At 39.3% G+C, this 144,179-nt stretch overlaps 1 long non-coding RNA gene across 1 annotated transcript; it reads right to left on the minus strand.

The window, feature by feature from the left end:
* Window positions 1-21,838: 21,838 nt before the first annotated feature.
* Window positions 21,839-103,475, minus strand: LOC129046764 (uncharacterized). Its single transcript, XR_008508525.1, has 3 exons — window positions 103,458-103,475; window positions 26,747-26,824; window positions 21,839-21,868 (listed from the first exon to the last, which is right to left on the minus strand). It is a non-coding gene; the product is annotated as an uncharacterized LOC129046764 (long non-coding RNA).
* Window positions 103,476-144,179: the final 40,704 nt, after the last annotated feature.

Below are 144,179 nucleotides of genomic sequence, written 5' to 3' on the forward strand. Positions count from 1 at the left end.
GTTTTCTTTCACTTTCCCTGCTTCTTACTCCCTGTCCCCTTGCTATGCTGCCAGGTGTACCCACACCTCTTCACCTTGCTGGACTGAAAATAATTCTGCAGAATTATTAGTATATTTGGTAACTATGAGTGTAATGGAAATGATACTATAGGTTTTGATCTCTAGAAATTCAATACAAATACCAAACAAACTGAAATATACTACAATTTTTGTCAGATTTTCAATTGCCTTTTCCCCACAATCTTTGAGGTGGTTGCAGTGCATCCAGATCTTAAATCATAGCAGCTCTGAGTAAATGAATCAGAGTTGTGAAAACTGAGAATCTTGGAAAATCAAGCAGCAAATAGTTTGCTGCAGCACCTAAGAGCAATGGCTGATTTAGAGAAAATGTCTGTCTGCTTCCTGGGGGTGGTATTAAAGCACTTAACTTCTCCTCCTTTATTGGAAGACTGAAGAAGCTTTGATATAAAAGTGCTGGTACTTTTTCACCCTCAGTAAACTTTTACAAAGCTTTTGTGAGTTTTAATATAGCCATAAAGCAATGGAAGTTTATACCATATCCTAAGTTTGTATACTGTATCTCAGGTTCAAGTGATATTCCAGAAGCCCTCAAGCTTTTTCAGAAAATTGACTTGGTTTCTTGTGCATGAGCACTTTTCCAATCTGCTTTACAGTAAACTTTTTGATTGCTGAAATTTTTGTCCACCATGACTAAAATAATGTAAGGGGTTTTTTTCTTTCTTGTCTAAGCCAATTCATTTCATGTTTGAACCAAGATGCCATTTTTTTCCAAAGGCTGTAGATGTAGCAATGTCAGTTAGGACTGTAGGAACAGCAAAAACAAGATCAGTTAAATAATACCAGAAATAAATTTGGTCATAGACTTTTACAACAACAACAAAAAAAGACATTATATGGAAAGGTTCTTCACTACCACTATGTTAATAAATCGGTTTATTCTTGTTTTCTTTCTTTCCCCATTAAGGCCTTGTGATTATAATTTTATTCTCTAACACCTAAATTTAGTTCTGAATCAAGTACAGCAGCTCAATAGAACACCACACATTAAGATCCACATTGAATTTCACATGACAGGCTTTACATTTGCTGAAGGCTTGGGGGCTGTGGTTTTAACAGTCATCTCACATTTTGGTTGAACACAGTTTGATGCACGTCTATGAAATTTGTGCTTTGCTCACACAGGGGATGATTCAAGTCTACAGCTGTCGCAAACAGTATGCAGGACCTAATTCATGAATAAGCTGTCAGTTACTATAACCCCAAAATAAAAACAAATTACAATCACAAGAGGAAATTGGTATGAAACATGCGTGGAACAAAAAATTAATCCCATTAGTATTAAATCTGGACACAGATTCACCTTAAAAAATTAGTGTCCCTACCTCTGCCTCAGCTTGTGTTATTGCAATTGGATCTTTGTAAAGCACACCTCACTTATGAATCTAGAATTCAGAACACTTGAATAGTATTATTTAACCTTAAAATATGTTAATTCATTTACAGTGCTGTTAAAATAGCTTTAATGGTAAAAGCAATGCAGTCACCTAATCGTGCTGTTGTCCTTGTATTTGTCAGCAATCTGCATCTAAGACAAATACTAAACAATACCTTGTGAGGAAGTTAGCCTTTCATAGCTAAGATCAGGGTTCCTGAAGAACTTAAGAAACCCAGCAGTCCTTTCTGGAAGTGTCTGATGTTGTCTCCTAAGGCTGGGATAGAAGCATGCAACACAGAAAGTATTTAGCAGCAGATTTAATTATGTCACTCTTCTGTGGGCAGGACTCTTCCCATTTGGCCATAATAGAGTGTTATTCATTTATTTACAGAAGTTTACTGATGTAACATTTCAGACAGTCAAGTGACATTTCTAGTCTTATTCCAAGTGTGAAAATAAGCATGAAGTGCCAATTTATGGAAGTGCTGAAGTGCTGATGCACTGAAGTATTTTGAAAGGTATTATTTGATCCCATTGTGTGTTTTAATACCCAGATAGTAGTAAAATATATGTATTACTCAGATAAACATGAACCAGAGTTAAATATATATGTGTGATATATAACTAATATATATAATAACTAATTATATTTATATTATATATAACTAATATATATGTCATATATATATAACTAGTATATATAACTAATTAAGCTAGTACTTAGTGAATAGTAAAAACGTATAATGATTTGACACCAAAAAGATGTTGTACAAGAGTAGACAGCCATTATTTTTACTGAAGTAAGGAAACTTCAGAAAATATCACAAGAAGCCTACTTATTTAGTAGTAGTACCTCTGATTTTTGATTTTTTTAGCTCTCTTATTGCAAATTTTGTCCCCTAAAAGACCATTTCCATTCATCTCATCTTGTATCTTCAATTTCACTTGGGCTTCTCTGGCATAGTACTTTTGGCTGTGTGAATGTCATTAGGCTTTATTTCCAAAGCTTATTTTCTAATCTAGATTCAGAGCATCAACATGAATGCAATTCCCCTGTTTTTCTTCGTGTCACCTGAATAACCATCTCCACCCTTAGCCCATTCTTTGAGAAGAAACTTTTCCTTAAAGCCTCTTCAGCCAGAGCTTCAGAAGAGGTACAAAGGTGGCTCCTCATCGTAGGAGCTGGCCTTCCTCTCTCATCCTCAGAGCTTGTTTGACAGCCAGTGGGACTGAGGGTGTGTGTGGTGACACATGTGCCTAGGCTGCTGCAGGCTCACATCTCAGGGGACGTGTGTGCCCCAGTTTATACCAACTGTTGGGTAAGAACAGTTAAATGCTAATCTGATCATTATTAGCACAACGTAAGACTTACTGTGCAAGATAGTCTGGCTGGTAGAAGCAGGTGCAGCTCATAACCATAAATTTTTTTGTCTGGGAAAGCTCTGTCTGTAGCCATTCCTGAATGTCACGTGTTGTACAGGATTATTGTGTGGCACAGTTATTTAAAATCATAAATTACTGCATTTTAAATGAAACTAAATCTGGACAAGCCTGGAAACAAATATTTCCATGTGAAGTACCTGTAACCACATGATAGCAGCATAGTTTTTGTTGAAGACCAAAAGCATGCAACCTGTGTGCCTGGAAACATACATGAAACAAGAACTTTGGAAAATGGAATATCATTGCTACAAACAAGGCCAAGGAATTGTTTGAGGTAATTAAAGCTGCACCACACAATAGTTAATTCGTGTATGTAACTTCACTTCCAGTTCAACTGTCTCTGTGTACAGATCCCTCAAGTGCTCTTATCTAGTTTTCTCAAGCTTGTTCTGGCAAGTTTGAATAGTGGTGGTTTGTTCAGAAGCAGTCAGTCCTTCTGACAATGCAAAGAATTAATCTTTTGTCAGTGCATACCATGTGCAACAAAGACACCATTCTGTACAGCCCGATTCCGTGGCTGTTTTTCAGCAAGGCTGATGACTGCATTTCCAAATTGTGAAAATTTAACACTGCTGGCATGGCTGGAGATTTATTTTTTCTCATGTGCTCAGTGACAAATAAACTCACAGTTTAAATTGTTGCTATTTTAGAGGAGCTCATTTTTTAATTATAGTTGTTGGATTTTAAGACTACGTGCCTTACTTTATGGATATACATAGTCATACTTGCTTTTATTTGGCATTTAGGGGAAATGTCATACCATTTTCTGAAATGTCTTGAAATATATAAAAAACACTTCTGGCCATAGTTTGTTCTTAATTCTCAAAACCTTTAATTTATATTTTTGTATTCAAAGAGAGAATCTCAGGGAAGTCATAGTTGATTATAATAATAGCTATCAAGCTTTATTTTGGTTTATTTTATTTTAATCAGCTTTAGCATAATACCTATTTACTTTTTTAAAGTTACACAGATTGTTATTTTATATCTAAATAGAAATTGTAGCTTTTGATTCTTTAGATTCCTATTTTCATAATGATATGTGTTCCTACATCAGAAATTGACTGTGCTTTAATTTTATTATGAAGCCTTGGGTAGTTTTACTTACAGATATATGAAATATTCTCTGTCCCTGGAAGTCTCCAACCCTTGTGAAAGATCTTGCTGTAGCTCATGAAAGACTATTACCTATAAAATCTTATTATGGGCTGTAAAGAACTTGAAGAGATATGAAATATACTGTGAAACTTTAATTACATATAATCTGTGTCAGATATAGGCTGACACAGACCAAGCTTTATTAATAATTTGCAGATGAAAACCACCAAAGAACCTGAATAGAAAGATGGACTCCTAAAGTTGTGACTATAGGTATAGAGGGGATTCCAGACAGAGAATTATAAGCTTCTAATAAGGATAGCACTTTTAGTTTCATTTATTCTAGGTTGTTTTTTGGTTTGGGTTGGTTTGTTTGTTTGTTTGTTTAAATGAGATTTGTTTGGGATTCTGAGGATGCATCTGTGTTCACATTCCCTTCAATTATGCCTCCACTTTGTACTGGTGTCAGTGATTCAGCAGTGTCTGCAATGAGCTGATGTTGAAAGATGCACCAGGAGTGTTTGGTTTCCCTTCCCACTTAGTCCTAGGAAAGACCATTGTGGCTCTCAATGCCTGCACCCTGTGCATGTCTCTAAGAGAGAGTGTGCTATAGGTACCTTTCCACCAGCAAAGATTTAATCATCTCAAACATCATCTTTGCTCTGTTACTGCAATTGTTGTCCCCAGAGTGATCTACTTGATATCAGTCCTCAAGCGCTAAGCATTATATTTCTTCTATTTTATTCCAGAATTGGCTTGAAAAATTAAAATTATGTTGGAATGTCCCCAAATCTTTTCAGTGTATCAGAAAATGGTAACAACAAAAATTGATGCAGATTTTGTGAGCAGCATAATCTACAAGTTTCTTTTGTTATAGTATCACTATTTCAGTTGATCAAGTGGATTTGAAGCTAATTCTTCCCTCTGATGAATGGACAAAATTAATGTCTCAGAGCTATCACTTCCACAATCTGTCTCTTAAAACTTTGAATGTAACCTTCACAACTAAGGGAATCAGAAGTTTCAGGTCTTTAGCTGAAGTTTCAGGTCTGGTTTACCAAAAGATTTTCTATGAACTAGCTTAATTTAAACTTCTTCCCAAGAGAAATTTCTGCCAAAACTTTCATTTTTCTCTTCTATGAAGTTGCATGCAGACTCAAGAGGGTCCTTGTAAGATTAGTGACCTCTTGGTGAGTCCAGATAGAGTACAAAAGTTATCAGTCATCTTATCAAAGGTATCAGTCTCACAGTTGCATTTCTTTGCTTTCTTAACAAGACTCTGCCATGGCCCAGTGCTATGGAGATTGGTGTGAGGGCTTCTAGAGGCTTTGAACAAAGATGAACTTTTTTCTTCAGGCAAACAATTACTGGGATTAATCCTGGAATTTGATTGTATTTTCTAACTCTGATCAACACTCTATTTAGACTAAGCTGAATTTGCCCCCCTGATTTATTGGCCTGCACAACCACTAATGGGAAAGTTACATTTGAGAGATGATGGAATTACTCAGCTACTTACAAGGCTGTTTGCAGTGGTTGCAAGATTTTAGATCTTTTTATTTGAATTACAGTTTATATGGATTCTGACAAAGCATAAAAAGTGTGAACATGGGCATTCATCTAAATATGTTTAATACTCTTGTGCAATGAGCACATCATATGGCCATCCTTTTAGCTTAAGTGACCATTGCAAATTCCTCAATCCTATATTCTGTTCCTCACTTAAAAAGGCATCTGTCATTTTCATCTCACTACAAAATCAATCTTTCTCAATCTTTTTTCTATCCTGTAAGCATGGTTCATAGGTGTTGACTGGCTAAGGAATGGCATGTGGCAGAATACGTGATGTTTCAGTTAGATAATGTGACCCTGGTAATTATCTTCAAGAGCAGTCTAAACTCTAGAGTGTGTAGATGCTAACATTTCATCTTGGTTTCCTATTTGTTTCTTTTAGTTTTTTTAGCACTTAATTGATTCTTGCATTTTCTTTTAGGAAGGAACTTAGTGAAATTTGTTTGCAGCAAGCCAGCTGTTTCTAATATAGAAACTATTTTCTTAATGGAACAGAAATTTCACTATGAAAATGCAGACTCTTTCTTTGTGGTTGTGGCTAAGACATTTGATTTCAATAAGACAAACTTCACAGTTATTTTTCTAATGCAGGGTTATTCCTGGTCATATTTTTAATTGCAGGGTTTCTAGTAGACAATTTATGTAGGCTGCTATGTTTTGTTCCTCCATTTAGAATGGTGAATATAAGAACAGGTACTTGAAGGAAGTCTCTAGCCAAGGATAAGATAAAACTATTGTTATTTAGGTCTTTTATTCTGTGATAAAGTTTTAATCCATTCCAGAAAGACTTAGCTGTCTCTTGAAGAAGCAGTTGTTCATGTGAATGGGTCTGTTTCTGATGATATCTGGGCTCTCTGTGAGATACAAGCAAATAGAAAAAAATTCTTGCCATGCCTATTTGAAGACCAAGAGCTGTGGCAGAGGGCTGTCCTGTTCTTTGGCATTCTCAGTGGCCTCTTCACAGGCTCAGTCACCAAAGGAGGAAGGCAGGGAGCTGTTTCAGTTTGAACAGAACTGTTAGATAAGGAGCAGGTTAATAACTTAAACTCGTTCTACTGAACCAAGAAAGTGAGGAAACATACTCTGAGACAGAGATGATGGCTATGTGGAGTGTTAGCAAGACAGCCAAAACACTGATTCAAAAAGACAGGGGCTTCTTTTGAGACTTTACCTGACCATCTACTGAGAGATGCATAGCCAGTACCTCCTGTCTGTGTTTGGATGTGCTGCAGGGCAGGGAGGAGCTCTGATGTACAGCCAGGGCACATTTTGGCTCCTGTGCAACTGCACTGCAAACCCAACTGCTCATTCACCATAGATAACTCTGGAAAATTTTCAATTTACACTGCATTTAGTATGAGAATTGCCTGAGAAATAACACCAAAGAACCACTGAGTGTGTGCAGGCAGAGGATTTAGCTTCAAGGTCTTAATAGGGCTGTACATCCAAAAATCCTCCTGAAAGTGCACAGGAATTTTCCTTCCTCCAGTGGCTGCAGAAATAACCTCCTGTCACCAGCCCGTCTACCAGCAGGGAAGCTTCTGTATGTTCACACTTCAGATCCTCCTCCTGCTCTGCCTGCCTATTTTGACTTCTATAAGGCAGTGGTATCAAGGTGATAAGTGATGTTTCCAGTCAAGCAACCACCCTGAGGATATCAGCCCTCCCTAAAACACCCTCTCTGGCAACTGTCCCCAGCCATTCTGGCACAGCAACAAGGGCTGGATCCAACCTGAGCCCACATGCCTTCTGTCTCCCTGCCACTGGAGATAAACCCTCAGGAATCTCTCTGCACATCCCCTCATGTTTTGTCTGATTTCATTCTTACACTTGCTGATATTTTTGTCAGATTAATGGACTTTTTTATAAGCTTCGTGGAAGCTCCATCCAATATTGCAGTAGAAATCAGGGATAAAGGAGATATTGCTGTTGTAGCTATGCATAACTTTTCTATTCTCTTCTTTCTGATTTTAATATTTATTTACTCTTAAAAGGCTTTAATTTTGACTTAGAGGGATCAAACTTACCTTCTCCTTCAAATTGAGAGGTGAGATAGCCTTTTCATGGCTCTGGTTTTGGGGAATCTTGTACGTGATTGCAGTCCACAACTGACAAGGACAGAGCACAGAAGGAGGGATGGCTTTCACCAGTTAATCTGTTGGCAGCTTGGGTGCACGTTTGCTTATACTTTAATAAAACATATCTTTCCTCAAGGCAGGTCATGTTAAAGGTTGGAAACAATACAGATTTTTGACAGAAAATTCCATTTTTTGAAGTTTCATACAGAAAACTGTATTGGAAATTTTAGATGGGTGGATTCTCTGGCTATTATTTATCTGTGTTTGGTTCAAAGATTGTCATGGGTGAGAATGTTGGTATTTAGGAAGATGATGTTGACAGTACCACTGTGGTATCTGGTGACTTTGTCTGTGCTTGGGGAATGCAAATTCCATGGATAGATTCCTGTTCTGTTGTATCCATTTTTATTACACGCTGCCATCACAAAATACTCTACTGCTGCATCTTGTTCAGACATCAGAGTCATGGGAACTTTGCAGCTTCGCTTCTGGTTTCAGTGTGTTGTTCATCAAATTTGTAGCTTTGAGACCCTGTTATAAATATATCAGCCCAATTTTGCAACAAACTTTTAAGTACCTTTTATGTGATTTTGTTACCCTTTAGTGAATATGGCAAATTACATCCAAAGGCATCAAGAATGAACACAACAATTTAAATGTAAAGGCCCTGAAGAGCTCCTAGCTGGTGCTGATGGTACAAAGCTCACAGCATTGGTACTCAACATAAAGAAGAGTCCTGGGGTGTAATAAGGAACTGCCCGCCATGTTTGGGGGTGGCAGATAGTCAATCATTTGAAATGAAAGGTGTTTACTTACAGAGAAGAAGAAAAAAGGTCAGACTTCTGCTACACTCCTAGTTTCTATGGATTTTATACATACTTATAGAGCACAGAATGACAGAGTCAGCTAGGCTGGGAGAGACCTTTGAGGTCATGGAGCCCAACCTGTGACCCCACACCAGACCATGGCACTGAGTGCCGCATCCTAAGTCTATCCTTAAACACCTCCAGGGACAGTGACCCCACCAATTCCCCGGTAGCCTTTTCGAACACCCAAGCACCCTTTCCATGAAAAAACTTCTTCCCAATGTCCAACCTAAATGCTATATTGGATCTATCAGGATGATATCAAAGATGGCAGAAAATAAGGAGTAAAAAAAAAAATTAGTCTGCAACTGCAGCATTTATAATGGGCTTGTAATACTGTTAGTGCTGAAAAGGTGGCATTTCCAGAAGATACAAAGATTAAATGCTTTTCTTTATAAAGCCTCTTGCTGAGTGTCAGCTGCAATCTGGTTTCTCCAATGGAAACATTTTAGTACAAACCATAATTATTTTCTTTGTCAGACAAATTAATTTGTATTTTACTGAAACGTATTTCTTTGGAATGTCACTGTTCAGTTATACGTGGACAATAGGAAATATTTATTCAACACCTTAGAATGAAAAGCTTGTTAAAGTGAATGTGGTTATTAATAGATGCCTCACGTATTGCACACTAAAATGGTAGAACTTATTTTTCAGACAAATAAGACAAGATTGAAAAAAGTCATTCCCTTTCATGCTAAATCTACTTAATAATTATTTTTTTATTATTATTCCTACAGCCCCTCAAGCAAATCAGTCTTGGATTCTGTCTTATGTGCATTTGTTTGTATTTAAGACATTAACTTGTCTAAGAAGTGAATATGATAAAGGATCATATTTCAAAACTATGAATGTATTCCAGCTTTGTGAATCAAAGACCTTCTGACAGAGCTTTTACTTGTCAAAATAAATTATGTATTTTAACATTTCTATCCGCATACTCCAATGTATATCCTCTTCCAACCCATATTTAAAATGTCAATTGCCTAACCCAAATTGAGAACATCCATATCTGAAAATACTTTGTCTACATGTTTGGAATTATGTCATTTTTACTTCAAAAATGCATAACTTAAAAAGAAGACTTTACAGTTTCATTTTAATGTTGATATTAAAAACCACAAATATTTTTTAAATGCTTCACTAATTGTTTTATTTTAATTGGAGCAAATTTTATTGTTCTGTCACAAGTCCATGTTTTTTCTATCAGCATTGTACTCTCCTGTTTAGGGTTCTGTAGGAGCACATTGTACATATAAATTTAACAGGGTGATCACAGTTCACAGGGAGCCACACATCTATGTCATGATGGTTTTCAAAGATTTTATGAAACAGTATATGACTGCAGATATTCTTAGTTCCAGAAGATTGTTTTAACCAAAGGACTATTATTATCTTGAAATAGCCTATTTCAGGCTCTCAGGAGTCTCTTCAACTACTGACTTTGGAGGAGATTTATCCCTTCTGTTCTGGTGTCTCTTTCTTCAGAAGTCCACAGACACAAACACAGCAAACCAAGCAGGGAATCACAGGAGAAAACTCAGAGCATTTTCAGTTAAATACCAATGGCATGTTAGTATTCACTTCAGCCAGCTTGCAAATCTCACTGATTTTCCAGAAAGAAGAGTATAGGCAAAATTTGCAACAACAGCACTGTGCAGTACTCTTTCAGGTAGAGGAAAAGTCCTTAAAATCCTAAATACCTTGCTGGCACTTGAATAGAGATCACAGCATTTCTTCTCTGTGTGAAACTCATCTTTCTTACCAGCCTGAGAGTGTATTTCTTGTTTGTCAAAACGCCAGCAGCCGGGCCAGCTCTGTGTACCGTGACAAAGCCCAAAGAAGGGGGAGAGGGGCTCCCCTGGCAGCGGCAGCGGCTCGGGTGCTGCCCTGCCCCGGGCCCTGGAGCTCCGCGCCGGCTCCGCTGGGCTGCGGCCAGGGCAGAGCGCTCGGAGGGCGGTGCTGGCGGGAGGCACCGCGCCGCTCCGACGGGGTTGTATGTCAGGATAACACGTTTTGTTTGTTTGCCAAAGAATATATTTGATCAAAGATCTCGGGGCTTATCTGCCTCAATGTTTTTGTCATTGATTATACAATGTCTGTGTTTTCTAGGTCACTTACGTATTATGCTTATATATGAGCATGTCAAAGAAATGTATTCGCTAATGTATGTTTAATGTGAATGCATCTGAACTCTTATTCAAACAATGAATGTTTCCTACTCTTTAATATCTTCCACTCAACTCCTTTTGGAAATTAACATCTTTTTTTATATATATTATCCATAATCCCAAATATTATCAGCAGATATAATAGGTTTAAAAAACCGTAACATTTACAGTTGAGACTTATAGTCTGATGCATGTTTTTCACTAATTAACCCATTTTAGTTGTTTTGTATCCCAAGACGCTCTGTATTCATCATTTATATGCTCTATTTAACTCTTTTCAGGCAGAAGACAATATGAATATATACAAGCAAACTCCTGCATATGTTACCCTAGTGAATTGTTCATTCTTTGATGAATGTGCTAGCTGGAAAGTGATTATTGTAGCTGAATAGAAAATTCTTGTTCTCTTGTTTAAAAAAGAAAAAAAAGGAAAGAAAAAGAGGCTTTTTTTTCCAGGACATGGTATTCCTAAAAGAGACAGACTGACTCTATTTGAAATAAAAAATACGTATACCAAAATTCTCAACTTTTTTATTAAAAAGAGGTTTTCAAAATTGCCATAAGGCTAATATATAATAACACTGGAATACTGTAACTGCATTCTGCAGCACTCCTAAACAACAGACCCCGCACAAACACTGATGTTGCCTCTCTATTTTCTCCACAGAATCTCTGAATGTATTTACGTATTTGGAAACCTGTTTTACCAAAAATATTTGAATCTGAAATGTGTGATTCATATCCCAGCAAACTGATATGGTAAGTAGATGCTATTTCTTTTGCATAATTCAGTAACTTTAAAGGGAATTTTAAAATTGGAATTATCTGAATGTTTTAAACAAACAGAGTGTTCCTACAGGAATTTTTCTTTTCACACCTGGAAAGCAAAATGCCACTGACCTTAAGAACTGTAATGCAGTACTAACCATCTCTGGAAACCAATGTTTGTTCCAATTGCTCCTTGAGTGAATAGCATTTTTAATAATCAAGAGCCTTGAATGTCTTGTTGTGGTGTACACGTCCTTAAAACAGATTTGGAAATCTCAGCTTGCCTATGTAATAACACAGTTTCACCTTGGATGAAACACATTATTGAGGATAACGTAATGTCCCAACCTTTAGCTTTTCTTTTTATTGAGATGATTATCTGTGGTTGTTTCTTTGGACATGGGTCTCTTGTGACTAGACAGACAAACTGAGATCTCTCAGTACTTGAAGTCAGGTAAGTCAGAAATAGGGCCAAGTAAGAATTCATGGTGCTTGGAAACCACACATTATATGCTATAACATTTTGAAAAATATTTTTTAAAAGTCTAAAGTCATGCAAGAGTAAACTCCATTCCATAACGTGTCACAAATATCTGTACCATCCCCTCAGAGTACAGAACATGTGCTGGCTGTTTTTTTAGGTCATTTATTCAAGAAGTCACAGAAGTAGGAGTAATTCTTTCCTCCTTTGGCATGTCTCCTTTTTTCCTTTCATGCATTTCATATGACCAAAGTCCATTTTTTTCCAGCACTCAGTTTTTACCAGTATGTTAAAACAGTTTTGTCTTGTTGAGATTTGTTCGGTACTCGTGTTTTATTGCAATTCCCAGTTTGGGGTAGTGCTGTCCATAGAGGTTTGTATTTTATTTTCTATTGAAATGTTTGCCATGTTCTGATGATCTCTGTCAGGGAAAACAGGAAAACAACCAAAAAAAAGGAGAGCTGATGTCCTTATGTTAGAATCACTGCAAGGAGACCAAAGATCAGAGAGACAGACACTGGAGGAAGAGTTATTCAGAAGTGATTTGTGAGCAAACATAAGAGCTGCCTTCCTTCCTGGTTAATATTGGCCATTAAATTTGTGAAAGTCAAGTCTTCCATTTGCCTGGGAGAGCTCAAAGGCATTTGTAAAAGGGACCATAATTCCTAAAGGAGATCCATCATACAGATCAATAGCTTGGGTGAATTTTGACTGTTTAAAGTTCAGCACAGGATTTCAGGCTGGATGATCCCAAATAGGGATTTACCCACTTAGCATTTATCAACATTCAAGTTTAAAAAATTGGGCTTTGTGCAAAGTTAATTATATATTGCAATATGTTATAAAACTCGAATATTTTTTGTTGCATTTTAACTGATCCAAAAGGGGAAATATATTGGACATGGACAGATCAAATTATTTTGCCTGGGGAAGCATCCTCACAGTTTGATTTTTGAGAGTTACAATTGGCTAGGTGCAGTGAATACAACAGTGGTGGAAGACAGATGAAAAGGACAGGCTGTTCCCCAGTGTTCCATAAGATTTCCTTCCTTGGCCTCACTGTGTACAGGAGATTTGAGCCTTATGTAAAACTGGCTCTTATGCAAGGTCTTTGACACTTCTGTGTGCACTGAGTCACTGGAGAAGGCTGCAGGTATCCCTCTGCTTTTTAATTTTTTTTTAGTCAAAATATTCAGAGCTTAACAACTGAATTCCAAAGAAGCAGCAACTGCTGAGAGCATCTTTATTTCACACAGAGCATTCAGCATCTTTAAGAACTGATGGTTTCCTAGATGGATTTGGCATTGTCCGCTTGCTTTCACTGTTATTTTTTGAGTGTTTCAACTACATTTTTCCTCTAGTTGTCATTGGTGTCAAAAGAGAAATAAGACAACTGATTCAAAGGTCAGAGACATCATTTCAGATTTGATGAGTCAGTGACAATAGAGCTCAGAGAAGTAGCCCTTGGCAAGTTTAGAAGCAGTGACAGTTTTGATGGTGAAATAGTTCTGGGCAGCTGGGAAGGCGGCTTCTTTCCACATAGGAAGATAAATGATGAACCAAAACTTCTATTGGTGAGATATGCATAAGATTTATTTAGGGACAAGTTTGGTCCTTAGTTTTCACAACCTGAAAAGTGATGAAGGTTTGACTATTCCAGCTGCTCCTATGGTGATCACCAGCTGCTGGTAGGAAACTGATCTGCTGGGATGGAATCTCACCCCTTTACCGATACAAAAGGATAGAGCCTTTCCCAACCATATCCCTTCTTTTGCCCAAATATATTTTTAGTTCAAGAGGTCCTGTCCAATTGGGAGACAAGCTGCCTCGTACATGGCACCAAGAATGGATTTTTTTTTTCCCTGAAGTGAGGAAGAAATGAGGGTAATAGTGAAATGTAAACTTATATTAATAAATGCAGGACATTTATGCTGAGACCAGTTTTATTTGCCCTTCTTCTCCAACTGGAGGTATGTTTTAAAAGTAATGAGCTGGGTTAAATCACACAATTTTTCTTATGTTGAGGGTCCTCAGCTGGCAAAAGTATGTGCACTGCTCCACATCCTGGAAAAAAATAGAGGAAGAATGAACATAAAAACACATTTCTCACGGGGGAAACCACTCACTCTGTAACCTCTGTGTTTTGGTGTGCAATAGACTTTCACCAAGTATGTCCACATCAAGTTTCTTTCCTGTTGACTCAAATGTAGAGTCTAAACCAGAGACAGAATCTTTGATAATATTAATAAAACTTTCCTGCTTTATGCTTTGATTCTTGCCTAGACTAGGAAGCTGGTCACAGAAAAAGTAGGTCACTGAAATAATTACTGTACTGAAAATAATATAGCCTGACAGTTCTGGGGTTGAGCTACTGTGTGTCCATGGGGCTGCAGCAGGTTTGGAGTATGTGTATTACCATGAAGATGTGTAAGTCTCTAGTATTTAACTTTAACGGGGTACTTGTGTCTAATCTTCTACAAGAGGTGCTTTCTTGTCAGCTGGGTGACATCTCTTTTCCTTTTCAAAGCTACCTGCCAACTAGGTTAAAAAAAAGTGAGATCATCTATAATTGATCTTGCAAGTACTGCATTTTTATTTTACCAGAGTGTGCATATCTATTTCCTTTCTGGTGTTTGCTGCTGTTGTCCAGATTTGTCCAGTCATTTAGCACTTATGTCCTCTGATTCTTGCACAAGCTTTAAAACTGGATTATTTCTTGTAGTAACACTGCAATTCACTTATATACCAGATGTTTACATTGAATGGAGAAAAAAATAAAAGGTGATGGATGTCTGAAAATGTATCCAAAGGACAGCTGAAGGTCAGGCTGGACAGTCTTTATGTTGCATTAATTTTCTACCATTGCCTTGTCTTACATACAGGGTGTATCATAGGAGAAATATTTGACTGTGGGGGATATGTTTTCCTGCAATTGTGATGATTTTGTGACACACAATTTCTGTGTCAAATATGTGCCATAATAAAAAAAAAAAATTGTAGCTCAAAGGAATGTTACTAGTAAACATACTCCTTTCTAAAGCCTTCCAGTAAAGATACATAAATCAACAGAAGAAAAAGGGTCTACAAAAGATAGGAATGAGCTCCAAACCATAGGTTTTACTGAGGAAAATATTAGGAAAATAAAATATGATTGTAGTCTTAGAGACAATAATACTGCTTTTTATGTTTCACAACTCTATTTTTAGACAGCCAAAAGCTCTGGTGTGTTAAAAAGCTATTCCTCATGAATTATACATTTGTTCTTTTTCATTTGGCTACAGTGACTTTGTCATATGAGTCCTGAAGATGCTGAAGATGTATGTATGGTATGCTGAAATTTTCTGTTGGCAGTATGCACAGTTGTCTGTTCGAGCTTTTTGACTTGCTTTGTGTATTTATATGTTAACTAGATTATACACTTCTTTGTGACAGTGATTTTTTTTTTAATCTGTATTTTCAGATAGATTTAGTGCATTCCTTCTGCCTGGACTTTTTTGGGTTTTTCTTAATTAAGAGTTCAGGAAGGTAGGAATAATCTTTTTAAAATTTTTCCTTTGATTTTTAAGGACTGGTAGGACAAAAGTGTTCTTCAATTAGCTTCCTGGCTGCCCTTGAGCCTTACAGAGATAGAAGAGACACCATGGAGTTTGTTGTCAGCGTTGGGCTAAACCTGTTGACCAGATTGTGTTGTAACATATTTTAGGCAGCTATCTTAACTCCCCATTTCATGAAAAAGAATACAGCCTGCTTATGTCTGCTGGAAAGAATTCATTTCCCACTTGCTGTTTTATTCCTGAGATTGTGTTACCAATGCTGCCCATCCTTGTCCTGCTATGAAGATGTGCACTCAGCTGTTCACCAGAGCGAGGACCTCATCCTGCCAGCCACACCCCCCTCCCCAAACTGTCCTGCATGCTAAGGAGATGTGTGGTGTACTAAAAAACAAAGAGGAGAGGCAAGTAACCTCCAAAGCTGCTGATCTATTTCTCATTATGGTGTATTTAACTGGTGGCATAATTGGCTTTGAAAGGATGGCTTTGCAGCAGCCAGTAACATAATCTAGGTTGTGGGCTTCAGTTTGTGTTTTACCAGGGATGATTTGTGTCACATCTGTCAGTAATTTAGTTTCTCTGTCTTCTCTATCTGCCCTATTTCACTAAAATATTCTGGAGGTAAATAGATCATCCTCTAGCATTCAGAGTCCACCTCGTGGAATTCAGATAAGGATCTATCAGAGATCAATGAATTACATAAAATGATGTTTTCTGCCATTGAGAGGACAAGTGAACATACTTGTTTCTCATTTTCCAGAAGAACATTTACTTTAGTGTTGAAGGAAAGGCACTATCTCACTCAGAGTTCTTCCCCAACCTCAGCTTCCTTTTTTCCTTAGCTATTTCCATATTTTCAGATGCCAAAGATTCCTTTTCACAGTCACTTGTCATCTGTAACCCTGAGTATTTTGCCTCTGCCTTTCTCGGCCCTGGCAAAGCTACAGATTAGAAATAAAGTCAATTCTCTTGCTTTCCAAGTTCAGTTAATTCTCACGATTTCTATTTTACCAGATCAAAAAAGGTGAAGCTCCTCTCAGATGGGGATTGTCTGATTTAGTGGTTTGGATTTGGGTTTGGAGTATTTCATTTGGTTTTGGTTTTTTTCCTAATTTGATTGTGAGTTGTGTTGGTTTGTTTTGTTGGTTTGAAATTGTGGTAACGGTGCTTTGACATAAATTTAAATTGTGAGCTTGAAGGAATAATATTCAAGAAAATGAGTAAATACAAGTTAACAGTCACATGGATGGGGAAATTTTACCCATGTAACAGTACTTCTGGTTTCTTCTGTCAAAATACCTATCTCTGATTTATTGCAATTTTAAACATGCAGGAATTGTAAATTGCTATTACTTTGACATCTTTTTCTTAGCCTCTTTCTTCTTTATTTCAGTGGCCATTTAAAGTAACTAGTCTTTTTTTTTTTCTGCACCATACTTTTGTTTGGACTCATATTTGCCATATTGCTAAAATCTAGCATTTCTTTGGGTCTTGCATGAGCTTTAGAAGGAAAAGGAGCTGAAGTGGAGGGCAGCTGTTTCCCTGCTTCTGGGATGTGAACAGCAGGGCTGGCTGGGGGGCTGCAGGTTCCCCCACCTCAGGACAGGGAACTCATGTGTAGGAGTTATATAAATATATATATAACCAAATTATATATCACAGGGGCAGGAGAGGCTATTCCTCCTCCTGGCCCCAAGCACCAGGGAGCTGAGCCTGAGGTGCAAAATCAAGTGTAATATTGCCAATACAGCTTTCACCTGCATGTGAACCCCTACAGGGTGTACCCCAGAGTCTGTGGGAAGGGGAAAAGGACTTTGCACCTTCCACTGTCCTCAGGGATCCCTAAGGACCACTAAAATTACTGCTACTCTTAGTAGGAAGAAACTTTATGCATTTTTTATACAGCAGGAGAAGAATGTAAAAGGACAAATGACTCAAGGAGATGGGTAGAAATTCTTGCAGATTCTTGCTTTACTAAACAATTTAAAATTATATATTGCATTAGGAAACCATGACCTTCATCTATCTTTATTTTCTTTGTAATAAACTGAGGACAATTTTAATATGTGTTCAGTTACTCATAGCAGTTTTAAAATGACAGAAGTTCTGTAATTAAAAAGTGATAACAGAGCAAACGATAATGATATTTTAGAAGGTACTTGTGGCAGCCCCCTGGTAGGCTACAGCTTGTCTAAATATAGGAACTAACAGAAGAGGTTTCCATGTTCCATGTCAATGACATTATTGCACTGCTGATTTCATAAAAACAAACCACAATTGTACCTCTTTCAAATCCTCTGCACAAATGTCTTGTGTTTATACTAAGTAGTTCAAATTACGACTTCTTGTTTTGTTTTTTAAAATAATGTTACCTTTTTTCATTTTTTCAGACATGCTTATGCAGTAGAATTTCACCTAAACTGAAATTTTGAGTGATGATTGTTTTAAACATGTACCAGAGCTCAATTTTTTACTTGATACACCATGGAGGTGTCCTTTTTTGTATGGCCAAAAGGAAAAAATGTACAAAAATAATCTGAATATGTCTTTATCTTACACTGGGAAACTGACCTGCAAAGCCTCCTAACTTGTGGTAGGGTCATGATGATGTAAAACTAAATTATTTTCTTTATGTACTTCATTTTGAAATACTTAAAGTGTTAAACTCAAAAAGATGACTCAAAAAATGTTCAGTCCTGTATTGTATCTTACCAGTAATTTGATTGTGTTAGAAGTGAAATCTAGGTGGTATTTGGACAGTGCTAAGTTAACTCAATAAATTAATTAGAAAGCATTTCTATAAAGTGGGGAAGACACAACTTTGGAGACCAAAAACTTATGAATGTTACTATATACCTCTGACATTTCATTTTTCTCTCAGTGTCTATGATTTTGTTTTCTTCGAAGTCCTAAGCTTGACACCATGAATAACTTTGTACGTATTTATAGGATATTTTTAGCCAAAACAGAAGATGCTGGACCTCTTTTCCGCCACAAATTTGCACAAGTAGAGGGTCACATGCCTGTCACAGCAGCGTTCAAGTAGCAGTACCAGAAAACTCTCACCAAAACCCAAAGTATGCTCCAGGGCCATCCCTGAATTTGTCAAGTGTTGTTTGCACCATTCGGGCTGCAGATCAGGGGTCAGCAGGACAGCAGGGAGGAACCTGTCTCTGGGAAAGGGACGGGAGGGAAGGGCAGGTGAGGCCGAGAGGAGGGAGGAACCAGTCCCTGGGAAAGGGACGGGAGGGAAGGGCAGGTGAGGCCGAGAGGAGGGAGGACCTGTCCCTGGGAAAGGGACGGGAGGGAAGGGCAGGTGAGGCCGAGAGGAGGGAGGACCTGTCCCTGGGAAAGGGACGGGGAGGGAAGGGCAGGTGAGGCCGAGAGGAGGGAGGACCTGTCCCTGGGAAAGGGACGGGAGGGAAGGGCAGGTGAGGCCGAGAGGAGGGAGGGCGGCGGCACAGGCGCGCTCCGCGGTGCTGCAGTGCGGGGCGGTGGCGATGGTGACACTACGGTGATGGTGACACTGATCCCTCCTGATGGGCTGGCCGGGCCGCCCTCCCCCACCTCGGTGATGTGCGAGGCTGTCTGAGAACAGCCCTGGAGGAGAAAGGAAACGCTGAGGGCTCTGTTCGCCCGCGGTCGGGTTCCAGGCACCCGTAGAGTCACAGAAAGGCTGTGAGGGCCGTGCCGGGTTCCTGCAGCTGTGCCCGCCCAGCCCGCGGGCAGGGTCAGCGCTGTGCTGCGGCTGTCTGTCTGTCTGTCCGTGTGCCGTGAGGAGGCCGCAGCGGGCAGGAGATCCGTGCAGGAACGCAGCAGGAACCCGCCGGCCCGGGCAGCGGGGGCTGAAGGAGCGGGGCAGGGCTGAGGGCGCTGCTGCTGGCCCGGCCCAGCAATGCCCGGTGCGGCCGAGGCCAGGCCGGCAGCCACCCCCGCACAGCTCCCGGCTGCGGGGCACCGGCGGCAGGGCTGGGCTGCTGCCCTGAACCAACACCACAGGCATTAACTCTAGAAGGCTTTTCTTGTCTTCAACAAGCAAACAAAACAATAACGCAGCAAAATTCTCTCCCCCCTCCTCCACCTTTTTTTTTTTTTAACTTGGGGAAAGATGTCATAGTAAGTTTCAGACCCCTGGAGGTAGTTTTTGACTGTCAGCTTTACAATACCAGCAGAATGCATTGGATACTTCTTCTAAATAAAAATGAGGACAGAACACTAGCTCTGTTCTAGGCATAGGATTTTAAAATTAACTTTAAAAAACCCCCAAGTTTGGCTGAATTTAGATCATGTTTTCATTTCTCTTTGCTATGAAGAGACCTGAAAATAATTATTTTTATTATTAATGTAAAGAATGCAGTAAATACTGTGAAAAAGCCAATGCTGTGTAGCTTCCCTAAGAATTTTAGGATATAGGCTTGAGCAAAGTGTCACTGTAGTTTTTTTGCATGTGCTGTGCCAGTCTGTTCTGGCGAGTTTGTATTGCTTTTGCCAGCAGGGTTTGGAGGGGAGTAAATCCATCTTACAGAGGTGAAGTTGAAGGAAATGCCCTTCAAGCCTCCATGCAATCAACCCAGGACTTTTGCATGGTGCAAATTGAATTGCTCTTAACCCCGCAGTATGCGGGGACTGTGCAAAAAATGCCTGTCTGTATGACAATCAAAAATCCCAAACTTGAAAAGCAATTTTGCAGTTGGACTTTTCAAAGTAACCCAGAAAGTTTCAGACACTATCTGGAAAACTCCTTGAAAGTGTTCCTAACTAAAGCTGGGTTGGGGTTTTTGGGAGGGTATTTTTTTAAGTGTGGGTTTGGGGTTTTTTTGTATTTCTTTTTTGTTTTGCTTTGCTGTCTTCTTTTAAAGGAAAAAAAAAAAGTTGCTATAATTAAAAGCAAAGCCATTAGGAACTGGGTCAGTTATTTGGATAGCATCACTTAAGTGATGTCCCAAGTGCATTGAAGCAATATTTTTTTTCTCATAGACTTTCTGGAAAATAAATGCAGAAGTCACAGAAGGAGATAAAGCTTTTTTTTATTGCAAAAAAAGAAGAGAAATTAGGAGGGTGATTCACAAAAAGTCTGACTATAGATTTTTAAGACCATAATAAATATAAAACTGCAGGATTCATTGACCAAGATACAAGGACATGGTTCCCTCTCATTTTATAAACATGTTATCTGTAATGCCAGAATGATTATTAGCTGAAAGTCAATGTTCTTTCCTTGACCACAGATTGGATTAATGGTTGTTCTGGAATGATCAGTGCTTTGCATTCTGGCACATACTGAGAACAGCAGAATTTCCTAACATTTAAATAAAACTGAGCTGCAGAAATGCAATACTCAGAACAGACAGGTTAGATGGATGTTTGCTACAGCATTTGTTGTTCTGTCCATCTGCTTGAAAATTATCAGCTATATTAAATTTACAGCAGACATCTCTTACTCTCATTCTGTGCTGGCTTGCTGGCAATGTGGAAATAATTTATAGAAGTATAGGTAGCATCTCTTGTAATAAAATTATTGCTCATCTACTACTACCTTAGGGAAAACCATGAAAATTAAGGGCTTAGAAATAAACTAAGTAAATAAAAAGTGAATAAAAGACTAGGTATGAAGGTATAAGTTGCATAAGATACATACAAGTTTATTTATACTGAAAAAAAGACTCAGATTTAGTCCTCACTGTTGTAAGCAGTAAGTGAAAATATGACAACACTTGAAATAATGAATTCTCTGTACAGGACTATATTATTTTACCGCATTAACAAAGAAAAACCAAACACACACAAACCCAAAAAACCAAGGCACTATGACATAAGATTGTGGCATGCAAATGAAGAGAGAAATGAGGACTGGAAATAGGGGATTATCTTTGATATCTGAAAGATTTTTAAATGTTTCTTAGTTAGTTTTTCCAAAAAAAACCCCGAAATCCCTTACTTCTGAAACCCATGAAGTGAGTACAGATGCATTGTCTCTTAAGCAGTTTTAAATAATGATATTAATAATATAAATGAGTGACTCTGAGACGAGAAGAGGACAAAAGCCAAACATTCAAACATTTATTTCCTCTTTCTTTCATCACTTTCCTGGAAGGCATTACATCAGCTTTTCTTCCTCACGCTCTCAGTTCAGTAGCTCTGCTGGCAGAAGGCAGCCTGAACGTGCAGTGTCTGGGAGGAGGGTGGCCGCAGCAGAGGCACGGGGCTCCATGTGTGACCCGGCCACCACGCTGCCGGCTGAGGTGACACAGTGCAGGGTGTGTCCCCGTGTCCCCATGGCATCGGCCCCTCTGCCCCTTGGGGCTGCTGGGCAGCGGCAGTGGCAGCTTCTCTGCAGAGCCCCCAGGACACCGTGTGCAGTCCAGTGCAGAAATAGCCTTGGTTCTGTACAAGCAGGCAGAAAGAGCCAGGTGAGAACTGCGGAGAGAGAATGTGGTGCTTTTTTGAGGGAAGGAAGAGTCTAAGGAGAGTTAAAAGTGATTGTTAAGGCAAAGTAAAATGGGAAGGAGTTTGATAGTACACGGAGAATTGTTTATTGCAACTTGCTAATTCAAGTTGATATTTAAATACCTTAGAATTGTTGAAGGAGTTAAAAAATCATAATGGACAGAGAAGCCAAGCCTGTACAATTGCATGAAAACCCGGTTACACCAACAAGAAGCTGCTCTCAAATGCCAAGCCTGCAATAGCCTAATTTGAAATGCTGGTTAGAAGCTGTGGGGCTGTGGTTTGCATGCTGACTATCTGGGTGTCAGTGATTTTTTTCTTATTCTGTGCTGTGATAGCACCTAATAAATGGATTATTTTCTTAGCAATCTTTAAGTTTGGTTATTGGCATGCTGGAGGCGGACGGTTCTTGCAGGAAATCTGTCAGCCCCAGAATTTGTTTCCCTGTTGGTTTGTCAGAGCTATTCTTTTGACCTTCAAGGTGCAGAACAGGGTTCATCTATTCACTCAAGCTTTTGCCTGAGGAGAGGAGACTGAGGGAAATCAAGCCTGTTCTTGGATCACAGTCTATTTGGCTTGACGTTGTCAGTAAGTGTTATATATCACTGTAAATGTTTACTTAGCCTGTTGGTGAAGCACACTTTATAAGATGAAGGTTATATAAAAGCAGTGTGGATATGTGTAAAGAGGGAGACAGTTAAATGGCACTAGGGCAGAACAAAGAAAGGAAAGAAATTAAATGCATTGGGGTGGATTACAGTGAAATATATCTGCACTGAGGTGGACATTGGCAATTATTTTGTATGATTTTTGGAGACTAAAATGCGTCTGCTAAAACAGAAACCTCTAGGTTTTCATTAAATTTTGTTCTGCATCTGGATGAAAATATGTATTTTGATTTAAAATATAACACTGAAAGTTGCACGGTAGGAGTGATATTTACAAAAGATGGATCTGCTAACCCTTGATATGTAGACTGCTTAAAAGGAAAAGCTTTAAAGGAAAGCCCTGGAGCCAAGGGACAGTGGGTCTCTGCTATTTCCAGGCTGTTCATGGTGTGTCCATGCTGCTCAGTGGAGCTCTGAAACCTTTGCATGGCAAGGCTAACTCCAGTTTCCCTGCACAAAGTGCTGCCTCTGCATTCCCCGTGGGACTATTGGGAGCTCAGGATTTCTTGGTTCAGAAGCTGTTGTCAATGTTATGTCAGATAAAAAGAAGTCTGCCCCATGGGCATTTACTTGCATGGATGGATATTCACGTTTTAAAAGTTTTAAATAAGTAGCTTTTATAGATCTGATAGATCATGTTTATAATTCTCAAATTATCTTCAAATTTCAAACTGTCTGCAATGTCTTGCCTGAAAAATTTGTTACAACAAAAGTTGGAGTTTAAATCAAAACCAGAAATTTTGTCTGGTAAAAGAAGTAATTTTTTTTTTTTTTTTTTTTTTTTTTTTTTTTTTTTTTTTAGATGGGAATTTTCTTTAATTGTGACTTTTGTTCTGTTTCTGCTTGGAAATGAAATGTTAAAAGTCCAGATCAAAATTAACTGAAAATTTCCTGAGAAAAAAGATTTTTTAAGTACTCCCATTTTTGGGCAGGAGAAGGAGTTGCAATTTTGGATGAACTTTTCCTACAAATGTTTTGTAAATCCAAAACAAGGTATCGTGGAATTAAAGAAGGAAAATAAGTTTTTCCCTGGTTTTACAGAATTCATTGAAAGGGTAACTTCTTATTCCATGGCCTATTCCCTGATCCATGTGCAGCAGAGGCAGAGCTGAGCTGCAGCCCCACAGGAGCACCCAGAGCTGCCCCAGGGGCACCGAGCCATGCCCAGCCCTGCCCTCTCAGCTGCCTGAGAGCTCTTGGGCTGTGCTGGAAAAGCCTTTCTGCTCCCACTGGGCACAGGAGGACCTTGCTCTGGTCCTGTGCAGGCCCAGTCACAGCCAGCACCAAGCCATGCAAATGCTCCTGTCCGTTCTCTGTCCCTCAGTGTAAACACAGAGCAGGGCTGGATCAGCCTCCTGGCTGCACCAGCTGAGTGTGCATGAGAGGGAATGAGAGAGATTTTGTGAGTTTGGTTTTGGTTTTTTTAATAATAATTTCTAAAAACTATAGAAATCAGCTTATGTAGTAAAATTTCTGAGAAATTATTTTTATGAATAGATCTGATTTATATAAACTTTGTACCCATCCCCCATCTGACACACTTGGTGCAAAACCTCATCTCTGAACATGCCTTCAAATGCTCTGAAAGTGCAGATCTGAGCATCCTGGTTATTGCTAACATATAATGTTGCTTTAAAAAAAATAATTTGCCATGAAATTCTGTAGGCAATGTGTTAGGAAAGGAATTAGAAAATACAGTGAGTAAGAAATAGATTAGCTTGGGCTATTATAACCAACCTAAATTTTTTAAATGGCTGTCCAGTTTATCTCTGCTGCAGCTGCATCAGACCTTGTAATGGGATTAGGCTTTTCCTTAAAATCTTTTTTTTTTTTTTTTCCAGAGCCATATATTTCTGGCAGGGAATAGTATTCCAGTTATCTCTCCCAAAGAGATGATGCACTTTAATATAAAAGCAAAGAGGGGGCACCTCTTAAAACTGAGTCTGAGTGTGAACTCATTTCAGCATGGTGGGAAAGGGTGCACAGGGTCTGCCTTGCACAACAGGGTGGTCCTCATTTTCTTTAGATACAAACACTGTTACTGGAATAACTTTGTGGCTTAGTATTGGCCTGGATGAATGCTACAGAAATCCCATCTCCTCACTAAAAGAGGAGAAGGAATTCACTGACCAAAAAATAAAATCCCATGCTTTGTCAGCTCTGACCTGAATAAGGACATGAACTGACCACAAGTGCCCAGTAAACTGCAAGTGTTAAGATGTTCCCAGAAGGATGGAATTCCTGTAGTTCAGCTTTTCAGTGATCTCAGCTGTAAAATGACTGCCACACTCTATTTGTAAATTTTCCCAGTAAATGGAGCATCCTCATTGTAGAGCATCCTGACACAGCTGGCACCCAGAGTCAGGGGATCAGTTGCTAATAAACAACTGCTAACACTAGTAATGAAAAAGCAGAGAGAGGGGCAGGCTCTGTGAGTATCCAACAGTTGCTGATGCCCTTGAGGGTATCTCCAGAGAGACCTGCTCTATCTAGCATATGGAATATATCTAGGATACAGTCAACTTTGTGTAGTGAGTTATTTATTTCTTTGAGAAAGTCAACTCAATGCATCTGTGATAGCTGTCCATACCCATGATTTGCATCCTGGATCCATGGAAAGCACACAGGACTCAGTGGATGCTCAGCATGCTCCTTAAGTGGATGCAGAGACCTTTCCTGTACTTCCAAAGGGATCTGCCTGGGTCACATACAGAGCACTGAGAACAGTGCTGTCATTGCTCTTAGTGATTTATTTTGCTCCTGATTTAAGCAGGATTATGAATTGAGGTTAAATTGTACATCTCTTTAATCCCTATTGTGGGTAGTTTCAGGACAGATATGCATGTGTCAGGAATTCTTAGCAGGGTCTGTGTTTAACATGGATGAGAGCAGAGAGGGCTGTGCTGCACAACCTGCTCCAAAGACAAATTGAGAGGGGTTGAGTGGGCTTGTTCCCTGGCATGACCTGGGTAATCCTCTGTAGGTGTGGCACAGTTTGTCCTGCCAGCCCAGCATGACTTTGGGAGGCAGTTCTAAAGTATAATCAGCAAAACCATTTTGCTGTGTTGTGCATTTCTCAGTGTGTCTGCCCAAAATTTGAGCAGGATTTGAAGCAAATGCCTATTTGTAAGAAAAAGGGTTTAAATCCATATCTTACAATGCTTTAAATACACATTAATAATTAATATATGGAATACATATGTGTGTGCATCCCCACATGAAACATGTGCATTTGTCCCTGCTGTTAGGGCCACTCCATCTGCAGGTGTAGCATCTGCCGAGGGTCACAGTCTGGCTGTGGCAGCTGGGGTGACTCTAAGTGACCCTGACTGGCACAAGTCAGAGTGGGAGTAGGGCAGGTGTTTTTATGGGGCAGGGTAGCACAAGATCACAGTGGGCCATAGCAAACGAGGCTACAATATAATTACCTATGACTCCAACTCCTTTGTGTTATGTGTTGGAACCAGGCATGGAATGTACTTTGGAAGTTCTTTTGTGTTTGCAGAATACAGCAATATACAGGGCCTTATGCATTAAGCATGACAATCTGGTTTTCAGGATGCCAACCTGAATTTATAAGTCCCAGTCATCCTTCCTCCCTCCTCTACACATATGTGTAGAAAACACTGCTGTGGAGTAAGGTAGAGCCCTTGATTTATGGCTTATATTTTGTGTGTGTGTTACTTGGCTGATACCTGTGTAAAATAGTTGCATTGAGTAAACATGATGCTGAATATGCCCCGGGTCCCCTACGCTCTGCTAAGACATCAAACTAAACTTCCTTGAACAACACTTCCATTGGGTTGGGCTGCTTCCAGTAGAAAAAGGACTGATAATGTAGGTTTCCAGTCTCCTGGGAGCTCATTTTATGGCCTGTCTTTCTACAAGCTAAGAGGTGTTTGTCTTGTGTCCATATGATTATAAAAGAAAAAGCATACTCTGTGCTCTGCTCCAGCCATATAAACAGAAACACAGACACAAGTCTTTATTGAGCTACAGTGAGCTGTTCAGCACAAAATTGAACTCCAGCCAACTCCACCTCTCAACACTGTATTAAAAACAGCTCAGATCCGGTTTTACATTTCCCTATTAGACTTGTGTTGGGATTACACAGGCTAAAAGCAAATGGAAGGGAAAAAAATCTCACCTTGAGGTTCAGACTTTCAGTTAACCAATAAAAAAGAAGGAGGCACCTAGGCAGGGAAAAAACATCCACAGAAGTCTCCTGCTGGAAAAAGGTTAAAAATTGAGAGTGAGAGAATTTGAGTGCTCAGTGTCAATAGGAAGCAAATAAAGTACTGTGGATCGCAGGACAGGGAAAATGATAGTGAAAACTGAAATCCTTCACGAGTCTCTAAAGAGCTGCTGCAGAAGAGCTACAGGGGCTGGCAAGAGAAGAGTAAGTCACATGGAATAAGTCAGATGCTTTGCTTGAGCTGTGCTCATGTGCTGCCAAACCTGCCCATCCTCTTGTGTTCCCTGAACCAGGCAAGCACTCCAGGAGGGGAGAGATTTTTGATATGACAGCATCAGTCAATAAACTGTTCAGCAGCCAGGACTCAGGGACATGAGAGCCCCATCAGGCTCTCTCCAACTGTTTAATAAATTGTCATGTGTTCTGGGAAGTGCTGGTGGCCTGGACCACAAAGCATGTCACCTTACTGAGTTGGCTTGTAAGAGTGGTAACCTGGCTTGGGTGAACCAGGGCTCTTGACCCAAGCTTTGATTTAGAATGGTTTTGCTAGTAGGAGCAAGGCGAGAGGAAGGATGGAAACAACATTTTTAGTACTTTTTCTTGTTTGGGTTTCTTTTTATTTTTCAATTTCCAATAAATAGGTAAAAGTACTAGTTACAAAGAGTAGTGACTCTTCTTGTTTTTTTAGGTCAGAAGGGAAGAGAAGACATTAGTACAAATGCAAGAAAGCTCATTGTTGGGAGAGATGTGACATAAATTTTAGGCTTAAAAAGCAGGCAGGTAAATTTTGGCATTCTAATTACTGTCCTTTCAAAACAAGTAAGCACAAGGTACTCTCACAGTGATCTGTAGTTTTTAAAATTAAACTATCTGAATAATCAAATTTGAGTCTAGCAGTAGGTTGCCATATAAAATCAACAAAGAAAGCCTGTTCTGGAGACTCAGTTAAATGTCTGGCTTCTTGAGGGCAATTATCCTACACAATTTTCCAAGTTATCTGAAACTACACTGCCATAATTTACAGCAATTCGAACATATTTCAGAAACTCTCAGGTATCATCCAAATGGAATTAATCTCTTACTAGATGAGGGGCTCTGTAAACAAAGTTGTCCAAGCCAAGGGCTTTCAAAGGTTCTTTTAGGGAAACAGGACATGCCAGAAGTTCAAAAGCTGCTCAGGTTAGAGGCTGTATTAAAAAAGAGGGTTATTTTCCTGCACTCATTTCTCTATTTATATTTAGAATGTACTTGACATCAATAATTAACAAAGGTTAACATAGGATTAAAGCAGGATTACTCCTCTTACTGATATTCCGAATAGTCCACACTGCATTTGAAAATTTGATTTCATTTGAATATTGTCAGGGTTCTACACAGGGCTACATTTCATTGATTTAATTTGAATATTGTCAGGGTTCTACACAGGGCTACAGCAGTTTTGTTCCTTATCATTAAAGAGGACTTGTTGAGACTGTAATATTTATTAAACAGTTTAAATCCTCTAATTTCATAAACAAATGCTCTGGCGTCCTTTTTCATCTGGGTGTAAAGCTGCTCATATGCAATTGTTAATTGAAATCACTTTGCTTAGTGACCCCCAGGCAGCTTTGATGCACTGCATCCCTGATTTCTGTTCGTGAGACCAGAAGTCAAAAGCAACAAAAGATAATTCTTTTATTTCTAGTCTTTGTTTTTATTCACAATTTTGAACTTAAGTGCTTCCAAAGTTGCCAGACAACAGTGCTATTTCCTTTTTAATTGCCTAATGTGAGAAATGTTTGCCAAATGCTGTGGTAACAAAAGAAATACTACAATTTACTGATTATAAAAGCCTTCTGTAATTTAGCTTTATGTACCATGCTGACTCTCAGTCACCCAAGGAAAATGTCCTTTGACATGGCCTCCCTTGCAATCCTCGATCATTTCAGCACAGCTATTTATCTGCATTTCAGATCTATTTATGAACAAATAAATGCCTTAACAACAACAAAAACCATAAAAAACCCCTCGTATGAGCAATATGCACAAATTCCATGCTTCTTCTGCATGACTTGAACTGCCTAATTGTACAGTTAGTACTAAAAATGGATGACTTACACAAGGGAACACTAGCCTGCAGCCATGGTTGAAAGTGCATATTTCTGTGAAACATTCGAATGTGAACCTCAGTTCCCAGAGTTAAAATGAAGATTTACATATTTGATAAGATCTGGAATTGCTGTATGTCTTGCAGCAGACCTAGATGTCAAATGGGTCACTGGAAAGTACATAGATTATAGCAATAAAAGGAATGTAATTCAGCAGCAAGAGTAACACAACACAGACTGTCATTAGAAATCATGCCCCTTTATTCAGGTTTTAGTTACAAATTAGGAATGTTCAAAATGTTGAGATCTCTAATTTGGACAAGTCTTTGTAAAGGAGAGCCCTTAAAAATTTCCTTTTTCTAAAACCAGTAGTAATTGACTTTTAAAAAAATTCTGGTTGGGATGGAAAAGAATGATCCACTTAATCTGAAGTCTGCAACCAAGTTGAACAAGAAATTACTGTAATGATCTTACATGCTTACCCATGACTTTGGTTTCACAGAAAATAACAAATTTTACAAAGACAGGAAAAGGTTTTACATGGATGGGTTAACCAAAATCCAGCAAAGCTAATGACCAAGTTTTTCAATATTTTGGGCAGCTGCAACTGCTGGTGAAATCATTTTAATTCTCATTCTAATAGTATTTCCAACAATTTTTCAGTAATTTACCTGTTCTGTGAGATTGAGAAAAGGAGGTCAGTTACATACAAGAGAAGACTTTTTGGAGGGACTCTGCCCAGGGGGTATGAGAGATTTTATTTTATTTAATTTATTTATGTTCAAAGTATTGAGAGCAAAACTGTTTAAGGCATCGTGATGTGAGAAGCGATTCTTTGTTTTGGTTTGGGTAATAACACAATTTGGAATCTGTTGTTGCTGAGCATATGTTCAGATTTGTTTGCTAGTACTTAAATCTGTATGATCAGAACTTGCTACTTGGCAGAGGGGTCCAAATTCCTCAGTAGCTGGAAAATACATTCCTGAGCATAGATGAGTTGTCCAAGTGCTCTTGCTGGCAGCATGGAGAAGGTTTGGGGACCTGTGGCAAACACCAACATAAACAGAGAGCATGCCTAGAACAGCCTGCCTGTGAGCATAGTGTAACGTGTTTGACTGGATGGTCACGGACCTTCACACACAAACCTCTGTGCCAGACAATGTTGGAATTTCTTTCAAAATTGTAAATTATAGATATCCATTTCCTGTCTTGATAAGCATTACATCTTCCATGGGAAATCCATAGTAATCCTCATCTTAATGCTTATGTAGGAACCGATCTTGGAACTAAATATTGGTGGTTGTCCTGATTATGAAATGATTAGTTGAGATATATATGAGTATAATAAAATCCCACCTAATACTCATAAATCTGTAATTGATTACGAGTTCAGTCATAAGGGAAAAATATAAATATTGATTATACTTGGGCAGTAGTTGGCAAGATTTTACTTTTCTATCCCTAAACCCAAAACCTCAAATCTAGGAAAGAAAACCTTATACTGATTTAAAAAGAAACATATGGGGCAAGAGGAAAGTATTTAAATCCAGAAGAAGGATAATTCAGCAAATGAAACTGAAAAAAAAGTAGGACTAATAGAAGGTTTATAAGGGAGGAAAAGAACTAGGAAAAGTCTATAGTCATTAGAAAATGGCAATATATTAAAATTAATATATCAAATAAATTATATACAATTACTAGATGAACAGGTAATAGGAGGAGTAGGTGTTTTCAATAAATATTTCAATTCTATAACTCGAAAGCAGTAGATCATATATTAATGGGATAGGTTAATTACATATTTTCCATTTTTTAGGTTATTCAGGAGAATTTTTAAACATCACCTGAGTCAACATTCAACAGAAATTTCCCCCCAAGTGTTTCAGGAGATGTGTCTCATGGAGTATTTTTGACTGCTAGTATTTATTTTCAGCAAATCTTGGAAAACTGAGGAAGTTTCAGAAGCCTGGGGGGAAAAAAATCTCACATCCATCCCATTGTTTAAAATGTTAAATGGGATAAGTCAAGTAATTATAAGTGTTGTCCACCTGACTTCAGGCATGGGAAAAATGATGGAATGGCCTTTAAAACTCTAATACAGGTTGAAACAATGGTACTGTAAATACCATTGCACAACAGAGGATGAGAGAAGTAAGTTTTTGTCAGATCAGTTTATTTGCAAGACTGTAATAAAAATAGTGCTAATAGTGCTTTATAAAGCTTTCAACTTGGAATGGTGCAAAAGTTTGAGAAATCAAGTTGCCATGGCACATATTGAATGAGTTAAAACAAGTGACAAAACAGAAGTCTAACCAAGGGCTTGTCACAATGTTTTTCTCCAGCACATGCCACTGAACATCTGAACTTCAGAGTCGCACTTCCTCTTTCATCCAATCCAGGTGTCATGGTTAAAAAGATATCAATACATTCTGAATCCAAAAGAAGATTAGGTTGCTGAATTTGAAAGGGTCAAAAGGACAAGTTATTCAGTATCAGATGGAAATTGATTAGGATTTTCATCAATGATGAGTCTCTTTACATGCCTTCTGGAGGGAGGCTCCCATGAGCATTGAGAGGATTTTTCAAAGTACAGCAGCCAGTGCTAGTACACCCACCAACTGGGCAGCACATGCCTCAGTCACCCCTCTTACCTCTCACAGCCTCCACCTGTACAGAAGCTAATGCTGAACTCTGTAAAGGTCTTGCAAACATCACCACCATCAGGCAATTCACTTTTACTTGGCAGTCCTTAGAACAACTTTGTATGCCATGCTGCAGTAATTTTTTAAAAAAGAATAAGATAATTATGCTAGTCAGGAGCTGACACCTGATTTTTCATTTCAGTGATCAAGCCCGGAACAGCTTTTAAATCCTACTTAAACTGGATAATTTCTAAGAGAGATTTTGTGTAAAACAAATAAAATCCTAACTGTCCGTGGCAAGCATGGTGAAGATGGTCATACACCCTGTGCAGGGTGCTTCTTACGTTTTCCTGGACTGATTTATAAAAGGTTGAAACACTTTGCAAAGTGTTTAGATCATAGAGATAAAATTATGTATTTTATATATTGCCTTCTAGCCCCTAAATGATGGAGTGCAGTTTCGAAGACCACAGATTCTATAACATCTTTCTGTGTTAGCTATGACATCTAAAAGCTCTTGGAGAGAAAATTTGAACTTGAATACACTATGCTATAAAAAACACCACATAAAAATGGCTTCATGCATAGTAAGCATTGGAAATCTTCACAGATATTTTTGTCCCTTCTGTTCCATCTGGGATGTGCTATTTTAGATTGGGTTTAGTTTATAGTATTGTTACAATTTCCTTAGTTATGAAAACATAGATACAATAGTGTAGTTCTGTGCTTCATATACTGCAGTTTTTGTTAGGAGTTTGTTTATTGGCTATGGGAACTGTAGAAATTAATTCAAGATGGAGAAATGTACAGTAAAAGACACATTGTCTTGTTACACAAAGACATTGTAGTCTTAAATCTTAAAAAAAAATGCATTCTGACTGAAGTAAGAGTTTTCCTCTTTGTATTTGAGGAGCACAACACAACCAAGCCACTCCTAAGGCATTGGATTTCATTTGGAGAAAGAACCATGATTCTCTTACAGATAACTGACATAATTTTTATCTCACCAAGATGGAGCTTTTCAATAAAAGCAAGCTGCTTTCTTAGTAGCATCTATTTGCCTCAAAATACTTGTCTCACCTAATAGTTTAGACATTCCAAGGACAGCAGGACTCATTTTCCAACTGACTTCAGTTTCTGAACTGAACTCTCTGATTCTTTTCTGAAATATTTAATTTATACTTTCTGTCCATCCATGCATAATGATACCATTTTTCCATGTCTTATATAAAATGCACGTGTAGCAAACCCTGCATTCAGTAATGTTTAAGAGCACCACAGATTCTCTATGGAACAATTGCCAATGAAACCAATGTCTAGAGACCACCTAACTGTTCCTGGTCAGCTTTTCCTGGCCTCACTCTGTGGTTCAGCTTAAGAATTGTGCTTTGGTGCAAGGGGTTTTTTCAGCCTGAGCTCTGTTTTTTCCTTTGGAGGAACAAATATGAAATTAATGACTGGAGCTTGGTGTCTCTGGCTTAGCAACCAGAATAGGTAAATGCAGCTTATGCTGAAGCTCTGGCTGCTCATTTCTGACTGACTGGAAGTTGAACCTGTGTGGTTGAAGCCTGGATCTCGCAGTAACACTCGGGGTTATGGTGCTAGATTCTGCCTGCAGCTCTGAGAGCATCTCTGAGGCTGCACTGCAGCTTGTGCTACACTTGTGTAGCTGCCAGCCATGTGCTTGGGAGGGCACAGTAAGGAAGGCATTGCCTTCTAGCATGTCCTAGCTCTGCAGGGTACGTGCAGGCTTAACCTACTGAAGTCACCCAGAAAATGTCCCTTGCATTTAACTGGACCAGGGTTTCATCTCTTGCATACTTTAGTTTTTTGTGTAAGTACTTTTTAGCCATTTTTTTCTGGTCTGTGACACCGCCACTAAGTCTGGAGACACATCAAGGCTCTTCATTTATCCACTCTAGGTCTGTCTGCGGGTTTTGTGCCTTTCTCAGGTAGTTGCAGGTAATGGTGTAGCCCACTTACGTGTCTCCATTTGAAATTGTAAAATTATGTTGTTCTTTGCTCTGAATTTTTAAAATTCCTCAAGAAGGATTTGGTGTAAAACAGAGGATTAGACAAAAATAATGTATTTAGTCTCAAAGCAGAAAAATGCAATTTATGCCCCTGCACTAGTTAGCTTATCAAATTGAAGATGATGAATACATGTGACATATGAGTTCTTGTTGCTGTAACACATTTAAAAGATTATGTTGAAATGGAACAAGATGCTTAAAAAAATCAGGTTAAATAAGATTTTAAAATGTATGTACATTCAGGGTGTACGGGTCTAGCTAACAAATACAGATAACAAATCTAAGTACATTTCATCCACAATAATTTTTTTCTAGAAAGTTTGAAACAACTTTCATATTTGACTATATTCTTTTTAGTATTTATGTTCCTGGGCAAATTTTATGCTGTCTAGTACTGCTCATAAAGCTATTACAGACTGCAGGATTTTGTGGGATTGTGCAGTCCAAATTTGGCTTGCTATAAGCCAGATTCATCAGTTTAATACTGATGTACTACAAGTCATTTATGACTTGTGCTCATGTTGTTCTAAGTGTTTTTTCTTAAAGGCAGCAAGTATGATTTTTCCTGCTGTTTTCTGTTTCCTCAGAGGTCATTTATGTACTACAGTGTGATGTGTAAAATAACCTCAAGCATGTGCACATAAATGCTAATGCCCAAATACATTATATATTCTACCTGCTCTCACTAATAATCGAGTTTAGGATGTGACATGGATTTCCATTATAAAAAACCTTAGAGCTGAAACTTTACATTTTACATTGCAGCCTGAACAGTTGTTATACCTCAGGAAATTCAGAAGTATGAGTTATCTGAATTTTGTCCTTTTCTGTCAGGAGCTTATCACTGTGCTGTGAACTGACATGCTCGGTTATTCTGATGCCTGCTCTTGCAGTGCCCTGTAGTCAGAGCTGCTCTATTCCATGACAGGAATTAAGTACTTAAATACTGAGTGCTCAGTGCTGAATGTGTCTGCTTTTTGGCTAGCATGTGACAATTTTGCATGTGCCAGATAATTCTTACTCTGTGAAGGTTTATAATTGTACAGTCAGGTTGACTGTACTATCTCGTGCTGTATTTTGCTGTCAGTGCAGTATCAGTATGTACTTCAGGTTTGTGTACTTCACACATATTCAAAAGAATATGCTAAGATGAAGCCTCATTTGGAAAAAAAAAATGTGCAGGATGCATTTGCTGGTTATGTATGCAGTACTTTCCTGTAAATTTAATATTTATTTCCTGTGTAGGGGATGCAATGTAGATACAGGTTCTACATTTGCTGGAGGTGTATTTCCTACTGTATGGCAAATCTCACATTAAGCTAAAAAGAAAGGAAGCATGCAATAGGAATTCAGATGGGAAAATGTATTTGGTCATGTTTGATCACTGTAAAAAAATCCAGTGTGTAAGTAACTTGTTTCAGTATTTTTCAGTTTGGGACAGTTTGGAAAAAAGATTAAATTTAGGCCAATGTCTAGTCAAAAATCCATGTTTTAATGTGGAATGTTATCCAGCCAAGCTTCAACACCAAAAGTGTTCTACTGACATCACTGGAAAAATCTTGCTAATCTACATGTTTTATAATCTGGAGAACTGGCTCTGCCAGTGCAGCCACTTGTGCCAGAAGCCCCAGCTGGACTAATTGTGCAGATGCAGTAGAGCTCTGCACAGGTGTAAGGGGGCTGGAGCAAGGATTTCCTGGCTTCCAGCAGCCCAGACCATAAGATTTCCAGAAATTAAGTAGGCCCCAGATTAGGAGAACAGATTAGAATAGTGATTGCAATGATTACTTTATGATAATATAGGTGTGGACAAGGAAGTTTGTGACAGATGAATGGTGTTGATATAAATATAGGAAGAATTAGACAAATTTGTGTAATAATCCTTTAATAAGAATGTATTAAAAGAATGTACTTGGACCTAATTTAGATTAGGTGATTGAAGTTATTCTGAAGTCAGCCTGCTAAGAAAAACTAGAAACTTTAGAATTCAGACCAAACTAAACTATTAATTCTGTCAAGAAGCTGTTGTGTCTCATAGGTAAAAATAATATTTTGGAAAAAAATCCACCTTAGACTGGCTTTCCAATAATGTGTTCATATTAGGCTTCAGTTCTACCTCATTGATATCTAATGGGCAGTCACATAGACATTATTGTGAAAATTGTCAGAGTTCTAGTAAAGGTGTTGAGAGAGAATAAAAGCAACTCACTCTCCCTCTTAATGTTCCCTATGTAGCTTTTATATTACAACACCATAGCATCAAACACCTCCCAGATGGAGAATGAGAGAACCAAACTGTCTTTCAGATGACCAAATCACTTAAAGTTTGGCCTATGGGATAAGCATTAACTAACTCCACAGGGAGGAAGTCATTCATTTCTGATTTTAACTTCTGTTACCATGTCTGTTCTGGGCATGCTCAACATTCCAAGTAACAAAGATCCAGGTATGCAGAATATGATAATTACAAAACCAGACAAAATGAAAATCAAATTGTAAATGTTCTGTGTGCCCTCTCTTCTCATATCCAGGCACTACTAGCCTCTTCTTGAGTAAAAGCTTACTTAGATTAAAAAATACTTGGAGAATCACTTGTAATAGTTCATTGGAAGACAGTCTTGAGTATTGTTCTGAAACATGGAGTGCTTAATAACCTCGACTGTGAATGCTGTCAAATATTTATGCTTCCTTCCTTCCAATGTTTATTCAGAATGCATTTTTGTACAGCTGGGAAGGTTGTTAGGAGCTGATGACTGGGGCTGCAGAATGACAGATATTCTTAAAGGGGAAGAAATGAAAACTTTCCATCCAGAAGATGCAGATGTTGATGTAGCCTGTGATGTGTGGTGTGAATTAGTGATGAGTAAAGCAGCATCCATGCAAGATGAAAGACTAAATCAGAGTGAAGAGGATTCCTCAGTAAATGAATCCCTTGAAAGAAAAGCACCACTTAGCAGCTCAGATTTAACCAACTTGAAACACAGACACAGAAAGAATTAAATTATTAAGTAGCTTGTGAAGATGTGGCGTGGAATAAGGGGGAACTTTTGAAAGTACAGTGCTAACTTTTTAATGATTTTCTCAACGGATTGAGTACACTTCAGTGACAACCACAGTCAGGTGTCTTTTTTCATGTAAATTGTTCCGATCTGTTCTAACAGACTAAAATAATTTTAATTAGCAAATAGATAAATAGTGTAGATTAATGTAGTTAAAGATGCTCTCCAAAATAATTTTCTTTAGAATTTGTCATTCTCATTTTCTTTAGAGAGGATAAGTCTTTGCTCTCAGCAATTATACTGCATAATTCACAGTACTTCTTATTTTTAAATAGCTGTGCAAACATTACGTAATCTCCCAGCATCCCTGTGAGCTGGATAATGGAGTCTTTCTCATTTATGGATGGTGTGATCAGGACTTCAGCAGTGAATGCTCTCTGTACACTAACCCAGAGGCACAACAAACCCAGCCACTCTGCACCACGTGGTCTCAGCTATTCCATGTCAGTCAGTCAGACACTGCTCTGCATGCCATCCGTTTCCATACAAGTACAGAGGGAAGCCCGTGATATTTCTTTTTCAAAGTGAGACCTTCTCTAATCTACCTCATATACTGCACAGTAATTTCAGACTGGCTCAATGAAATAGAAAATACTTGAGAATCACACTGTAGATGTTGGCAAACATCTCTTCTAAAAATAAATTTTCAAAACTAGGCTGACCTTTAAGCTCACTCATGGTTCAGAAAAACTGTCCTGCTTTGGACTACACCAAAACAAAACCACCTTCAGATCCATCAGCCTATTGCCTTTCTCTTACCCTTCTTGCATCTTTTTCCAGCGGAAGAATGAGGATACAAAGCCTCCATTTTGCATTAGCAAAGTGAACTGAAAGCTGTGCTGCCACCTTCCTTAAATGCCTCCCAACCTCACACCACTGAGGGTGTGTTTTGCAGAGGCCCTGTAAACTAACAAAGGCCTGACAAAAACAAGGGATCTCATCCCAAAAGGGAAAGCTGAGATTTTCAAACAAAAAAAAATTAATAAAAATTTGGGGGCCTGGAATTTGAGTACCTGTTAGCTGTGAGGATATTGTTTTGAAAAATGAAAATCCAAATGCAAACAGATAATACAAATATATTAAAATATGAGGTATGGCTAGGAGCAAGAATAATGTGGTTTGAACCATTACTGTGGAGAGGTTTTTCTTTAGGTTTTCTGTGTGCAGCACAGCTCTGGTTCTCTCTGCATTGAGTATTCCAAGAAATAAGTGAGTGACACAGTAGAGCATCACATCCTTTTCCATAAATGTAGCACTAAGTCTGTCAAGCTTATATCAAATAAATTCAGAGAAAAGTAACAACCCTTTTTTTTTTTTTACATGTAAGGCTTTAGAATCTTTATTTCATTTTTAGATTTGTCAACATAAAGGCAATCAAGTGCCAATATTTTTCACCTAAATCGTGTCTGATTTTATATGCATAGACCATTTTGTCTTTTATATTCCAGAGTCTGAAAATATTAAATGTGTTCTTTTGGCTCCACTTATTTAAGTAACAATCATAAAGTAATTTAAGAGATGGATTTTCAGGCTTGGTTGTACACCAGAAGTAGTCTAGCACATATGTTGCACACTTTGCTATATAGTTCCACCTCTGTGTACTTAAGGGGGAAGTTTTACCTCTGGTTTGCAGTGCAGAGGTGACGTAGAGCTCTGGATCCTGCCAGATGGCTTTACATGGAGGATGGGACTTGGGCAGGCTCCTGTGGCAGAAGTTATGCCTTCCACATAGAAGATCTGAGGTTTTGCATGTGTGAATCTGTATCTGAGTGTTCCCTTCCCCTTAATGAGTGTGAGGTGTACAATTTGGCGTGCAGCTGGAAATCTGCTGATCCAAAAATCGTCACAACTGTTTGTGTCACCTTTTCTTTACTGACTGATGTTGATATAACACTGATGCTTATGCTGATAAGTATTGTTCAAAATGCCTGCTCATTTTCCTAGGAGGAACTAATTAAACAACTGTTTTAGTGTAGACTATTCTGCTAAATTAGATTTATAAGTTTTAATGTTAGTTTTAGATCAACTGAAAAGTGGCACAGAAAGGCACTTTTCTGTGAGTGAGCCTAGAAAGGCAAAATAATTCTAAAAGAAGATTTAAATGTTTACAAGGTATTATAGAATTGCACTAGATTGCACTTCCAAAAGGGCCTCTGACCTCAATCACCGGTGATGAATAACCATAAAGAACAAACTGGGAGAAATTCTCTGTTTTATAAGGAAGTGAGTTGATGCCATTGTGGATTCTATGGATGTCAGGAGAAAAAGAAAAAAAAATGTGTCCCCAACAGATCAATCCTTAATGCAAAAGTGGCCCAGGAGAATGATGATGAAAATTACTAAAAACTGTTAATCTACATTATACCTTTTTACAATCAGACAGAAAATTGTTCTTGCATAGCAGGAAAAATCCAGATTCTCAACTAACTGTGACAATGTGATTTTTGGAAGACCAGCTTTTAAGTTCAAATAAAGTGAAATCCCTTCTTGACACTGGTAAAATTTCATGTAATTTACCTTTGCCTGCAATGAAATTTAGTATAAATCATTTTATACAAATCATACAATCACTGAAAAAGAATATGTGATTTAGATTATAACTTTTCCAGCAGCTGGATGTGCACATGAGGACTGCAACACTATTAGTCCAACTAGAATCCACACTACTGCAGGCATCTTGGGAGAAAATATGGACTCTTAAAGTGAACATCCTTACCTTGCAGTGAAGTTGCAGCAACACTGGGGCCTTCTTATCCCGTACAGCACTGGTGCCACTGTAGCTCCTGTGAGTGCACATGTAGTGCATCTCAAATGGAGTGTTAAGGTGGGGTATGAGCCAGTCTTAAAAATAGCATAAGCACAGTAAATAGAAAGTCTCAGGGGTTGTGTAATATGTAAAATCCAGGTGCAATTTTTTTTTGTTTGCAACTACAAGGAAAACAGCCGCACTGAAAGCCCTCACCAAAGCACTTGCCTTAATCTTTCTCATGCCCTTGTCTTCCCCTTCTTATTTCAGTACACCCCTCCTCCCACAGAACATTAAACAGCCTTCATGGACCACGAGGGGAACACTGGAAACAATAGCTCATACTACAGTGGTCTGAATTCAAACCCCTCTGAATACTCTGAGGAGCACTAGTGGCACTGGTGACCTCTTGTTCTGCAGTTTCCCACTCCTACTGCCTTGCACAGCTGCAAAGTATGATGGCAAATTTCAGAGGAGCATCGAGGCCAAGCTCTTGTTTTCACTAACTTCGTTTTGCACCACGGTAGAAAAATAAATACTCCTACAATATATAGCCCCCTGGAGAATTAGAGAGTGAAGTTTGTGGGAGTGGAGGGTTTAGTATCCAAGAATTCCTGAAACTCTAACTATACATGTGTGTTGTGTGTGTATATTAGTATAAGCAGTGCTGATAAAGAAAAATTTTGACTAGTATTTCTGGTGAATTAGATAACCAAGACGGGGTGGATCTTGGCAGTCTCAAAATGGATGTACCATTGCAGTTTTGCTGCTGCTTATTTTCATAAAATCAAATTGCTTTTTGGCTGTTCTTTTAGCTTCATTCTCTCTGTCATTCTTTAAAGCTGAGATGTTTGATCTATGGCAGTAGAAAGAGCTGACTTTCTCAATGTCCAAAACCAGGCTTTTTTTTTTTCCTTCTGTCATGTCTTTGGAATGTGATCTTCTGATGTCAGACTCCTCCTCAATTAGCTGAGAACCCAGTCCTATAACTGGCTATCTTTTTTAACATGGTTGTGGATGGGATTTTATTTGATTCCTCATTCTAACACTCAGATTCCTTTCAAAAGTATTTCCAAATACTTTTGGAATGAGCAATAAAGGAATTTATTTTCACATTTGAATGCAGTATTTGTATAGTAGGAACCCTTCTGGGGAAGAAATTGCTGCCTTTGTTCATTTCTAAATTCATTCACTTCATTACTAAAGAAATTAAATGATGGTGTGATCTTTTATGATAATCTCCTGCCTTTAGTGGATAGTTCTACTCCATCTTGTTCTCTGATTCAGACTTTGCTGTTATTGTTTCTTAGTCCCTATGTTGATAAGAGAGCTTAATTTCTGTGTGCTCTACAGAAAGCAATTAATGCCAAGTTCTAATGAAGCATGAGCTGTGAGCTTTCACCATGTCTGACAGCTGATTCACTGTCCATCAGTAGAATTCCCTTTCAGTAAGGCTTGGCAGGAAACACCATCCATCTCTGGAGAAGGTTGCCTTCCACAGCACCTCCAAAAGATGGTTGTATCTGGGGACTGGGACGAGCAGAATTTCTTCACTGTCCACTCCCCTCACAGGTCTCATGGATCGCCACCAACACATAAAACAGTTGCTGTTCAACTTCTTTTCTGAGGAGGGAGGGGTAGGAAGGGGGCAGCCTCAGGGCTCCTCCCCTCCCACCTGCAGTATCGGAGAGGCAGCACTGCCCCAGCTGTGGCAAAGGCAAAGCCACACTCTCCTGCTTCCAGCTTACATTGCCCTTGAGACGTGGTAAATGCTCCCTGGCTAAAAAACCTCCTGCCAAAAGGAACCTTAGCCAGGAACCTTTCCTCCTACCAAAAGGAAAGGTCTGAAATGCTCCTGGCTGATTTGCTCCACCCAAGAATGTTCATCTAAGAGAATTCCTCTGAAATTGAGGTTTTTTTTACTTTTAAAAAAGATCCAAACCTGCTGCATGTTTTCCGCCACTATGGCTGTGCATGTTTGATAGTTTGGTTATTGTGCCTGTCTGTTGTTTGAAGGTCTGGGCAGTGTTTCTGCATCATTGAATCATTGAAAGTGTGTGATGCTTGCAATGCAAGCATCCTGAAAGGCCTATGAATACATTACAGCCTCTGTTCTCACCCACCATTTCTCCCAGAACTTCCCTGTGTGAGCTGTACTCAGGGCCATGCCATATGAAAAAGAAGTTCTAAAAATGTATGTGTTGTACCATGAGATTACTGTGCAGAAAAAGTGGGGGGACCCTAAAACCAAAAGAAATTTGAGTACCCAGCAAAAGGTGATTGTTCTTTTCACCTTTGAAGAAAATCAGTGGAGGGAGAAAGGGAAAAGGTGTGTTTCTTGCAAGGCTATCTTTTACCCAAAAAACGACAGACACCTGTGTTCTGTGAACAACAACATGAACCAGCAAATAAGACTAGTGATGGCAGGGATCACATCACTATGAATTTATGTGAGCTAAACAGAGCAAAAGGAAGGGAGGAGAAGGAGGTGTACATCCTCCTACAACTCCTCCCCCTCCCAGCCCACCCCAGTGAGCACACTGCCAGGAAAGCTCTGCAGCAGTGCTCTGCCTTGGGCAGCCTGCCCTGCAGTCAGGTTGCATTTCCAGAGAAATAAGAGTGTACCAAGTGGGGTGAATTAAAGTCGCTGCATTCCCGCTCAGATTCAGTGCTTTATTTTAAAGTTATTTAGCTTAACACACATTGGCTAGTTTTGTCTGAGGTATGTTGATTTCATGCTTAAATAATTCAGCAAACTCTTTTTGTTGTTGTTGTTGCAAATTGTACTGTTGCCAAAACCTTGTGGAACTCAGCTGTTAGTGCCCACGTGGGAAACCTATAATGCTGCTCTGAATGGTCTGCAATTCATTCTGCTCCATTCATTGGGGTTTCACGTTTCTTTTAGCACAGACCCCAATTCTCTACGCTCTTTTACATTCTGTGTTTAGTCTAGTACTATTCCTTGCTCGCTGGCGGTTGTACTGGAAAAAGATTGTTGATACTATTCTGGTATATATAAGCAGTAAGGATTACACCATAGTCACTTTGTTGCTTTTAACTCACATTTGAGCTTCTTGAAGGAATCTTCTACTCTTTTTTTCATATGTGGATACAGTAAACTTGGCTGCTCTCAGTACAAAAGCAGGCCCAGCAGAAGGTGCAGTGTCCATTCAGTAGATGTGCTGGTGCTGACTGCACTGCAATGTGCAATCATCCCCCTTGAGCATTGCAGTAGTCCTCTAGGGGGAGGAATTCAAGTGGTTAAAAAAGTAATGCCTGTTTCTTTCAATTCGTAGATGTCTGGATTTTGAGAGTCCTGGTTTTTACATTTGCAGTTCAGTTAAATGATAATTATTATCCTGACTAGAACATTATCTCTCTTGAGTAGTATTGCAGACATTTATAGTAATGAGCCATTCCTGTGGCTCCAAATGTTAAATTCTGCTCTTAGCATGGGTCTGTCTCTGAAACACAGGGTGTAAATGTTCAAACAAATTTAGCTACCTATATCCATCAACTGAAATAACCATTTCAGTTACTGTTCTGCAACAAACTTGCTTGATGCAAGTGAAAACTGGTTTCCACTTTGGATTATATCAATAGACTTTTCATGCAAGTGAAATTCATACAATTTTTCTCTCAAGCTTCAACTCAGCATAGGACTCAAGCATATGTAGAATCCAACTGGAACTATTTTCATGTACACTAAGATTCTTTTCTCCTGCAAGAGTGTTATTAAAAAGTCTGTAATGAAAATTAGAATCTTTCATTTTAAAATGCTTTGCTAAATCAGAGTTAAAACCAGATTATGGACCTTTAATCTTAACGCATAAAAACAGAAATATCATTTAGTATTAAACTTCATAAATTTTTAAACTGTTATAACTACTTCAGCTGACTTTGCCCTACCATGGTTTTATTTACATTTGAATTAAATCACTTTTGTTAAGGCACAGATTATTTTCTTTCAGAAGATATACCATTACCTGAACTTTTATTAGCTTGGATAGCAAATATTGGACCTACTTACTGAAAAAAAATTAAAAATGCACTTAGAATTTGAAACCAGGGGACTTCATTGAAGTTGCAGGTAAATGGACTAAAATAGTAACTAGAGACAATAATGAATTATCTGCATAAATAAAAACGACATATAAAAGCAATAAAAAGGAATATTGTATTGAAAAGAAAAAACCACAAATTTACTAGCGTCTGTTTGTATTGTCAACAGAAAAGTGACTAAAGGAACTGTTTGGTTTAGGTAATTTTTACTTTCTTAGTGGTTTTTTTCCAAACTCTCTCAGAAGGAGTAGTAGAGTATCTGTGTATTCAAGGGTTTAGAGGTGAATCATTGGCATAGATTAGAGATTGGTAAAGTGGTAGAAAATAAACCAAAAAATTGGTAGCATTCCAAAATGGCAAAGAATTAACTGAGGAGAGCCCATAATAAGACCAGTTGTTTAATAGTGTCTGGAAGTGAGGGAGAACATTTGCAAATTAGAATTTGCATATGGCACAGAAAGTGTTAGGTTAGCCAAGACTAGAGAACTCTTGAGGGACCAATACAATTTAGGCACTTGGGCAGCACAATGGCAGATGGGATTAAATGCTGACAAATACATATTGGAAAGGATAATTGGGTTAAAATATGATTACATCAGCTCCCTTAGCTGTTTAACAGTCTCATTTTTAAACACTTCCTTTGAAGTAGTTGGCAAACACCCATTTGTTTCCGTTAGAGAAGACCCAGATCTCAGGTCTGAAATCTGAGTGTAGCTCTGTAGCTTGTTTGGGAAAATTATACAGATAACAGGCTCTGCTGCTGCATTTTCTTTCAACCAGATGCAGATATTTTGCATATTTGCTGTATGCTACCACAATTCTCCTCCTCTTTAGTCCCTGCAATATTATTATTGGGTTGCATGGCAGAGGCCACCCAGCCTTTCCTCACCCAAACAGCCACTGAGTGCAGTGCAGTCCTGGGAGCTCTGGGACTCCTTGTACTGCTGCCGTTCTGGTGCCAGCTGCTGTGAGCAGCCATGCCCTGCTGCCCGTGCTGGGGCCTGAGCCCAGCTTTGCAGGGCTTTGGGCAGCCCTGCCTGGCCAGAACACACCAACTGATGCTGCAAAGGGCCAGGTCTGGGCAGCCTGTGTGCCAGACACACCACATGCTGGCTGTGTGATTTAAGGTAACTTGTGAGTTCACCCTGCACGAGGAGAAAGAAAGTAGTGTTGAGCTTATTTCAGTTCTTCCCTCATTCAGGTGTTAGTGGTTTATTTGTCTTTTTGGTCTGTAGCAGTGAATCTGAATGCTGATGAAACACAAACAGGCCTGGCAATCAATTTGTGTTAATGTTTTGGATGCTGTCCCTGGACCACAAGTTTTGTTGTTGTTTCCAGCTTAGACAAATCAGCCAGTTATTAATTTTGATAGACTGTGACTTCAAGGGTATCCAAATCAGCTAACTACTGCAATATTTGTGTCTCCAAAGCTGGGATGCTGAACCAAAAAGATATCTAGGAAAGTTCTTCAAAATAGCTATTTCTATAAATGAAAGCAATTTTAGGTACTCTGCCATGCTCCTGCAGTTCCATTGACTGGGTATTCACTAGTACAGTGCTTTGTCTGGGCATCTCCAAGGTTTGGAACCTCTGAAGAAATGGCTGTTCATAGAATCACTCTGCATGGGGCACCAAGGGACCCTGGATGGACATACAGACAGACTGAGGAATGAGACACTGGGGAGAGCAGCACTGTGGAAAGGGCCCTGGGGGTCCTGGTCAGTGGCAAGTTGGACACGAGCCAGCAGCGCCCTGGCAGCCAGGAGGGACATCCCTGTCCTGGGGGCACCAGGGACAGCACAGCAGCCGGGCAAGGGAGGGGTTGTCCTGCTCTGCTCTGGGCTGGGACAGCCTCACCTTGAAGTAGTCCTGTGAAGGGCTTGGAGTTAGACTTAGATGATCCTTGTGGGTCCCTTCTGACTCAGGATATTATATGAGCTTATGATATTATCTTTTGGATCCTGAAATTATTTATTCACACTGTATAGCTCAGAAAGCATCCTCCTATTCTTGGACAAAGTCACAATTTCTTTTAGTCCATTTCCCCATTCTATTCCAGGAATTTGTATAATCATCTTGATGCATTTTCTCCCTTAGTTGTCACAATTTCGTATTTTTTTTTATTACTGGGATAATTTTCTTTGTCAAGTTTCCTTCTGGTCCAGCACTGCAATTCCTCCAGTCCCCACCAGCTTTTAGGCAGTGTCTGAAGTAGCCATGTCTGCCCACAGGCTTTGCAGCTGAGGTAATGGGCACTGGCCTCTTCAGCCCAAGCAATGTCCCCACCACTTGTCCCACAGGAAGGGGCTGGGGTTGCACCCTGGGGACTCCCATTCCCCAGCACATGGATTTAAAGCTGTTCCAACACCTGCCCTCACCTCCTCAGCTCATCCATAGTCCTCACCCCACCACAGGCACTGAGTCCAGACTGGCCCCCCACACCAGTCCCCTCTCCCTTCTTGAGGAGCTTGGGAAGGATTAAGAGTGAGCAGCAGGCACATGGGAGGGAGGAAGGGGCCACTCCTGCTCACATATAAGCTGGTAAGCAGACTGAGAAGTACAGGTAGTGAAGATGGAGAGAGGGAGCAGTGGTTGCATCTGCTGTGCTCCATGGCTCTCTTTTGGCCCATTTCCACCCAGACCAGCCTGATGTCTTCCTGCTTGCCTCTAGATCCTCCTGAGACTCCTCTCCTCTCTCCATTGTGCTGTTTGGCTAACCTTGGAAATCCTTCCTGCCGTAGAACTGCTCTGTTCCTCATTTCTGCTTGAATCCAGATGACCCCTTCAAGTCCTCTTCCCCTCTGGCCCCCTAAACTTCTAAACTCCCTTTGCCAGAAAATTGGACTGAGCCTCCATGGCCAAGACATTCTGAGCCAGCTCTGCACTTCTTGAGTTCTTCCCCAGTGAGTCTGGTAATGTCAAACAGATGTTTGAAGGAACTGGGAACTTTGCCCAATCCCGAGTGAAGTCAAACCCAGGCTTTTACATGAGTAATGTCCTTGGTGTCCAAAATTCAACTTGTCCCAGGCTCTGGCTATTCACCAGAATCATCTTCCTTTTCTCTAATGACCATTTCGCATCTTGTGACTCACACATTTTTTTTGTCAGGTGGAATAGGTGCCTGGCTTTAGGATGTGTTTCCTTTGGCCACAGGGTGTGTGAAGAAGCCAGATAGTGTCAGGCAGCAGGTAGGCTTTGCTGCCATGAAGTGACTGCAGTGCCTGCAGAACCCTTGCAAGTGCAGTGTCAAGTCATGCCCAGCCATGCCTTTTGCTAAGAAACAGATAATTCTGCATGTTTACTAGAACTCAATGGGACTTCTGAAAAGAATATATGGCATCCCAAGATTATGATAGTGTCACTCTGATTTTGCTTCTCTTCAAACTTCATTCTCTGTTGTTAACCAGCTTCTGTTTTAAGGATGAAAACACTATTTACAGTATTTACACATCCACTATGGCTGCGTTCATTACCTTTATTCTTGATTTCTAGCTCATTCCATTCAGATTTGCAGTAGGTTTGTCTCAATATGCATGAATGAGTTCAACTGAATTAACTGACGAAGCTTCACCCAGATTTTTAGGAGGTTTAAGGGTGTCTAGAGAAGCTTTTTCTCTCCAATTTTCATGTTCACAGCATTTCTTCTCTCTGATTCTTGCTCAAATTTGTGACAACATGCATAAGATAATGTGCATATTTAGCCTACATTGTAAAATTGTCATGCATATATAAATATGCAAATTTATACAAATAAAAATTTGGAGATTTCTCATTTCTGTGAGGAATGAAAGTGGACCAAAGACCTGAGAGAAACACTTAGAAGATTGGATAACTGAAATAAAGACCAAAATGTTACAAGTGTAATCCATTTCTGGCCTTCAAAAATTTTGCTGAAAGGAAAAACATATGCAGCATGACTGCTGGTGGTGGGTACAAAATTTCTACACTTACTATTTTTCATTTTTGCATCTCATTGCTTTCTGTTTTGGTTGCCCTTGCTGCTGGGGTTCCTATATCTGAGCAGTTATTCATTCCTTTCCATTGACATTTAATGTAACAGTTTTCTTTAAGGGGTTGCTGTCAATCAAGCTGATACTTTATATAAAAAAATAGAAAAGGCTGATCTGTCTATAAAGATTACAAATTACAAATACTTCCTTTTGGATCTATCCCTCTTCTGTCTGTTTTCTGTATTTTACAAAGCCCAGGCTGTGACACTGGAAAACACTGAGCCTGACTTCTTCCCACTTCCACTTTTATTTTCTTTTATTTTATGTACCCCTGCATAACAGTACTGTTAGTCTTCTTAATACTTGAGATGGAAGTTTCTATTTAAAGACATAAAATTACTGATTTGAGTTTTAATTTATATTCTGGATTTCATCCTAAGTTTTGTAAAACGCCCTTGCAGTTTGGAGGCCCCAGTCTAAGGGACAGTGGCCCTTTAACAATGGTGGAAGTTTCACAGACTTCCAACTTGGCTGCCTGACAGTTTATCCTCAATATAAATACACCACCTGGGAATGCTTGATTCAATGTTTCCTACACGATTGCTTTCTCATGTCAGTGCTCCATTCTTTTCCTGACTGCAGTAGCCTTTCACTGCACTATTTTGAGGGACAGCAATAGCGGCCACCAGTACCTCAGACACTGAATCAGATGAAAATAATGGCAGCAGCATGAAATCTTCATGGTTTGCAGCAATTGTCAGTAAGATCAGTAGCCTTGGGAGAAAAAGGAACTCACTGTGTGCAGAAAAGGGAAACAAATATGCTCCATCAGGAAAGGGATGGAGAGAATGCCCATTATTATGGGTATATATGAATAGTTGGAACTTCATGGAATTTAAATTTATCTGTAAAGTGTGTGTTTACATGTATTCTTAAACTGAAGTTTCTTGCAATTAGTTTCAAACAGGAGTTCCATAAATTCACATAAGAAATATTGAAGCAAGTTACACAAAATTGGTAGAAATTAGTTTTACTCTACATTTGAAACTAATATGTTCAAAGACTGAATTTCTTACTTGTTTTTTACGACTTATTTTTCTCCCATGTGACCAAAAAGTAGATTTTGTCACTAAGGTGGTATAGCAAAAGTGCAAGTTTCTGTTTGTAATCAGTCAATAAACAGACTTGTGACACAAAAATCCCCCATTTCAAACATTTCAGTTGGTCATGCTGAGGTATATAACAAATGAAAAAGTAATATTAAAAGTAATATTTAACATTTTGTAAAAGGACACGTGCCACACTTAACATTTGGGTTATTTATTTTTAATTAGTAGCTAAATTTGTTCACTTAAAAACACCCTTCTCTGTCGAGGCCTCTGGCAGCTCGTGTCCATACTGAGGGCTCTGCTGCCTTTCATCAAACCTTCTCACAAATACCAGTGACATTTGGGTTGTCTTTTTTTAAAGTATCCATGTATAATGTAGACAGGTGAGTTTTATTATTCAGTTTGTACATTAGTGCCATGTCCCTGGGCCTGTAAACAGCTTGTGAGGCAATACTGGGCCCTACCTAAATCAATGGAGTGCTGGACTAGAGCTTTAGTCTTCAATTAAACTAGAAAGTATGTAATAAGTAATTGCACAATAGATCGTGAACAAGGACTTCTCTCAGAAATTATTTTTTGTAAGTACACAAATCATGTAGCTCTTTCAGAACATTTAAAAAATTCCTGTACAAATCCATCTGTATCTTTAGGCACACAAGAATCTTTAAAAATCTCTCAAAAGTGCCATAAAAAACTTTCAACTGACTTTCACATTGGGTAACTTGTTTTCATTAGAATACACACATACTTTGGTGCTTAGATTTTGCATATTTACCTTCTTTTTGATATGCAATATTTAAATAAATACAGATTTTGCATTTAGAGGACCATGACTTCGAGAAGGTTCTTAAGATATTTGGATAGCTGTCAAAAATTATGTTGACTTATTAATAACTAACATGTGGCTTAAGTATTTCTTTTTAGTCACATTCACATCATGCTTTCTACCTAATTGTTATTAATCTAAACATTATTCAACATAATAAAGCTTAATAAATTCTATCTCATACCCTGTAGTTTTTCCATTTTAATACAACTGTTTGTCATAGAGGAGAAACTTCAAATACCCTTTAATAGCTTTCTTTCATAAGAAGCCCTCCAGTGCTTTTAAATACATTGCAAAATCTTTAATCCAATAAGAGAAATAATAAAATGTGCTATGCTGCTCCATGTCCACAGAAATAACCTTAACAATAAGGCATTTCTTAATGCCAGTGAAGGGATTCAGTGCAGAATTGGGACAGATTGCTAAACAGTGTAATATGGTGCTAATTCAAGTTTGCCTGTGTTCCATCCCTTTAGAAAACTGTAGATATACATCATCCTTTTTTTGTATGGTGTAGGAGTCAGCTTTGGCAAAGAGCATCAGTGTGTTGTGTCTGGACAGCTGGCTTTAAGAGCTGGTATGTTTGGAGCATGGGGATGAAAGAAGTTAAGTAAGGAAGGATTCATCAAACAGACTGAGAAATATCAACTGGTGAATCTACTGAATTTTTAGACAAACCATCTTTCAATTTTATTCTACTTATGTATTAAGACTAATATTTATAATATTTTAAAATTCTAAGCCAACATTTTTTGCAGTTGACATAGTGAACTCTATCCTCTATTTGCATCCTTCTTTTCCTCCTTTCACTCCTCCCCCAACCTATTTAAAATCAATGCTATTTATTCTGTTATGCCAAAGAACCAGAAATATAATGGCACATTAAGGTCATAAGTAAGCACTGAGCTAGTAATAATCAAACCTTTAACATCTCAGAAGTGTCATTGTCTTGGGTTTAAACAAAATATGATCCATAAAAGTTTGTTTGGTTATTGAGTTGTCTGTTTGATGAACTGAGTGTTGCCCAGAACTCCAAGCATCTCCTATCCTCCTGTCTGCCTTGAGCAAAACCAAGCCCATCAGGAACCATTCCACACGAGTGTTTTCACATGCTGTGAGCATTTAGGCTCTCTCCACAGACACTCCTTCAGGAAGTCCTGTCACCTCTCCTGCAATAAAGACATTCACTCTCTGTCCTGTCTCAGTACAAGAGGTGCCTTCCTTCAAAGGTACCATCTTGGCTACGGAGTCAGTTGTGGTAAAAGTTCATGTGGCCTAGGAGATTTAAGACTGAAAGTACAGGAAATTGATCGAAGAAATCTGCAAAGATGTGTTGTTTGCATTGCAATGTTTAAATCTTCTGCTTTTTAAAATGAATAATTCATGTATCTAACAATTTTGTTCAAGTCTGAATGAACTGTAAAAGATGAAATGGTGGTAGCTATTTCTAAAGATGTCCTAAATAACCTAAGCAACAATTTTTCCTAAAAGGTTCTTGTGTTAAAAATATTATGACATATTTTCAAGGCTTTGGTTAGAGACATTAATTCTTCTTGAATGTTTTCTTGAGGCTGCAGAAGTTACGGTAGCAGAAAGGTATTCTTAGACATCCCAGCTGGAGTAGGAGCAGAAGTCACTCCAGTATGATGCCTTTTCAAATCTCCAGGCAGCCTTCTGACTCCTTCATATGTGTGTGACAACAGAGTGGTAAAAGGCTTCCCATATCTGTGGCTGTTACTGTTTATTTTGATTTCTGTATTACTGTTCATCAACTGGCTTAAGAAGTTTCTGTTATGACAAGGCTCTGTCCTTCATTCAGTCCTGCAGGGAAGGCTCTGTGCTCTCGCAGGTTTGCTAACCACAGGCAATAGAGTGAGGCAGTCAGCATTCCCTGGATGCTGACATGAGCTCCCTGATGCTTTACCTTGGCTTTCCACTCCCTATCCCATTATCCATCTCAATGTACTTGGCTTCAGCAGTAGGGTGCCTCAATTCCTCACTGATAATGGGTAGTTGCTTTCCTAGAGAGAGCAAACACTGATGAAATGGGCACATATGGGAACAACTGTGCACACCCTGTCAGAGCCTCTGTTTGCTCTCATGCCTGATCACACAGGGCTTGGCCAGAGCCTGCAGAAGGCAACAGCACTTCACCTGTGATTAATAAGCACTGGAGGCCATGGTTGCTACCAGGGCATCTTTGTCTGGGTTTTCACATAGATCACTGGATGGAAAGGCAGGTGCCCTGCCCCAAGCCAGCTGTCTCTGTCCTATGGTCAGAAAACTGTCCCCTTCTGTCTCAAGAGAAAAGAGGGAGTAAAGTCTGAAGTGGGTGCAAACAGGAAAATGAAGGATCTGCCCTTTAAATTCAGAGGTCATTTTTTGTTGTCTTTTACCTGATAGTGTAGAAAACTGGGCACAGAACTCAGTTTGCAAGCCAGATAACAAAGGATTTTCTGTAAACTAACAAGGTTAATTTTCAGAGCACTTTCTAACTCTGAAGTATGGGGAATTCAGTCTTGCACAATGCCATGAAGGGAGTCTTATTTTTGTTACGTAGGCTTAAAAATCAGTCCAACCATAAACAAAGAAATTAAATGTTAGGAATTATCCCTGACCTAGAAACCTGATCCTTCACCTTAAATCCCTTGCTTACCCCATGGACCACACCTGTTTCTCTTTGCCTTCCAATAAACACAGGTATAACAAAATATTCACTACAGCTGCACAGCATTTAACACTGCTGATGTTTCCATTACATGGGAGTACATGACTTTTTACTTTACATTTAATTAAATGTTTTTGTGGTTTTATTATGAGGTAATTTATCTGTTGGAAAACAACCTGAAATTGTATATGAAATCTTGGCCATATATTACCTTTTCTCAAGGACTATTTACATCTTATTTATAGCCTTTAATTTTATAGGTAATAACTATCTTCTTTAACAGTGAATTCACTTGGGACAGAGTTGTGTTATCAGATACACTATTATCTTCTTTTCACCTACTGTTTGCTGTCTTCATTTCTTTCTCACAATGAAAATAAGCAGTTTGTCTGTTTAAGCAGCTAGACTAATTATTTTCAGCTGCACATGAGATTGGTTTCATTTTTCCCAAATGGCCCAAAATTCACCAGAAATACTGTCTGTGCTATCTCTGCAATTTATTTCATTATGCTTCACAAGTGCTGCTTTTAAATCTGGAGAGCAAGTCCTTTTCTCACCAGTTGTGTGAAGGCAAGTGCTGGTTTTCGTTGTCTAGAACTTTAACTAGCAAGAGACCAAATGAGAGATTTAATCCCCTGGGTTGTGGATCCTTCATCTTTTTCAGACACAGAATCCACTACAGTTCTGCTCTCAAATATTTAACCATATCAACAAGTAACAGGAAATTTTGTTTAAAGTTGGGCCAAATTTAGCTTTGAACTAACTAATCCAGGAGAAAAGGTTGTGTTACACCTGAGCTGACCTTATTACTCCGTCATTAATCTGCTTTGTTATGCCTGAAGAAGCATGGGGGTCTCAGAACTGCTGGTAATCTTCTCTGCCATATGTGTGGTAATATCTGAACACAGCAGGATGAATTAACACTAGTCCCATCTTTGCTTTATTACTTGTAAATCAGCCCATTAATATTATCTGAATGCAGTTTGTTAGGATTAACATAGATGATATTTAAAGTGCCACAGTGATTACTTCTTAAAAACTCTACTAACATGAATTTTGAAACTTAGAAATAAATTAGTTCTGGAAGTCAAAAAACCCTTCAAATGAAGCAAAAGGAAGACTAAAGAGTTATATCAATTGGAAGAAACAACTTGAAGCCAAGAATATGGAAAATATCTTTTGCTATAGTATATTTCAATCCCAAGAATTGGCTTGGGGGCTAGAGTACTTCTCAGTGAGGCAGCAGAGCCAATAAATCACTGCTCAGTTTGAATTAGTATAGTAAATTAATATTATGTAGCCTTTCCTCTTTTTTTAATAAACATGTGTTTTTGTCTGATTTACAAAGAGAACATTTTACAGTACTCGCCACCATGCTCTGATCTGGTTTATCCCCTTCATCTGTTTTCTACTGTGGGATTTCAGTCAGCTGCTTTTGAATTTGAGAGATGATTAATTTTTTCTGATTTTTACAGCTTCTTCTTTAGAAGAAATCCTATGACTGTCATAAAAGATCATGAGCAAAGATGACCCAGGGTGAGCAGTGATTGCCCATGGGCACAGACAGAGTCATAAAAAGATGCCTCCTCTGTAAAGGCAGCAATTTCTTTCTCTTGTAAAGATATGCCAAAGAAGCTATATACAAACAATATGTCTGTAATGTGATGAAAACTAAACAGAAAAATCCATCTGTTACATCATTAGAGCGACTGCATAGCATTAACATTTTTATTTGCCAAGGGCCTGCCAAGATTTTTTGGGTTTATTGAGCATTGCATATAAAAGTTTCTCAAACTTTTTCACTGTGATAGATTTTGTTACATTAATAAAAAGCAGCACTTTGGCACTGTGCAGGTTGATGGCTCTTTGCTTTTTTAATTGTGTCCCTGTTCACAGGAGCAGGGCAGAGCCTTTGTAGTGAGGAGTGCACTGTGAGAGCCCAGTGCTGGGGAGGGTGGAGAGGAGGAGACCGGCAGGGGGGAGCTCCCTGTGACAGCCACCCTGCTCTGCAGCAGCACCCTGGGCGGGAGGGCAGCCACTCCTGCCCTGCCCAGCCTTGCTGGCCAAGGCTTTCATGTCCTCCTGCCTGCTGGGACCTGAAAGCCTCTCTAAAGCCTTGGCCAAGCATCAGGGGAATCTTAAGGTAGCTGCTGTTATAGAGGACTTGTAATTACCCACAGTTTCTCAGGCCTGCCTTGAAGCCCTTGGGGGCCTAGTTTGGAAGGTCTCTCTATTAAAGCAAACCTTTAATTTAAATGCTGAAGATATCTTTAAGCAGTTTGTAGCAATCAGTTAGTTTCAATATCTATAACAGTGCCTCATATTTTTTTTAATACCTGCAGAGATTTTCTTAGATTCAGATGGGATAGAAAAAGTGTGAAAGTAAAAAATGGCACAAAAATGGATGATCCTTTTTGCAGAGGGTCTTGCCTTGTAGAAAAGGCCCTGCCCTTCCATAGCCAGTTCAGCAGGCATCAACAGACAGAAAAGCATCTTGTTATTAACTCCTGCAGTGCTGCACCCTGAGAACAAAAGCTGTGAGAAACTTTGTTTCAGAACAGAGCCATACTGTACCTTCACATTTTATTTTGTTTGCTTTTTGTGTTAAAAATAGCAATCTCCCAGTTGGAAAGCTACCAATGTCATGGTACTTGGCAATCAGATCTTAGCATTTATTTTATGTTCTTCCTAAAGATGGCAGTTTGTTATAGCAGCATGTTATATCACACCCTATCTTGGGGTGATTTGGGGATATTCATATAGGAATAAGTGCTCAAACAGCTTGTTATCTTTTGTACCAGTGCATGAAGAATGTAGTTGCTGGTAATCTCTGCAAGTACTAATCCAGCCTTATCCAGTTTAGTTTATAATATCCAAAAGCAGCACAGAAAATATAGCAAGATACGCTAAAAGCGCTTTGTATTCACATTGACGTAAGGTAAGATTTATTTTAATGTGCTCATACACTCTTAGAACCATGCATTTGCTATCATGTCATCCTATAATATGTCAGAGAAATAATGCTTCCAAGAGCAAGATGGCAAATTGTCAACTACTGATGATGGTGTTTCAGAGATGTAGCATTTTTATGGATAGAACTACAAAAGAACAGCATTTATTGCCCATGGCAAGGAGCTCTATTAGGTATTGACAGCATAGTAAGTTAAACAGAAATTCTTGTGCTCTTACTAGAAACAGGAACATTAAGTTCACCCATTAGCAGGACTACTGTTACAAGCAGGCTCTGGGCAGAGGGTTACATTGATTGTTGTTCAGGACTATAAATTAAAACACCAAAAAGGATGATTCCGTTATTAAATGAAGTGTTACTCTGTTTCACTTACCCTACAGTGGGGCCTGCAGTTGGGTCTGTGGGAGGAAAGGCCAGCGTACTCAGCTGAAGAAAAGGCTCAGGCCAAGCTCAGAGCAGCCAAACCCAACTTGAAGAGGAGCTACAAAAGACAGCAGGGTCAGGCTGTTTGTTATGGTGGCAAGCAGTGTAACAAGGGGCAGCTTGGGAGGTTTTCGTTCTATTTTCTGCCTTTTACATAAGTCTTCACCAAAAAATAAGAACTACAACTCACACACAACCTCTTTGTACCAAAAAAACAGGAGAAAAATTCTTTCAACTGCTGTAAGCTGGCACTTTTTAGTGGTTATGAAAATATTACAGTCACACATGCTGGGTTTTCAAGTGGGACCAATATTGCTGTCAAGATATTGACAATCTGTTGCTTGAGGTGGACTGCCTCCTGACAGAGGTACAGACATAGCAGCTTGCAGCAATGCAGAGATAATTTATTTTTAAAAAAATCAGACAGGAGGTTGCATAAGAAAGTGTCATTGCTTGCATTGATGTCAGTCTTCTATAAACAAAAAATTAAGATTTTTATAGTACTTTCTATAGTAAGAGAGATTGGGAGTCTGTTCCTTTTATCATTTGGTTGATGATTACAAGAGCATCTTATCTGTCATAACAATTTTTGGAGACATTTGGTGTGTTTTCCCCACTGCAAGTATCTACAAAACTTAAAATAGATATAGGTATTAATCCTGAAGTGCAGGGTGCCTGCAGCTCTCAGAATTGTCACTCCCTATGACAGCTGCCAGACCTATGTGTGCAATTTATTGCTTTTGCATTGTTGGATGGATCCACAGAGCTTAGACTTAAACCCAGGATTCATAGGCCCCCCATTTCATTCTTCATGTGCTCAATTCTGTGCTGTGGTGCTCACATTTTATAAGTCCTTGATATATATAGTACATTTTACTCTACATGCTGCTGTCATTTATGAGCACAAAATAATCTTAAATATTCTTAAATGAACCAGTTGAAGTTAATAAAAGACAGCAAAACACAAGAAAACTTCTGAATAATATGAATTTAAGGGATTCTTATGGATCTTTTTTCCATCCAGCACCTTGTCCTCTGTTTTCACATGGCTTTGCCTCATTGAGACTAATAAGGAGAACCTGTCTTACTCCCCCCTTCATAATATAATTAAATATATTTTTCTGAGTTTATGTGCCAGTCCCCCTAGCTCAGAGTAGACCCTTCCAGGTCAAGTTCACTCTTCAAGTGCTACAAGCCCACCAGTTCTGCCTGTCCCCAAGAATGGAGATTCTTCAGGAAGTCCCTTCCACCATTTGACATCTATCATGGTAAAGATTTTATTTTCCTAGTACCTGATGAGGATTCATCTACTGTCAGTTGTGTCCATTGCTGGTTGTTCTATCATCCAGCACCTGTGAGAGTCTGGTTCCATCTTTACTGCACCCTTCCTTGGGGAGCTGCAGCCAATGGTAGGGTTCTCCCAGAGTCTTCTCTTCTTTGAGCTGCACAAACCCAATTTTCAGCTTCTCCTGCCTCATCACATTTTCCAGCCCCTCACCATCTTCTCCACTGGACTCTCACTGGAATGTGAATCTCTCCTTTATGGAGCAAACCACCTCTGGATGCCATTCACCAGATACTGTTTCCCAAGTGCCAGAGCGAGGGGAATAATCACTTTCCTTCCCCTTCTGACTTCACTCTTGTAAATACAGGTTCTATGTGGCTGCCCCCCTTCACTGGCAGGATGTGCTGATATGCAGCAATCGGCTCTGAGTGTAAAATCTGAGTGTGGATAACATAGGTTCTTTCTGAGCTGAGCACATGCTGAACCAGGAGGCTTCCATGGAATTTAGAGGTAAATACATTCAGAATCCACATGGCAAAATGCTTATTTATTTCCCAAGAAATATAAATTTGCAAAGGTTTTCTGGACAATGTTTCAGAGGGAAAGGACACAAAGATGGTTCAGGAAACAATTAAAGCCTTGCTGTAGGTTGGAGGTAAGATATCTTTACCTAAATCCTCTACATAAGAAAATGCAGAGCATCAGTGCCAATGTCCTAACTGAAATCCTATCTGAAGCATGTTGTGTACTAAAACATTCATATTTGGTGAAAAAAAAGAAATAAAAATTTCCCAAACAGTTTTCCTCATCATTATTTGGTTCCATGAAACAGGCTCATCACTTGCAAAATAAATTGTGCTGCATTCATTTCATGACCAAAGGACAAATATAAGGGTAAAGCATCATATCTTTTTTCATTCGTTCCACTCTTATCCCAACAGAATTCTGCACTTGGAACTTGGCAGACAAATGTCAATTATTCTGCTTGCCCTCTTATGCCACCATTTAAATCACTGATGTCTTGGTGCAGAAGCTTTTATGCAAGTTGTTCCTTAGAAGACAAGAATGGCAATTTAGGTAGCTGAGAGTGGGGTGCCCTGGGCTCACCCCTGCTGCCACTGCAGCTGAGCATGCGTTGGCCAGGAGTCCTGCTTGTACCCCTGGGCAGGGCCTCGGTGAGTCACAATCCCAGGCTCAGAGCACATTTGTCTTCAGCTCTCAAAAGGTTAATTTAATGAAAACTTGAACTGGTAGCATTTGCTAATGTGTAGCCATTACAGCATGTCTGCTCTGAAATACAAGGCAAAAAAAAAAAAAAAAACCAAAACCAAAGAGAATTCAAAAGCCACAATTGTGTCAATCACAGTGTAAAAATAAGGTCAATAATTTGAGTAACTGAACTGCCTAAAACAAAGCACAGTAAATAGAAAAGTAAGCCAATAAATCTTCTGATATTTGGGTTATTCTGCATAAAAATCCCAAAGTGAAAAGGGCATTATCTTCTATAAATGGTATAACATATATCCACAATTTTATGCCTTGTTAAGAAAAACGCTTCTATGATATTTATATATGAACTCATAATATATGATGTATTTTATGCTTTCCCATTAGAAGTCATTAAAAGAAATTTGCATCTCTGTCTCATGAGTTGACCTAATTCTAGGAGGAATTTTTTAGGTTATACGCCAGAGTTTTGGTCTCAAGTCCCACCAACCTCCCACTGAAACAACTACTAAAAATGCCAAAAACAAACCAAACAAACAAGATAATGATGTGCTATTTTTTATTTAGCCTGCATGCCTCCTGATGAGGTGAATATAAATATGTTCCTCCCACCTCTTCTTTTGTATGTACCCTGAGGCTCTTTTAAAGAGCAATTTTCTCTCTGCGGCAAAATAGTGAGGATGAAATTAAGATTTGTGTTCAAGAGGTGTCCGTAGCTCTCAGGTAGCAAGATTGAAGTATTGATGGTTCAAAAGTCTCTTCTCAATATATAATTTTCAAATTTAGATTTTTTTTTTTAATTGAACATCTGTTTTGTGTACTGGGTATTTGGGTTGAATTTGTTGTAGGTTTCATTTAGAAGAGATTATACAAAATTCCAGCATTTGTAAAAAGAAAGAATCTGTATTCTCATTTGCACACTCATTGTTTTTAAAAAGATAGTCTAATGGCTCTAAAAATGGATACATCTCAGATAAAGGCAAGTTGTCTTTATTTCCAGAGTATTCAAATGAAGAGTTAAATGAGAGTGCCATTATTTGACATGGAGCTACTGCCGTTTTGGAGTTTCTGACAAGGTTGGTAACATCATTTGCTCTACACTGCCATGTGCTTTCTAGTTCATTGGAACCATTTTAGCAATTAGAGCATGATTTATTCTCTAACAAATGTCTGAAATCCATTGTTAATGTCCCTTAGAGAACTTATTTCTAAATTATCAAAACTGCAAAATTATTTTAGCTATTGGCTGATTTAGTACATTGCAGATTTCTGAGTTACTCTATTGTGCCTTTATAAAGATTATTCTATCTGTATTTTTGGCTAAACTTGTTCATACATATTCTTGGATCACACCAAAACACTCATCTTTGTCAATATTCATTAGTGCTTTTCTGCTGAGAAACCTACTCTTCTGGCATCTTCCTCAGTGGATTTTTTTTTTTAAGGTATGATAAGGAATTCCAGAAAGAAAGCCTTCCATACGTGTAAATTATATGTATATATTTATATGAAGATTATAATGATGGCAGTCCATCTGTGCAATGTGCTTTCACTGGGGATAATCAGAAGGGGAAAACTTCTCATCTAGTTTATAAGACTTTTTACATTATTCAGTGAAGTTGATACAGGGCATTTCTTTCACCTAGAGACTTGTTGATAATTGGTTGATAAAAGTTGTATTAATCTCTTGTATATAAAAAAATGGATTGGGATTTAAGTGCAAAGGAAGTAAAATTGGGCTCAGGGATCATGATTTGGGCTGAGGTAGAAGGTGTATTTTCTTATTTTCACTTTCTAGGAGAAGGCTTGGTCCTTTGTTAATTAGGGGGCTAAAGGAGAATGAATGGAGTGATTTTGTGTTGAGTTTACAGTTGATAATCTTCAGAGTTAGAGAGAAGGTATTCAGTTTAATATTTATTAAAATGCAGGAGTTGCATTTCACAGCATGAATCTAAAAATAACTGTAAGATCTTGAAGTGTGTGATAGTTTCTTTGTAAATTATAATTAATACATAATAGATTCCAATTAAAAATATGCATACAGTTCAGACAAAGATTTTTAAATTGCTTTACATAGGCATATAAATACTGCTACAGTGGAGAAATTCAAAGAAAGGTGACTGAAGGATAGTTCTAAAGATACAGTTTGGTTCCTACTCTTTCAAACCTCAGTTCTTAAACACAGGTTCCTAAAGTTCTTATCTTCTACCACAAGAATATATTGTCTCCCTCGAGATATAAAGCCACAGAGGATAGGAATTATTACACTGAAGGGTTTGTGAGTTGATATTAGTCTTTCACAGAAGTCACATCATTATTCAGGAGAGGGATATATAAATAAATTCATTTCATGGCCACAGACCTGACCTCATTTTGAATATTTAATTTAGAGTAAAAAGAAGACTTCCCATGTGTCCTAGGGTGACTTTACGATGCTTGTATCCCAGTGGTCTGTTCTGTTTGTGGTGGATATGAGGTTCTGCACTGGTTTCAGACTGGTTCTCACAGCAAAGGGGGAAGTGTGCAGTTTGTCTGCAGAACCTGCACTCGCTCCCCTGCATTCCCCCTCCTGGACTGTGCTGCAGCGCAGACAGCAGGACACAGCTCTCCTTTGCTTTCTGTTAGCTTTTTTAGCTAGCTGAGGCAGACAAGTTCCCCAGACTGTGGCTTTTCCTTTTCTTGGAACTGATCAGCCCTGCTCTGGACTGAAAACCCAGAAAAACTCTGGGAGCTCACACCTGTGGCCCACCAGGGCCCAGGACGTGGCATTTTCCAGCACAGGAGGGACTGACAGGAGACTGGGGGAGCTGAGCTACACCCCTCAAAAAGGACTCTCTGAATTTGCCATCTCTTCAGAACAATGAGAGGTTCCATTGTTTATTATTCACTTTTCCGTGTTTGTGAGTACTTTGCTTGTTAAAGAAACAGTTTTTCCCATTTCTCTCGAAGTTTGTGTCTCCTGAACCAGTGAGGGGAGGGGCCAGCTTGAATTCCTCTTTCCAGAGGGACCCTATCCAGAGGTTTCCTCCCAGATTTGCTCTAAACCAGGACACCACTACATAGCGAGTTTATTAATTTTAGAAAGCAAATGTAATATATGCCCATAACCATTAAGAACTTATGAGCTCTTTTTCTCCAAGATGCATCTCTCCTATAAAACAATGAACAAGTACTAGTTAGTTTTAACCTAGTCCTTATCCTTTGCAAAGCTGAATGAAAACATTGGTTTGTAGTAGGTCTTACAGGTATATAAATTGAATGGAATTGTTTTTCTATGTTTTGGATTGTTATTTACAACATATAATGCTAATGTAACATTCTTTGTTTAGTGGATAGATTATCTATTTAAAAGAAAAATAAAACTCAAGCAATACTCACCCAATTAACAGTAAAATTTACCAAATTTGCTAAATGTATGTGCATTTCAGAGCTCAAACCTTGAAAATTTTGAGTGCCCTGTATTCCTTTAGCACAGTAGGAGGCTGGGAAGCCCATCATCTTGTGAGATGCAAGATTAGATATTGGAATAATCTCCCACCCCCTCAATATTTACATCCCAATATTTCATCATCCTCCCAAGTCCACAGCCTTCTCCAGTACACATGGAGACAGATGGCTCATAAGATTACAAGCTATGGAGATTTGGTGCTACAGACAGGTCCCCTGGTATTCTAAGAAAATTAACAATTTATTTAAACAGCTCTGTCAGATGCAATCCTCTTTGCCTCATTTTGTCTCCTGCTGGCTCTGTCTCATGTAGGATTGCCTGCATGTAGATTCACTGGTTACAGATTCATCATGTAGGAAAGAAAAGGAACTTAGTCATGAGCTATATGACCCGTGGGCATGCTGGACAAGCATGTGAGCATAACCAGAATAGCAGTCAAAAAATATCACACTTCTTATTGCTGTACCATCTTTATGAAAGAACTCTCTCTTTCATGGAGCTGAAACAGATCCTTGCCTGTTGAGCATCTCTAAATTAAGTCAGTATTATGGAAAGGATTATCTGTATCACAGTAGTCCCAAGCAACACCAGATTTCAGATAAGGAGGTCACCAGCCTGACTCTGCACCCTGCCAAACCAGTGCTGCTGCTGCCCACAGCTCTGTCCATGTGGCCAGCAGAGCTGCTCACTGACTGCTGGGCAGCGGTACCCAGGCACACGGTCAGCAGGGGATGGTTTTGCTCAGAAAATCTCACACTTCACTGATTATTGCTGCACTGAGCAGTTTGTTGAGCTGGCCAGTGGAAACAGGTAGCCAAATAAAGGATCTGGCTCTTGTGGGAACTGTAGCTCTGAACTGATGAGGGCCCACTTACAGGATGGAGTTATTAGCACATGTCTTGGTGTCACAGATGGGGAATGAGTTCTCCTTTTTCATTTCCTTGTCACAGTCAGGACGTGCAGGTCCCTGAACTGCCAAGCCTGGTTCCCCATACTTTCAGTAATTCTCATCTGTCACATATTGTAATATAGTGTTTCTGATGAACTATCACTGTACATGCTACACAATTTGTCAGCAGTGTATTTACTCATAACTGGAAATACTGCACTTAGGACATTAGGACTGCATTTGCCTTTTTCACAAATTAATTACAAGGGATGTATAACTATCCTGTGATCCTCCCATATCCTGCCCTTTTCCACTCCAACACCCTGGGCTGAAGTGTTCTTTGTTAAAATCATCATTCCCTTTGAATTTTCTATTACTGAGTTTCTCACTGTTCTGTTTTTAGTTCTTCTCCTTCTCCTGAAGGTCTTCTCAGTAACTGCTTTTCATCCTAGGAGGTCTGGAGCCATTTCTTATCTGGTTCTTTTTTCTTCACTGAGTAAACAGGGTTCAAATCATTTTTTCAACATTGACAGGAATAAATTTAGGTGTCTGCTCAGGGGAATCTATGGCATCTATCTTCTCTCCTACTCTGATTATGAAGACACACACTGTCTTAGAAAAACAAATGAGTCTTTTCTCTCTAATTGGCATTACAGAAGGCAAAAGTGGTTTTTCTGCAAGTGTATACTCATATATTTTCTTATGTGGTTTTCCACACACAGTTTGAAAAGACTCATTCAAAGGAAACTTAACTTCCCTCAACTCTCCTTTATTTCAATCCATAATATACTGAGAGCTTTTTTGTTTCTTTCACCTATAGCAGAAAAGTGCCGTAATAAGTTTTTTTAGGATGAAGTAAAATTGTTAGCAATTCTATTAATGTAAGATCCACAGGCATAAACTATTTTATATTATTGATATTTTGGCAGTTGCCCCAGTATACTATAATAAATATATATAATAAATAAGTAATAAATAATAAGTATATTTTATAAATAAGTAATTTATCATGGTAAATACTTCAGTTCTTGTCTGCCTTACACCATGTCCAGTCCTTTGTACTTTTACAAAGGAGCTTTAACTGGAGATGCCCACAAACTCAGAGTGGCCCACCCACTTTTCTCACCACTTTTCTTTCACTTTATGACATCAGCTCCAAAGCTTCAGAGAGTCAGACACAGAGTCTCATTTTAGGGTCACAAAAACTAGAATCCAAACAGTATGAGTCAATGCATTATTTCAATAAAGTTAATAAATAATATCTTAAATAATAATAAAAAAAGAAGGTAGATGTCATTCCAGTGCAGTAACATCCTAAACTGAAAAGTATAAAAGCAAATTCAGCCCTGGAAAAGCAGGCATGGAGGAGAGACAGCATCAAGCTATTTCTTGAACCTTTTCTGACAAAGACAAGAGGTTTTGGGAAATCTTTGGTTACAGTACCAATAAATCTTGCATCAAACATAAGCTTTCTGGACTTAATTTTCACTTAACAGGGATGTTTTCTTTCCACAGGAGAGTGCTAACATGTATAAGTCTTACATTCTCCTAAATAGCTCTTTGAAATAAAAAGGATAGAAAAGTCTTCATGAAATCAAGGAATTTTGCCTTTTTTATTTCTCTTCACTCCAAACCTAGAAAAATCAAACTTCTCACGACCCTTAATTGACTGTATAAAGATATTCTCAGTCTGACATACAAGATGTCCTAATTTCCCTTACTCTCTCAGTGAGCCCTGGCTGTAATTTTGCAGCTCTCAGTGGTCTCTGCAATGTAATTCAGCTGTTGACTGCAACAGCCACCTTCTCATGTAAAAACATTTCCAAACACAAAAAGATGTGGATATAATTGCTTAAAGAAAAACACTGGAAAATCTATAAACCAAGACTGAAAAAAGTGAAAATACAGTTACAATCAAAGAATATGCCCCATTTCTCTCCCCCATTTATGCCTAAGGAAGAGAATACAGGTTAACTGAGCACAACAGCTGATCTCCTTGGAGTAAAATCTGTTGAAAATACAAGTGCTCATTTATCATTTTTTTAAAGGCCATTGCATTGTAAGTGAGGAGATTTCAACAGCTTCCAGTGTTCAGGTGAACATTTGTTTAGTGAAAGGTCACTAGAAACACATCCAGAGATGATATTACATGAGTAGATCTCAACACATTTCCTGCCAAAGTATGTTCTGGTTGTAGGAAAATCTCCAGAATAAAACTGGTAATTTTTTTGATATTGTAATAAGAAAATGTCCCAATGAAGAGAACAAAGGAACCCCCTTCCCCAAAAATATTTTTCGTTCTCAAAGACTATCCTTTCCTCAAAGCTATGTGGTGCTTTGGGCTCCAAAGCTTTAGGATAAGAATGACAGAGAGGAGACTGAGTTATTCTTGCTCAGAAAAAGGCAAAAAGCAAAAGGGATAGATATGTCTGTTAATTCAAGCTTGTCTGTCTCTTCTGCTTTATTTTCCTTCTCATATTGATAGTAGCAGCTAAATGTGAGTGATTAGCATTATAATCTCTGAAGCACCTGCATACAGCTAAAGATTTTCTAACCTACCTGCAGGATTAGCAGGCCTAGTGCTGAAGTTAATGGAATTGGGTATTAAAATCACAGAGGGAGTTTTGAAAATCACAAGAAGGGTGATCAGCAATTACCCAAGGCTGCTTTTAACTTAGGCAAGAGTTTCTTAGAGGATAATCAGCAAATTACTCTCCTGAAAATTCTGCAGACCAGTCATATATTGGATCCCATTCAGTAGTAGCCTGCTTGGGACAGTTTATTTTTAATTCTTAGTACAACTGTCACTAATAAATTTTAATTTCTAGTGCTTAGCACATTTTTCTGAGGGAAAGAATCAAAGCACATCGTCTTTTATACACAGCTAGAATGTACAGATTTGAGTTGCTCAATTGCACTATGTTTTTTCATGAATGTATAACAAGTGGTTGGATAAGAATGAAATACAAGAAGTATGGATATTTTGGTTCAAGCTTGTAGGTAGTGAAGAGAATAACTAAAGTGAGAGGCATAATTCTGACATGGAGAGGTGCAATTCCACTGAGATTGTTAATGACTGCAAAGCTCAGAGAAATCTAATTAGTGCCCTGGAATAGAAGGTCAGATAAGGTCAAATATAAATAGCGTATAAAAAAATAAAAGATATTAGGTACACTTTGAACTCAATGTGTCTGGGACCAGTCAGGTGGGATACTCAGAATCTGTTCACAGATATTTTGACTTTTCTGAAGTCTAAAATTTGTGGACTTAAGTTTAAAATCATTAGTGTCCCAGAAAATGCAAATCTAAAGCAGGGCTTTTTCCAGCATGCCTGGGCCCCCTTACACTATTCCTTAGATAGGTCTTCCACTTCAAAATGAATGTCAACTTCCCCACCAATTTTTAATCAAAGAATTTTGACATCGTCCCTTACTGATAAATAAGGGGGCGAACGTGCGTCAGTCAGGAATTTTGTTTTTTATGGGCAGAGGTTTCACATCAATACCTGTCATAAGCCAAGGGTAAGGTTGAAGAAAAGACATGTTCAGTTTCCCCCAAGGCTCAGACTGTCACCAACAGTGGCTGACCCACAACATGGCAGGCAGGATGAGCAGTGGGAATTCCACACTTCGAACTCCTCCCGCAGGATTTGGTAACTGAGTCTCTGCTGTGGGAACACAGTGGCAGCAGCAGCCTTTGTGCATGTGACCACACCTTATGTGAAATGATGGAATGCATGGCTGCAATCTTGCATGTGTAAGAACCCGTGGGCTGGCTGTCCTTTCCCTCTCCTGCCAGTCTGGTCTCTGCATAAGAAGTGGGTGAGGATGGCTGAAGATTGCTTGGCACAAGAGGGCACAGGAACTTACTGACTCCAATGGCAAACGAAGTGAGTTCCATGAACTTCTTTGTGGAAGCTGTTATGTGCATATCCATTGCTATGTTTTAGTTCTTCCACTTGTGCTTCTAAACATTAGTCTTAAAAATAAGAAGTGTATTATTGAGAACAAGATGCTGGAAATTGCAGTAGTTTATGCCAGTATTAGTACACTAGAGATGTTGTATTGCAGAAAGTATATAAAAAAACATTTAGGGAAGTGACAGACATTGATATTAAGTAATTCATCTTCTTCCCTTGGAGTCACAGAGAATTGACACGTTCATTTCAGACATTTTAATAAGAGCATTAGTGAAACTGGTTTTTCAGCAAACCAAGTTGCTGTAATCTCTATTTTTCCATTAAAACTACTGTATTTCTTCACTTTACCACCTTTATACAGAGAAATACATTGTAGTATAATAATTATGACAACAAATACCTTTGAACACTGTGGCCTTTAGGAGTTAGAACTAAACAACCCCCAGGAGTTTTCCTACCCATCTCGCAGTGTTACTTTGCACCTGAGCAGTAAGGGTGCAGTGTGCTTTAATAATGCTCTTAGAATCTCCTGTGAGCACCAGTCTTTCTTCTGGAGCCTGCAGCCCTGTGACAGTCCTCACCTCACATCCCACAGGACTTTGATATATATTTGCATTTTATCCTCTATAAGGAGATAAACCTGCAGGAGTTCTAACAAAAATCTTGAGAAGTGTGGAGCAGGATTGTAAGCAGTGGTAAATTCATAGTCTGAAGGGCACTGTCCCCAAACCTGGGGGCACCCATGACTGTGCTGCTCAAGAGACTGTTACCCATTTGAGCAAGAAGTATTATGGCAGTGAGCAGAGCAAAATAATAAGAGGATGGAGAGCATATTCCAGTGTAATTATAATAATTTATAACTCAGGGTTGTTCTCCTGTTAAAATCTCAAAAGCAGAATATTTTTACTTTCTTATAAATTATTCACAGTCATTTGCTTTGCTTCGTGACAAGTAACTTCTTTTCTTCAGACAGGATTTTCAACCTGAAAGAATGAAAGTGTTGACCCAGTTATGCCTAACAAACAAAACGTGAAAAGAACTAAAATTAGAAATGGATAAAATAATCTTAGTAGGAGCAAGAAATAAAGCACTTTTCCCCTTCCTGTTCCATCTGAATTTAAAATTGGTAAAGTTATTTCACAAAAAAAAAAAAAGAAAATAGACTTCATAATGAAACTGCTCAGAGAAGGATGACGTAACATTTATGGAAATGCTGTACATTATTTAAATAAAATGTTTCAAAAATGGCCTAAACCAGAATTTAGTCCCTTTCCAGTTCTGCAAAATGTTCCTGATGCCTTGCCAGACTCCCATGCCCCATCTGCATCCTCTCTCCTGCAGACTGAGACCCTTGTCATACACAGCATGAATTTCTGAGATGGGATTGAGGGCAATGTACAGGAATTGAAAAAGTATATACCATGAGATATAAGGGGTTACAAATGCATTCATGGCATCATTCTCCAGACTGGAGTAGTAGATCTAGGACTGGATCTACCCACTCCCAGATTCAGGGAAAATCCTGAAAAGGAAAAATTAAAAAGGCCTAATGGAAAACCTGTGCCCCTTTTAACCCCTTTTAACCTTCTGCTATATTCAGTGCTAATGCATGAGATGTTATTAATGTATTGAATGCATATTCCATTAAAAGAGTTGGAAAAAGTTAACATAGGTCAAAAAATTACTTCCCTTTTAAGACATAGAAATCAAGACATTAAAAATTATGAGACTTTCTTAAAATTCCTAAAGCCATAGTTAAAACATTTAATGGGTAACAGTATTTAAAAAAAAACCTTACACTTAAAATTCCCACTAGGATCAAGGATTTAGGCTTTATTATCTGAAGTGCTTCAGAAACCGGTAGTAAACAACACTTAATTAAACAGATTAAATAAAAAAATGTTTGTTTACATTATTCTATAAAGGAAAGAATCCCACAAGTTTTGTAATGTGAACTATGTTTGCTCTTTGAGGAGTTAACAGAAACAGAGTGCCAAGCAGTTTCTTGTCTACTCACTGGCGACAGTTGTGATCACGTCCAAGATAAGAGAGGGGTTGTATATATTTAAATGACTTGCAGTCCTTGCTTGTACATTTTAAATTGGCCAAATGCATCTATGTTTCATTTTTCCTCAACCACTCTTCACAGTATTTGAAATCTGTATTAGTTCATAACTCAGCTCCCAACATGTTTGGAATACTATGGAAAGGCAGCATAAGATGGGAGTTTATTCTTCTCTCTGTGAGATATAAAAATGGAGCATATATCCTTGTGCATATACATTTCCTTCTTGGCTAAGTATTTTGCTGATTTTGTCCTATTTATAGTAGTTTTCAGGGTTTCAGTAATGTCCAGTTAAAATATTCAGGCAAATCTCTTCTGAATTGGGAGCTGTAGACTATTAGAGGTCTTCCTGCTTGCAGTAATTTGTGTGTACCTTATTTACTTTGGATATCAGACCTCAACTTGGCTGCATTTATGAATACTTTCTTAGGTGTTTAGAAAAGTAGTTGTTGGACAGCAGGGAACCATTTCACTTGCAGCTGTTTATTTAGTATTTATCATTTTAACAGTTCAGGAAAAAGAACATTTTACAACCTCATTTTTTACAAGAATTTCCACTCACTACAAGCTATCAATACCTTCACCAAGTCAGAAATATAAAGCTGGCCTCATTCTCCTTACCTTATAATTTATAATGATATTTTGGTAGCTTATAGTCTCAGCATGTTCAGTGGAGTAAGTGAAGGGACTCATGGACACAATTAGCAATGTACACAGTGGCTGTGAAAATGATTATAACATCAGGATTCTCAACTATATTTTGAAAACATAATTTCTGTGTAAAGAACATCAAACTTTCAAAGAAAGAAAGCAAGCCAGCTGCATGGCAGGCAGTGATAAGCACAACTGAAAATCAGGCTGTGCCAATATAGAATTGTAAGCCTTTTATCTGCATTTTAAACCTTAGGAAATTTCCTCCAAAAGAGGAAGGCATAAATATCTTCTTCATTTAAATGGCTGCTACTTGATATCCTGATGAAGAAGAAGGTTTTGGTTTGGACTTTTGTTTAGCTTGGGTTTTAATTTCTTTTATTTCTTCCAGTCCTTGACTGTTCACACTGGCTCAGATGTTGTGCTTTTCCTGTGAGAAACCCGCACAGGTTTCCTGAATGTAGAGATTACTACTGCTTAGGGAACAACATCAGAGATGCAGTGAAGATAAGTGGATTTGTGATTGAATGATCTCCCTTCTTCCATATTCTCCTTTCAGCAAGTGAAAGAGAAGCTTTCTGGATAAAATTAAAGTGGAAGGAGGAAGAGCTGAAATAATTTTCAAAAAACTGATCCAAGCTAGGGCTTGATCATCAATGTCATCAAATAATACATAAATTTCCAAATTATTAGGTCCTTGCCAAGGAATATAATTTTTTCACCTTCTTCAGTTTCCTTATTTAGATTTACAGTGAATATTTGTATAATTCATACTCTGTTGATGAGGGAAATGGTTGCCATTGATTGCAGTTGTGGGAGATTGGAACTTTTGATCCCTTTTAAAGAAAAACTAATTACTGCTGTGCCACAATCCTGCCATGATAGGCAGGACTCAGTCAGAGGTGACTAGCAGGGTCTCAGAATCTGGCCAGTGGAGTGGCCACCAAAGTTTTGGAAACTTGGCACTAGTTCATATTTGGGAGACTTCTGCATTTACTCCTGCATTTTCCTTTTAGAGCCACAAGTGTCCTTTCAGTGGTCTGTGACTCCAGCATATCAAAGATTGTTCACAGACCTAACACTAGGCATGGACATAAACAACTTGCTGATTCAAGGTTATGATCAAAGTTTTCTTCCTGAGAAAAAAAAATTGCTTCTTCTGTAGCATGTAGTCAGAGATGCATTTAATCTCACCTTGACTGATGTGTGCCATCCCTTGCATGTAAAGGAAATGCTTATATAGTCATAGCTACCTTTATTTTAGAGACATCACTGTGGCACTTGCTGCACTAATTCCCCAGGATATTTATTTATAAAAAAATTACTTCCAGAGCCTTTTAGTGCATTGACCTTGTTTCAGGGTTTAGCTGGGAGGAGGGAGAGCTGAGTTTTTTTCTTAAGCACTGCAGGGGATTTCTGTCAGGTTGCTTTAACACTTCCCTTCAGATTCTTGCCAGGCTTTCAGGCTAAAGAATTTTAAGATGTAGCTAGCCATCATCACATAGGTTTTTGCATGGTCTCTGTTATTTTATGAATCTAAAATTTGATTGTTTTTCAAGCAAAGACAAAACAACAGCATACAAATATAAAGCTATCAGATCAGAATCATAAATGCATTGAAAAAAAATAACCTCTAATGTATCAGATCTGTATGATACAGGGACCACTGCATGGACTGGCTTCATGCATTATATCAATTATCATGTCCAAAGATGTGGAATGGAATTGTACCTCTATAGAATAGGAGAAGGAAGAAAGTGAAATGTATTGAATACCGTTGTATTGTGAAATGTGCTAAATAGTGTTGAATTTTCTTTGAAAAACTAGAGTGCTTTTAAGTAGCGAGACACCAATTTTAGGAATCATGAAAATATATTTAGGCTCTACAGCTGTGATAGCCTTAGCCATCCTTACCCTACCCAACCACGACCCAAGTGGGTTAGCACTGCAACTGCTATCAGCTACACCTTTTATTGTTTCTTCCTGAGTGTTTCCATGTACAAACTGACAGATATATGGGAAATGCATACAGGTAATTCCTGAACCTCCTTCTCTGACTGTAGAGTATGCATCTACCATAGAGTAGCATAAGATGCATAGGGGGTTTTGTAGCGGGGATTACCAAATTTGAACCTCTTTCATTCCCCCAAAATAAGTGGTTACATCCAGGCCATGAGGAAGTCCCTCACATATTCCCAGATAACCATGCTAGAGGAGTGATTTGGGTTAATGTTAAAGAAAGCCTACTGATATGGCAATATGCTCCCTGTCTGTCAGTGTAACAGGTGTAACTGTGCATTCTGTGCTGTAACTGCCTGATCCTTGGACTCCATCTCTCCCCTCCCTGTCACTGCTCCTCAGTTTCACAGAGGGCTGCCACATCCAGACAGTGGCTATACAGCCCTGGTCACAGATGGGGCTTAGGCAAAGTGTTCAGCCTCATGGCATTTCTGTGCTAATCCCTGAAGGCCTTTGGCTATACCCTTGCAGCAATGCACTTACACAGACTAGTGCCACTGCTAACCCTGCTTGGCCAGACAGGAGCTTAGATGTCCTGGGTTAAATACCAAGAAGATTTCAGTGGTAGCTAACTAGGTGTAGGCAGGTGAAAATGTACAGCACTGCAAAATCTAATTCCACTGCCTCTTGCTTTTATTAGTGCCTCAAAGAAGGGTGGGTTATTCTAACTGCAGTGTTGATGCATCAGTGTAAAGTCTAACTAAAAAAAGAGGCATTTGGAGAAATCCTCTATTACTTATACTTTTTGGGAAAAAAAAGCAATTGCATCATACTTAGCAGGGAATGGAAAGAAAGCAATAAATAACACAGCTGTTCAGTGGTAACTAGAAAAGAACAGTCAGACTCAAAGCTTGCTATGTCTATTCACAGTGAAGAACTTAGGAGAGAAAAGATATCATGACCCTGCTATGTGCATATTCTAAGGACAATATTGCTGGTAAAGTTCTAGGGTTGTCTCTTAAAATAGAAAATTGCTAACCATGTTAACTAGACTTAATTTTATCATTCTATGTCCGTATGCAGTGTGGTGCTATGTGCAATTTCAGGCACTCATTCCATCTCAAAATGGACATTATCTGGATTGCTGTCATGTCCCAAACTGTCTGCACTTTTGTTAAAAGAATTACTGCTCCTGTCATCAGCTCGCTAAGAACAGCACCAGGAAATAAGCTACCTCTAAATGCAGAGATGAATTCTATTGTTCACAAAGCTGGTAAAATATTAGTCAAACATACAGCAGATAGGCTGTTTGAAATGGGAGTTAGTGCCCTTGATGGAGTTCCAAATGCTGCCTGGCATTTCTGATGGTGCACTGCCATCCTGTTTCCTGTAAGATCTTATGAAGGCTCTCTATACCTCCGTTTCTTCAGTCCATCAGTAAAATTATGACATTTGTTTTCTACTGAAGTTTCCAAGTGATAGATTTAATTGTCACACACTGCAAAACACTTAGAGATCTCAAATTGAAACATAGTTCAGAGGTGCAAAGTATTTATTGCTGTTAGATGTCCATTACAGCTCTGGTTTTTTTGTCCAAACTGGTACTTTGGTACGTGCAGCTAGACAGCTTCTAATGTTATCTTGATTCACAAAGCACTTTTTGTGTGAGGTTTGACTCACAGTAAAATGCCAGTTAGAATTTTTTCCTCAGGAACTCACTGGAGCTTGGCTTACAAAATCTGAAAATTAAATCAACCAAAATAGGTCAAACACAAAACTATATGTCCTTATGTGTCCTCTTGTCCTCTTTTAGCAGTACAGAAGATAGCTGTTGTTTTCTTTTCTGTAAAATTTGGGCTTGTGTTTCTCAGTTGGCTATGGTAACTGTATCACAGTTACATTTTGAATACCTGCTCATGCAAGTTTTCATTCCCTATTAAATATAGTTTAAAATGATAGGCTCATCTGTTAGTTGTCCAGAAATAACGTGCTGGGTATACAAGCAGCTGATGCTACTGAACGTAACACAAGAGTGGATCACTGTGTTGCAGCTTGTTGGTAGCCATCACTACAGAGATCATTTCAAACCTTAAACAAGGAACAAAGCATCTTAAATTTAATCAAATGTTAATATAAGCTGCAGTTTTGCATTTGCTTTCCCCCTAGCTAATTCTTTAGGAATTTATTCCTATTCACATAATCCTTTAAGTTGATATGTTTATTCTGTACCTATTTTACAATTTCTATTCCTATGTCAAGTACGTGAAGGTGCTGCTTAAATTAGTACTTCAGTATTGTACATTTCTGAATTGGTTGTTCAGTGTGGTTAAAATGCAGTGAATACATTTGTTAATATTTGAGGTGAGAAAGGAGGTAAACAGGGAAACCATCTATACCAGTCAGAGTCTAGCTTTCTCTTTATAACGTATTATAATTTATTTAAACTCAATCAATACTTAATCTGGAGTTTAAATTCTGCTAAAGATCTGTGGCATGGCTAAAAGCAGCTGGTGCCGGGGAATAAAATTTTCTTCAGGCTGTGATTCTGATGAATTTATAATGCGCTCTAAGGGTGATGCATTGACCTAAATTCACAAAAGCACTGCTATTCCTATTTATTATTATGAAAGGTATCCTACCCGCAGTTTTGTTCTATCAAATGTTGTGTGGCTACACGGAAAAGATGACAGGTTGCAGTGAGGATGACTGGAGAGGAAGGCGCTGCAGCACATCCCTGGCACGTACTGGCTGCCTAGGCTGGCAGCCCTGGGGTTTGGAGGGCACTCCCGGGCAGGAGGGTAAATCCCTGGCAAGGGATGGGGAGGCACAGGACAGCTGGAGGCCCCTTCCACCCTCGCTTCACCAGAGGAAGCACCCAGCATTCCCTTCAAGGGTTTGTCTGTGCAGCCTGTAACCACAGACAGGGTGGTGCCTCACTGTAATTCCATGATTCGATGCAGGAATAATTTCAGCACTGTAAAAACCCAGCAAATGTTTGAAGCCAGCAGTGAGGGCAGACTTCGTGAGAGGTGTGTGTTTGTGGTTATCACTTGGATTTGTTTTGTTGGCAACAAGAATGATGTTGTTAAGGCAGGAAGAGGACAGTTTTGTTGAAAATTCCTTCTCCTATTTTATTTTGTTTTGTTTTTCTCCTGTAGCTTTACAAGGGATATAGAGTTAGGTCTTGGGTTTGGTTTTCTCTTCATGGTTCTTTAGAATTCCTCAGGTCCAACCATCACAGGACAGTACCTATGAGCAATTCACATTGAAGTCGCTGGGAATTGCACACACTGATCTCTTGTAGTGATCAGAGCACTTAATTTTTTCCATTGCATTTGGCAAGCTTTTCCTCTGCATCAACCAAAGGCTTTTCATAGTAAGTGGTGCCTTCCTGGTGACCAGCATCCTTATCCAAGCATTCTTTGTTACCTTTAGAGATTGCAATCATATTTGTCTATTTCTGTGAAATGCCATGTGTTTTAGCAGATTCATAAATGTGGGAAACTTGTGGGTTTTTTAAAAGCAGAGTGAATAAGGAAAATATAAATGAGGCTGACAACCGTCCCCACTTCTTTCATGACGTGATGTGGATGCCTCTTGTGTAAAAACCATGAGACCACAATTATATTTCTTTATTGGTACTTGACCACTTCTCATTTGTTGCTTTTCTAGGCAGAATGTCCAAAGAGGACTCTCAGCTCTGCATTTTTTATCTCCTGTGCTCTCCTGCCTCCCTTTGGGGCACAATGTCAGACACTGTCTTCAGCATGTCTGTTCTCATTGTATTCTGTGCCCACCTCTTCCCATATTGCTGCTGTAGTCAAATGGCTGTTGTGATTTATGCCAGAATAACTGTGGGATAGAATAAATCTACAGACTTTCAAGGCATTAGCCTGCTTTTACTGCAGCAGCACCGACAGCTGTACCTAGCGCTGCCACCTGACCCCACCCCCGTGAGGCAGCATCCCAAGCCCTGCTGCTTGGGAAGGGCAGTGCTGTGTGAGCTCTGCTCCTCAGGGCCTGCCCAGAGGATGGCAACAGCATGCAAACACAGCCTCTCAGCTGGAGCAACTGTTTGTTTCAGCTCTAGCCTTTACTTAAAATGTGAAGCTATTAAACAGGAATACAAAGACTTGGAGCTCAAACCCATACCTAACTAGCTTGGAGAGCTGGGTTTGTAGATCCAACTGTGTTTTGCAGTCTGGCAGCAAGAAAGTCTGGGTTTCCACTTTGGTTTGTTTTCTTCTACTGGTCAAAGAGAGTACTCCAAGATCCAGATGCAAGGGTGCAGAAATACTTACCTGCTGTAAAGATTATTTATAGAGGTCTCAGACCTCCCCTCTCCCCAACATAACAGTCTGATCCACATCACAGCTTTGAACTCTGTCAAGCACAACTCCAGATCACAGGGGATCATTTGCAAAGTAATATCCAAAAACTGTGTTCTGCCTGGCAGCGTAATAGATTGGGAACATCTGCAATTAAATACCTGGAAGAAATAATTTAAATAGAGAAAGACAACTGGAACTTTGAACAAAGGACTAAAGTTGTATCCTACTCCTCATCATGATGGTTTGACCAACTGAATCTTCCTAATTTATCTTTAATGATTGCTTATGTATTTTCTTTTCTATAATTTTATTTATGATCTATCTTGCTTTCTCACAGGATAAAAATTATAACCTTCACGTTTGTGCTTTAGTTCATGTCCTTGGCATTTCTATTGCAGCCAGGGGAAAAGTGGACTGAAGCTAGTTCATATGCATGCCTAGAGAAAAGCATATTCCTTGCCCCACAGAATGCCAGCTGATGGTTGTAAGAGATGAATAAGATAAAAGTGGAACATAGATTGGGAGAGACAAACTGCCAAAAAACAAGTGTGTTCATAGTTTTTAGCTAATCAAGAGTAGCAGCAGTACTTTGCTTACTTGCCTAATCATGATTAGTTGCCAGTTTTCTGTTCTTGTAACAGAAGAGGTAAATTTCAAGCCTATGATTTGAAGGAGGCTGAGGGGAGTGACAGTGTTTTCATAAAGTTTTACCAGGCAGGCCTACAGACCAATTTCTGTCTATAGTTCACCAAACTGTACAGTAATGTTTTTTTCTTCTAGCTTCAGTTCATGTGTGAAACCTTTTGCACAACAAAAGTGGTTTCTTGTGGCCAGTAAGACTAAATGTTCTAAGCATTCCAGGAAGTGTATAAATGGATTGGTACCCTTCCTAGGTTTATGGAGCCTTATTTCTTTCTTTTTTCTCTAATTCTTTTTTTCTTATTTATGCTCTCTTCATCTATGCGAAGTCCAAGCACAGCACAGTTTGAAAATCCTGACTATCATTTTCCCTTTTTCTTGCGTTTTCCTTACTTATATTTTATGAAAAGAAGTTGTTTCAGTAAATGCGACCTAGTAAATTATCTTAAATTACTTCTTACAGTCCAGGCTAGTATTATAACATGAAAATTGTTACTTAGAGTCTCCCACGCCCCCAGCTGCTGCAGACCTATGTCTCCAGGCTGGGGAGAAGCTGAGCCCAGCTCTTCCCCAGCAGAGTCTGCAGGCCAATCCACAATGTGGAAAGCAGAGTTTACAAAAAGAAGATTTCTCATCCTTCCTTCACAATCCTGCCAGATTCTGTTGTAGTGATGGTCAAAACCAACTAAAATGGTGATTTTATACTGATAGGTAGGCATATGTCTATGCAGAAACCAGATGAGAAACTGTTCAGGCCAAAACCATTAAATCTCAGCTTATCTCAGGATACCAGAAAACAGCCATCCCATTTCTTTGATCTATGATATTTGACTCTCAATGTGTGTTAATAAGACATATATATTGGGCATTGGCATTTTCTCCTGTTGAACAAGGGTAAACATTTCATTTGTCTCTGTAAAAATATACTTCAATGGCTGGGAGAAAAGTGGAGATTTGTTATTTTTGCAGTTGTAGAAGACATTTAGCAGCTGTGTTTATACTGGCAGACAATTTGGATATTAGGTGGCAGGACAGAGAACTGCAGATGTACAATATTGTGCAGACATGGTGCATTTACAGTCCATTTCCAGGGAAACATGTTATTTTATATTTCCCTTGGTTTCATTAATCACATTTCATGATGTATCTCACTATTTCAATCCATTCCCCTAGATTCATTCTTTTTTGGCCTGTTTGTAGTAGTTATTGATCTTCATTTCAAGAAATTCCATCTCAACTATAGATAATTAAGTTGGGTTTTTTTGCCCCAGGAAAGAAAATTAAGATGGCCCTATACTGATTACTGAGACTACCTGTACCAATTGGCATGTCTACCACATCAGAAAAATATTTAGCCTGCTTTTGGTCAGAAAAGGATTCATACTGTTCCTTGGTATTTAGAAATTAAACTCATTTCCTGAAAGTAAAAATATGTTTCTCATCCTGACCTATAAAGGGAAACAGCTGCTCTTTTCTCTGTTCTTGAAGTTCTCTAATCCCTTAACAGGCTTTGTTTTGGTTTTACAGGTGAATCCCTTAAACTATAGCAATGATGGTCCATCTGCTGGCAGAAATATGCTGATATAAACAGTGAGGAATCCCCTGTTAGAGAGTTGAGAGCCTGAGGAACCTCAGTGTATGGGATGAGTGTATGTATCAGTGTATGTATCCCCAGGCCTTTGTTTTGGCTTTAGCTCTAAATAATGGCATTAAGGTTTTCTGAATAATTTTGGCTTGTAAGTGCTGCTGTGGGTGCCCTTTGAGCCACCTCACCCTGGAAGGGTCACCTGGTGTCATTGTGCTTCTCCTGTAGCTCTCTTGTCCATGGGCAACAGTCCTGCTGCCTGTCTGGGGACAGACCATGTATCTGTTTCTGTATGGTTGTCTGTGCTGGAGAGAAGTTAAAAAGGGAAAGAGCTTGTGCCAAACTTTTGATCTTCTTTCTCTGAAGAACTGGCTGTGCAGGAGCTCTGGCCTGGGAGGTGGGAACAAAAGACCTGCCAGGCACACTTTGTCCTGGCTGAGTCTGGGTGTCATGCTAGGTAAGGTTTTTTGTCTTGGGGAACAGAGAAAAGGAGTTCTACTGACCTCTAAATAGAAGCAAACCCAAAGAATTCACTACACAGAGAATTGATGAGTTATCCAAGATGGTATGATCAGCAGATTGCTTAAAAAAACCCCAAGCCCCACCCAAGTGCCTCTTCTCGTGACTGGTTCAGAATGCTAAATATAACCTGGTATTTTTCTTAAGGATAAATGAAAAGCAGACAAAAATGAGGTCTGTTTGTGCTATGTGCCTTAGCCACACCTAAGGAAAGGCAGCTTGTTTTCAACCTTTTTGTTTAGAGGATATCTGTGAGGAGGCTCTGCCCACCATAGTGAGAGTAGCAAATCAGTGTATAAGCACTGTCCTCATGTTGCTGTGAGTTGTATGGAAAGAGATGGCCCCAGGCACCAGAGGAGGAGACAGGGTAGATTTTAGGCAGTGCTCAGCAATCTTCAGAATACTGAAATCTCGAAAAGAGCTTTACTTCCAGGAAGGTCGTGGAGTTTGGATTTGGGAGGAGAGGACTCTGATGATCCCATTTTTATTTCTAGAAACCAGTAACATATATTTTATATATTCTCAAAGAGTAAGTGGTTTGCAAAAGTACATTGGAAGCTGCTGACAGAACTGAAAAATTAATACAGCTCTGGGAAAACTGAAACAAGTGCCTTAGTCTAAAAGTCATTTATACAAAGAAAATAAAATGTCACTATCATTCATGCTCTTGTGGACCCTGTGATTTTGCCTTCTCTAAAATGCTTGCTCTTTCCTGTGATCTTTTTCCCTGTGATCTTTCCATTCCTACTCTCTCTCTTTCTACAATATTCAGGTGCTGTTTTTCTTATGTGATGATGCTTATACAACTGATGCTTAACACAACCAATTAGAAGCTGTCTCTGAGCAAGCAACACAGGCAGAAGACTGGAGCTATGACAAAATGCCAACCTACTCCCCACCTATACAGTATGAGGTTAGTTGTATACGGTATAATTTGCTAGTGTTAAATAACCTCTAAATGTCTAGTCCAAGCCTGCATAAACAAATTAATGAAATATCCATTAAAATATCTGTCAATATATACTGCAATTCCTGCTCCTTTCAAATATGTTGATTCCAATTTTTTCATTTAATTCCTGTTTTCTTTCTATGTGTTCATCTGGAAAGCACCTACCTTTCTACTGCAAATAACTCAAGAATCGGTAGAAACTCAAGTTTCTACCAATTCCACTGCCCTAATATAAACAGCTCCTTTGGGTTCTTGCTCTACTTTTACACTGCAGCCCTTTACCAAGTGATTGCTGTTGCTGAGCCATCATTGTCACACACCTGAGCCCTACCAAGGAGGCTCAGGGAAAGGAAAGAGGTGTGGCTTGCCCTGATTTGCTTAATGTTCCTTATAGCTCTTCTCTAGCATACCCTTCTTTGCTCTCTTCATGTGCATGCCCTGTCCCCCAAGGCTTTGCAGTGCTCTCCCCTCAACATGACCTAGGCCTGTGTCCTTTGCTGGTGCCTTTGTTGTCTCCAGTCCCTGCTCCAGTGCCCTGGTTTGCCCTCCCTCACAGAGCCAGGGCTGCTCCTGATAACAGCATGTGAAAAGAGATGCACAGGCTGAACATGTGTTGTACCAGTGCCATGTGAAATTACTTTCTCAGCTACCAGTTGTGCAGGTCTCATCTGTTTTGGAGCTGCACTTCTCCTGCAGATAGCTCAGCCACCAATGCCTCACAGAAGCAGAGTAAATTAAATCTCTTACAAAAGATTTAACAAGGGCCTAACTGACTGATCACTGAACACCACACCTGGAATCATTTAAATTTTAGCATTTCTAGACGTGTGTTTTATTTTTCCTTTTAAAATAAACCAAGGAAGTGGCTAGGTTAATGCATACGACCTTAGCCTAAAGGATAAACAGCCAAGCCAATAAATATAACATGCAGGCTCCTGCCTATTCCTGTCTATACAGGCAATCATCTATAGCACCTGTATCCTCTCTTGAAGAGGTTTTATGACCAACACATTAAAGTGCAGAGAAACAGAAATGCTGGTTGAGTACAATGTATTCAAGTTAATTTTCCCATAGGAACTGAAGTATTTAGTTGCTGATTGTCTGTACAATCACGTTTTTCTTTTTAAATGTGGAACTGAAATATTGCATTTGTCTGTTTAAATTTTAACTATCATAAAGCTTAGTCTGAATACAAGTCTGTGCTTCAAGTACTGAGGAGGAGGGAAGGTGCAAGGAAAGCTGTTTCAATATCTCTGACCAGATCAGCTACTCTCATTCTCTGTTTGCTAAAAGTCTCCAAGAGGATGCCGTAACAGTGGTGCCAAGAGGAGTTAAGGCTCATGCAATAGGCTGGTACCCTTTACACTGCAGTGACTATGGACCCAGCCACCTACAGGGATCTTCTGAACAGAGCAAACAGTCAGAGCAAGTGTCTAGTCTGGCCCCACAGCTATTGATTTCTCTTTACTGTCATTTAATCAATAAAAGAGAACCTAAAATTCCAGCTGTTAGCCACGTCAGGGTCTATGTAAGTAGCAGAAAAATTAGAACCATTTGCATTTCCATCGCTGTTTCAAGCAAATAAACCCTATCAAGAGAGGACAAGGAAGCACAAGGATATAGCTCTGGTTTATTTTACTTTAAGTGATCAGACCTGGAATGTTGAGAAGGAAATCCAAACCCCATCCCTACCCCCACACCCTCCAAGACACAAATATTTTCCTTTTGCATGATTCTCTTAGAACAACATAGCTCCCAGTGGACTCTGTGCTGTGGCTTGGTATGCCTAAAAGGCACACAAGGAAAATTGTGGATTTTGCACTTAAAAATCAAAGTGCATCTTCTGACAGGCACTATTCTAGCTGTGAGATGTGAAATGAATTCTGTGTGTTCATTACTTCATAATAGAGTGCAAATATGCTCTTTGATATTTTTCATCCATAGTTCAAAAATGACAGTGGTGCTATATTGTTGAATTGCAGTGCTTATCACTCAGATCTGTTACTGTTACAGCCATGAGTATCTCCTGTATGTATATTGATGTATATTTAACCCCACTAAAGCAAGATGGCAGAACCAGTCCCTCTTTATATACAAAAGAGATTGCCAACTGTGGTATTTGCTCTAATTGGCTTCTGGGGATGTGCCTCAATAATCTCCAATTGCAGGTTACATACAGTATCTATATTATTTTAGTGAAACATAAAGAAACTGATAGAAAATGTCATTCTGTAGTTTAGAAGAATTCTGCTGAGTTTAACAGAGGATGATTGAATCTGATAAAAGCAGAATTTTGAACACTCCAGTGATCCAAAAGTAAGAAAAACAGGGAGCTGCACAGCATGGTCTTTTAACAAAGTACATTTTTACATCTCTTGTGTGAATTGCCTCTGACAGCATGGGCCATGGAGGGAGAGAGGCAGCAGGAGGCAGCAGAGTTGGGCAATGGGAGCTATGGTTAAGGCAGTGGCTTTGGAGACCATCTGACTGGATTTCTTTTCTGTCCCTGCCTAAGAAAGTCATTTAGGAGATGTCTGTGGCACAGTGCCAGTCTGCATTTAGTTTGGCTACTAAAAGCAGCTGCTTCTGCTGCACTCACTAGGAGCAGAAGTGGACAGTTGCACCCCCTGGCTGTGCATTGTCTGTCTGTGAATGGCAGGAATAATGTTTCTTTCCCCGGACCCTGCTCAGTGCATGCCATCCCTATCTCAGTGAGTTGATAAGAACAGGAGGCCAAGCCTGCAGGTCCCGGTCTTCTTTGGCCCCTCTTGGCAGTAATTGCTTTTGCTCCAGAAAAAACTGGTATTGGAATCACCAGGATTCAGCTCCCAGAGCCCAGTGGATTTTTGTTTTGCTGCTGGAAGTTGATTTCTGCTCTCCTATGGAGTCAGTGTGTAGCTGATCTACCAATTAATTTCATGCCTGATTGCAAAGTTTCTTGTAACTTTTACAATCCCTTTAATCACCGTGACCAGATCCTGGTTTATGCTGTAACCCTGTAAGAGGAAACAGCATCCAGCCACAGCTTTCCTGCTATCTAGTCAAAAGGGATAGAGACAAAGACTTGTCTTGAATAATATATAAAATCCAATTTAATATTAATTCTGTTGTAATATTCAATTCCAGAAGCATATATGGAAGCAAATATTATCCATTAGATTCTTTGTAATTATATGAACTATTTTTATTAAACATATTAGAACTCTGAAGTATTAATTTTTAAATTTAATACAGCTATTCTTAAAAAATTAATGTTACTGTATTATTAAAGTTATATTCATATATTCAAAACTAAATCATTTTCACCTACTGCCCCTACAAATTTCTTTAGCAGAATGTAGGAAACTAGGGGGAAAAGAGTTAAATACTTTTGTATCAATTAGATCAGCTACCCCAATTAGAACTATCTAATCAAGTGAGGAAAAAGGTCTTTTCAGATTTTAGTTATCTTTTTCACCTTGTCTTGAACTGATGCAACAGCTGAATGTGGTTGCTCTGAAAACTGGGGAAACTTTAAAAAAAAGGAGATGTCTAAACATGCCCAATGCAAATATTGTCAATGGAATGCAAATGCTAGTAAAAAAAAATAGTAGTTGGGCATTTTTCCCTTGTCTTTCTACTTTTGAGCATGTAGTGAGAGGAAAAAATGTCTTCAGATGTAGGAAAACCTATGCAAGAAAAAAAGCCCCACCATATTTTCCCTTTAACATTTTGGAAGATAAATTTACAGTTATGGTTTCAGTTAAAGATGTAAGAAAGGACGTTTCATCTTTTCAAGCTGTGAAGTCCTGTCCTCAGTGTTGGTGCTTATGACTTTTTTATTTCTCCAAGTACTGAATGGGATTTGCAGAAAGGAAACTGAGATAGATAGGAGGAAGCAAGAAGGAACACGAATCTAGGGTTTACTGTTCAAAGTACTCACCTACAAAGAGGAAAGAGAGGAGAAAACTGTTGTATACTGGTCTCTCTTTCAGAGAATACCTATGCCTTCTACCACAAATATCACTAGACTAAAACTAGGGGTTAACCACATAGCATGATTATTTGGTTCTTATTTTGTTTTGGTGCCGTGGGTTTCTTTCATTGTTTGCTGCATCACAATGACATTCATGTAACAATATTCAGATTGCAAACTTTTTAGTTGTTTCACAGTGACTTTACAATCTGCTTTGCACATGCTTCAGTCAGTGTTACCTTTCTTTCCTACTTTGGATATATTTTGATCAGATGCTGCTTCTGTTCAATATTAGTGTTAAGCCAGAGTAATTTCTCTTTGGGTCTTGGGGTTGGTGGTTTTGGGGGGTTTTTTGGTTTTGTTTTTTTTTTAACTTCCTTTCTTTTGTGTTTGTTAAAAAAACAAGACCATTAGCATTTTACACTAGCCCTTTGGTAGGCTGTCTGCTTCTGTGAGAACCATGCTGGAGTCCTGGATCTGCTCAGGATGAGGGATAGTAGAGGAGACGTTAGCTAGAGAGTGTTGCAGGGTTTAGAGCCTGAAATGCTGTGCTCCAAGAGGGCAGAAAGGGCAGGTCTGTGTGAAGACATGCAGGGGGTACTCACTTACTAAAACTAACAATATGAAAATGGCTTCCAGAAAGCTTGAGCCACCCATCCATGTTTCATCAGCTGGGCAGAATGAGACCCCAGGGCGCAGCACGCTCCCGCAGCCCTGCAGGTGCAGCCGGTTTGCACGGGGAGCTGCCCAGCCCGGCCAGGCCCAGCCCAGCCAGGCCCGGCCCAGCCAGGCCTGCCAGGCAGAGATGCAGGGTGCCCAACCTTCAGCTGCCACTCCCTGCTATCTATTCACTGCTCTTGGCCATTCACATAAGCACCAATTAGGCTATGGCCAATAAGAGCATTAATTGGTGAAGTCACATTCCTTAGCATCTGACAATATTGATGTTTACCCTGTTTTAAGGTCTTCAGTCTTTTATGCCATTTATTATTTCTATCATGTTGATGATATGCAGGAATAAATAAGAATGACTGTATTTTCTAGTTTGAATTTTGGGCCATTCTTTTTTTATCTAGAAGCTTTCTTTCATTAGATTAAAACCTTTAGTTTGGAAAACACTTAGTTCAGTTTTCCATTTTGTGGTATTTCCCCATTAAGATATTGCTAAGCTGAAGTAACATGGTTTAATAACTTCTCTAGCAGGATCAAACAGGCAAGCCCCAGATTTACTGATGATGATTAAGGGTGGGAGTCATGCTGTGAAAGAGTGACTAAGTGCTGTTATTGAGATCTGACAATTTTCCTGGAAGATGGATTTGATAACTCTATAACAAGCATATTTCAGTGAAATGACCCAATTTTAGAAAATTAGTGTATTTTCCTAAATTCAGTAAGCCTTTATAAAAATCTCACATCTAGAAATCTGTAGGAGTTCTCTGAAAGGCATTCTAAAAAAGGGAAACTGTAATACCTACCTGGCAGTCTTAGGGAACTGTGGTACAGGAGGGCATCCTATAGGAGCACTGTCATTTTATGCTCTGGGTCTGTGAAGGGTGTCTAAGATTAGTTGATGCTAAAGGCAGTAGGAAATCACAGTGGAAAAAAGGATCCTGAGAGTTCAGCACTTGACAGCATTCTTCTTAGAAAAGTGAATGCCTAACAAAGCCTCAAGTTGGTCTTACTCTTGTAAGTAATTAATATGGCCATTATAAGTAATGGTTTTTATGAGCTGGGAGAATTATCTCACTTGAACAAATTAATTACACAATACTTTGCAATTCTTATGCTGATACAGATTAATAGTTAGGCATAACAAGGATACAGGTTATAACAAGAATATAAATGAGAGCTGCAATACAGCTGAACAGTAGATAGCCATAGGCCTTATGAATGTGGAAGAAAACAGAAGTCTTTTTAATAGCTATGAGGTATCTTACGTAGTTTCAAACATTTGTAGTTTCAGGCATAAAAATGCTTTGCCTGAAACAAGTAGTTTGGAATTCCCTCTTTTGCAGTTAATCGAGTGGATTCCCTCTTTTGCAGTTAATCAGTTTCAGTCTTGTGTACTGAGAGGATTTGGCTCCTCCTTTATCCCTTCCCTCCCGCTCTCGGATCCTTTCCACATTTGTAATGGGACTTTTATCAATAAATCAGGTTTCTATTCAATATTACAAACTCATGAAGGGCTAGCTGGCGGCCCAAATCTTGAATCTAGTAGGTAAGGTGCTTCCACTGACTCCGCATTTATTCTTGGAGGAAGGAAGGAGCAGTTGTTCAGGGGGTAAAAGATCCTAGGCTTTGTCTTAGGAAGGAGGAGGGAAGGCTTCATGCCTGTCAATGGCCCTGCAGAACCCTGAGCTGCTGCTAATGTTGTGTCTGCATCAGTCGGGAGGGAAAGACATGCACAGTGACACAATTACACCATATCTGTGGCTGTCACTCTCAGGAAACAGTCAGGAAATTGCCCTCAGTCCCTCCGTCCCAACTGGCTCCTGAGCAGAGTTCTCTCTTGTGGCTGCTGAGTGAAGACCACCCAAACACACTGCTAGTGAGTGTCCCAATCAAATCCCTACTTTTCTATCTTTTAAATCAAACAAACAAACAACGACAATAAAAACAAATAACCAAACAAAACCAAACACAAACTCACCAAACAAAATCTCCCACCCCTAAATAAATAAAAGATGCATCCTGAGGTTGTTTCAACAGCATTTTTACCTTTTTTTTCTGGCTAATAAAGTCATCACCTAATTGATTATTCCAGCAATGGACTAAATTCTGTGCTGGTATAAATGGGTGCAGCCCTGTTAGGAGTAGCTCCTACTTAAGTCAATCCTACTGGCCTTTAAAAATAGATTCAAAAGTTGAAAGGAAAAAACTCTATTGCCTTGTCCTCAGGTTAACAGAGCAACCAAAAATTCATCATGGAACCTAATAAACAAAGAACATCATGTTTGTCCTCCAAGCTAACACAGGTGAATTAATGCTTTCCATCCTTTTCAATCCCCCTCACCCCCAATTTTTTCCAACCAATATAATTTTTATTATATTTTTCATAATGTTTCATTTATCTAAGAATGTTCCTTCCAGTGGTATTTGTATTATTCTTAGTCTAGACTGTCATGTATTTGAAGATTCATTCTTTTTTCAGTTTTTTTAAGTCTGACATTTGAAAATGTAGTGCTAGAAAGTTGTGAGTTCTAAACTTTTTCATTTTGCTGCTAAGAACTGCACACAATTCCAGAGATGTCTGTGGTTCTTAGGTACTGAAATTTCATCATTCTAGGTTCTGCCTGCTAGTCCACATTTTCAAGTGGCAAAATAACTCCCTGTATGAAACACAATACTCAGTGTAATCTGAGTTTCTCCTAATCAGGCTTTAAGGAAATCCTTTTACAGCCATTTCAGTTTTTCCTGTCATTTGCTTCATTATGTTGCTGCATATGTGGTTGACTCATCAGTCCTTCTGATCTGAATCCTGCTCTTTAATATGTGCTTTTGTATCTGTGTGCTAGTTTGGCTGGGATGGAGTTAAATTTTCCTCCTAGAGGATGAGCGGCTGGGATGAGAGGCTGTGTGGTGCTTAGCTGCCTTCTGGGATTAAACCACCACACTCAGAAATATTTTTACAACTCTAAATATGTCTGGAAAATGCAGAAGACAGTCACTCTGGAAAAATAATTTTAGGAGATCCAGGAAATTTTTCAAGAACCTAGACAGCTGCCTTTGCATTTTATTTTTCTGAAATTCTTAGTCTTTGGATTGGGAATTTTATGCTGTTTTCAGAATATCTTTGGGTAAAACAGTGTGTGTAATGGTGACAGAATCATTGCCAGATTTAAAAATAACCTCAGCAGCAACAGCAAAATGCTGTCCCTTGCAATTTGTCTCCCTGCACCAACATTCCTTCTATATTTTCAGTTATCATCATTCACAATTAAATAGCTATAAACTGAATTTTATGAGAACTTAAAGCACTTCTGAAGGCACCAAAAACCATGTGTTGTATATCATATACACAGCTTGCTGAACTAAGGAGAGAAATTATCCAGAAGTAAGTTATGTGGAAGCTTTCCACAGTCTCCTTATGTGACCTTGTACAAGGCCACGAATGTTTGAGGTCAGAGGGAACATAAATACTCATTTCTACATGACTCATTCTGAATACTCTGCTAGACAAATTTTAAAATAATTTTAGCTAACCAGCACTGAAAACATTTTGGACATTGATCATTAATGTTCTACATGTTGGTTTGGCAAAACAGCTTTTCCCAGCTTTCTGTACTAGGAAAGAAAATAAAAGCTTTGCTCAGACTGCCCCCTGCAGAACACACAGCAGTGGGGTTTAATGCCTCGGTTATTGACAGCGGTAAGAGAAACCAGAGGCAACATCACAGCACTGAGCTTGTCCATAGCTTACAGAAATAAAGCAAAGATAGACTAATAGTTATTTTTCGAAGTATTTCAGGACCCTGTTGATGGAGGTGTGGATATTTATTTCAGGAAATGTCCCTAATATGCTGCTGTACTGCTTCTAGAGTAAGAACAGTGTGTGGAAGCACAGGCCCTGCTAGATACACTACAGTGATTCCATATACTCCTTGTAATTCCCTTTTTCTTGGTCACAGTCAGTGCCCCAGACAGGGATTAACCAGCCCACCCATGGCTTTGTTCTCAGCTGTTATCAAGAGTTTCACTGAAACTTCACCAGGACTCTGACCCTGACTGGACCTAAATACATATTCAGTAAACGACAAATACTTTGAAAAACTAAAATGTAATGTCCTGTGACCCATGTCTTAGGTTTTCCTCCTATTAAAAGGTTAAAAAAAGAAATATGCTCTCAATGACTTACACATCATGACCATTTGTTCAATTTTCACTTTCCCTAATAGGTCTGTGTATAGCAGCAGGTTTCTCATGAAATTTCATGTAACTAAAAAGGAAGGGTTTAAATCACCCTTGAACAAATATGTTTTCAGGAACAAGAAGCAAGAGCATTCAGACACTTCCAGACACTGGTCAGATTTAGGGTAAAATGCAAATCTGGGTTTGGGGTGGAAAGAAAAAGACATACAACAAGTATTACAAGTTCTGATTCCTGATGAAGGCTTTTTCTTCCAAACAGGGATTTACGTTTTACGTATTTATTCAAATATCAACTGTGGTAGAGCCATTAAGACTTGGATGTTGGCTCCAAAATCTTTCCCTATCAGATACTCAGTCCTCAGACTGTATCAAGGCAAAAGTTTTCCCTTTGATAGCACCAATCAAAGAAAACATACAAAGGCAGGACACTTTCCTGATGGATACACATCAGCTAGGAAACACTGTTGTCTAAAAATGAATTATTTCAAATTTAATGGCCCCAAGTAATAATAAAAAATTGTAACTTTTTTTTTTTAAGAAAATGTCATGAAAATGAAAAAAACATAAACCTGTTTTCTCCACCACAGAGTGCTTTTCTCAGAGACTCCCCGATCCTGTGGGATTCTAAGTCCCACCATGTGAAAAGGAGTAGGAAGTTTCTCGGATATTGCTCCCTTTCCTATTTTCTTTGGCTATTGAGATATACAGTTTTAAAGGCATGCCAGACACTGTCTTCACAGGAGATACTTGCCCAAAAAGGATCAGAGAAAACATTTAATATTTTCATTATAGATTTAACACCCTTGAATACTTCAAGGAACTGGATTTTTCAGCTAGGTTCTTTATGTATTGGGGAAGTGGAAGGCTGTTTCTTTCCCACCAAAAATTAAATTCTCCTTGGTTAAATCTCAGATCCCACAGTAAGATGACCTTTTTCCAGAGAGACCCTAAATCAAATACTGACTTACTCCCTTTCTGCTTTGTGAGATTACTGTCCTCTGTTTGGATCAAGAAAGGAACACCATGGAAGTATAAGTGCTTGTTCTTGCTTCAGGATCATGCTTAGCACCACTTACTGAAGCGGCCTCACAGCTTCTCCAACCAAGTAAATTCAGTTATCATACTGAGGAAAAATTCTGCAATAAATATCCACTGAACTTTAATCTTCCATTGGAAGATCCTGCAAGGCTTTTCACCATGTAGAAACTCACACCAAGTAAAATCCCAGTGTCTTATTTGTTGATGAACCCAGTCATTTCCAGAGTTTTAGAATAAAGCTGACTGTCATTAGGAAATTGGGTCAAACTGCAGAAAAGCCTCTTTGGATGTTTGCAGCACTGTTTTTTAGTCCTGGATAAGGACTAATTTCTGGGCAGGGCACAGTACCTTCAGTGCCCTTTCAAAGAAGTTGTAGCAGAGGGTATTTTGCAACTGAAATAAAGATATCAGTGACTGACATGATTTCTTTCCTACTTGCACTTTGGTTATGAGAATGGGTCACCTTAATGTTTATGGTGATACTATTTCAAGCGAGGTTTTGAACTACATTTATAGTCACATCTATTTTTTAGCCTAAATATTAAAACTACAGCTTGCTCAGAAATCTGGTCTATCATGTGATTTTCTTGGGGTATAATCTAACAAAACTCTAAAATTTTAAAGACAAAGTCTGGCTGCCTAATTTTTATTTTCTTTGAAATGTTATTTAATTTTCTGAAGTTCACTCTTTATTTTCACAGATTTTTCATAATATATTTCTAGGCATGGGCCCAGTACTCCACCTGTGTTCCTTAGTGGCAGAGAAAAGATTTTTTTTAGAATCAGTACCATAAGTATGTAATAAAAAGAAGAAAGGTGGAATTTTTAAATAATGCATAAAGGTATTATTATTCTTCCAATAAATTAAAGATATTACATCAGTGGAAATGGAGTCAAACAGAATTCTTATCTTGTACCTCTACCTAAATTTGCTACAGGTTTCTTAGCTGTGTTCCTGCACTGTGTCCCTTTTGTAAAGGTTCTGTTTTAGCAGTTTTACTGCAGGAAGGACAGATTTTGCAGAAGTGGATTCTTTCCATTTTCAGTTTAAAAGTGATTCTTGGAAATCTCAGAGGCCTCCATTGCTTTAGAAACTGTTTTTACAAAAGTCTGAATTCTTACTTTTCTTTGAGGTGCGAACTGTAACTATAATGTGACAACATGAAAGTAATGCATTTTTTTTTCATGCTTGCAAACATTTTTTTCCCTTATTTCCTATGAGAAACTTGCCAAAATAATTTTTGAAACAAGTTATACAATTTGTTGGTTACATTTTGTGGTATCCCTGTGTAATTTTTCTTTCATCATTAAAAAAAGTATGCATATCTTTCAGCTGGACATTAGAAAATTATTCTGATAAAATTGAAAATTTGCTTATAGTTATTTGGATGGTAAGAGATGCTGCAGAAAAGATCCTAAACAACTCAGCTCATAACATCAATCCTTTTACTATCATGAAGAGTCTTAAGATATGTTATATTAAGTAATCAGGGCAATTGACACATTTCTCAGGATAATACTTTTATTTTGACATCTTATGGTCCAAGTTATATCCAAAATCTATTGTTGGAGAAGGACTACAGGGAGGTTTCCTTCACTCTTCATTATCAAGGATATATTTTTCGGTATGTTTAATTATTTGGAGATTGAAACACCAAAGTTGTAGACCTAAGTATTTTAGATCTCTTCCTATATCTCTGTAATAAGAAATGACATTACAAAGGAATGAAATACATACTGAGTTGAAAATATATTAAATGTGAATGGAAATCTTTTCTTTCTAACTGGGGCTATTTTCTGTTGACAGCAAAATGACCTTTGCTTCTCATATGTTTATTTGCCTCATTTCCCTTCTCTCAATACTCAAAGATTTCAACACACAAGCAATATGATTTTCTGTAATTTAATTTGAAATAATATATAAATAGATTTATGTTTAACTTGTAAATTAGACCTATAATATTGGCAGCAAAAATTAAGGAACTGACTGATGGAGAGAAAGAAACAACTTCTTCCTTTCCTTATTTTGTCCTAGTTCCTTACTTCCTCTGCCAACAATCACAATTCTTTCTTCAAAGGGAACACACAGTTATCCAAAGCCTGACTTTTCAATTTCATTTTTGCATTGAGCATATTCAGCAGTGCAACTTCAGAGCCTTGTTTGCTAGACTGCAATGACGCATGCCAGTATGGTTCCTTAAATTATATCTCCACTAGTCTAAGTAAAAGAGAAAACAGTAAACAAAAAAGTCTTTTTCCTGATATTTTAAAACACAAATACCAAAATATTTACATTCCCTTTTTCAAAGCCCAAGGACAGCATGGCCCAAATGTACAGGAACCATGGCACAGATGCAGGTGAACCTACTCATATATGCCTGGGAAGTGTCAGACTTCTGGCCCTGAGCTCTGCTTTGGAATACAGAGTGGATCTAACTTTTGGTGAGCTGCCAAACAGTCAAATGACCAGAAATTCCCAGCTAATAGGGTGATGTATTCCACTGAAATACAGCAGGACTGAGATGTTTAAATGGCATTCAAAGGTCGCGTTTCAAATTCTCTTCGTCCCCTTAGAGATGGGTTCCCACAGACATGGGTTTGGTCCTCATGGACACCTCCCACAGGCACAAAGCACCAAAGGGTTTTTGGAATTGGGGAAGTGGAATGTTTTCTCTAGGGCAGTGTGCTACATCACAGCCCTTTGTATTGCATAACTTTTGTTGTTGATTAAAATCAGTTTATTCCCTATTCCCAGAGTTGTTGGGAATCACCTTTGACTCTGTATTGCCACTGTATCCAACTAAATTAGGACAAAAAGAAAGGTGAGGAGTGCCTGTAGTATTTGCAAATGTGAATAAGTTATTGTAATGATATTTTTCTCCCTGTGTGTGGCTTTTATTTGTCATGTTTTATTAATTTCTGCTTTTTGAGTCTGAATGCAGGCAATATTCAGCATTACAGATTCATAAGGCAGCCAAATAATCACTGGTTAAGATATGTGCACAAAATTCCTCCTCAGTCCAAATAATTTTTTCTCTCCAAATATTTTTCCCTTTCATAAACACAGTAAATAGAGTAAATCTTTTATCCTGCTGCTTTTTGGACACAAGGAGTCTAAGAAGAAAACAATTAAATTGTGAGTTATGTTAGCTAAGAAATGTCTTCCTTTTCTGTTTTTCATACCAACACAAACCTGTGACTGCCAGTTTGGATCATGAGGGGAATGGAAGTTGGAACTCTACTGGAAGTATGGAATGGGACATCCTAAAATAGAAGAGCAACAGGTATGCCTGTCAGCTGGTCACAATCTTACCCTATCCTTACCTGAATGAAATTATTTGGAAATGTTACTTTTCAAGAGATATTTAGAGAAAGAGTAAGCAGAGAAGGAAAAAAAACCCAGTAGGAATGTATGGGATGAGCCAGAGGAAGTAAATGAAAATGCTGATTTTTACATTTTCTAGTTCTGAGTCTGTTTGCACCCAAAAGTGGACAACTTGCCAGGAAAATATGATTGATAGCTCTAATCATTCAAATATTTGTGAGGAATGCTGATTATATAACAACCCTAAGAGTCTGAAAGAGCAGATTTCTTTGAACTGTGCAGTTGAGATGGGCTGGTTAAACAATAATAGTAATTAATATAATTTGCTAAAAAAAAAGGACATTTATCCACCAGTCTATTTTACATTAGCAGAGGAAAGATTGCAATATCTTACAATCACAGGACACTAAATAAACAGTTAAACAACTGTATTCCAGTTTTTACAAGCTGGAAAGTCAAAGCAGAAACATGTGAAGCTGGCCACACTTTGAAGGCAGTTCCAGGAAAAAAAAAATCAGGATCACTGTGTTATTTTTGTCTTGTGATAATACTCAGAAGTTATTTTTCTGAGGCAGCATCCCGCTCAAGAAATATGCATAACTTCATATGATGCACAGAATAAGTAAATAGTTCTAAGCCCACTTAAATAAACATTTTCAAAAATTTCAGTCTGAGGTCTGCTAATGGTAGGAAGCTATTTTTCTTTTCACTCTTTGTTTTATTCCAATCTAACAGGATACTATAGCTTATGACATATGGTCCCTTAAATTAGGCACTCCAAACCTTGTTCGTTCATCTCAGTGTGTGGAGCCAAGTTGTCTATTAATAGGAAGAGCCTTGCCCTGGAAAAATGTGTATGCACCAGTCTCTGCATTGGGGAAATTATGGATATGCTACAACAGGGAATAAAATTAATTTAATATGTATTATGGAAAGAACCACTCTAATGTAATACTGCCAAACAAAGTGGAGAAGTGCTGCTAAATCGTTATGTCTCAGAGGTTTGGTGCATTTAGCAACTTGATGTCTGTGTTATCCAGCATACTGAGTTTCCAGAGTCATCTCCAAGTTGTAATGGACAACCTCTCCTCAGCCACCAAAGCCCAGAGAGGAATTAGCTGAGACCACCAGCTAAGACATTATGTAATTGCCATGCATATGAGCATTGAATGACCTCAGGTGCTGTGTTTAAATGAAAAGATTTAGTCAAAACCAAAAAGAGTTGGATGCAAAAAAGGATTTGTTAGCAAGTCATTTTTTTCTCCTATAAAATAGAAATTTTAAAGGAATGCTACAATGAAAATACGGGCACAAAACAATGTTAGATCTATCCAATCTATAGATCAATATTAGATCTATCCAATAAAATTCCCACCTTCCCATGCAACATGCTTAGTTTAAGTTTAAAACAACCATTAAAAATAATTGTCTTATGGAAGTGAGTTATAGAAGTTAGAGATTATTACTGTGTAAGAATTAATATATATGTATGTAATTACCAAGCTCTTACAAGGATTTCAAAAGCCATTTCTCTGCTCTTGAAAAATGCAATTTTGCAGCATGCTTCTATACATTGTAGCACTGCAGAGATCATTTGCCTAGCCCATCACTTTGGCTGTCAAATGTAACACCCTTTTTCTATCAGATATAAGCAGCTTGTCTTCACCTTCAAAGCCTGCACCTCATCTTACCTATCATCTCTCATGCAGGATGAAGAAATCACTTCTTTCACTGATTAGCCCATGATGCCAGCCTCCTTCATTGACTTAGATTTTCAGTCACTCAGTCTGAAGCTTTATCCCATGCCATTCCTTACATTTGGAAAGTGCTCCTTCAGACATCTGTAAAGCTACCTCCTTATCTTCCTTCTAATCCTGTCTGTGAGGTTCCCCCGCCATTATGCCTTCAAAAGAAGTTTCAGAGTTTGGACTGAATTTGCCTAGTTATAATGAGCTGTTGCCAAAGAAAAAGATTTCTGGATTAGCTTCAAATGGAGCACTCCCAAAGATCTGAAGGCTGGTATTTCCTACTCAGATGCTGCACTGTCAATTCTGCATGGTTACTGGTGCCTCATTTTTCAGAGAATGTTACCTTGCTGTTGTTGGGCAGAAATATCTTTTCATTTGAAAACATGGGATAAATGGGTGACCTGGCTGGATTGTAGGAGCAATGTCTGAAACAAGGGGATAATCTAGAGGGTGCCTTGGCCTTTTACTTCACATGGCAAGAGTTTACAATACTATTTTTATTGATTAAATGAAATAGTCTTCCTGCTGCTGGACATGGGCATAAGAAATTGTGCTGTACTTATGTGGAAAGACTGATGGGATATTTTTAGTTTTGGTGACCAGTTTGAGAGAAGTTGGGGGCAGAATATTGCCTCTGGCTTGTTCAAATTTCTGTTGTGGAAGGAATGAGTGGTTACAAGAAGCAGTGTATTTCACTGGGTCACCATCTCAGATGAAAATATTTTGCTTTGAAGCAATTACATTTGCAGCCTGTGGCCTTGAACACATTTGCATGGTGTGTTGTGTTTGTATTCCCATCTCCAGCAGCACTGAGTCAGGAGCAAGTCATCCCTTTACAGGAATTACCTACAAAGGAAACTGGAAATTTCATGGCATCTCTCTGTCATCCTTCCCTCCAGATGGTGCCTCCAAATCCCTTCTGAAGGCGATTGTGCAAACCAGCATGTAAGTAAGTTCTGTTGGTTTCATCTCTAATTATGGTGAGGATTTTGTTTCAGGATGCTGGAGAGGTGCCTGATTCCTTCTCTCCCTCACCTGTCCCTCCTGGCACTCAGCCCCAACCACCAGAGCACTCCCATGGCTCCTGAAGAAGCAGGAGGCACCAGTTTCCCCAAACTTGCCAATTCAGATTTTCTTGAGCCTCCTTTCTACAAGGTTTTCATCCCCCAATCCATCAGCATTTCCAACTGCTGCAGGACCAGCAGGCTCCCCCATTACTCTGCATGCAGGCACTCAGAGAAACCTTGAGAGCCCTCCATCACTGCAAAGCAGTTGGGCTCACATCTCAGCCTGCTGAAATCCTCTGAAAAATACTGTGGTGTTCCAGTGATTCGACTGTCTTCCAGAAAAGCAGGGACTAGATCCAATTTGAAAATCTTTAACATATGGGATAACCATTTTTAAAACACCTTTTTAGCTTGCCTTTCTATAATTTTTCAGGAGTGGATCTGCACTTTTAGAAAGTCAGCCCCCAATGGGATATAGACAGCAAGTCATAGTCTTGGTCAGAATTTTAATCTGAAAACAACCACAGAGTTGTGCAGATTTTTCAGAAACTGAAATCACTTCCAGACTGAGCTTTTTAAACTAAGTTTCAGCATAAAATTGTATTTTTTCAGCCAAACTATAAACCTCTGAAAATAAGAGTTTATGTGGAAAGGCTGAAGTTTTACTTATAGCACTGCTATATCTATGGCATTCAATGATTTGATGCTGAAGTCTATTAATCCCAAAGAAAACTTTCTTGGAAGAAGTTGAACTTTAGAGGTCAATGAGATCTCAGAGGAAGCTGGACTGAAAACTGAGAAAAGCTGATTTTGTCCATGTAAATCAATTGTTACTGTTTCCTGTCTGAGAAAAAATTTAATGCAAAGATTAAGGATTTATGAACAGGAAAAGGGAGAACCTCTAAAGGTCTTGTAAGAAGTGATTAATAACATTGGGGTTTTTTAGATAATGCTATTTTAAAACCATGTTCAAAAGCCACACTGATGGTTTAAGTGAAGGATAAACTATGTTCACTCCTGTGCCCTGGTTTAATACTTGTGGTCAGTGTTGAATTGTGATACTGTAATTGCAAATACTGTTTTGTAAGAATTGACCCTCACTTTTCAGCAGAATTAGGACAATTAAAAGACAATACACAAGAATTTTTAATAACATGGCCTAGATGATTTGAAGAATTTTTTGAATTGTATTTTGAAGCAACAATATGTCTGACAGATCTGTATGAGGGGAGCAGCAAGAGCATGAGGATGCATTAGGCAGAAGTTTTCCAGTGTAGCATGAGAGGCTCACCCCTGAGTAACTACCAGGGATAGCCAGAACCCCAAATGCCATTAAGCCCATGTGACTGAAGTCCCTAGGAATTCATCACATTATAGTTCCCCAAGTGGTCAAGACTCTGACATGGGCCTTGAATGGCTTCCTGTCATTGGAACTGAAGAGTGCTTGAAAACAAAGCTACAAATCCTCTCCTTTGCTATGGACAAGTAAATGAGAGAAACACTTTTGGGAGGCTGAAAGCAAACGTAGCAAGGAAGGCTATTTTGAGTGTTGACTAAAGGTCTTTGGGTAGGCTTCAGGCTCCTTATCAATCTAGGTAACAGGATCCTACTTTGTCTGTTATGAATTTAAGAAACATTAAGTTTTTTGGAGCAGTTACAACAGACAAATTGTCAATTAAAATAATAGTGATTGAGGTATTTTGAAATTCGTCTGCTTCTATTGAATTCATGCAAGTAAATTACTAGCAATTGAAGCTATGTATGTGGGTGGGCTTACAATCACTAATTAATCACAGCCAGCAATTACTATGTCTCATTTAATGCATTTTCTTAATCTTGTATTGTTGTTCTGATTATTCCAAAAAAACAAAGAATTTAAAAAAAAAGACCACCAAAATGTTTCTATGTGGAAAATGTGGAAAATAACAAATCCTACTTAAATGGAAGCATGAACAAACTAGATTTATGCAAGGTTGTACAGGGGCACTATCCAGCCAGTCTCATGGGATGTTCTACACAGCATTCCCAATGTCACATGTTCCAAAGCTTGTCCCACACAAAGTGGTGCACAGGGCAGAGGAAGCACAGCAGATCTCCTCCTCCTCCTTCATAAACGTGGATGGGACAATAATCGAGTAGTGAACTGTGACTATTGAGCATGAGGAGAAGGATGTTGTATCACCTCCAAGATATTAAACCTGAAAGTGATTGGTAAATATTTTGGAGCTGTCTCAGTAACTCATGAAGTGAAGATAGGTGATTCTGCCCTTGTAGACATTTTCTTTGAGCTGCTGAAAGTGCCACTTGTTTAAAGTGGTCAGTGTTACCACTTGTCTGAGTGCCACGAATAAAAAGTCAAGCCTGACTTTCCCATGTTACTGCTTTAAGTTAATTTTGTGAGACTGTTACAGCTACAAATTGTATCAGGGCACCACAGATTACACAGCTTCACTGTTCACAAAAATATTTTATCATTTGAACAATCAAATTACTTCTTTTGCTTACTTTTACTCAAATGTTTAGGATAGTTTTGTTATTTTAAATTTTGAAGTTTCAGACTCTTTGTTCAGAAAAAGAAAAGACATTTCAGTGTGTCAGCAGAACTCCCCTCTAAATGAAAACATAGTTTCCAAACCAGTTTCCCTTTTGGACAAAATTCCTCTTCTCCTAATCCTATGAATGGCACAGTGAAAGGAACACAAATCTTGGCAAACCAGTATTTCCCCAGGAGGACTCTCAGCTATTATGGACAGATATATAGTTTTTATATTCTACTAAAGCCAATAAACAAAACTGTCAGGATGGCTCATCTTCTAGCAGTCTTACAAGCAAAGAAAAATTTTCAGTCATCAGAATCATTGGAGCAGTGCAGACTTTCCACATGGTGGTACAGCAGCTATGGCACTGCAAAGATCTGCCTTGCACCTTGAATTTCTTCAAGCATCTGGGACCAAATCTTCCCTTTGATAAAACAGGGGTAGTCTGTTTGACTATTTTAAAAGGGCTATGGCATTTTGCCTTGGTGCTGAACAGAGTATTCTGAGAAGTACAGGCCTGTATTGCTGATCCCCTTTCTGCTCCTGAAAGCTGGAAGCTCAGTTAACCAAGTTGCAATGATGAAGAGAGTGTAAGTACCATGCACACTGATGACTGCAAAATGCACAAATCTATTCTTGATGTCTGTTTGACACAAAAGTTTGGAACTGTATTTTTAGTAACCAGAAGTAGAGAAAATAGAAGAGAGAATATAAAATCGTGTGTAGTAAATTTCAATAACTGGTTCTTTATACACAGATTAGGAACAAAATGTGTGCAAATAACATCTATCTCAATGCTATGGCACACGCCTAACTACACCATTTGGTGTTAATTTGGGATTAGATTTCTGTCACCACTACTTTTCCCAACATACCTGATACCTAAAAAGACAAAACAATTAAATATTTGGTGTAAGACTGTAAGCACCACAAAGAAGGGTTATTTATAAGCAAATGAGATTGGGGCAAGTATTTTGTGGCACCTGTTGATCTGATCATACTTTTGATTAATGAAAGGGAAATGAAGGTATGTTCACATTGTATGTTGACTGCTATAGAGCTTTTCAAAGACCTCTCCTGTTTTGCTAACTCTGTTGCACACCCAGGGCAAGTAAGAATTTAGTGTTTGGATGCCACAGTGTTCTCAGTGTCTCAGACTGTCTTCTGTACTAATTCCTGCCATGCAACAATTTCATAGCTTCTTTTTTTTTTTTCCTATGCCATAAAACTGTTCATTTTGTGCCATTCCTTTGTATTTTAGTACATAACATCACTGAGAGTACATATCTTTTAGCAGTTTATGATGACACTGCTCAGGCAACTCAGGGAAAAACAGAAAACAACATCAGAAATAAGAACTTGAAAACACATCTAGAGATACCCAGAGATGGATGTATCAAAGAGCCAGAGAAGAAATGTGACATATGGAAATGAAAAACAGTTTAAGCTGTTCCTCTACAACCGTTTGACTTGTACTTTCTGACTTGCTATTATTTTCCTTTAAAAGAGTTTTAGGAAAAAATTTTGTTGCTTAATAAGCTACTTCACAATAATCATATGACAAAGGTTGCATATAGAAGGTGCAGGAAACACCCAACCCTGTCAAGACAGATGTGATTTACTTATTTAAATTAGTGCTTGACTAATCATGTCATGAAGAGATGAAGATTTCTGATACTACATTTAATCTTTTCTTCATCAGGAATGTTTTGGGTCAGCTGATTTGTTTTTACTGAAACAAGAGAGACTTTCTGGAAAGATAATAAAAGAATTTGAATTAAAATTTAAAAAATAAACTCTTGTTTCACAGAACAAATACAAGAGATTCTGTCAGCGGCCTTCTCTACAGAAAGATGGACTTCTATCTCATAGCTGTTAAATAAGAGAAAAAATATTATTAATCCCATCAGTTCTCAACACTAAAATAATGCCTAATACTCTTTTCCAGTGATAATTTTTTTAAGTTAAAAGAAGCACTTTTTTGTAATCATAGTCTCTGTGGTAGTCTTTTTGGTGACCTTTTCACTAGAGAAGAAATGCTAAAAATCATTAAAACTGATATTGTCACATAAGAGAATACAAATGTTTAATAGGAGCCCATTTGATAATGTTTATTGTGATTTTTTTTCTCCCCTCAGAGTAAAGCAATAGCATAATTCCCAGCTGCATGATAATATTGGCAAGCGAGGCCATGAATTTCAACAGCAAACCCTAAACACTGAATGTGCTGTGCTTTTTAAAGAAACCCCCTTTTGTATGAGATATGTAATACCCTTTTGTCCTGGAGCAGTTTGCATAATAATAGTTTTCTTTACTTATTCGTTGTCATGTGATGGAGCTGCAAAGTGAGCTACACAGCAACAGCATAAATGACAATTTTCCATTTTTCTCTAATTTTTTCAGAGATTTTCTTGTCTTTTAAATGTAAATACTTCTAACTATCTTCAGAAAAGTTATCTAGTTATAAACATTTCAGACCCAATTGTTACTTTTCTTAATATCTACTGAACTATTTGTGCTTTTCTTTTTCATAAGAAACAGGAACATTATTTCCCTTGCACTCACTCCTGAAGAGCCTGAAGCACATTCAGAAAATTGGGCATATGATCAACTGGTATAAATCAGCTTAACTCTATTCAAAAATACCTCACTCAAGACTTTAACAGTAGAACTACTTGATCAGAGAAGTCAAGAAAAGTTTATGTTACTAACTGTGTAATTTCTATCAGAGTTGTGCATGTGTTAAGACTGTGCCACTGAGATGAAAGATAATACCTGACTGAAGAGCCACCTTTAAAAACTAGATATCTAGGATACATCTGAGACTAAGCATAAAATAAAATTATAGGAATTTTCTGATGAGATTTCCTATGTATTTTTTTTTTAAGATTCCTCTTGGGCTCTTCAATGTGTTCTAGTCTGAGTAGTAAGAAAGGAGGACAAAGGAGATACAATTACATTGAAGTGGAGCTCAATCTTAGTCACAATGAAATCTAAGAGAAGGACTAAAGGCAGGGATAGTTCTTCAGCTAATGTACAGTAAACTAGCCATTATTCTAACTGCTGCTATCAAAATATTTTTCCTTTGAAATCAACAGAATTATGCCAAGTTACTCTAGTTGTGACTTTGGCCAGAAAATTACACTTAGTTTTGAACCTCTGGCCTGTAACCACTGCAAAGGGACCATTTCCAGGCAATCCCTCCAAAGTAACAAAGGAAATAATTGCTATTACACATTATCTCAAATTCAGAGTGCAGAGAGGGTTCATAATCTTACCAGGAAACATTTAGAGGTTTGCAAATTGAAAAAGGTCAAAACCAACTGGGTTAGATTATTTTGGAGAAGTTCACAAGGTGGGTAAACATATAACAATACATGGTCAGATCTGAGCACTGCAAAGAATACCCAGGTAGAAAATAAAGTCTCCAGAGCCCCAGTTAATTATTTTATAGCTCCACATGTTAAAATAAGAGACTATTAGACACAGACATCCTTCAAAATTTAGCATATCCCTTATGAAGCAACCATATTTTACTGTTTTCTAAAATATCTAAGATCTGTCTTTGCCGAACAGCTCAACAAGAAATGTTCACAGCCCCAACCAGTAGAAATTAATACCAGAGACAGAAATCCTATCACTGAAGCCATGGAGGAAGACACACACTCCAGGTAAGACAGTATTATAATGACTTTATGTACTGTAAATCTTTTAATCTCAACTCTCACAACTGAGCCATGGGGTTCTGTCCTCTGAGAAATAAGAGATGCTTTATATCAGTTGGATACAAGATACTCTTAAGGCACTGCAGGCTGAACAACATGTCTTACACCCTGTCTTAGTGGCAGAGAAATATATTAGCTTAGATCATTCTCTTTGCCTAGGGGCCCTGAAAAGAAGTATTTCAGGAGAAAAAGTTCAGTGGAGCTTTCTGAAATACTTTACTAGAAAGGTACTGCCCATCCTTGACTTATTATGTCATTATAAGGCACTCTGAGGTTTTTTGGGAGTAAGTTCTTGTGACTCATAGCCATCATATACCTGTCCCTGGGATACAGCTCTTTTATCCACTTTTCTTGTTCCACTACCCCCATTTCTGGGGTTCTGTGATTTTTTCTGCTTCCTAACAGATGTAGCAAGAACCTTATGTGCTCACCACTTTCTTTTTTAATTTCTTAGAAGTGTTGAAGTTTTTGTTCACAGAACACTGAATGAGAATTAAATTTTTCTGTTAAAAAAATACCACAACTTTTCAAAAATGTCATTTTTATGTGACTATTTTAAAGTGATGCAGATGGCAAAAATTTGGAGGAATGAGCCATGGGGCTTGTTTGATTTTCTGAAACAACTGTTGCTTAGTTTGTGAGGTAATGAAGTCTCTACTAAAAGCACTACATTCACCTTTTTTCTATTAATAATCCTCGTTCAGATGATTTGGCACGTCCATCCAGGTATTGCATGGTGTGTAGCCTTTTTCTGATACCTTGATACAAGTAATTTTTATTACCTGGGAAGTATAAGTCCATTCCTGGCAAGCATAATTCAGTTAGATCCTGATACTGTGCATTTGGAATTGAAAAAGCAAATCTTCCCTGGTGCTAGCTGCAGTGGGTAGTGTTGCAAGTAAATGAGAGACTAAGACAAATTTACTTCTATTCTCTTCCTGTGACAACTCAATAAGAATGCACTTTTATGGAAATGAAGCTTTTTTGCTATTTTGTGGTATCTGTGCATGAAAACTCACCAAATAGTCTTCTGGTGATCCAGTCATTGAGAGAGACTCCCAAACAGCCAAGACCTGAGTCTAAATGAATTTAAAAGCTTATACTGTGTTCTTTGGTTACATGTGCTTTAAAACAAAAGGTTTATTCTCACATGTTGGCATGTCTTTATTGGCACTATTTATTTACTTTTTATAGGAGTGAGAGCATGACTCTCACTCCTATATCAAATGTACTCTTATGCCAGCACATTTGATTGTGTATGACTGACTTTGACACTTACAGGGATCTATTGCTGGTTAGGAGGAAAAAGAAAATTTCTGTAAAGTTTAGTTAACTCTCCGTTGAAGTTAAACAAGACATATCTTTAGAAATCTCTTAAAGGATTATTTCTAATGGCACCATTGGGACCCTTGCTTTGCTTATAAAAATACATGTGATTTTATAAAGGACAAAGACACAATTATCCCAGGATAGCTTCAGGAAAAACCATCATACCTCTTTCAGAGGAGGTGCACAGATATGGACAGCAGCATATGTTCCGTGGGCAGACTGGCTTTTATTTTCAATGTGAGACATATTCTTCTACCATTTTTGATGGTCAAAATTAATTCCCTTTAAAGCAAGATATTGTATTTCCTAAGTGGACTTAGTCTTTATTCATGTAAATACAAGACAAAGAATATTATTCTTAGGCAGGATTTTAATATTGCCTGTGATGAAAATCTGAATGCTTGAAGTATCTCAGAATTCTTAGATCTTTGACAGACTCTCATAGTCTGTTTCCAGTTTAATCCAAGAAATTGCAAACTCAGTCTCATTGCAACAAAAGAAATTATATTCATGGGCTTCTTTTTTTTCTTTTCTAGATCAAGAGTTCTGTCCTCTACATTCCCACTAAAGCTTTTCTGCAAAGTCCTTATAGAGCTTAATAAACCTTGTTAATGTTGTTAATCACATGTTGTATTAAAAACACATCTGGAAATTACATTTCTCACAAGCTCATGTTTAATTATTAAGTTATTTCTCTTGACTTCCCAATGAGCAGCTTATGAAGATGGAGGAGCTCTCAGATGGGCAGAACTGAAGTTTGAGCTGAAGAGGATCTTTTAAAGATCCTCAGTTCTCCCAACATGTTTGTGTGTATAAACCTGGGTGTGGTTGTCCTTCTTTACACCTGGTTTCAAGCATGAATTACTGTAACAGCACCTCCCCTGACAGTGAAGTGCTCCCTCAATAGCTGTGAGCTTATTGTCTGGGTACTGTTGCTAGGAAAAGCAGCTGATCAGGAGGCCAGGGTGGCAGCCAGTTGATGTAATACATGCTTGATAAAGCTCTTATCAGAGCCTTGCAGGAATGCTCACAATTCAGCTGGATTTATCAATAAGAAAAAAGCCCCATTCTTTCTTCATTTCACTCACCTGTTGGAAGCTGGCCCCACAGAGCTGGGTATTAAAGCTTGAAATCACCAGAGTCACCTCCTGCTATTCCTGCCCATCACACAGCGGCCGAGCACGCAGCAAAGGAAATGCCGTGTCAGGAGTGTTTTCCCTCTGTGGCTGTTGGGGTGATGTGAGCAAGGCAGAGAGCTCTGAGCTGCTCTTCTCCAGCCTTGCAACTCCTTTGAAGGCCTCTCAGGTGCTCCCTGCAGTGAACCAGCTCACTCTGGCAGAAACAGAGGAAAAAAGGCCATCAGAACTGAACTAGGGACAAGACTCTGGCATAATGTTCAGCTGCAATTTTCTCTTCCCAAGCTTTCTGTAGGGGACCACATTCAGGGAGGAGGAGGAGGATGATTTTCATTTAGCAACTAGATAATTTTGATTAATGCTGTAAGAATATGAAATCAAATGCAATCCCTTATTTTTTACAAACACTCCCATGTTAATTATTATTAAGCAAATAATATAATTTCCTTCAATTCCTTATGCAGCTAGCAGCTTCCATCAGTCAAAAAGGAGTATTTCTTTAACAAAAATTACATTTTTTTCTCTGTATTGCCAAGATAACCAAAGGAAACCCTTTAATCTTGGAGAAAAATCTAAAAAAAGTGTTTGCTAGATACATTAGAGGCTTGCTGATCCATGATTTAGCATCACTGCTCCTTTTTGCAGCTGCTGTGTAAAATGCAGATTAGCTCTCAGATACCTTTCAGGAAGGATTTGATGGATGGCCCTGGGTTGCCCTAGCAGCCCCTACACCCTTAAACTGAGTGATTACTGAAGCAGAGGGGTGGCACTCCCCTTAGCCAACCTTTGACAATCTCTATATACCTTGGCACTTTCTGGCCTTTCAAATGTTTTTTCAAAGCCTTGGCCACTGGGGTGCAACTCAAAAGACCCTGTTACATGCACCCCTCTGAGGTGGAGGGATCATTGAGGGGATATTGCTGTCATGGAGATAGGAGCAATTACATGCTTTTAAAATTTGACTGGAATGATACTAGGATAAGTCATTTTGTAAAAAATGTAAACAATGTGAAAAGGAGAAGGTGATGTGCTGATTACCCTCAAGTAAGTGAAGCTTTCCCGTATGCAATAAGTTCTACAAAGGCATTCTGGTGAGCCCTCCAACATCGACTGTTAAACAGATTTTAACAACTGCCAATGCAAGGTTTATAACTTCAAAGACTCTGGGCATATTTCCCCACACAAAGTTTTGTATCCTCATGTCTTTGGTCTACTGAATCACCAGTCTGCTGCTGGTAGAATAATTATAGGTCTGACTTTTGTTTTCTTTTGGGGGGGGGGGAGAGGGGCAAGGAAGGGGGAGTTTGTTTGGTTTTTTGTTTCATCAAATACATCTGTCTCAGTCTCAGTTGTGAAGGGTTGGCTGGAACACACAAGAACTGTGGAATATTTGGGTTTACTAATAGCTTCATCAAAAAGTACCACTATGGTATCAATTTTATCAGGGACAATTTTGTAACTTGGAAGATCCTTTGTAACCTTAGGAAGTTTCGCAGAGTACAGCAGGGGACAGGGCAGAGGAAATGAAGTAGAAAGTGCAGATGCACACATTACACTCGGGGAGGCTATAGCAGCTGGGTATTGCATTCTGCTGATTTGCAAAGGAACCAGTTTATGTATCAGCTTAAAGATAACTTGGTCATCTGTCACAGGACATCTGCTTCCTGCAAACTGACTCTATCCTTTCTTTTCACGTACAGTCCTGACCACTGAACCACTGTGGTTTAATTATGCAAAACTGGAGTTGAAGATTCAAGATATTGCTCAGATTGTTCTGCAGTAAACTCTTCTGATTCAGCAGTGTCAGCAGGAAGGAGCCCATGGACGCCAAACTAACCCCCATCTCTGCAGCCTGTTGTGCCATCACATGAAAATAAGATTCTTGCTTCTCGATCACTCAGCTCTGTTGTCCAGGTGATTTTCTGGATGTGTGACTGTTTTACTTGTCTTTGATTTCCCATTTATACTTCTTGCTAATTTCTTCATGGCTTGCAGAAGGCATTAATGTCTTCTCTGCCCCTGCAGTCCCCACTCACATAAAAGCTTCACAACAGTATGCCCTTTTATACCTTAGTCATTCTTGCTTAGTGCTCTACAAAGGGCATAGCTGATCCTGGGAAATCTTTTTCTCTGGCATGCTGATGCATTGTGCTTAATGTATTATCAACAATGACAGAGCCGCCTCAGGCAACTCCAGCAACACAGAAAGCATAGGGGGTTTTATATAAAGGTTCTTTTGAAAAAAAGTGTATAACCCACACAGAAAACTTTCTCCCTTTGGTTTCCTGCAGGTTGAAGCAGGAGATGATGCTACATGGAAAGACAAGCCAAGGAGACCTTGCTCAGGTAAATCAAACCTGAAAGTAGTGGTAACTATGCTGGAGTTTATTTGTGCTGTCCGTTCATGTACCACTGCAGGAGCTTCATGCAGCACATACAGAAAGCAAGTTCTAGAAGGGACCCGAAAGGGCAGCCCTGCCCTCATTTCCAGGGCTGTGCTGAACAGTGCACTCCTGCTACTGCATTTGCATGAGAAAGCAAGAAAGCCCTGCTGAAAGGTTGCACGTGCTAATTAGTTTGGGGAAATAGAAGGAGGCATTTCAGCAAAACTTCACATGCCTTGCACACAGTGCAGGTCATCTTGCGTTTACATTTGTGCTCCTATAGCTGCAAGATGTCTCAAGTCTGAGTGACAGGGATGCTGTCCCAAACAGATTTTTAAATTGTTTTTCTTTTTAAAAAGTCCAGAGTGAGTGTTTTTCTTGACAAACTGTTGACAGTTCTCTAATTCTGGGCATTATGAGTGCTAGCATAAATCCTATACATGTGTTTCTAAACTGAGAGTCCAAAATAACCTCATTCCCTGATCACAATGTAAAGAATTATTCAGGATTCAGAAAGAAACCAATCTTTCAATGAGTTTCACTTAATTTAGAAGCTTGTAATGAATAGGAATTTTTAATCTGTTTGAAATCTCCTTTCAAACTGAGCTCTAGCTATAACCAATCCTTCTGACTAGCTGGGTATAGTGCCAACAGTTAGAAATACAAGTGCACAGTGCTCTTCTGTCCTGACAAGAAACTTGAAATCTCTGTATTCTGGAACTCAGCCAGAAATGTTCTTGCATGCCTTCTCCTCTCCTGACCTCAGCTGTCACAGTGGCCTCCAGCACCACACAGGAAAGCATCTTGGTTTTCCATCAGACTCCATTTTCATACATCAGGGAGATGAAGAATACAGGTTTTTGAAACATATGCAGTGCTGCATGTGTTTTGTCTGTATTTCTACTATGCCATGTGTACACACCACCATCTAGGAAACTGGTACAGATATTTTTTACAGATATTTTCCCTTACAGCTAAGGGAAAGGGGGGGTTTATGAATTACATTGTTTTTAAAAAGAGACCATGCAGAATGATGCTCAAATTGCTCACAGGGCTGAGAGAGGTATTTGGTAGGTCGCTGTTGCATGGCAGAAGCATCCCTCCCACACCCTGGACAAAGCTTATACTTAGAAAATTATATAGTGAAAATGAATCTGCAGGTGACCTTTTAATCCATTTTAATTTTTTTTTACAATGCCTGTCCTTCCTTTACCTACTACCATGGTGAACAGAGGCAAACTCAGGCACTGCAGTGGGAGAGAGCAGTATTTCACATGACAGAAAACATGGCACCAGTCACTCACTTCCCCTCTCCTTGTTTCATGGGTGAGGCCTGTCCCTCTTTTTGCTATTTCTTTTACCCCTGAGCTCAGAAGTCAGTATGAGCAGTATCAGGCCTTCACAAATGTGCTAAGGAGATGGCTTCTCAACATGCTTTATCTTTTGCTGACAAATTGGTGTCAAGGCCAGAACTTAATGAAGTCTTCAGAGAAAATCTTTCGGCAAATCTGGGGATCTCAAAGGTGTGAACCTGCAGTAACACCAGAGTAACACAATTTATCTACTTCTGCTCGTCTTTTGAAAGGCTGAAAATTCAGCTTTGCAGCAAACTGTAAAATCACCTTTCTAGCTGCACCCACTTTGTTATTTTTCAGGTTTCCTTACATTCCAAAAAAAGAGCCCAGGACACTAGCTTGGAGTAATTTGAAGTTAATCTCCTACTGATACCTTCAAGCTTGAAATCTTCATGAGCATCTCTGCTACACCCCTCAAGAAAATTGCCTGAACAAAGCTGCCAAAACATGGTATGTCTGTGATTCCATTTCCCTCTGCACTGTGGAGCTGGATTCATGTCACCAGGTAGGTGCCACTCTTTTTCCAGAAGGACAGTAACAAAGTTTGTTCCCCCGTGTGTTGAAGAAACTCGGAAGACAAGATGTCTTCCTGAAGCACTTCATTTCCAGTGCTCGTGTTTCTGTCACCACAGAGGGCTTCCAGTGCTTGGGTAGGAACTTTTATGGGATTGGCTCATGTACCACAGAACTGTTTTGCTTCCTTCATTCAGATGTAGGCAGGACAAGCAAATGGGCAGCAGCTTACAGGGCTGTTGAAGACTGGGACGATAGTTGTAGAAATGGGGGTGTATAAGGTAGATTAGTTTTCCTGAGTATTAGCAATTTGAAGGGAAAATATAAACAATGTCTTGATTCTGGAAATATTAATACAAACTTGCCAAATTTGGTTCTTTCTACTGAAAAATATGTGGGCAGAAATGTTTTTCTTAATTCTAGGAGTCAAGGGGTTTTTCTCCACATGAAAACAGATAAGGTTTTCAAAGGAATTGATAGCACTAATCACCTGGTAGAAAAACACCCACTTTCTAAAACCAGAGGCCCATTGGCCATCTCAGCCCACACACCAGAAACTGAATGCACAACTAAAATCAGTAAGGTGCTGTCTGATAGGAAAAAAAAAAACAAAAACAAAACCAAAAATATATATATGGAAACAGAAGTTCCATCTGCTGCTGCTACTGCTGAGCCAGGAGCTGGGGAGCAGTGCCCTTACAGCATCCCAGAAACTGGGCTGCTCACTCTGGCTCTGAAGGACCTCAGGTGTCCAGAATCAGCAGGAAGTGCAGATTCACTTGTACAAATACAGGCACTGATCTTTGAAAACTGCTGCTCTGAACTGCCTCATTTGCACCAGCAGTAAACCAAGGAAATAGTTAGTCCTGGCTGGTGAGGAGGCACAAGTCCTACATGTAAGTCCAGCTTTGTTACTGAAGAAGTATACTCACTGGTTCTGGTTCTGTACATAGGACCTGGGCAATTAGATTTTTACATTAAACAGATTCTTTCTTTGAAAGCTTACTTAGCTTTCAAATTTAGATTTGAAAAAAAACCACAGAATAAAATTAAATGTTTCTTTTGGATAGCACACTGATAAACAAAAGGAAATCCCTTGCTGCAGGATATTGCAGTCACAGGTCACGAATGTTTAAGCACGAGTTACCTGCCATCCAGAGGAGAAAAGCAAAAAGCTGTCATATTTAATTATTTTTTAAGCACAGAAAGGTAAACCTAAATGGTTGATTCAGTTTGCTTTATATTAAGGAATCAAAGAATACAGAAATATTCTAAATGTACCCAGAGGTATCTGCCACAGAAAGCACCCAGGACCTCCAGGGCCTGCTACATCAGGGGACTGGGAGATGCTGCGGGCTGAAGGGATTTTTCTCAACTTTTAATTACCAAACTAGCAAAAAAACTACTGTATGTCCAGCTCCGGAAAAAAGGTCCCTCCCTCTTCAACCGCCCCTTCCCTCAGAAACTGACAAAAGCACAGCAGGAAACAAAGAAATAAAGAAATAAGTCATGGGGAAATGGGGAAATAGAAAAGGGGAGAATGGGAAGATCAGTATGTTTTGAAAGCGAACAAAAAAAAAAAGTTCTGAGCCGAAGGAGAAAAAAATCTGAGGGGAAAAAAATATATTTGAATTTAGTGTCTTTTCTGGGCAACCCATGGCCAGTCATGAACCGTAGAAAATCCAAGAATGGCATTTCATTTTGGGCAAAAATCAATAACGAAAGTCTTCCCAGGACAGGTCTTTTTGAATATCTTATACAAATTGTAGCTCAGGATCCTTCTAAGCTTTGTTTCTTCAATACCTTTCTCTTCATCGGGAACTAAAGTCCAGGTGCTCCTGTCCCTCCGTACGCCCAAGCGGGACGGGAGGAGCGGATGCGGCCGTTCCCCATTCCCGGCTGCTCCCGGCCGCTTCCTGAGGGGGCCGAGCCGGGGCGCGCGGGCCCGCAGCGCCCCCTGGCGGCCGCAGCGCTCCCGGCCCCGGCTCCGCTGCCGCAGCGGGACGGGCGGGCCCGGCACGGAGGGAGCCGCGCTGCGCCGCCGGTACCGGGCCAGCTGGAGCGGCGGCCTTGTGTCCGAATGCAGCAGAAGGAAGGTGCCGCTGCACCACGGCGGGTGGGCTGTGCTCCCCGTACCTGCGCAGAGCTGGGGAAGCGCGGCTTTGGCCGAAGCCGTGGCGGCACCGCGGAGGCGGGAGGCGCTGAATTCCCGATGTAAATCTGCAGCACCTTTGGCTGCTTGGCCATTGTGCTGCTGGCCCTCCAAAAGATCATCAGAAGGAAGGGGCGCTTTAGGAGGGAAAGTTCCCCATCGGAGGTTAATTCTCCTGAATGTTAGACCGTGTATTAAGACACCTACTTAGCCTTCCCAGTCCAGTTTTGCCCACAAGGATACCAGACTCCTACCCTTGGGAGCAGAGCAGAGCCCAAATCCTCTGTGAATGCAACCATCTATTATCTGAGGCCCCCTCTTGCTTCGTCTGCAAACGCAGTGCTCAACGCGGTTAAACAAATTAATTCTTTCCTCAAGGGGCTCTGCTTAATGGAGGGACTTCAAGAGGACCCCAAGCAATGTGCTTGCCCTATCCCAGATTTATTTGTTGAGGCAGGAGGGAGGTCAAAAGCACTGAGCCTTCCATTTCAGTAAGTTATGTGCCTGATGACCTGCTGTAGGAAGAACTATTGATCTCGGCTTATAACTCCTGGTAAGAGTCCTGTATGTATCGACAGTCCTGGAATGCCCCACATTTAAATACTAGGAGTGCCAAAGACAACCCAGCAAATATTTTAGCTTGCTGTCTGCAAACTTTCCTTCTGACAAAAGATTTCTGGTTCGATTGTTTCCAGTGACATGTAAGAAAGCTGAGGCATTCAAAATAATAAAATATTCCAAGATAATAGTTCAGGGTTTTAAAACAGGCCATGTTACCTACTCTTCCTGTATAATGCTGAAACTTGAGGGGAAAGAGGAGCCTCTCCATTACTAAATAGTTTGTTGTCAATAGCATTCATAGTCCATTAAAAAGTCCATCTGAATACCCTATTGATTTCACTCAACTTCCAGCCCACAGAAACTTAGTGACGTTGGTAGTGAGACAGGACAAGCCCCCTGGTTTTGCCACCGTACCAGTTACCTTCAGTATAGCATTGTGCCATCTTCAGCTCCATCACAAGATGATTTATGTCAATAGCATGTGAGGAGCAATTGCCCTTTGAGGCAACAGATAACCACAGAACAGCAGCATCCAAGAAAAGCAGAGCACAAATCACTACCTATTTTTTCCAATTAGGAAAAAAAGCATCATGAAGAGCCACATTTTACAGAGCTAAAATGATTTTCTATTTAATGTCGCCTATTTTTTAAACATTATAATAAAAATGAAACTGAATTTAGAAATCTGTTTTAAAAGCTGAAAGAAGCACTGCTGAGATGTAAGGAGGCGTATGGGCCAGTACCCAAAATATTGGATATAATTTTCCACCGCATTCATCGAACCAAATCCGTGTAAAATTTGAACAAGTTTGGCAAGAGCCTTAGTGGTTTTGGTTTTACTGCTATATAATTGAAGAAGTTCCTTGTGCATTGGCTATCCCTTTGTAATTGTCGATATCATTGTGGTAAAATGTGCTTATATGTCTTAAGATGATCAGGAATCAAGGCAATTCTTTGAAGACAATTTATAGTCATTTCACGAGTGTTTGTTATGCTGCCTGGTCTGCATAGCTGCCTACATGGGGAGGTGCCAATGAAAGCAGGCAGTATTGGGTGCTGCCAAATGAAATCATCTCCTGCCTTTGTGCCCCTTCCCAAAGCCTGCTCCTCACAGGCAGCCTTCGGCACACACACAAATGGATAAATCATCTCACCAGCCCAGAGGTGACAGGGAAATTAGAGTCCTTCTCTGCTCAATGCAACACTTTAGTCATTTGAGACAGGAAATCACTTTGTGTTGGGAAGCAGTACTGGGTAAATCTCAAGCAGTTTCCAGAGCAGTCAAGGGCTCAGGTTGCAGAAGGAACAATGTGATTATGACAGGCAGGAAGCAGAACAGGACAAGTTCCAGCAAAAACTCCACAGAATGTAATAGCAAATGTTGCTCCTCGTGTAGATCTGTAATAGGTCATTCAAAAAAATATACCAAGATTCATTCTACAAATACAATAAACTCCTAGAGCTGTTTCTATAGAATTCTCTTCAGTATGGTAGGATTTTTCTATACAAATACTTTTCTGTGCCCTGCATCACCCTGAGCACAGTTCTACAGAAGTATCAGCACAAATAATGATGTCAAGGAGGAGATACAGAGAAGTTCTTTTTCTCTCCCACCTTCATCAGCTGCAGTATCTCACTATCAGTGAAAGCTGGCAGAGGGATCAGTGACAAGTTGCCTAAAGATAAGACACAGACTGCTGAGGAGAACTTTGAGAAGTATCTCCTGTGAAGGATCTGCTCCAGAGCTGAATTAGATTCCTCTTTGTCAAGGCAGAGGCTAAACTTTGGAGTGGTGTCAAGTCTATTTTTATGATACTAAAATCTCCCTGGGAATTTATGAGACTCTCTCTTTGGATTTAAATTATCTCTTCAGGAAGGGGGGGTTATAGATCAGTCATTTTAAGCCAGCTGACCTCAGGCACCTTCAGTGACAGGTAAACTCAGCTTAAAGGGAAAGGATCCCTAGGGTCAGTGGTTTCTGAAGGGGGCTGGAGGGGTGTGTGTGCACTATCAGAATACTCAAATAAGAGAAACATGATGCAAAGTGAGGGCATTCCCTTGCAGCAGTGCTGCAGACACAAAACACTAAACTAATGAAAGAACCATTGACATTTCATTCCAGAACCCTTCCCAAAAGGTCCAGAATTAAGTGGAATTAAATTCAATCGTGAATCCCACTTTATATGATGATACAAGGCATTAATAGAAATTACCTGTTGAGTGAAAAAGGAGCTAAACAGTATTTGAGGCATTTGGCATTTGAGGCATAGCAGACTTTTAACAATTGCCTGAAAAGGTGTGCTGCTTTTTGTGCAGGTCATTATAATCTACCTGTAGAGCTTCATATTCATATCTTATCATATCATATTTTCATATCTGTTTTACATGCAAGAACTTCCATGTCAAGCTGAAATGCTTGCCTCAAGTATTCAGGGTGGGTTCATTAAATTCAGAACAGCAGTCAAGGGTGAAAAAGCCACTTGTCAAGCTCAGCCTGCTCATCAATCCACTTGCTGCTCTCCTGTGTGTCTGCTGGGCAAGGAAGTGTTTCCAGTGGCTATTGTGAAGCAGCAAAGTGCCAGAAATGTTAGAGAGATTGTGGAAGGCAGTAAACCACACAGTGCATTTCTGGAGTGAGTTTTCTAAGTAGTTTATGGTTTTAAAACTTGAAGCTTCATCCACATTGCAATTTAAGCATTTGTAGCTATTTTGAACAAGGGAGAAATTAGGAGATGATGGATTCTGTTACAGGAGAGTTCTTTGATGCCCTTTTCAAACACTATCCAGATACTCCATCTGAAGCTTTCATTTAGAGTAAATACTACAAAGGATCAGCTATTTGAAAGAAATTAAAAGGATGGAACATTTTCTTGGCTGTTAGACATCTGAGAAATCCAGAAGTGGATGATGCCAGACTATCTGTCATGTGTGTACTTCCTGTAGCCTTACTCTCCTGAATGAAATGTGGTTACCACAGGAGATATTTGCAATTGAGAAGGAGAGATCAACTAGATTTGGCTTTCCTAAATATGGTCTGTCTCTTAGAAAGTGTTTTACAGTTTCTGTTACAAATTTGAAGGAAAGGTTTTCTCATTAACAATTGGCAGGTTACATTTTCAGCACAGAAGAATTAAGGATATTGGGGTAAGTTTCAAGCCCCCATTTTAGAGTTTTAGGCAAGCACTTTCATCAGCTGATTGGAATGACACCACAGGCACCCAATATACTTATGGGACCATTTACAAATGGGCTTCTATTTCATCAATCTCTGAAGTAAAAAATAAATAAATAATCAAAGTACATTTACATACACAATTACAAAATATATGTTTTAGGAGCTATTATAAATACTAAATATGTAATTCCAATCTTTAAAAATAAGACAAAAATTGCATTTCTTTAAAATTTAATAACAGTAAGGGAAACCTTTCTGATTTCTTTAGGTCAATTACAGATAATTTAGGTTGAAAAAACTTCTGTAAGTGATCCAATCCCCATCTCAACACAGGTCTCATTACTTCAGGTCGCTCATGCTGTGTTCAGTCCAGTGGAACCCTTCAAAGATGGAGATTCTGCAAGTTCTGCTGAGTGCTGATTGCTGCAATGCATTGGTAAGAGAGCAACCCACAGGCAAAACTTTCTCCACTTTTCTGAACACAATAGGAAATGTTCCACTTCCTATTCAAGGATGTTCTCACTGACCTCTCTGGGTTGCATATAATACCTTTCAGGAGTCAGGCAACAGAGCTTTGTATCTGGGAGATCTAATAGGTGTCTAGAGGTGTCTCCTCCATTTAGGCTTGCATGAGCCCACTGTGGAAGGGATTATTTAAGCAGCTCAGGATCCAAAAGTTAGCAGAGTAAGTAAAATCTTTCCATTACTTTGTGATTTACATCTGGTTTGTTCACTTGTTTACAAAATTAGTTGGTTTTTTTCCAGTTAAATCTCTTTTAGACTTACTGGAGAGGTGACAAAAATCTGAAAAATGTCACTATCACCAGTATTTTTAAATGGTCCCTTAAAAAGTGTGCAGTGATTTGACTCATATCTTTTAACAAATTCTGGAAGCTCTAACATTACTGCTAGAACTACTGGTCACCCTTCTTAGTGTGCAAATCCCCTGTGAGTTCCCAGCCCCTGTGCAGACCTCTGCAGAACTGGGGAGCAGAGCTTTTGCCTCATCCCTCCTGACCTGTCCTGCCTCCTTCAGCTTCCATCCCTCTTCCGTGCAGAGCTCAGGCCAGGAGAGCCAAGGAAGCACTCGAGTATTTTTGTGGCAAATTGCTGCTTTCAGGAACATGCATTAAAGACACAGATAATCCTGTCTATTTTGTTCCCAGTTACTTGCAGCAGAGAGGTCTGGATCCAGACAAGTGCTGGGAGCCTCTTCTTTCTGGGATACCAGGGCAGCACCAGGGCAGATCTCCTGCCAGAAGTGAACATGGGGTGTTTTGTTTAAGCTGGGAAGCTGATAATGTTGAACCCATCTAGTTGAATAAACCAGCTGCCTGTCCTCTTGCCATCTCTGATGTAAATCTGTATGGTATTATGAAACTTTATTTTAAGCTTGCAATATTTACCAAAGCAAACCAAAAGGGTTCTTTCTAACTTCCACATATTTTTTTCTACTGAGCTATTTGTTGGAAAGATATGTTCATGTATAATTAAATGTGGCTTGCTTAAACCTTTGCAGTTGGTAGCTATATATATATATATTGTTGTGCTTTGAGTACAAAGGCTATATTATGCTTTTGTTGGCATCCTTGCTGGTTAGAATGCCAACTGCATAATTTTGTTCTCTGCTCTATGTCAGAATTCAAGTGCCGAGGGCTCAACAGGTGGTGCTGGGATAAAGTTCTGGCAAATCAAATAGGTAATGTGGTTATTTCTTTTGTCAAATTATAATTGAAAACAGAGACAAGTAAAATGAAACTCACATTTTCCTAGTGCAAAAGAGAGACTAGAATTAAACTCAAATCAGTTTCCATGACAAATACACATTACTACTGAGCTTGGTCTGTAAATAAACGTGCAACACCTTAGTTTTGATGCAGAATGATTTTTTTTTTTCTCTGTAAATTTAAACCTTAAGCATCAGTGTTTAAACAATAACAGAAGACCAGAGTCCTCCATGAATCTTCTGTCTTGCTTGTACATATTTAGGAGAAAATATGCCTAAAGCTTCAGAAAAACTTTGAAAATATTTAAATCTGAAAAGTCAGAGAATTTGAGACAATCTGTAATACATAACTCCAATGTTTAACATCAAGAGTTTCCTGCCATATTGTTTTCTAATCATTGCTATATCTATGCTCCCAGAAGAAAATGATAAATACACTGGGAATTCCAGTGAATGTGCTGAATGAGGTGCTGCTTTTTTATGCCTGACTTGGATAATGTCTATTAATCCTAAAATCACAAAAATGGGATAAAAACTTCTATAGCAAAAATGCAGCAAATTATATCTGCATAGCTTGGTTTTCCAAAATTGCATATAAAAAGGCCCATGCACTTCCAGGACTATCCACTTTGCTATTGTGGCTGATCTTTTTTACACCAAAATGTTTTTATTTTCCTCTGAGGACCTATCCAAATCTAATGTAAGTAATCTTATGTACAGTTCCAATGATTATCATGGTTTTATTTAGTTTTCCATTCCTCCTCATTTAAAGACATTTCTCCTAAACTATACATTTCTCAACTTTGTTTTGTTTTGTCAGCTCTGAACCCATCGTTCACTGGAGCAGCTTTCTGCAGTGGCCTCCAGTTCTTTAGGCTAACACAGACATCTTTTTGTCCCTTTCAAGCTCTTATTTAACTCAAGGTGCTGCCTTTGTCTGGGACCAGATGGTGCATCCTCTTCTTTCAGTAAGTCATTCCATATTTGATCAGGAACTGAGTGGCATGGAAAAGGGGTATCCCATCACTCCAGAAACATCGATATTTTCACCTTTTGCATAATATGGTCATCTGGTTTAGTCCTAGCAGAATGCAACCATTTCTCTCCCAGGCTATGGCTGTGCTGCTGAGTGCCAGGGCTGTGCTCAGGGGATGGGACACGCCTCACAGAGCATGGCCTGAGAAACTCCCGAATATGGCATCAAAAAATGCTGCATCTGACAGATCACAGGGTAAGAAGCTGACAAATGGACATGTGGTGCTGTGAGGAATTCCCAAGTGGTTAAGGTGTTTTTTTGTGACAAACAGCTGAATTACAGAGAAAGGTAGGGCTCTGTGTTGGGGTTGGTTTGGGATTTGGGATAGTGCAAGGCCAACAGTGGTGGGTAACTGCATCAGCTTACCCATACACGGATGAGATCACCTTGAAATGGTATCAATAATACCAAAATTAAAATTCAATACCTACAGAAGTTGAAAATAGAAAAGAGAGTAACTGGATTAATAGAGAAATAATAAATCCATGACTCTTATCTTATCTATCTCTTTTACTGCCTTTTGGCTAGTAATCAATTTAATTTCTTCACACTTTTCAGTATGAAGATATCTGGGAGCAAGAAGATATTTACTGAGAATAAAGATCTCAGTTCAACATGACACTTTACACAATCCCACACTTGGACTGACCCTGTTCCAGCTTGGTTAACCCAGGAAATCTGCACCAGTTGTTTTAGGAGTTAATCTGTAGCTTCGCTGCAATGGACTGGTTTAGAAGGTAAAAATTATATTACAGCCAAAGTATTAAGTTCTTTACCCCTTTAAAAATCCTTTTCCTGCACTACTGCATTTCTAGACTGACCTGAGGCATGCCATGAGGACAGATCCCCAGTCTCTATGATTTTTTATAAAGGTTCAACACATAAGAAAAAGTCTCCTGGCTTTACTTTTATTTTTTCTTTTAAATAACCATCTTGAATATTTATCTTATTGATCAGACAGCTTTTTGGAAAAGAAACAGCTGAGAAGTAGATAATGTGCCTTTTTCATTGACAAAAGATTTATGTCTTGCCTGGAAGGACTTGATACTTCGAGGGCTCACAGCTGACCTAGTCAAGCACAAGTAGCACGTAGTCCAGTATTTATCCAGGGGAACCAAGACTGCTGCTCCCACTTCTTTTGTGTGAAATTAAATCAGCCACACTGAAATTGGCAAAGATTTAAAAACATGATAAAAATTCTATCAAGAAGGGGAGAGAGAGGCTCAGAAGCATTTTGAATCAATGAAATCTGTGCAGAAATAAGTAGGGTGTACATGAACACTTCTGGTGACCTTCTGTAGGAGCCATCTATGTGCTTGCCAGGCACCTTCTCCCCACAGGAACAGGTGAGGAGTTCAGCCACAGGGCTGACCACCCTTCCCCCACAGCTGGCACAACCACTGCAGTTTGGCTCTAGCATTTGTATCACTGAATTCTGTGCTGAGCCACAAGAAGGGAAGGAGAATGAAATGTGTTCTTAGGTGCCTCTTTGCCATGGACTGTGTGTAGCCTGGGGTCACTGCCTGCTCAGAGAAAAGGCTTCTCTCAATTTCAGCGTTTTAGTCAATGTATTAAAGAAAACCAAACCACTACAGGGGTTTTTTTCCCCCTTTAAGCAGGGGTTGAGAAAGGTAGACTAAAATAGTAAAATTCTGCTTTTCCCAGGAGATCCTTAATTTTCTCCAAGGATAATATGACAGTTTCCACCAGCTTTGCTACAGCTCAAATGAAGCAGAAGGAATAAATGTGTTAGTGTGTGGTGCTTATACTCAGATGAGCTTTCACAGGAGGCCAGAAGAAGGGCAAGGAATTGGGTGTACCTTCATTTCCTGAAGTGAGCAGGGTGTGTGGGTTTTCCCATTCCCTGCCCCTCATCCTCCTGCCAGTCCAGACAGGTCAGCTCATGGAAGTGCTATTGATGGCAACATAAATTGAGTATTGGAAAGCACAGGCAGAATTTGCCTGAGAGGAAATTAACCATGAATTGGCTTAAAAAGCCACCTCCTATCTAATATAAATAATGCTAATATCTTCAGAAGTATTACTGTTATCCTGCAACTGAGAAAAGAAGAAAATTCAATAGTCAGGAAATTCATTTTCCTGAGTGCTGGAAAGCCTAGAGGTTAATGCACACAACAAGATGGCCACTTCAAGACCATTTCTTCTTTAAGGGCCATTTCTTCTTTAAGGGCCATTTCTTCTTTCGACAGTATTCTGCATTGCACCAGGCAAGTCACCATGTTTCTTTTCCAATAATTTCATCCATAAAATGAGAATGAACCTACATGGCTCCCATTCCAGTGATAATGGTAGAGCTCATTTGACTTTGTTATGAAATGAGACTGCTCAGATAGAAACAAGCTCCTGAAATTCAAACGGTTCATATTACTCCATGCTGTTCCATTACAGAAAAATGGCAGATTCTTCTGTGGTACTTAGGAACAGAGAAACAGCAAAATTTTCTGGTTTTTCTTTTACATTGTTACAAATTTGAATAGGATCTATATTTTGCCCTTTCACATACAGCATTTGATTAATTGTTATGTAATATCTGTTTTATATTGATCTCTTAGAAAGAGTCTGTAATGTGTTTAATTTTTTTGAAAAGAACAAAAAAGGTTTTTTTCTGTGTAGCTGTTTGTTGTTGTTTTCTGTGAGATCACATAATGAAACAGATATTTGGAGAAACATGAGATCAGGAGCTTAGTATGTGTATGTGTGTGTGAAGTGTTTAAACCTGCAACCAGATTTCAAATTTTTCTTGAATTTGCATACAAAAAATGTAAACATTTAGACTGGATATAACATCTGTGTTATTAAAAAATAGGTTTAAAAAATCTCCAGAACAGGAGTATGGTAGGCATTATTTCTCCTCTCTCCCAGCACTCTTACAGCCCAGAAATAAATACTTAGAGTTATATTTTCATCTCAGTTCAATGTAACAGATTTTAGCGACTCAAATCCCTTTTTCCATTAGTGTGAGTTAAGCTGCTCAGGCTTTGTCCATGGATGTTGCCCTACTTTTGTCCCTGTCTCTGTGAGCCTTCAGTTCATTTCCCCTGCTCTGGACTCCAGGTAGGTGAACCTCACAGGGCTCTGGCTGCCTGGAGCATCACTCCCAGGCTAAAGCAATGCCTGCTGTGCCTCTCCAACCTGTGGCACATTTAGCACTTCCTTTTGCCCTCCAGGTCAGGACAACCTCTGGGATCACAGCCCTGGCAAGGGCTGCTGAGAGCAGCCAGCCCAGGCCAGCAGTGCCCCATTGCTGGGGCTGGGAGGGCTCCCAGCATATCTGCCCCTGTTACTCAGGTCCAGGGATTAGCAGGGGAAGGGGCTGGGAACCACTCTGGGCTTAGAGCTGTGTGCATTCTGCCAGCCCAGCCCTGCACAGAGCTTCCCCTTGTCTTCTTGTTGTTCTTGGGTACATGCACAGGGCATGATGCTTTTTGAATACCTCTTTACTTGTCCCTCTGAACCATCCTCTCTATTGTCAGCCAGTTATTTCAATTATTTCATCTTAATTTCTTTTTACTACAACTAGTCTGAGGACAGAGGACTTGATCCTTATCATTATGCAACCTAAAATGGAAATGCTTAACCTGAAGTGTCTGGTTTCCAGTGACAGTCACAGTGACAGGCATTGCCTTGTACCACATGCATAAAGTCAAAACGTTGCAAGAGAAGGGCTTGATACCTTACTGAAATCTATTTCAGCCTTTTTTATGCTTTTATTATGATTAATGGATGAAACACAACCATTTGTAGTGCATTTATTATCACAAACAATATTGAAAGTAATTTGACCCCTACAGTACTTTCTTTTTTTAATAATACTATACAGTGGCAAAAAGGCTATGAAATCCTGTGTAGAGATCTTTATCTTAGTTGAACTGGTTGAAATACAGACAATGGAAATTCTCTGGGTTGACACTGGTATAATGGGAAGCAGCATATAACCTGCTTTTCTGAGCAATGTGCTGTCACCACAAACTACATCCCCATACATACCCAACATGTAAAATGTTTATTTGTCAGCCCACTCCTGTGAGCTCTTTATTTATGGCTACTTTATCATCTGAAATAAGCCATGTTTTTCATTATTAGAAACATAACACTCTGGCAAAATCTGAAGTTGTATAGGAGAATGGGAATGCTTTTATTATGAAGTCATTTTGCTGTAAGCACTGAAGGAATCAGATAATGCCACACTGTGTTACTCAGCTGGCAGGTCAAGTGTGATAGAAAAGCATGGAGTTCAGAAAACCTCTCCTGGCATGGTGTGGTTCACCAAGGGACTAAATTACTGTTTCTCCCAGGACTTGAAAAGTTGGGAACTCAAGGTTTGTCTGCAGCTTCTTCAGCCAGAGACTGAGCACTTGTGCACAGCCCCTCCCTGGCCATGGGCTGTCCCTTGGAGGGTTCTCTCACAGCTGCCAGAGCAGAGGATAGCATTGTGTGCCATTCACTACAGTGTGTACCAACCACTGAGCTCTGCAGAGGAGCTCTAAGAGCTCCCCTGAGGAGTCAGAGCTGAGGTAAGACACTGACTGACATACCTGAATGCCAGTACCTCTTACTGGTCACATACATTCAGCAGAGCTAAGCTGCCAACTTTCTAAGTGTAAGGAAAAGAATTATGTCCTGACATTGCCATTCTCAAATTCAAATCCTCACAGGTGGATAAAGTAAAAAAATATCATGCTTGGCAGCAATTTACCTTAAAATGGCAAAGTTAAGTTAAAAAAGCACAGCTAGCACAATCCACGTGGAGTTTGCTTAATGGCACAATAAAGGTCCAGTTTATACCATAAACAGTCTTTTCAAATATCAAAAATAGTTACCATGTCTAAAGAGCCAGAGAAGACAGAGAAGACAGTTATCAGGAGAAAAAAGCCATCCTTCAAAAAGTAAATCCTATTCTCTGGAGAAAAGTAGATAGGAGTCTTGGAGAAGTTAACTGAAACCACTGTAAAGAGGCCTACAAGAGTTTGAAGAGTGACTTGCTAAGCATACAAACCTAATAACTGCATTCACTTTCCTCAGCCTAGAAGGTACTTGGTAAACTGATGGTGCCAACACATGACAGAGGTACAAAAGGAGCAGTTCTGGAAGAGAAAGCCATTGCAGGAAACCTGAATGTTATTTGCATCAATTATCAGTAAGGAAGGACAGTGAGGTTCCTATATGAGACCAAAAGTATCTCCAGGACTTCATGAGATCAAAGTGTCAAAAAAATATTACACTTGGAACAGAGGGGATTCCCTCAAGTATGAAATACCCAGTAATAACTCAGTATAATCAATTATTTGCACTGACCTCACTACCACAGGCAAGGAAAAAGAAGATGAAAATATGTGAGAAAGATTCAGAGGTGACCCTGCAACTTTGAGACCAGTAAACCAGAAGTGCTGCAGCAAACTACAGAAGTAGAAGTTATAAAAAGAAAACAAACTGGTAGAAGTTATAAAAAGAATCAGGTTAATGTGGGGAAATGTATGTCCCTCAGAGAGGGGCTGACCTGACTGTTGTAGAAGAAATCATGCCCCCAGACCTGCTAGAGCCCCATAAGGGATCAGCATGTTCATTTTTATGAGGAAACCCCAGCAGCCCAGTTCACAGTGCACCATCCAAGGCACAACTGTGTCCTGTCTGCCTTAGACAGGTGTTAGAGACATCAAAACCTACTGCACCTATAACTAATATTACAGAACTTTGCTTTTATTTTGTATGGTACAGAATTCTCTGTACTTCTGATTCTTTTGAAAGCTGCAAGCCAAACCTCATATGTATCAATCAGACTGTGAAAATATACTGCTGGAGTTGCCTCTGGATTCTAATGGAATGAAAAATTGCTTGCATGCTGTAGAGAGACATAACAGAGTGTTATTGCCATTGTTCATCCTTTGGAATTTGGTCTGAGTCTGAGCCTGTTAATCAGCAGTTCCTCCTGCTCGTACTTGAAGCGCTCAGCGCCAAGAGTGAATTTCCTCTCAGTGCTTTTGCACTGGAAGCTTTGCCAAAGGTCTTTTGTTCCTGATGTCAGTCAGCTGTGCTCTGGCCTTAACTGTGCCAGTAACTCGTGGCTGGAGATTATTCATTCTGCTCTGGTGCAGAGAGCAGCGTGTCAGCCTGGAGCTGGTGGAGACACTGGGTCTTGTGTACACCCAGTTCAGGTCTGGGGACACCAAACGTGGTTCTGGACCTTTTCTCAAGTGCCCTGCAGCCCTGAACAAGGCGATTTGGAAGGTGTGCTGACTGTAAAAATGCTAATTTCTGGGTACAAAGTACCAAGTATAGAACCACTCATGTGGTCCGAGTGCTCCTGCTGTGCAAGATTTGATCTCATTATGAGATTTGTTCAGAGGGGTTTGTTTAAGATCATTACCAAGAAACTATAAAATTACTGTCAGGGAAATGATTTTGAATAATATCTACTACAAAACAGTAGTTATGGCAAAACTAATGGCAACTTCTAACACAAGTATTTTTTCTTGGTGTGTCTGGAGGTCTTAGATTATAGTTGGACATAACTTTGCAAAACCAATTTCATGTCATGGGCTAATTCTTTTAAAGAAAAGATCAGCTGAGTGTTATCGGATATTCTTGACCAGATTCACTATCTTGTTTTACCCTTTTTCTCAGGAAAATAATAGAAAAATAATGAAAGAAAACTCAGTTAAGGCAAAATTCCGAGAATTTAAGAGAAAAAAATTAAACCATAAAATCACAGAATGGTCTGGGTTGGAAAGTACCCTAAAGGACATTTTCAATTGTATCAGGCTGCTCAGAGTCCTGTCCATCCTGGCCTTGAATGGATCCAGATCTCCAGGTATGTGTTTGAAATACTGCTCATCCTTCACATGTTTGCCCAGCTCAAAGCAAAGTCCTACAAATGAAAAAAGTAAATAGAGATCCCACAAAAAATAGACACAGGCTGATGCCTTCATCTCCTAAATGATTTTGATGTCCTGTCCCAACAGAGGTTTAAAGCAAAGATAAGGTTATTTTCATTAGCTGTTGAAAGTTTGGATGAAAACATTGTGGTACTTCAATTTTCTTGAGTTTTCTTTCCTTTCCTTTTTTTTCTGTTTTGTTTTTTTGGGTTTTTTTCCACAAAGCTACTTCTGAAATAGTCTTTTGTTGGCATACACACTGTACCAACTTTTATCCTTGATAAAAACTACAATAACTAAGGGGCAAACCTTACACAGTAGCTCATGAGTAAATGGAATTTAATGGGGTCAATTATCCTCACATGCTTGTGTGCAGGTTTCATTAATATTAATAAGTCCTAGACATGCCACTGAGCTGAAGAATAGGCTGTCATTGGCCTCTACATGCTGTTTTGTGTGTGCTGATTTAGGATTATTCAAGAGAACACATTCATTTCCAAATGTCTAATATGGCAGTGGCAGAAAACCCCACATTTGCCCATTACACCTGCAAGATACAGAAAGATTGAAAAAATAGGTTAAACGACTGAAACAGCACAGATTCCGTTTGTGCTTTTTCCATAATGCAGAATCACATTACATGCATGTCTTGCCATAAATATTTAATGAAGTGGAAATGAATATGTAGCAGGCTGGGTTCTTCCCTCTAAGGGTTAAGTTCCATTTCTGCAAATTGGTTTGTGCCCTATTTCTGTTCCTGTGTCTCTGTGCATCTAGACATTTTCTTGGCATCTCTAACTCTTCTGAGGTTTCAGGAGATCTTTGGAGATTTGGTAGTAATTGACCTGTTTGGATTGCCCATGACTGGCATTTGCTAAAAGATAATACAGTCCTGCATTTTGTTGTTAAGTGCTGGTTGTGTTATTAACTTGTGGCCAAACCAGAAGAAAGGCTCAGGAGACATCATTTCCCTCAGACAACTTCATTTGGTTCTTACCGTAATCTCCATTAAAATGAAGCACTTTGCTCTCAGCTGAGGGGCGTCACATGTTCCTTAACTTGTCGGCTGTGTTTGGCCAGTAATGAATACACCTCTTTGCTTTGGTTTTTTTAAGATATTACTGTACACTAAGGGTAAACAATCAACATCACATCAAAGTCAGATGATTTAACCTTCTGCCACTTCTCTAACCACTAAAGAGTTCCTGCCAGGGCTAGCTGGGTATTGGAACATGTGTAACTGTTTTCTGAGAAAACAGAATTATCAAATGGAGGAAACCTGATGTTTTAACCTTAGAAAACAGGAATAATTATTAAGATTAGATCTACCATATCCCAAAGGAGTCTGAATGAACCCCATTTGTTTTATTTTTGTCATGTAACAGGAAGAAATCTTGCCCCAAGTTACAATAGCATAGTTCTGGAGGAACCTCCTTCAAGTTTAGTTCTGCTGTAATTTAAACTGGTATTGTGTCAGTGTAATACATCTGCTTCCAGCAAAGTTCCTCATCTCTAGCACCATATTTAACAGCCAAGAAGAAAATGAAAAATAGAGTCTGGAAACAATGAATTAACACTAGCCAGATAAGCATAGGGAATCTACTTTGTGTAACACAAGAATTAAATACTGCTGATCTTTGCAAGTAGCAATGACAACTCAAATACAATGCCTTGGGGCCTGCAATAACCTGGAGGCTAATTAACTGCAGAAAGGGCTTTTTATATTACTCTTTGTATTAAATAAATTCAGCACAAACCCTTAGAGACCAATAAGCATTTTTAGGCAGTCTAGCTAAATTTTACCCCAAAAGTGATCAAGCTACATAGAATTCTGGCTTGTGACTTGTCTGATTAATGTATTGTCCTCCAATAATTCAGGTGCTTAAGATTAAGATAAGAGAAAATAAGAGATGGAGATAGAGGAAGTCTTCTGTCAGTATGATGTTTATGATTTTTTTATCTCTTTAAACATAGTACTAAATAGAAAGATATAGAAAGTTTACTTCAGGGTTTTTAAACACTGCCCTAAAATGTGTCATCATTTTAAAACCAGAAACTGATGTGATCAAGTGAATAAAAAAGGAAAAGAGAGGAGGCACAGCTTAATTTCAAGGCTCATCCAAGTTCGCCACTCCCTCACTGTCTCCCAGTTACCCCTGGAGAAAGAATCCAGCAGGATACGAGCACAGTGCTGCAAGGCCAAGGGCTGGGCACAGCAGGGAATCAGCAGGGAACCTCTGGGGAAAATGAAGTCCTGCTTTTTTCATAAAACTTCTGATCATAGTCAACAACCAGGGGTGCCTCCAGATTTGTGTGCAGTAAATGTGGCATCAACTAAGCCACTTAAAATACACACTAGGAGTAAATTATTTCTGTTTGGGTCTCAAGGAAATATTCCACTACTCTTTGTAGATGTCTTTGTCTTGTTCTCATCCTCTTACACACGCACACTCAAGAGTAGAAGCAGAAACAAGGCAGAAACCATATCTAATTTCCATAATTGGCTTAAAAATAAGAGATTACTAGTTTTTTACTTCCAAGCTAGCAGGTGTGTGAATCAGAACTGGTAAGCTAAATTTTAAGTTATTATAAGTGCATTTTAAGTTATTATAAGGCATTATTTTTTAACATTTCTCATGCAGTTGTAATACACTGAACACAGCAAGAAGTGGAAACAAGTAGAATCTGGCTTGAATTCTTTCAGAACCTTCAGGTTAAAGAAGCTTCCCAGTACTTCTCTCAATTAAAACAGTGAAATTCCTTAAAAGAAAATCTGTCTCCTTCCAGAGGAGGTGTCAGGTATGTTCATCACTATCTGCTGCAGTCTCTGTCTTGAGAGATCTGAAATATCAATAGGAGCACTCAAGCACACCAACATAATCTTTGCAAGACGGAGCAGGATAAAGTGGAAAGAAAACCATAATATATCTGATGTCCTTATCCCAAATTTGAAAGACAAGGAGTAGGCACTGGTGGAGTTCACAAAATTATAAAATTAAGTAAGCCTGTCCTTCATATAGGATCTTTCACAGAGATACTGGTGCTCTCTTTTGAAAAAAATGAAACTTAGCCACCAATACAAGTTTGCATTTAGGACCTTCATAGAATAATTGCAGAAATTGATACTGGGAGTAATTCAGAGAACCCTTATCTCTTCTCAAGTTACAACCCCACTAATAAACAACTTGTCAGCCTGCATCAGGAGGGCTTTACCCACGAATTAACACATGAGCTGTTTGCCATCAGCCAGCCTCAGCTGCTCTCAAATGGAGGCAGGCTGCTTTCACCCTTCATTCTCCTAGGATTTCTTAGATATTATGGCTGAGGCAAAGTTGTCATGTTTTAATTGCCATACAATACCAGAAAAGTAACAAGGATTTATACCTATCTCCCCTTTTTAACCATTGGTGCTTGGGGTTTTTTTTAAGATTTGTAGAAGTTTCTCAGAATCAGGGCTAAGATAAATGCACTGGTCCCTGGAATTCCTGTGTTATGCACTGTTTGCACTGTTGCTCTGTCTTGACAGAGAGGTCATCATGGCATCTCCCTGCTGACAGCATCCTGCATGTCACCTCTGGCAAGGTTTTGGCTGAGGCTGCTGGACAAAAACCAACAGATAAAACCATGATTCCAAAGTTTGGCTGGTTTTTTGGTTCTTGTTTTTTTAAAGGTCTGAATCTCATGAATAAATTTATGACTTTCAAAAAAAAAATTAAAAATAAAAAATAAAAGAGGAGGAGAGTTTCTCCTGTAGTCAAGAACCTTCCTTAATGAGATCCAGACAGATTTACATTTTCTAAAAGTGCAAGACTTGGGTTTTTTCCATTTAAATCATCAACTCCTGCATAAATTACATTTGTAAGACCCATTGGCTCCAATCAAAGGGTATTTAAGAGTCTGTCTGGCTGAGTTATGAAAGGACCAGGTAAGAGGAAGTGGAAAAAAGGGCAAGCTATAGAATATCCATTAGTAAGATGACTAATATTACCACAAACCTGATTTCCCATTTCTTTGGATTCTTTCATGGAGATTTAAAGATAATTGTAGCTAGCATTCAGAAAGAAAAACTAAAAGAGAGAGAAATCCTGCAAAGAGAAGTCCTATTTACAAATGCTCAATATTTCTTCTGGCTTGTTGTAAATGATTTACGAGGTGCTTTTTAATATTAAAGTTCTTGATTAGTTCATTGGACACATGGTCAAGATTAGTAATGAACTAATTGTCATAGAAAAGAATTTATGGCTTACAGTCTCCAAAAAACCAGTAGTTTGGCTTCTGTGGGTAAAAATGACGTAATGTAACAAAGTCCTGACTGTGAGGAAATAGTTTTTTAAATCGCAGACAAATAAGATTAATGCTACATCCCATGCTGTGCAGAAAGGGATATCTTGCATGGTTAAAAAAATATATTTAAAAACCATCTAATTTCCCTGGGTTTTCCTATGTTTTACCTTTTTTTTTACATAAATGTTTCCTGTTCCAATAATCTACCTTTTTCCTTGTCACATAGCTTGTATTTTCCTCAGCTTCAGTAATGAAAATAAATTACTTAAATTCTCTTTTCTAAAAGCCAACTTCTCATTCAGATTTTCACTCAGCAAGCAGTAACACTAAACTCAGGGCTGGAAATCAGGACATTGAGGACAATATTGTATAGGTTTTTTCTTCTAATTGTTGGAAATATTTCTAATGCTTTTTTGTTTCTCAAAATCTTGGTAAATTATGTCCTTGAATTGATCTGGCAAATTGGTTCAAAATGAACTTGTAGGAAAACAGGAGCTCTTTCAGGGCAATGTTTCATTTCAATACATTTTCACCTCGTTTTGCTGGTTTGGACAACTAATCATCATTTAAGGCAGTTAATAACACATCTGTAGGCAAGGCAGATGGATCTGGGTAAAGCAAGAACTCCCCTCACTGGTTGCTGTACCTTTCCTTCAGCTTTTGAAAAACTTTTACAAGACATTTCAGTCCAAAATCCAAATCCAAAGCAAATACCAAAAGGCTTAATTAATCACTTTGGTTTGCTTTGTATGTGTGTTCTGTTTCAAGCTGATTGTTTTCCATCTGGTCACAAACACCAGGGCTTTTTTCAAGTCACGAACATTCGGAAACCTGCAGAAATTAAAACTATATATCCAATTTGAATTTTTCGTATTTTTATCTGTAATTCCAGACCCAGAAGGTTTAAATAGCCTCATGAAAGCATGAGGGCCCCAGCTATTTTCTGTGATTCACCCAGTTTGGACATCAGAGAGCACCTAAGTCAAGAAGTTCAGACAGAAAATACTAATGGATAAGCTGTTATAAATGAGACTTCGCAGTGACATATTGGAGAATCATATGTTGTAAACTGGAAGCAGTAGGAGGGGGATTCAGCACATGGCAGAAAAATGCATGCTTATGTGAAGAGAAACTCCAAAGCTTTTCATGTTAGTTTTGCTTTATCTGTACATGCCAAGAAACACCAGGCCAGGCAATCTACACTTACTAATTTTCACCCTATTAAAGAAAAGAGAAGGAAAGGAAAAAGGGCCTTACAGTTTTCTCTGGCAGCCTATAGCACTGTAGGAAACATTTTAATTCAGATGTAAGATGCTATTCATGAATAACTATTTCACTTTTAACAGAAGGAGCTCCTGCTAGAGCTTTTCTGTTTCCTCTCAGACACGAAGCTGTCGTGCTATGCCACAGCTGGGCTGCACCCAGGGTGACACTGGCTCCCAAACACACTCCTCTTCTGCTCCTTTCCTGCTTGCTTCCAGAACAGTTCTGCCTACTGTCACCAGGTTTTTGTAATCAGAGAGATTTTTTTGGTTACTTAAAGGAGAATTTCATCCCCAAAGCCCCACAATGATGTCCTCTGTACCTCCACAGCTGTCATGCCACCAGCTCCACTTCAGGGCAGTGACTACTGATGCAACAAGCAGGCAATTCCTACACCCCCACAGAGTGACCAGGAGAACCAGAAAGGCCTCTGGACTATTCTACCTTATGGCAAATTCAGAGACTCTGACCCTCTCTCATGTTCACAAGACCTAGCTACTTCCCCATAACTGTCACAACCTCTTCAGCATTTGGAGAAAATTAAACTAAATGCAACGTGCCAACATCAAATACTCAAAAGACAACTTTTAATTTAATTACTGTAGACATAGAAAAAGGAGTTCTTTAAGGAAGTCTGTCAACTTAGAGCTACATATAACTCTTAAGGAATTCCTTAGTGATTTTCCTAAACAGATTTCCTTTAAAATACACTTATTTGCTACACAGGGTAGAACTATTGTAAAATCGAAGAGTTATTTTTCAAAAGTCTGATCTGACGTGTGATGATAACAGAGCAGATAGTAAATACACATGCCTTAGTTTGTCATATTGATCTGAGAAACATGACTGGATATTGCAGAGCCAATTTTTGTATCTGCTGAGAAAAAGGCCAGGATGGAGTGTTAACTGCTGGAGTTAAAGCACTTTCAATGATTTCAGTAAGCATTTTTCCAGGTCCAAAGCCTTTCTATTAAGTTCAGTGCTCTTTCAGTCAGGGCTGTGATATCCATTGAGCCAAAGAACAGCAAAGCTTGTCTGATCTTTTTGAGACTCTGATTTCAGTTAAATAACCCAGTGCACCCTTCTCTGAATTAGCATTGCAGAATATGTGCCAGCAGAGAGGGGATACTCAGCTGAGAGTTATCTGAGAGTGCTCCAGAGCAAGGAACCCAACAGACCATGCAAGCTGCATGCAGCCCTACTTTTGAGCTATTACAAAGTAAAGCAACTTTCCAATCTTTCATTTCTTTCCAGACTTGGATCAATTTATTTCTTCTTAGATTTAAATTCCCATTATTTATTTCTGAGTTTCTATATTAAAAGAACATTTTGTTCTATATGAACAAAACATTACCTGATTTAGCGCTTAATGTTTCAAATACTGGCATTACTTCTATTGAATGACAATTCCAATCTGCACTTTTCTGAGCAATAGCAGAGGATCTGGGAAGAGACATTCAGAGGGATGAATTCAGAGCTGATAGTGTAACATAAACTGAGGAAAAGGACTCACACAGACTCTGTGTTAAGATAAACCATAAAAAAAAGGAGCAGAAGAGGAAAAGTAGTAAGTGAATGGTATGTAACACCTAATCTAAAGCGCATTTATCTTTCCTTCAGTACACACAAAACTTGCTAGTTTCTTTTTACAGTCACTGAATATCCACATTACCTGAAGTTAGAATTTACTGTGTGGGGCTTTAAAACCTTACTAAGATCTTAAAAACCGGCTTCATAATAAAATATTTAATAATTTGCAACCTACACCAACTCTTACACTCCTACTACATTTCTCACATTTTCTACCACGAAGAATATCGTGAATGTATGTCGGCCACAGAAATACATTTGATGTACTTATACCAGAATAACAGTGCCTAATTCCCTTCTTACTACTTTGACTCTATTTCCCATACATGGGTATGTTTGCTCAGCAAGTCAGCTTCTGAAACACGAATAAATTCACTCATTTCTACAGCTGTGAAAAGATTTCTGAAATATGGAAAATTTCAATAGCTCCTTCATTCAATCACTTACTTTTAAAAAAATCTCAGGATTAAAGAAATCCAGGGAAAGAGAAAAGATTAACCTAGAAAAGGCAAACAGGCAAGTAAATAAATCTGAGCTTCATTGTCACTTCCCACTTCACAGAGGATTCCTACAAGGGCCTGGCCAGGGTGCTTGAGCTCTCCCAGGTAGGACAGGGTCCCCAGCATGCACAGCAGCCCCTGTGACATTAGTCAGGGCCGCAGTGCAATGGTTCCAAGGAGCAGGAACACGCAGTCTGGCACAAGAGCGCATTTTTCTCTCACTTTGCTGCAGTTACCACACGGAGCGCGGGAGTCAGAGCTGCCATGGCACCGTAATGGAAATAAACGACTCCGCAGAGCCGGCAGCGGGAGCTGGGAGCGGGAAGCATCCTCACCCCAGCCCCAGCGGCCGCGTAAATCTGTCCCTGTCAGGAGAGCTCCGGGCGGTGCTCGGCACCGCCGCTCCCCGGGAGTCAGTGAGAGTTCAGGTGCTTACTGTGTCATCAGGCCTGACCTTCAGATGCGACATGGCCTGCACGTTTGTTTTCCCACAGCAGTGATTGCTTCAGTCAATTATTATTGCCCATCCTGGAGTGCAAACACATAAGGACTTGATTTACAGTGCAAAATATACATCCTGAATTTACTTCCTCTTTTGTGTTTGGTCTGCCATAGCATCTCCAGCTTAAAGGGATGACAGCAAATTACTTCATAGGTAAATATATCTACATATGAGGAAGGATAAATATCAGTCATTCGGGACATCCTGAGATGAGCCATTATAGTGCTGGATGTGCTGCGTCAGATGTGACAATATATTTAAAGAGTTTTGCATTTTGTTTTAAAAGTGCTCATTTTTTCTGGTGCCTGAAAAAATTCATTAGCAAATTTGTTGATTTGGCAATCTAACCATTAAATCCAGTTTAGCCCAGATTTAAGATTGTACATTCAGTTCTTTAAGCAATGTTTAGGTATTACCAATATACTGAAAGATAGATGAGACAGCCTCATGGTAATACAGCTTTTAACCTTTCCTCTCCTCTACCATGACGGGGGAGAATTACAGTAAATGATGGTTACCTTGTCTGCAGTATGGACAATTGATTTGACCTCACTGCATCTGATGCTCTAATGGACTTCATGGCTGAATCCCTGGAGATATAAAATATGTCCAAGTGAATTGGGGCAGGTTAAAGAACGGACCTGCTTTTCATGGCTGGCTCAAGCTGTAATAGATCTCCTGGTTGTTCTGAGAAGAAGATTAAAAATGATCAATATCCAAATCATTAAAAGAAAAGTGGTGGCTTCTGAAAATCTGCCTTAGCTATATTTTTTTTCCTTGCTGAATGCTGTGGGGGGAGTCTTTGTTGGTGACATGAGTTTCTATAACAAATGTTTGCTTCTCTGCACTTCCTTGCATGGTCCCTGTTATATTAAGAATCAGACACTCAGGTGGCCTGAATCGGCATTGCTTTCCTGAAGTCATGCTTGTTTACACCATGAGCAATCTGGTCTTATGTTTAGTTAATATAGATAAAATGCAAATACTATTATATTTCTTGGACCAGCAAATAAAGCCAAGGACAGATTTCAGAGAATGATGGCAACTATGATAAGTGAATGTCCTTACAGCTCTGCTAGCCACAAATAAAAGGCCAAAAATAAAGGTCTTGTTTAGGGAAAGGAAAACAAAAAGATTTGCCTTGGCTGCCCTGAGCCCTTCATTTGGCAAAGTGTAATTCAACATCTTGTTTATCCCTGCCCACCCTCTCTCTTAACAAGTATGTTTGTGCTCTTTTCCCAGCAGCCTTACGAGAGCTTGTAACATCCCCCAGCTCAGAGACCTTCCTCTCTGCTCACAGTGTGCCCCGCAACTTCAGTGGGATTATACACACCTACATTTCCTTCACTTCCTGGAAAAGCCAAGCCTTAAGAAGACAGCTGTACAACTGATCCATAGCTGGCACACATTCATTAGATAATTATTTACTACACTTGGAATCCAAGAGAGCACCAGTCTTTAACCACGAAAGTCTGACACTGTCAGGATCTGATATTTCTATTTTTTAATTACAGAAATAAGAGGTAATCCCAAAGTCTGTATTTGAAGAGGCAGTCTATTTTCCTAGTTTTGAGAAATTTAAGGGTACTAGAATTGGACTGACCTAGCTAGCTCCATTCCATTAAATTGAGTGAATGTGAAAAATGTTCTATTATGAAGAAATAGGTTTCAACAAATTGAAAAAGAATTTCTTTTTTTTATCCAGTTGCTTAACAATGTTTACCTTTTGTTTTTCACACATGTTGTGTTTAAAAATATGGATGTGTAATGCCATCCTCTGTAAGAAATGTTTGTTTATCTACATGTATTGTCCTGCATGAAGAAAAGCAAAGGCACTATTCAAGCTCTTTGCTTCTTTCTGGGGTTGTCAGTGCCCTGTGGCCTGGGCTGAGCTGAATGCCTCACATCCACGAGGAGAAGAGGGAACAACTGCTGACCCTTGGATCCAGCTATTCTTGTAGCTGGAAACATTGTCAGGGGCTGCAAGCATCAAGCTGTCTGAAAGGCCAAAGTTGAGCACTACATTATTGGAGTAGATGACATTTTATTCTTATTCTGCAACAATTCTAACAACTTCGAGTCCCTGCTGTCCCTTTATGAACACAGGTGTCATTTTGATGGGGGAATAGCCAAAATGACAAGAAGGTGACCTGCCAGTGAACTCTGGAGCAGGTGAGGCCTGTCAGCTTCTAATTTGAAACTGGTGTCAGTCCTGAGGAATGGCTGGTATAATCACATTTGTAACTGATCCCCTATAAACTCTGCAAACATTCACAGTGTGCCTGTTATGAGTAATATGAAATTAACAATTCGTGTTTATGACACCAGACACCAAGAGAATCAAGGAGATTTCAGTAACAGGATCGGCTCCATCGTTCTTCCAGAGCACAACGCCAAACTGCCCCACTCACAGCCAAATGACTCTGCACTTATGTTACAATAGGCATTGCATTTCTTTTGAAGACAAACTGTTGTAATTAGGTGTAAAGTGAGGACCTAAGAACTAATTTGTAGTTGAAATTATTCCTTTTAAAATTTCTCTCATTCAAGTCCAGCCCTTAAGATGTTTTAAGTTGAAGTGTTGGACCTGACAAATCACATACATACTTGAAACTCAAATTTTCTATATAACTGAAGGGAAGGCTCTGTGTAAATCTTATCTCTCAGACACATACATTACCAGCTGCATGAATACTGCCATTAAGACATGCAGACAAGTGTAAGGGGTGGGGACAGGCAGGATGCCCGAAAGAGGTGGAGTCACAGAGAAAACAAGACATATGTTCACTCAGTAATTTAGCTATGCAAGAATGAGCACCACAAGTTAGGCTGTCAGACTCCCTCGCTTTTCTGGCACCAGGAAACTTTTTTTTCTGCAAACTAGACTTTTTCTTCTTGGCTCTTTGTTATATTATCTGTAATTTTTTTTATTAGGAAAAGTAAAAATTGTAGTACGTGAGGTTAGATTTGAATTAAAATCGAAATACAAATTTGAACCCAAACCGAATTAACAAAAGACAGGTACATCTGCAAGTAGTCCCTCTGGGGACAATGACAGCCCCAAACCCAAGAGGAAGACTAGTGTGCAAACTCACATTAATTTTGAGTGTATGAGAAAGCATAGAAGCATTTTGTATTGCTGCCACCTGAAGCTCAAGAACTCATCCTGTACAGCTTTAAAACACACCAGAAATAGCCAATAACACTTCTGAATCTTGAAACCTCACCAGCCATTTTCCACCACCCAAAAACTCACCTCAAACTTCAGCCTTGAGTCCTGAGGCAAGGACTACAAGCTGTGCACATTGCCATTGATGCAGTCATTTCTGGCCATGTAATAAAACAGCTCACTTTAAATCTGATGTACAGCACAATTTTTTGGGTGTCTGGATAGGGCACATAAAACCTTGATAAAAATGCCATCCATTCAGAGCTTTCCTGGAACCCAGTGAAATATGTTTTTGTTTTCCTCCTACTTAAATGGTTATAATTCAACATGTGGTTTAAATAGAGGAAATGAGGACAGTTTGGGCTCTTTGGTGTTTAGGGTTTTTTAAACCAGTCATAATTTCTGTACACTAACTTCAGAGAGTTTTCCATAGTGACCAGAAAATCAAGTGGGGAGAGGGAAAAAAAACCCCAAACCAACTAAGTTCCCTCCAGAAAGGAAAGGTAGAAAGTAGAAGAACAGAAAAACCTTTGCTGAGCTGCTCAGAGCAGACCCTGGTCTTGAGCCTATTCCCCACACACAGAAAGGAGCTACAGAGCACATCTGTTTTCATGACGTATCTGATGGTATTTTGAGCACTCAGGTCCTGCACTTTCCCCTGACCTCACAGCACTACTTTCTGTTAACACAATTACTTTCAGGCCATCCTTGGTTCCCACCAGCTTCAGTTTTGAAATTAAACAAAATTAGTCCTTTAAATGCACAAGAATGCACAGGAACATTTAAAAGCAGTCGAGATGGAGGGAGGGAAAAATGAGACTATAAATAGATACCTCCATTTTTAAGTCTATTCATCTCTGTTACATTGGGGTAGAAAGAAACACGGAAGGTTGCATCAAAAAAAAAAAGAGTTGAGGCCTTTGAGTTTGCCTCTATGTCATGCTGAACAAAGAGCAGCATCATCCTTTGGCTCATTGCATGGGAGATATCTGTGCACAGGTCATTCCTGTGTCTGGCTTGGATGTGTGACTGGTCCTATCTCACCCAGCTGTTCTAAATGCTGGCCTGGGAGGTTTTCTCCCTGACCCATTGAACTTATAATTAGCTCTACAAAATGGATTGGTAGAGCATACTGACACCACAACCCAAAGACTTAGAAACTGCTCTGCAAAGTAGGTCCAGACTGTTGCCCTTCTTGATTCCCTCTCAGGCTCACTGACTGTTATTTCACAACTCACTGCACTTTGCTGGCTACAGGGCACCCACACACAAATGCCTCAGTCATGGAAGAATTCCTTTTTTGCTATATACAGAAAGACCACCCCATCTAGGAAACTTTTCCCTCAGAATCAATCCTTTTAAAAGGTAAATTTAAGTTTTTGTGACTCAGTGTTTTCTTTAAAGAAAAGAAAAAAACATGTTTCAGTTAAAAACCTGTAATCAACTCGACCTGAAATAGCAAAGTTTCCCCTGCCTTTGGCTGCGTGGCAATGTGTGTGCAGCCCCAGGGAATGCATCAGCACCAATGCAGTGACCCAGTGAAAATCCTGGAAGCAGGCAGACAGTAGGAAAGTCATGCATTAAGGAATGTTTGTGTATACTGCTGAGACAAATTACAGAACTTTCCAGAAATATTTGCAGCGTGATGGCCTAGGAAAGCCATTTGGGAATTGTACCTTGGACAGGGGGTATTGTGCCAGTAACAGAACTAGTGGCTGTATCTCACCCCCTGGAGCTCTTCTTAAATCATCCCCTTCTCTTCTTAAACCCCCAGGAGCCAGACCTGCAGAGCCAGATGCCCTTGGCACCCAGCTTTTCTGTTTCCTCTCAATGGCAAAAGTCTGCAGAATGATGACACAGATTTACTCAAAGGAGGCAGTGTGGAAGCAGATCTGGACACATGTGACAGAGCTGGAGGCATCTCACTGTAATTAATCAGTAGTGAAACAAGTAGTTATTTATGTTGCACATCTAATGAACAAGAATTAGTCATGGCTCTGATTCTTGGGCAACTATTTGTGCAGCTTATCTAATACTTGAAAGGAAACTGCACTGAATTTTTTTCTAATTCAAAGAGGCTGGGTGAAACAAGAACTGGCTTCTACTAAACATTTGACTAAACATTAGGAAATCATGTTCAGAAGTGTCTGGATGTATTTTTCCATAGTCTTTCTTTCTTTGAGCTTTCCTGACTTGAGTCAGGAGGTGAAATGCCAGAAATACCCAGAGACACTCCACCAAACCAGACAGCTCCCCTGCAGGCATTGCAGCCCGATGGGTGTTTTTCCAAACCACCCCTGAACTCTGAACCTTCAAATCACTTACAGATCCCTTCCACGCAGAAACAAAACCACATCCCTGCCTGACTTTTGCAGGCAGAAGTGTGGTGGAGAGCCTGGATCAGCAGAGCTCCTCTGCACAGTCCAGCTGCTTTGCAAATGCAGCTCAAGTGACTCAAGGCTGCTGTGGTTTCAGTTGCCTTCTGGAGCTGGGAACGGAGGAGTTGTCAGACTCTGTTTGTGCTGGATGCTCTTAATGACTGTGGAGCTAAGCATAAGCTGGGCACCCATTAGCTCTGCAATTGCCCAAAGAAAACCTCTCCTTGTTTACTCAGGGTACAGCCTGAACGAAGCTTAACTAGCCAAAGAACTAGGAGACACTAAATTTCCAATTACAAGCACTGTCTGGTCTGATGGTATTTTTTAAGAAACTAAAGCAGCCTGTCCGTCGTGATAAGCTGGTTTTTAGTATGAAATATAACAGTTGTATTGTACATGACTGCTCTGTACAGCACAATTTACAGAGCTGCTCTGGTGACTGCTGTCCCTGACAGGGTGCACTTTATAACGGGACTTTGTAGCACATCAACATTTTCATGATTCTAAAAGAGTGAAGAAAGAAATACTTCCATAGTAGAAAATTCCTGTTAGGTAACTATTGTTGAAGTGTGTATGAGCTTGGATGTCAAAACATTTTTATTGTTAGCTGGTGGGAATTACACTGACTGACAGCAGCAGTTTACTGAGATGCAGCAGGTGTAGTTTGTTATTTTGCTTGTTTTTCTATTAACATTTCAAAGCAATAAAGCCTGGCCTTAGAAATGCACACAGGGTCCCTGCCTCCCACTTCTAGTACCTTTCTCAGGTTGGTAAGAGAAGAATGAGTGAGAAAAGAGATTAAGAAATAATGCTTTAACTTAGTCTTGCTACTCGGTGTCAAAGTATCCTGGCCTATTAACAGCAGGAGCAATGTGCCTACATTGTTCAAATGCAGTGAAAATGGGATTTAACTCCCAGTTGAAATGAAGAGGCACACTTTGGGGTGATTCCGTGACTCGCGCCCCGGCTGCGGTTCTGTAACCACGGTCGGTCCTTGCCGCCGCCGGCCGCAGTTCCGGCTCTGGCCGCGAGGTGGCGGCCGAGGCGGTGCCATGGCCGCTGCCCGCGGGCCCCGCGGCTCCTGCTGCCGGCAGCGCTCCGGTAGAACGATCCATTGCTGCCTCCCTTCCGCGATGTCCTTCCTCCTGCTGCGGCTTCCAGAGGCTACGGACGGCCCTACTGCTCCCTGGATCCTCTGCTCGACAGGCAGGGGAAAACCATTCCCTCAGAATTTACCACGAGTTCGTTACCTTCACCTGAAAACATTACCTGCTATCACACAACCACCCCGAAAAATCCCCAGCGAAACCTTTGCCATCCATGTGTGCGGCCGCTTACCGAAGTCTCTCATATGCCCTCCTCAGAAGGGGGAGGCTGCGACACCCCTGCCTTGGGCTGTGATGACATCCCCAGCCACATTTAGGTGTTCCACGTTTATTTTCCCTCTGTTCTTTATTTAAATCCTGCTAAATTATTTTTTCAATGTTTTTGCAGCTTGCTGCAGCATAGAGATGGCAGCTGTAAACCAGCATGTTTGAAAGGTACAGAAGCATTTCGGACAGGAACCTTCCCTGAGCTGGACATGTTTGTCAGATTGTCAGTGTGCACAGGGCTTTGCCAAGAAGTGATGGGAACTTTGCTGTTGACACAGCATTAATGTTTCTTGCTTCCTGTCTGTTCACATTATTAACCCACATAGCTGTGTAACATGTGTGTGCTAAAGTCACAAAAAGAGGTTTAAATGGCTGTTAGAGGTGCTGTGGTGGTTGAGCCCACCTCAATTTGTGTTTTCCACAGGAGCCTGCTGTGGTGGGACTCCCACTTTTCAGAATAAAAGCATGTTTTTTACCCCAGCTCCAACATCCAACATGTTCTTAATGGCCTTATAGATCAGGTCTCAGTTGTCATACTCAAATAACAGTCTAAATTTGGACCTGTTTGGGTCAAAATGGTTTAAGGATAACATTGTGGAGGTTGCAGGCTTCTGCCTGTGGCTGTTGCATCACAAAAAGCAGTGACAGTGCTCAGTGTCAAGATGCACCTGCAATGAGAGCAGCTCAGGACTGCAGTAAACCCTGGATTCAGAATATCAAAGCAATGAACAGCATTATAAAATACTAGCAGAGAAGGTGGGCAGATGAAAAGGAAAGGAAATAAAAAAAGAAGAGGAGAAGATATGGAGAAACAAAAATAGTTGAGAATATAGGGGAGTTAAAAGGCACTGATCTGTATTTTTTGAGCCTATACATGTGTGTGTACAAGGGCATGCATGTGCATGTTACCCCAGCACATGCCCATAGGAACTGCTGCTGGACACAATAAAGAAAGGAAATGTGGGAGGAGATGAGGAATAGAAGAGGAAAGTGGTCTAGAATAAGGAAGCCTGGTATTTTTTGTCTTTGAAGACTGGACTTGCATGAAGTCTTACACGTGGAAGAATTGATTGTTTTGAAAATAAATGCAAAGATTCACTCCTGGGTAGAGCTATTTCAAAGCAGTAAAACAGCAGGTTCGAAAAATGCTTTTGAACAGTAACAGTGAAAAACTCTTAATGGTAGCACAAATAAGGTAGTGTTAATGAATTCAGTCCTTGCTGGTAAATCACTGCCGTGCTTTTTAAGTCAAAATTTCAAACTGTTTTTGTTTGTTTGCTAGGAGTTCATCTCCCTTTTTTACTTGCTTTTAATCGAATGGGATTTTGGTTCTGCCTGTCATTTTGAAAAAGCCTGGAAAAGAGGGAAAGGCCCCCGTGAGAAAGTAATTTAACAACCAAATGCTGTCCCTGAGAAACCAGAGCAGTTCCTCTGTGCCAGGGGGACCAGAACAGAATGAGGGGAGTGAGAAGGGAGGGTCTGTATGCTCCTCACAGGCTCAGCTCTTGTCCAGCTCCCTTTTGGTCTTTATAGGCCATAGGCAAAAATTTTGTAAAGTGTTCTGAAATTTTAGAGATTTGAAAGAGGTTTGTCCACAAGTGTCATGAGGAGCTCTGGGTAGTGGAAGCTTTTAGCTGTGCCTTATTTCATTTACATGCCTAAGGAAAAGCTATCACCTTGTAAAAATCTGGCATCAGTGCCAAGTGGTCAGGTTCTGGTCTATCTCCTAAGTTCTTCCAGGCTTTCCCTTAGAAAAATGGAAACAAAATCCTGTACTTGGAAGTACTGCTCCCACACATGAAGTTTCAGTTTGAAGTGAATTAAAATCACCAGTGGATCTATTCAACACTAGTAAGGCTCTGCCTCAGTGCCTCAGTTGCCAGGAAGCCTTTTTTTATGCCAGGGTGAAATTTGTGGTATCTTTTATCAGTTTCTCTAGTAAAAAGATTTTCTCCTAGACTCAGTCTCCAGGAGTACAAAAGTCACCCTGTTTGCTCCCAAGGACGAACCCTAGAGAAATAGGCCACTTATTCAGACATCTGTTTAATCCACATCCAGCAGATTGTTTCCTTACCAGGAGATACCAGTTTTAGAAGAATTTGATTTCAGGATTCAAAGCAGTTCCAAAGACCACTTGGGCTTGACCTTCAAATGCCTTAGATAGATACAAGCCTTGAAAATGACCCTCTGTGCCCTGAGAACTTTTGTGGGGAAAAAAAATAACCACCCAGGAGGTATAGTCTTAACTATGCTGAGTCAAATAATTGCAGTGCTCTAAAACAGCTAATTCAGTTAACCATGAATAAGTTTCCTCAAGGTAGGAAAACATAATAGTACTAAGGCTTACAGTTAGCGAAGTTGATGTTAAATATATGCACGTGCCTGTACAATAGGAAAGGGAAAGAGGTGGAAGAGGAGAGTTGTGATCCAGTGTCTGCTATGTGGGAAGAGCAAGGAGCTGAGGAGACACATCCAGGAGCAGAACATGGGTTGTGCAGCATTGCTCAGAGTTCCAGCACTACCATGCACCCAGTGCCATATGAACATCCCAGCGCAGCCCATGAGGCTGCCAGGAACCTGACAGGAATAACAGGTGCAGCAGCTGGAAAGCTCATCCAGCTCTCACTAGCAGCATTTTCAGCATTGCAAACAATTGTTACCTGAACTTGCACCATTGATGCTTCAATGGAAAATGTCCAGAAACAAGGAGAGGCTTTGCCAGACCTTCCCAGCAGCACTGGGGTAGAACAGGGATCTGAGATAAGTGTGATTTTTGTCTCAGCTACAGCTGATCCCAACATCATGCAGGCAAACACCCTTAATGAGAGACAGGGACAATAAATTCTGTGCCTTTGTGTCGGCAGTGGCATTTTGGTATTGGGGGCAAAATGCTCTGCAGAAGTCAAGGCGCTCTTTTATCTTTTCATACATCTTCACAAATTCATTTCCAAATACAGCTTTTTTGTGAGCTCTCTGTGATTCCCACTGCAAGCCTGAACAGTTACTGTGGCTCATGTATCATGTATATGTTTGCAGATCACACCATGTTCTGAGATCTGCTTTCACAGCATTCAGAATGTGCAGCTGCAAATGGAAATGTAGGAGGGGTCAGCACTGAGGGGTTTGCATTTAGCAACAACTACTGGAATCCCAAAACTAGAAATGAGCCAGAGGAAACCAGCAGTGTTCTGCTTTGCATATGCTTATGGCCCAGGAGCAATTCCAAGGACCCAGGTCTGATTTCCCAATTCTGTACATGCACTCCTGCAATTTTTTTCAATATCAGCACCAAGAAATATGTAGGCATCTGAAGGCTGGATTCAGATCTGAAACTAATATTTACTTCTGTCACTTAGAAGTAGACAAGTGCTCTGTGATCATTACCTTAACAAAACCAGAGCTTTATCTGTAGAATTGAAAAATTCTGTTTGAACAGAACAGTCATGAGATCTGCAAGTATATTCAAGTTTCTCCAAGTCTCACTGTTTTCAGTACAGGCACCTAAATTGAAGCAAAATATGTAAATCTCATCTGTTTTATGTCAGCAACAGAATTTTATTCCTGTTAAGATTACTTCTGCTGTGACTTGAAACTGTGTGAAAAAGTAAATGAATATAACAAGAAAGTCAAAGTGTCCATGCAAAATATGTTGACATAACTGCTCTGTCTTCCTAGCCTTTTCTTTCTATCTTTGCTTATTTGTCCTGTTTCTTCCTGTGACCTGTTTTGGTCACTCTCAAATAAAAAACCTCATTTACAGTAGGGTTTGGTTTTTTGTTTTTTTTTTTTTTTTCAAATTGATGCCAACTAATAATTTCAGACAGAAATTGAACCTTGTCAGGACTGGCTGATTCTTGCTGCTTGTTGGATTTGCGTTCCAGACACAAATACAAGGAAAATATTTAACAGTACTTAGAAAATTGTTTTAGTAGTAGATACATGAATTGGAGACCAACACAGTGAAGTTATGTAAAGCCTACAGCACTTCATGATCATGAGTATTTACACAAGCTAACTAATTCAGAGAGTTTTCACCAGCCACAGAAACACACAGCTGCTGTGGCTGGTTTGTGCAGGGTTTGTCTTGTGAACTTGGAATCCTTGCCACACTCCCGTAATCACTCTAGCAGTAATTTCAGACAAACTGCTCATGAGGTGGTAGCCTCAAAGCACAAAAGAAGCTTCAATTCTTTAGTCAAAAAACATTTTCTTTCTTTTTTCTAAGGACTAAATATTCTGTGCAAGTTCTTGACTATGAATAGCTGCAGGGTAACTGTGATGCCAGTTTCTGTACGGCCCATGTAACACGTTCATCTGCACAGAAGTCTCCCAAATTGTTTAAAGCTCCTACACCAGCTGTATTTTGAGATCCAGCTGAGAAGCCTCAATTTAGTGTCCATCAGGAACGGAGTCCAAACTTGCATTTCATATCAAAGTATGTCACCCTATAACACCTCTGTCATTTATGCAAGTCTTGTAACTTTCTATTTCCCCAGATAAAAATAAATATAATATTCTTGTATTTGTAAAACTACACAAATACAAACAAACACACAAACAAAAAGAAAAAATATGTATATATATATATATACGTATATACCCTAAACCTAAACTCCTACTTTACTTGATTGGAAAAACTGATCTTAAGACTGCGCTTGTATATGTTCTTGACATTTTGACATTTTTGCAGGGTTGCATTGTAGCATATGGGGCTTAGAATTCCAGTCTCAGGGTCCATCAGTGCTTAACATTTAACAAGAAACTGACATTTGTCAGTCACATCTATTGTAGGTTTACACAGTGCATTTCCCCCAGCTATCTATGTGAAGAGGATGGACACTGTATTAACAGCTCTCCAGGTACTTTGAATCCCTTTCCTCCCACTCCATTCTTCTATCAGGCAATAGGCTCAGGTCAGACTCACCTCAGTGTTTCAGCACATCAGTCTGCGTTTAGAGGCAGAAAATCTGAATCTTCGCACTGCTGACCTTATTGTTTCACAGACTATTGATTGCAAGTCATCAAGTTTCCACAGTTCAAAGGGCTCAGCTTCTGGAAAAGAAAAGCAGAAAGAAGGAGTGAACCCATACACAGGACCAGGGCTCAGTTGCAACTGAACTGACAAACATGTGACTGATGTAATGTAATGCAATGTGGAGATACAGTAATGAAAAGAGCGTCCCTAATCTCTCATGTGCAGCCAGAAGCTTGCAGCACACCAGCGTGCCCACGTGGCCTGCAGGGAAGGGAATGCTGGCAAGGACCACAGCAAAGGCTGAGCAGGACAGGTGTCCCCCTCCAAGGGCTCCAAACAGAGCAGAAGTTCTGTTTTTCTGCCTGTGGACCCAAGTTCACCTTATGCTTTAAAGCAGAGAGAGCAAGAGGCACCCCCTGAAGCAGAGCCAAGGTGGAGAACCCTGTGGGTGTGTGTGAACACATCCTCCACATCCCCAGCCAAAGCCATCCCTTTTCTCATCTCACAATCAGGTAAGCCCTATTAGAAGACACCCAGCAAAGAACTCACTACACCTCCCCAGCACTCCTCAGGTCTCCCTAGAAAACTTTCCATTTCCACAAAAGGGTCAATGAAGCTAAATTTCTCAATTTATGTATAGCTTATGAAGGTTTAGACTAACAGACATAGTTTGAAGAAGTATACCTTGGTAGGTTTATTAACAACTGCTTTTCTTCTGCTAATCTTAATCATCTGTGATATTGCATGCAGTAAGAAGAACTTGAAGACATCAGTTATGGTGCTTGGATTCAAATCTAATATCATTTGATATTAGACTCATCAGGGCTTTAGAACTCGAGTGAGGC

This window comes from Molothrus ater, chromosome 9, assembly GCF_012460135.2.
Source record: "Molothrus ater isolate BHLD 08-10-18 breed brown headed cowbird chromosome 9, BPBGC_Mater_1.1, whole genome shotgun sequence".
NCBI lineage: Eukaryota > Metazoa > Chordata > Aves > Passeriformes > Icteridae > Molothrus > Molothrus ater.